Source organism: Bufo gargarizans, chromosome 3, assembly GCF_014858855.1.
Source record: "Bufo gargarizans isolate SCDJY-AF-19 chromosome 3, ASM1485885v1, whole genome shotgun sequence".
In the NCBI taxonomy this organism is placed as follows: Eukaryota; Metazoa; Chordata; class Amphibia; order Anura; family Bufonidae; genus Bufo; species Bufo gargarizans.
Window position 1 is genome coordinate 125,313,312 of NC_058082.1, and position 128,310 is coordinate 125,441,621.

General features: G+C 43.4%; 1 protein-coding gene across 3 annotated transcripts; it reads right to left on the minus strand.

The window, feature by feature from the left end:
* Nucleotides 1-42,292: 42,292 nt before the first annotated feature.
* LACC1 (laccase domain containing 1) lies at nucleotides 42,293-98,581 on the minus strand. 3 transcript variants are annotated; one of them, XM_044286014.1, is made up of 6 exons: nucleotides 98,522-98,581; nucleotides 79,867-80,462; nucleotides 66,723-66,904; nucleotides 63,958-64,123; nucleotides 54,152-54,377; nucleotides 42,293-47,348 (listed from the first exon to the last, which is right to left on the minus strand). In XM_044286014.1, exons 2-6 carry the CDS (start codon nucleotides 80,444-80,446, stop codon nucleotides 47,177-47,179), a joined length of 1,326 nt encoding a protein of 441 aa, XP_044141949.1. In that variant the 5' UTR covers nucleotides 80,447-80,462; nucleotides 98,522-98,581; the 3' UTR covers nucleotides 42,293-47,176. The 3 variants fall into 3 exon arrangements, with proteins under 3 accessions (XP_044141949.1, XP_044141950.1, XP_044141951.1); XM_044286015.1 differs by lacking the exon at nucleotides 98,522-98,581 and adding an exon at nucleotides 94,311-94,441; XM_044286016.1 differs by lacking the exon at nucleotides 42,293-47,348 and having other exon boundaries at nucleotides 54,148-54,377.
* Between the last annotated feature and the right edge of the window lie 29,729 nt (nucleotides 98,582-128,310).

Consider the following 128,310-nt stretch of genomic DNA (forward strand, 5'->3'; position numbering starts at 1 on the left):
TTTCTGCGCAACATTGTGGGAATTGGTGATCCTCTACCCATCTTGGCTTCTGAGAGACACTGCCACTCTGAGAAGCTCTTTTTATACCCAATCATGTTGCCAATTGACCTAATTAGTGTTAATTGGTCTTCCAGCTCTTCGTTATGCTCAAATTTACTTTTTCCAGCCTCTTATTGCTACTTGTCCCAACTTTTTGGGGATTTGTTGACACCGTGAAAATTTGAATCAACGTATTTTTCCTTTAAAATGATACATTTACTTGGATTAAACGTTTGATCTGTCATCTACGTTCTATTACAAATAAAATATTGACATTTGCCATCTCCACATCATTGCATTCAGTTTTTATTCACAATTTGTTTAGTGTCCCAACTTTTTGGGAATCCGGTTTGTATTACATATGACTATAACCTCTCTCATCCATAGCAATACATCCATGTACTGCAGTACATTGGTGTATTCCTAAGGATGAGGGGGGTTATTGTCACATTTAATATACTGGATTTTACCATAATTAGCCTATTAAATGTGACCATAACCCATCCTCATCCATAGGAATACACCCATGTACTGCAGTACATGGGTGCATTCCTATGGATCAGGGCTAATTATGGTACAGTCACTGGACAGTGTTTATATTAAATAAGGCTATAACTCCCCTCATCCATACTAATGCACCCATACATCTTTTGGTTTCAAAATATTTTTTTCTTAATTTCATCCCTGTAAAACCTAGTTGCGTCTTATCATCGGGTGCATCTTATAAGCGAGAAATATGGTGCAGTGTGTTGCTGTCATTTAGTCATTACTAATGTTGTCTTGGGGCTAAAGAGCTTGAAAGGGGTTGGAACCAGTTCTAGGAGATCTCAAAGTGTCATACATGACTTTTCAGGACAATTCGAGCACTTTCAATTGGGGTCAGATTCATTTATACTCGAATCGAATCTTCCACCCTATCCGTTTGAATAGGACCCGAAATTAATTTCAAGAAATTTACTCATCTCTAAACACCATCCTAAGGCTGGCCAAGCCAGTGCTGTGTTGGTATTTGTGTCAACATTTGCAGATTTTGTCCACTCCAGATGTTAGGTTAATGTCTACAGAAATGAGCAAAACTAGTAAATACTTGCATTTTTTTCTTAATGTTTTTATCATTAGCGTTGAGTTTTTTTCTAATATTTTTTTTTTAAACCACAGCATGTTGAAGCAATGTTTTTTCCCATACCCTTTTCTATTGGGGAGAAATGCCTAAAAAAGGCATATCATTCTGTCAACACTGCACAAAGCAATGCACACATTTAATATTTATTTTTCTATTTGGCCACTTATACAAATTCTGTTTAGGTGGTACTTTATGTTCTTTTGCAAAAGATTGACATATGTTATGTACCTTAATGTGCATGTTTTTGCAATCCCATTTTCATGTCCAATTTGCATTGAGAAAACTAAGGTCATTAGGAAAAAACTGAGGAAGAAGTCCCATGTGACTGAGAATATATATTTAAGCTTATGAATAACAGACGTATATAGTGGCTCACCCCCCTTTCCTTTTTTTATTAATTTTTTACTACTGTATGGTAGAGGTGCTCTATTTTTGGTGACTCACCCTGTCACAAAGTGTGCAATAGAATATTTATAAAAAGAAAAAACAGGCACTCACAATCTAAGTTCAAAAGTTAAATATAAAAATAAATTTATTATAGACCGTATCTAAACATTAAAATACATACATTTAGATAAAATTGAACCCAATAAATATGTACATTAATCCATTTAAAGATATACTCCTTAGCCGTAGGATTGATTATATCTGATAGTTCATCCAAAGACGTGTTAGGTAAATAGTAAATAGCGGACCAATGTGTCCTATATATTGTAGTCAAAATACGTGATAATAGCACATTTCAAAACAATAAAGAATATTTCCAAATCTAAAGACCCTCAATAGGTGATATGAAAAGTTCAAAATATAAAATGTTCAAAAGTGAAAATGACAAAATAAAAGATGCTTCTTATATCAGACTGTTATGAGCAGTGTTGGCTGAGTACATAAATGCTGAGTACATGAATGCTGAGTACATAGAAATATTCACAGGTGATTGTGACCGCATCAATATATCCTCCTATATATTATCTAACTCAAATGAGCAAATATGACTTTATGTTGGCTGATAATATGGAGGTGAAGTCTTTATAATTTGTAATGAGGAAATAATAAGTTCCAACGATATAGTCCGATTCTGTCTAATGCGCCATATGGTGAGTATATTAGTAAATTAGCTTAAAAGTCTCTTCTCACAAGAGACTATTTCATATAGGACTGACAGCCGGGGTGTCCCACCCGCTGCAGGTGAAAAAGTATGTGAACCCTTGGATTTAATAACTGGTTGAACCTCGTTTGGCAGCAATAACTTCAACCAAACGTTTCCTGTAGTTGCAGATCAGACGTGCACAACGGTCAGGAGTAATTCTTGACCATTCCTCTTTACATAACTGTTTCAGTTCAGCAATATTCTTGGGATATCTGGTGTGAATTGCTTTCTTGAGGTCATGCCACAGCATCTCAATCGGGTTGAGGTCAGGACTCTGACTGGGCCACTCCAGAAGGTGTATTTTCTTCTATTTAAGCCATTCTGTTGTTGATTTACTTCTATGCTTTGGGTCGTTGTCCTGTTGCAACATCCATCTTCTGTTGAGCTTAAGCTGGTGGACAGATGGCCTTAAGTTCTCCTGCAAAATGTCTTGATAAACTTGGGAATTCATATTTCCTTCGATGACAGCAATCTGTCCAGGCCCTGACGCAGCAAAGCAGCCCCAAACCATGATGCCCCCACCACCATACTTCACAGTTGGGATGAGATTATGATGTTGGTGTGCTGTGCCTCTTTTTCTCCACACATAGTGTTGTGTGTTTCTTCCAAACAACTCAACTTTGGTTTCATCTGTCCACAGAATATTTTGCCAGTACTGCTGTGGAACATCCAGGTGCTATTGTGCAAACTGTAAACGAGCAGCAATGTTTTTTTTGAACAGCAGTGGCTTCCTCTGTGGTATCCGACCATGAAATCCATTCTTGTTTAGTGTTTTACGTATCGTAGATTCACCAACAGGGATGTTAGCATATGCCAGAGACTTTTGTAAGTCTTTAGCTGACACTCTAGGATTCCTCTTCACCTCATTGAGCAGTCTACACTGTGCTCTTGCAGTCATCTTTACAGGACGGCCACTCCTAGGGAGAGTAGCAGCAGTGCTGTACTTTCTCCATTTATAGACAATTTGTCTTACCGTGGACTGATGAACAGCAAGGCTTTTGGAGATACTTTTATAACCCTTTCCAGCTTTATGCAAGTCAACAATTCTTAATCGTAGGTCTTCTGAGAGCTCTTTTGTGCAAGGTATCATTCACATCAGGCAATGCTTCTTGTGAAAAGCAAACCCAGAACTGGTGTGTTTTTTTTTATAGGACAGAGCAGCTGTAACCAACACCTCTAATCTCATCTCATTGATTGGACTCCAGTTGGCTGACACCTCACTCCAATTACCTCTTGGAGATGTAATTAGTCTAGGGGTTCACATACTTTTTCCACCTGCACTGTGAATGTTTACATGGTGTGTTCAATAAAAACATGGTAACATTTTATTATTTGTGTGTTATTAGTTTAAGCAGACTGTGATTGTCTATTGTTGTGACTTAGATGAAGATCAGATCACATTTTATGACCAATTTGTGCAGAAATCCATATCATTCCAAAGGGTTCACATACTTTTTCTTGCAATTGTATGTATTTGAGAATACAGGGAGTGCAGAATTATTAGGCAAATGAGTATTTTGACCACATCATCCTCTTTATGCATGTTGTCTTACTCCAAGCTGTATAGGCTCGAAAGCCTACTACCAATTAAGCATATTAGGTGATGTGCATCTCTGTAATGAGAAGGGGTGTGGTCTAATGACATCAACACCCTATATCAGGTGTGCATAATTATTAGGCAACTTCCTTTCCTTTGGCAAAATGGGTCAAAAGAAGGACTTGACAGGCTCAGAAAAGTCAAAAATAGTGAGATATCTTGCAGAGGGATGCAGCACTCTTAAAATTGCAAAGCTTCTGAAGCGTGATCATCGAACAATCAAGCGTTTCATTCAAAATAGTCAACAGGGTCGCAAGAAGCGTGTGGAAAAACCAAGGCGCAAAATAACTGCCCATGAACTGAGAAAAGTCAAGCGTGCAGCTGCCAAGATGCCACTTGCCACCAGTTTGGCCATATTTCAGAGCTGCAACATCACTGGAGTGCCCAAAAGCACAAGGTGTGCAATACTCAGAGACATGGCCAAGGTAAGAAAGGCTGAAAGACGACCACCACTGAACAAGACACACAAGCTGAAACATCAAGACTGGGCCAAGAAATATCTCAAGACTGATTTTTCTAAGGTTTTATGGACTGATGAAATGAGAGTGAGTCTTGATGGGCCAGATGGATGGGCCCGTGGCTGGATTGGTAAAGGGCAGAGAGCTCCAGTCCGACTCAGACGCCAGCAAGGTGGAGGTGGAGTACTGGTTTGGTCTGGTATCATCAAAGATGAGCTTGTGGGGCCTTTTCGGGTTGAGGATTGAGTCAAGCTCAACTCCCAGTCCTACTGCCAGTTTCTGGAAGACACCTTCTTCAAGCAGTGGTACAGGAAGAAGTCTGCATCCTTCAAGAAAAACATGATTTTCATGCAGGACAATGCTCCATCACACGCGTCCAAGTACTCCACAGCGTGGTTGGCAAGAAAGGGTATAAAAGAAGAAAATCTAATGACATGGCCTCCTTGTTCACCTGATCTGAACCCCATTGAGAACCTGTGGTCCATCATCAAATGTGAGATTTACAAGGAGGGAAAACAGTACACCTTCTGAACAGTGTCTGGGAGGCTGTGGTTGCTGCTGCACGCAATGTTGATGGTGAACAGATCAAAACACTGACAGAATCCATGGATGGCAGGCTTTTGAGTGTCCTTGCAAAGAAAGGTGGCTATATTGGTCACTGATTTGTTTTTGTTTTGTTTTTGAATGTCAGAAATGTATATTTGTGAATGTTGAGATGTTATATTGGTTTCACTGGTAAAAATAAATAATTGAAATGGGTATATATTAGTTTTTTGTTAAGTTGCCTAATAATTATGCACAGTAATAGTCACCTACACACATAGATATCCCCCTAAAATAGCTAAAACTAAAAACAAACTAAAAACTACTTCCAAAAATATTCAGCTTTGATATTAATGAGTTTTTTGGGTTCATTGAGAACATGGTTGTTGTTCAATAATAAAATTAATCCTCAAAAATACAACTTGCCTGATAATTCTGCACTCCCTGTATATATTTGCCTACAGCGTGCCCAAGGGCCTTGATGAATGGCTCCAGGCGAGTGCCATAATTGCTTAAAGATATTTAAAACAGATTTATTTGAGGAAGATTGTCTCTAGTGTCATAGCCACTTTTTTGTTCTGTTTAAGAGCTTAGGCTGCTTTTACATGTGCTATTTTTAGGCAGGTTTTTATTAACTTTTTGATTCAGCCAATGACAGAAGTGCATTGTAAAAGGAGTTGAAATACAGTGAAATCACCCAAATTTGAACTTAAAAGTGGTCTTGTAGGGTGGGTCTTCTCAAAGAAGATGGCAAGTGTATATAAGGCCTAATGAACATGACCATGTGTATTTTGCTGTACGCAAACTGTAGATCTGCAAAATACCGATACCAGCTGTGTTCATGTCACGTTTTCCTAACAACTGTCTCTTCTTCTCCGCAAAAGTGATTTGCGGATAGGATATAGAACCTAACAATGGCCACGTGCATGAGTCCTAATATGTGGTGCAACCTAGAATCTATCACAAGAAATTTGATTTGGATGAGGGAGTGGTTTCACTATATATAGAGAACATTCTACTTCTCCACTATGTTATGAGGCAATCTTACATGGTTAATAGTGTTGAGCGAAGCGCGCTTCGGATCATAGATTCAAAGTCACATTGTTCAAAACTTTGTTTGAATGCAGTATGGAGATCCATCTTCATTCAAATGTAAAGGCTTTGCGGAAGTGAAATTTGTTGTCCGAAGTCTCACAAGATTTCGTTGATTAACTTCCGACTTCAATTATTCAACTTGAAAACTATTTTGATTCGGCCGGTTCACCAAATTAAAAAAAAGTTTGGTTCGATCCGAATTTATTTGCGGCGAATCGCGTTAAAAAACTGCTATTTCCTGGCTGCAGAGAGCCTTTATAGTGCTGTAGAACGGCGGTCGCCAGACAGTGCTGCACCAAATTTAGAGTAGGTCCCACTCCAAGAGGAAACCTCGCGGTGAGTGGGCTTATGAATGTTGATCAAAAAGTACACTACTGCCTCTTACTGTATATAGCATGCAGTATAGGGGGCCGTACACTAATTATTGTGCTAAGAAGCGATGTTAAATTTTCTGAGAAGCAGTTATAGATCAAAGCTAAGCTTGTGGATGTGCAATCTAATTCTCTTTTCTCCTTTTTGAATCATGTATGATTATTCTGTCCAGGATCAGCACTCTTCCTATTCGGTACAGGTGCTTTTAATTAGCAGTAACCTGAATATATGTGTGAAGTGACCTACCAGCCCTCAGTCTGAGTCTCTGAGAGCAGGTAACAATGTGAGCTTTGACAAGTGCTCACACAGTGCGGTGCTGGGTGGCGACTGTTGTTCATGTGGCGCTGGTGGGTTGGTGGGACCCTGTGCCAGGGTGACATTGCCAGGCAGCAGGGGTGCTGTTTGGTGGCTGGATCCCGCCGCCTGCTGGTACAGAGCTGTGGTGCCGGCTGCCTGTGCCAAATTTAGATTAGGTTCCACTCCAAGAGGCAATCTTGGCGAGGTGAGTGGGCTTATGCCTTTTGATCAAAAAGTACACTAATGTCTCTTTTATAGCATGTAGTATAGGGGGCCGTACACTAATTATTGCGCTGAAAAGCGATGTTAATTTTGCTAAAAAGCAGTTATAGGTCAAATCTAAGCTGCGCAATCTAATTCTCTTTTCTCTTTTTTGAATCAATACTGTGAGTCAATATGACATACAGATGGCAGGCGTTGCTCTTAGTATCACTGCACACTTCACTTATTTGGGCAGTCAATAATGATAACTCAATTATGAACTCAGCCTTACAGGTCGACGTTAGCGCCAAGAAGAAGCACACTCCTTTTACACCGTCGTCAGCTGATTCCACATAGATGTCTACAGAACCTGTTCTATTAAACGCTTATACAAGTAGAGCCCCCCGATAGAGTGGAGAGGGTATCAGCAGTAAGTTTGTGTTGACGTCACAGATTTTTTTGCCCTTCTCTGATCCGTCGGAACAATAACCCCCAAAAAACGGATCCTATCTGTTGAGCATCCACCTTCACTCGGTCAGCAATCCATCAGTATTGCTAATGCAAAAAAAAAACAGGAGTGGATCCAAAACAGATATGACATGTGAATTAAATATTTGCATGTCTTCTGTGTTTTGTACCCACTCCTGCTTTTGGCTACCAAATCACAAGCCAATTCTGATGGGACCATACAGGCCTTACAGCTGCTACACAGACACGATCCGTTATGCGTCTCATTTTTCCTTCCTTCTGACAGATCAGAAGAAGGGTCAAATAAATGATGATGTCAGCCAGGCCGAAAAAGCTAAATAGTGGCCCAGTCATGAAGTGGGGTGTGTGGGAACAGCATGAGAAGTCCACAGAGTGGCCCTATAACATAGTGGTAAGGTGGAAGCAGCATGAAGAGACCACAGAGTGGCCCAATGACAGTGTGGAGGTGGTGGCAGCATCAAGGGGCCACAGAGTGGCACAATGACAGAGTGTGGAGGTGGTGGCAGAATCAGGAGGCCACAGAGTGGCACAATGACAGAGCGTGGAGGTGGCGGCAGCTCCCATTTCGCTGCACATTGCTTGTGATCCAATGTCCTCCTCCTCCAGTTCAGCCCCCACAGGGCTCATGTGGCCATGAGATCTAGGCGCCATGTCTCCAGTCCCCTGACCAGCCAGATTTACCAGCATCTGTTCCAGGACATGAAGCAGTGGAATGACGTTGTTCATACCGTAGTCCTGGCAACTGAAAAATAACGTGGCCTCCTCAAAGGGCCTGAGCAAACTGCAGGTGTCACGCATGAGCTGCCACTGGCTGACATTAAAGTTATACAGACGAGTTTTCCTGTCCGCTTGGATCATCAAGAAATCGTTTATGGCCTTTCTCTGTTTGTATAGTCGGTCCAACATATGGAGGGTGGAATTCTAACTGGTGGAAACGTTGCATATCAGCCTATGTTGGGGGATGCCGTTCTGCCGCTGCAGCTCAAGGAGGGTGTGCTTTGTGGTGTACGAGTAGCTGAAGTGCATGCAAAGTTTCCTGGCCATTTTAAGGATGTCTTGCAGATGGTGGAAGACTTCAGGAACCGCTTCACAACCGGATTGAACGCATGACTCAGCCCTCCTTGATGCAGCGCCGACACCATGTTCTTCCCATTGTCGGTTACGATTTTCAGTTGTCACAGAGAAAGCCAGGATTTGATTTCTTGATGAAGGACAAGGAGCACTTCCTTCCCTGTGTGACTCAGTTCGCCCAGGAAAATGAGGTGCAGAACAGCATTACACCGCCGTGCCCTGCACATGTGGTATGCTGGAGGGGCACTGTGAATTGTCCCTGCGGTGGAGGCTGAGGACACAGTGGAGGATGAGGCTGCAGAGGCAGACATTGTCGCAGGACCAATAGCGTGACAACGTGGAGGCAGAAGCGGCGTCACCTGGCCAAGTTGCTGGTGTGGCTGTGCAGGAACCACATTCACCCAGTGGCTTTAGAACATATAACTGCACTGCTGAACGGCAAATATATTTTCTTTTTTCCACTTATACACTCCACAAAAGTCATTAGAACATATAACTGCACCGCTGAACGGCAAATATATATATATATTGTGTCCCACTTATACACTCCACAAAAGGCTTTAGAACATATAACTGCACCGCTGATTGGCAAATATATTTTTCTTTTGCACTAATACACAACAAAAAGGGTTTTAGAACATATAACTGCACCACTGAATGGCAAATAGGACCTTATTTTTTTCCACTTATACACTGCACAAAAGGGTTTAAAACATATAACTGCACCGCTGAACAGCAAATATATATTTATTTTTTCCACTTATACACTCCACAAAATGGTTTTAGAACATATAACTGCACCGCTGAACAGCAAATAGGCCCTTATTTTTTCCCACTTGCACATGACACAAAAGGCTTTAGAACATATAACTGCACAGCTGAACAGCAGATATATATATTTTTTCCCACTTATACACTCCACAAAAGGCTTTAGAACATATAACTGCACCGCTGAACGGCAAATATATTTTTCTTTTGCACTAATACACGACAAAAAGAGTTTTAGAACATATAACTGCACCACTGAACGGCAAATAGGCCCTTATTTTTTTCCACTTATACACTCCACAAAAGGCTTTAGAATATATAACTGCACCTCTGATGGGCAAATATAGTTTTCTTTTTTCCACTTATACACTCCACAAAAGGCTTTAGAATATATAACTGCACCACTGAACGGCAAATAACTTATACACTCCACAAAAGGCTTTAGAACATATAACTTCACTGCTGAACAGCAAATATATTTATATTTTTTCCACTTATACACTCCACAAAAGGGTTTTAGAACATATAACTGCACTGCTGAACAGCAAATATATTTTCTTTTTTCCACTTATACACTCCACAAAAGGCTTTAGAACATATAACTGCACCACTGAACGGCAAATATTTTTTTTTTTGTGCTACTAATATATGCCAAAAAGGGCTGTCATTTTCGCACTTCACCACACAATGGTTAATAAGCCCTTTTTTCCCACTAATACAAGCCAAAAAATGCTTTAGAACATATAACTGCACTGCACAAGGGCAAATAAGTCATAGAAATATTTCCTTGTAATAAACCCTGTTAATGTCTGTATCAAACAGCACTTGCACCCGAATAACAAGAATGGTTTGCTGGGATTACAGAGCTGTATAATGGCAATTTGGATCCCCAGTCAGTGCAGCAATGTGTAATAGGACTGTTCCTATTACCAGGGCTGTCTTTAATGCTGGGCAAAAGGGACGTGCAGGGGGGGTCCGCCCCGGGTGTCAGGCTGTCAGCTACACATGTGAGAGCTGTGATTCTCTTAGGCGAAAGGACCTTAGATGACATCATCACCATGTGACCAGTAACATAGCGATATTACTGCTCACATGACTATGAGGTAATCAAAGGTCCTTTTTTTCTACCAGGAGTGTTGCTGCAGACTGCAGGAGAAGTTTGCCATAATTGTGGAGCTTTTTTTGTGTGAAGATTACATCAGAAAAAGGTGACAGGGGCTGTTATGCTAATATACTGTAAGCTACTGTATAGTGGGGTGCTGTATAGTGTGGGGTGCTATACTGCTCTACTGTATACTATGGGGTGCTGTATACTGTGGGGTGCTTTATATTGTGGGATGCTATACTGCTGTACTATATACTGTGGGGTGTTGTATATTGTGGATTGCTATACTGCTCTATTGTATACTGTGGGGTGCTGTATATTGTGGGGTGCTGTATACTGTATAGTGTGGGATGCTGTATAGTGTGGGGTGCTGTATAGTGTGGGGTGCTGTATACTGTGAGGTGCTATACTGCTCTACTGTATACTGTGAGGTGCTATATTGTATGCTATAGGATGCTATACTGCATACTGTGGGGTGTTATACCATGTATTGCATACTGTGGGGTACTATAAACTGTGGCGCATTGTATACTGTAGGGTGACATACTATATATTGCATACTGTGGGGTACTATTTACTATAGGGTGCTTTACTGCATACTGTGGGGTGCTGTATACCACAGGGTGCTATACTGTACACTGTGGGGTGCTGTTTACTATAGGGTGCTATACTGCATACCGTGGGGTGCTGTATACTATAGGGTGCTATACTGCATATATGCAGTATGGCACCCTATATTATACAGCACCCCATAGTATGCAGTATAGCACCCTATAGTATACAGCACCCCACAGTATGCAGTATAGCATAATGAAGTATTTTCTACCACTGTCTGCTGACATCTCCCCCTGCACTAAGTACACTGGAAAATGGCTGAATCCAAGATGGCTGAGGCTATTTATAGGGCTGTGACATCACAGGGCTGGCTGGCTGCTGATTGGCTGCATGCATGGCATTATGGCTGATCCCACTTTCCCAGAGTTCCTTGCTCCATGTCCTAACGCGTGCAGCAGCCATTTTAGTTACCACGAAGTGTGAGGAAATTCGGATTCGGTGCAAATCTAATTTTTCCTGAAATTCGGATCGAATTTCACTTCATCAACTTCGATTCGCTCATCTCTAATAATGATATACTCATAAAAAGCCAATAGACATTATATATCGTATATAAACATTTATTTGGACAACATGCAAATGATTTCTAAGGGCCCAATCACAAAGGGCTCACTGACCACAATGTCTGCTGCAGTTGTTCACTTTGGATGCTGCGCACCCACTCACGGCTTAGCTCCATTGAATGAAGCTAAACCCCGAGCAGACACCCACTACAACTCCAAGCAACTGCAACCTGTGGCTCTCTATAACTCCCAGCGTGCCTGAGAGCTACAGGACAAGGTATCATAAAGGGAAAGAGTACCAGCCATTGTGCTTTTTCCCTGAATATCTGTAAAGGCCAAACTCATGAGACTAGAATTATTGCTAGTTTGAGTGAATGGTCACATTTGCTGTTACTTAGAATTAATACTTCCTGCTATGCCTATATGATATCAACTGCTGCTTCATGTCGAAGTACGTTTTTCAAGTTCCTCGGCTATTTGTTTAAAATACAATAACTATTACTATTGTAAAATAGTCACATCACAATGATTCAACAATCTACAGTATAATCGCTGTGAACTAGAAGATTACTTTGATTGTTACACCGAGCTGATAATGTAATTACTGCTGAAAGTAAATTTTTTGAAACAATCATCTTAAAGTGCTTTTCCGGGTTTTCAGATATTGATGACCTTTCCTCAGTATAGGTCATCAAGATTAGACTGTTCAGTCCAACATCTCCACCATTCAGCTGTTGTCAGCGGTCACAGTCACCCATCACTGGAAAAACACAGGGATGGAGATGGAGTCAGAAAGCTCCATCCACTGTGGAGATGCCGGTTTAGGGTTACTGAAGTTCTTCTACCATTCAGCTCCAATACTCTAGGAAAAGGTGAGATGACTATACAGGAACCTGGTCCTGTCAATGAAGAAGGAGAGGTAGGGCTGACAGAAGAAGCAGGAGGAGCAAGGGTGCACAGTGGCTTGGCCTGCGGTGAACTTAGCTGCTCATTTGCCTATGGATTGAAAGTACCTTTTCTCCAGAATGAAGCAACAGATCTCTAAGTGAAAGTTTTCATTACATTCGGCTCAGATAGCCCTACAAGGCATTGTGCCTGCATTACCAGTGAATGTCCTAGTGATAGAGTCCCTTTAAAAAGCTGAAAAGTTGCTTGATTATTGGCAGCACATCGAGATGTGTATTCAGGGATCTGCTGCCATCAATCAATACAACTAAATTGGGGAAAAACAGTAGTAATTATTCCTTCCCCCTATATTTTGCGTTGGCCAATGTAATAGACAAATTCAAACAAGCTCAGATTGACAAATTTATAGTAAATGCACTCGTCAAGCTTGATCATCCGGCAATGTACTGTAATACCATCCTTACATATCGATACAGAGGAAGCAAAAAGATCCTAAGGAAGGATGCCTTTTATTAGAGGGGAAAATTCCTTCCTGACATATAACTAGTATAACCAGCTTATTATATTTTATCTTTCAAGAATATATTGCTTTTATTGTCTTTATCTTTCTATAAATTAAATGGTTTATTTAAACTATAACAAAACAAATTGCAGCAAATGTTATATAATGACATAAAAAGAAGAAAAAACCCACAAAATTTAACTCACCTCTCCAGCTGATACAATGCTGTCTCCCTTATAGTCCTCTACTCGCGCAGGGCCGCTGCAGCCAATCAGTGTTGTCAGTGGCATGCTGCAGGCATCATGGCTCCCACTGCTGAGCAGTTATGCCAGCAGTAAGGCAAATGACTGATGAGACTACCAGCAAAGACTGGCGTAACCACTGCAGTGTATGTTCTGGATCGGTGTGGAGAATCCTGATTTTTAATATTATAAATTTGTTTTATTTGCTGCTTCAGAAAGTACCATAGTTCTCCTTCTCTGAAAAGGTGAAATCTCATCTTTCCTTCCTCTAAATACAGTGGGTAAGCCCACATCATGGTTAGAGGCCTACAGGTGAAACTCGAAAAATTAGAACATCGTGCAAAGTTCATTTATTTCAGTAATGCAACTTAAAAGGTGAAACTAACATATGAGAGACTCATTACATGCAAAGCGAGATATTTCAAGCCTTTATTTGTTATAATTTGGATGATTATGAAAACCCCAAAGTCACAATCTCAGGTACCCTTTGCTCAGGGGATATGGATTAATTAGCTGACTAGAGTGTGACACTTTGAGCCTAAAATATTGAAACTTTTCACAAAATTCTAATTTTAAGCTGTATTAATGCAATTTCTTTTAATTTGCATTCCTGAAATAAATGGACTTATGCACGATATTCAAATTTTTTGAGTTTCACCTGTACATATAAAAAATCATTGGACAGCTCTCCATCAGTGTATCTGTGCATAATTGAGGGATCACCCCTAAGCCGTTTTTTATGCATTCATATTTTTTATAGGTGATGTACATCATGTCTTCTTTTAATTTGCAGGTAAAACAGAAATGTTTATTTAATCTCTCTACAAAAAGGCATCATTATAAAGCAAGATTTAATTCCATATAGACTGTCCATATGCCAGATATCTCTGCTTTCTGATATGCCTGGTAGTGTGGTACCTGCTCAGTTAACATCTCAGTTACTAGGTAATCCACCCTCTTTTATTGCTCCATTTAACAAAGGCTATTTTGTTGTGCTTACGTGCTGTCTGGAATGTAGTAAGGTCTGCTGCGTGAGGCATTCACTAAAATAGCAATAATATTGGAGGAGTGTAATGTGCAAACAAAGCATTCACCTCCAAAACCACAATCGGTGATACACAGAGAACATAATTGGCAGGTGTCTGTGAATAGCAGAAGCACAAGATGAAAAGCTGCTTCTGTAACTGGATGAGTTTTAATTCTAATTGCACCACCCAATGGCCAATAAAATATGAACTTTAAAGACTGTTAAAGATGTTTGCCACTTTCTGGTTATTGTTGACCTATGTTTTTGTGAGATGATTATATGACATTTACTAATATAGTCTTTGGTGAAATTCTGCACCATGTTTTATATTTCATAAGATATATTCCCTTGTTTACAAAGTCTTTTGTGGAGTCGAAGTAGCATTGCTGCCTTTATGCAACTTAGCCTAGGCCATGTGATGTCATGTTTATTAGTCACATGACCTAGGCGTAAGTCAGCCCCATTAAAGTGAATGAGGATGAGCTGCGATACCAAGCACAGCTGCTATACAATAAACAGTCAGTGCACAGTGAGGGGCATGCAACAGCGCACTGCTCGCATCCTGCCATCGCCATTCAGTAATGCATTCTCTAACTACCAAAGGCAGGATGCGCACAGTGCACTGTTTGCGACAAAGTGAAAGTCATTGTGTGTAACAGTGTCTAGGCGGTTTGGTACCTCCTTTAAGTTTGGTGCCCGGGGAAACCGCCCCCTCTTCCATCCCTCCACCACCAACACGCTATGCTACTGCTCAGAACTTTTCCTCTGGTGGGCCAAAGGAACTTCATTCTAACACTGGTTGTGATTACTCGCGATGTAGGCAGTGGTACACTATGATCTTTAATCATGAAACATGTGTTGTGATCAAAACTACCATGTAGCCAAACTCCTACTTTGCAACATTGGATATACAGGTGAAACTCGAAAAATTAGAATATCGTGCAAAAGTCCATTTATTTCAGTAATGCAAATTAAAAGGAATTGCATTAATGCAGCTTAAAATTAGAATTTTGTAATAAGGTTCAATATTCTAGGCTTAAAGTGTCACACTGTAGTCAGCTAATTAAGCCATACCCCCTGAGCAAAGGGTACCTCAAAATGAAGACTTTGGGGTTTCATAAGCGGTAAGCCATAATCATCCAAATTATAACAAATAAAGGCTGGAAAAATCTCGCTTTGCATGTAATGAGTCTATCTCATATGTTAGTTTCACCTTTTAAGTTGCATTACTGAAATAAATGAACTTTGCACGATATTCAATTTTTTTTTGTTTCACCTGTAGCTAGTTAATTCTGATCTAGAATTATATAAGCTTGTTTATGAACATAGGGGACTCCCTGACCAATTCCTTAAAATATGGGATCCTTGGATTAACGCTCAAACGGTGTTACCTTAATGCGCAGAGTGCTGTTTCTTGGTCCTGTGGGGGGAGTGAGTGTTCGTGTTTGTATGGGTGGATATATTCTATATATCTTACTTCCAATACCGGTGTTTTGGTATCATTTCCTTTTCTTTTCTCTTAGCGTTTTTTTTTTTTTTTTTTGCAAACCTAACTTTCTGTACCAAGATATTGATTCTACTTAGTGGACAACACTGGACTCGCTGTAATGGTATGATTGTCTATTTTACAGTTTTTTTGGAACTTGGAGTTGTTGTACTATTTAAAAAATCAATAAAAAAAAATACTATAAAAAAAAAATTGCCATGTAGCCCTAGCTGAACCCCTTCTAACCCGGGCCAGCTTTCACCCTTCTGCCCAGGCCATTTTTTGCAAATTTTATATGTGTCTCTTTATGTGGTAATAGCTTTTGAACATTTTTATTTATCCAAGCCATTCTGAGATTGTTTTCAAGGTGACACATTTGAGTCAATATATTACACCTTTATTTATGAAAAAAATCCCAAATTTACCAAACATTTTGAAATTCGCAGTTTCATAAATTTCTATTTCCCTGCTTTTAAAACAGAAAGTGATACTTAATAAAATATTTATTACATGACATTCACCATATGTCTACTTTATGTTTGCATAATTTTGTAAATGCCATTTTATTTTTTTAGAACGTTAGAAGGCTTAGAATTTTAAAAGCAATTCTTAAAATGTTTAAGAAAATTTCCAAAACCCACTTTTTAAGGACCAGTTCAGGTCTGAAGTCACTTTGTGGGGCTTACCTAGTGGAAACCCCCCATAAATGACCCCATTGTAGAAACTACACCCCTCAATGTTACTCAAAACTGATTTTACTAACTTTGTTAACCCTTTAGGTGTTCCACAAGAATTAAAGGAAAATGGAGATCAAATGTCCAATTTTTTTTTTATTACTCTATATTAAGTTTTTTGTGAGGCAAGGTATAAAAAAATTGCTGTTTTGGCACTGTTTATTTTTTATTTTTTACAACAGGGTAGATCATGTGCTATTTTTATAGAGCAGGTTGTTACAGACGCAATGATATCAAATATGTCTACTTTGTTTGTTTGTTTCAGTTTTACATAATAAAGAATTTTTGAAAAAAATTATGTTTTTGTGTAATTTTTTGGACGCCTTATTTTTTTATTTTTCTGCCGATCGTCTTGTGCAGGGGCTCATTTTTTGCAGGAAGACGTGCCGTTTTTATTGGTACAATTTTTTGGAACATATGATTTTTTGATCATTCATTATTATACTTTATGGGGCAAGGTGATCAAAAAATTGGTTGTTTTGGAACAGTTTTTATTTATTTATTTTTACAGCGTTCACCTGAGGTCATGTAATATTTTTATACAGCAGATGGTTATGGACGTGGCAATGCCTAATATGTATATTTTTTCTTATTTATTTAAGTTTTACACAATAATAGCATTTTTGAAACCAAAAAAATAATGTTTTAGTGTCTCCATAGTCTGAGAGCCATAGCTTTTTTATTTTTTGACCGATTGTCTTAGGATCTCATTTTTTGCGGGATGAGGTGATGGTTTGATTGGTGCAATTTTGGGGGACATATGCCCTTTTGAGTGCTTGATGTTGCACTTTATGTGATGTTAGGTGACAAAAATTGCTTTTTTGGCAACGCTTTTATTTTAATTGTTTTACGGTGTTAAGCTAAGGAGTTAGGTCATGTGATATTTTTATAGAGGTGGTTGTTAGGGACACGGCGATACCTAATATGTCTACTTATTTTTTATTTATTTCACTTTAACACAATAATAATAATAATAATAATAATAATAGTTTCTAGGACTGAAGCCTGAGAAACCCCAACAGCAAGAGGACGAAGAGGGGAAGTAGCCAGCAAATGATACACTAAAAGAGCAGTCAGAAAGATAGTGTGGGGACTCGCTCTGGTAGACAGGATTAGCGGACGCAGTATAGAGGCAACAACAAGTTCTTTGGATCAAACAGTTCAGTCTTTTATTGACACTTTAGACAAGTGACAAGTTGCCAACACAAACAGTCATATTCAAACAAAAAGTCACCTTGTGGTGTTGGTGGTAATTCACACCATGCGGCAATTCTGCCTCAAAGAGTCCTTGCTGATAGCAGCACCAACTTGTTTTTATGCCAAACAAGCAAGCCTTCCTCCAGACACAAGGCTCCCAGATCCCAACACAGAGACCTGGCTTCTGAGCCCAGCTGCCTATTTAAGGACAGCCAGGTGCTGCCAAAACCCGGAACGGCAGTTAAAATCCGGTCCGGTATTTGACCTCACCTGGCTGTAAATCAGCCCAGCAGCACATGCTGGGAGGAAAATACCTGTTTTCCCAGACCAAACCTCTCACTGTGTCACAAAGGGAAGAAAACCAAGACAGAATGGTGTCCTTACGGCTGATAGAGTGGATGGAACATGGTGAGGAGGATGTGTTTCTGTAGAATGTAGGGTGCAAAAAACATATTGTAATGGATCAAAGAGAGAGTTAGCAGAGAGATAGCGGATGGAGCAAGAATAGACCAGAAACTCCAGGAGTTTAGGGATTAAGGGGGGGATTAGAGATACTGTAGGTTTGTAGTTTGTTGTGCAGGATGGTCAAGAGAAGGTTTTTTTAATAATAGGGTTAGGAACCAGTTATGTCCACTGAAGTTAGAAGCAAAAGTATAAAAAGAAAGAGCAGATTGTTGTGTGGTTTGTAAGACTACATATTGTGCTGCACCTTGGGACATGATGGGTTGAGGAAGGTGAGTAAAGCATGTGAGTTATACATAGAAACATAGAATATGTCGGCAGATAAGAACCATTTGGCCCATCTAGTCTGCCCAATATACTAAATACTATGGATAGCCCCTGGCCCTATCTTATATGAAGGATGGCCTTATGCCTATCCCATGCATGCTTAAACTCCTTCACTGTATTTGCAGTTACCACTTCTGCAGGAAGGCTATTCCATGCATCCACTACTCTCTAAGTAAAGTAATACTTCCTGATATTACTTTTAAACCTTTGCCCCTCTAATTTAAAGCAATGTCCTCTTGTAGCAGTTTTTCTTCTTAAATATTCTCTCCTCTTTTACCTTGTTGATTCCCTTTATGTATTTAAAAGTTTCTATTATATCCCCTCTGTCTCGTCTTTCTTCCAAGCTATACATGTTAAGGTCCTTTAATCTTTCCTGGTAAGTTTTATCCTGCAATCCATTGGGGAATCCATGGGGAAGGAAAGGAGAGAAGAGCTGAAGTAGAGAGAGTGAAATGGAGGTGTAACAGGGTGGTGAGTGTGAAGCATGAAATACCACAGTGCATGCTGCTGAGAGGTATTTTATGTGCATGGTGATATTTACATGGTGCTGGGAGGTATTTTGTGCTGTACTGTGGTATTTGTTTGCTGCTGTTCGGCAGGTATTTTCTGCTGCACAGTGTTATTGAATACTGCTGGGGAGATATATTGTGCTGCATGATGATATTCATATGGTGCTCTTGGGGAGATATTGTGTGTTGCATGGGGATATTGAATGTGTAGTGGCCCAGAGGGACACTACCACTCCTACATTCCTATTGCTAGCATGTTTGCCGCCATTGTATTGCTTTGCACCACCAACTGTGCAACCACCAGCAAAGTGTAATTTTGTTATATGCAATAACTGTTATGTTCATTTACTGTGCCAGATTCACCAGCAGGTGGCAGTGTATCTGTCAGAGAGTACTTTTGGATACAATGGAACTTACCATTCCCTTGTCCCCCCTTTTGGGTGGTAGTGAGCTAGTCCCGCTTTCTACCAAGGGAGGGGTTTGAAGTAAGCTGTAGGGAGTTGAGAATTGGAAGGAGCGAAGAAGTATGGTGCAGTGAGGGAGCATTTTCCTCTCCCTGGTGCAGGAGTTTGGGAAAGTAGCTCAGAGAGCAGCACACTCCTGATATATAAAAGTACTAAGTACCTCTAAGAACCCCTACTCAGCAAAAAGGGTTGCAGGATATCTAAATCTGAAAAGAAACAGTAACTGAAGCTGATAGGAACCAGAGTGAAGCCAGAGATTTGCACAGCAGCAGATAGATAAAGCAAAGTATTCACGTTTACCTGCCAGTTTACCCTTAGCCTGCTGGAGCCAAGAGAAAGATCAAATATTGCTTGGATGATTTATTGCAAGTTTATTCAAGTAAAAACCATTGAACTTTGGGGGGGCGGAGCTAGCGATGGCAGCATAGTTAGGAGCTCTCCGTGTTTGATCCTTTAAAGCACCAGCATATACAAGCTGACAGACGGCAGTATGGTGAAGATCGGTAACCCTAGAACTGGGGACACCCCCGGTGCCAGCAGACAGCCGAACAACAACGGAGAAATGGATAAATTTTTCAAAAAAGCGGCAGCTACCGTGGCAGCCAGAGAAAGCAAGATGGCGCCGAACCCGCCAAGCAAGGTGAGCGAACGGGCAACTGAAACGTCTGAGGGGGACAGCGACATAGAGGACTCCCATGGCAAGACCGCACTCCCCATAACTCGCCGCTTCCTGAAGCAGTCGTTATGTAAAGCTATGGAGCCGATTCTGAGCGAGCTCACAGCCATGCGACATGATATACACCATATTGGCGATCGTGTAGTCTCTCTGGAGACACAACAGGCCGCAGTGATTAATCATCAAACAGCGACTGCGTCCTCCCTACATAAGTGCCGCACTTACCTTAATGACCTCCAAAACGCAGTGGAGGATCAAGAAAATAGGGGACGCAGGAATAACTTGCGATTCAGAGGGATACCGGAGACCGTTGCGGCAGCAGATATTCCAGGAGCTGTGACTGCTATATGCTGTTCCCTGCTAGGATCCGACAGCCAGGCGGCTATAATCATTGAGCGCGCACACAGGGCGCTCAGACCTAAACCCAAAGGGTCGGAACCGCCTAGAGATGTCATATGTAGGTTCTTAAATTTCCAAGTCAAGGCTGCGGTCCTGGAAGCAGCTAGGAACCAAGAGGAACTTTTGTATGAAGATTCCAGCATTTCGATTTATCAGGACCTGGCGCCGCCAACACTGAAAAAACGAAGATCCCTGAAGCCCCTGACGGACTGGCTGAGGCTCAGACCCCCTATAGATGGTCCTTTCCCTTTGGGATCTCGTTCTTTTATGCAGGCCGCCGCCTCAATATCAATACCTTCGCTGACCTTATAGGGGCATATGATCATTTGCAAATTCCACCGTTAGACATTGCGAATTGGGAGATGTATCAAGACTAGAGTTGAGCGAACACCTGGATGTTCGGGTTCGAGAAGTTCGGCCGAACATCCCGGAAATGTTCGGGTTCGGGATCCGAACCCGATCCGAACTTCGTCCCGAACCCGAACCCCATTGAAGTCAATGGGGACCCGAACTTTTCGGCACTAAAAAGGCTGTAAAACAGCCCAGGAAAGAGCTAGAGGGCTGCAAAAGGCAGCAACATGTAGGTAAATCCCCTGCAAACAAATGTGGATAGGGAAATGAATTAAAATAAAAATTAAATAAATAAAAATTAACCAAAATCAATTGGAGAGAGGTCCCATAGCAGAGAATGAGGCTTCACGTCAGCCACCACTGCAACAGTCCATTGGCATATATTTAGGCCCAGCACCCAGGCAGAGGAGGGAGGTCCCGTAACAGAGAATCTGTCTTCATGTCAGCAGAGAATCAGTCTGCATGTCATAGCAGAGAATGAGGCTTCACGTCAGCCACCACTGCAACAGTCCATTGGCATATATTTAGGCCCAGCACACACACAGGCAGAGGAGGGAGGTCCCGTAACAGAGAATCTGTCTTCATGTCAGCAGAGAATCAGTCTGCATGTCATAGCAGAGAATGAGGCTTCACGTCAGCCACCACTGCAACAGTCCATTGGCATATATTTAGGCCCAGCACACACACAGGCAGAGGAGAGAGGTCCCGTAACAGAGAATCTGGCTTCATGTCAGCAGAGAATCAGTCTGCATGTCATAGCAGAGAATGAGGCTTCACGTCAGCCACCACTGCAACAGTCCATTGGCATATATTTAGGCCCAGCACACACACAGGCAGAGGAGAGAGGTCCCGTAACAGAGAATCTGTCTTCATGTCAGCAGAGAATTAGTCTGCATGTCATAGCAGAGAATGAGGCTTCACGTCAGCCACCACTGCAACAGTCCATTGGCATATATTTAGGCCCAGCACACACACAGGCAGAGGAGAGAGGTCCCGTAACAGACAATCTGGCTTCATGTCAGCAGAGAATCAGTCTGCATGTCATAGCAGAGAATGAGGCTTCACGTCAGCCACCACTGCAACAGTCCATTGGCATATATTTAGGCCCAGCACACACACAGGCAGAGGAGAGAGGTCCCGTAACAGACAATCTGGCTTCATGTCAGCAGAGAATCAGTCTGCATGTCATAGCAGAGAATGAGGCTTCACGTCAGCCACCACTGCAACAGTCCATTGGCATATATTTAGGCCCAGCACACACACAGGCAGAGGAGAGAGGTCCCGTAACAGACAATCTGGCTTCATGTCAGCAGAGAATCAGTCTGCATGTCATAGCAGAGAATGAGGCTTCACGTCAGCCACCACTGCAACAGTCCATTGGCATATATTTAGGCCCAGCACCCAGGCAGAGGAGGGAGGTCCCGTAACAGAGAATCTGTCTTCATGTCAGCAGAGAATCAGTCTGCATGTCATAGCAGAGAATGAGGCTTCACGTCAGCCACCACTGCAACAGTCCATTGGCATATATTTAGGCCCAGCACACACACAGGCAGAGGAGAGAGGTCCCGTAACAGAGAATCTGTCTTCATGTCAGCAGAGAATTAGTCTGCATGTCATAGCAGAGAATGAGGCTTCACGTCAGCCACCACTGCAACAGTCCATTGGCATATATTTAGGCCCAGCACACAGGCAGAGGAGAGAGGTCCCGTAACAGACAATCTGGCTTCATGTCAGCAGAGAATCATTCTGCATGTCATAGCAGAGAATCAGGCTTCACGTCACCCAACATTGGAACAGTCCATTGGCATATATTTAGGCCCCGGCACCCAGACACAGGATAGGTTCATTCAACTTTGGGTAGCCTCGCAATATAATGGTAAAATGAAAATAAAAATAGGATTGAATGAGGAAGTGCCCTGGAGTCCAATAATATATGGTTAAGGGGAGGTAGTTAATGTCTAATCTGGACAAGGGACGGACAGATCCTGTGGGATCCATGCCTGGTTCATTTTTATGAACGTCAGCTTGTCCACATTGGCTGTAGACAGGCGGCTGCGTTTGTCTGTAATGACGCCCCCTGCCGTGCTGAATACACGTTCAGACAAAACGCTGGCCGCCGGGCAGGCCAGCACCTCCAAGGCATAAAAGGCTAGCTCTGGCCACGTGGACAATTTAGAGACCCAGAAGTTGAATGGGGCCGAACCATCAGTCAGTACGTGGAGGGGTGTGCACACGTACTGTTCCACCATGTTAGTGAAATGTTGCCTCCTGCTAACACGTTGCGTATCAGGTGGTGGTGCAGTTAGCTGTGGCGTGTTGACAAAAGTTTTCCACATCTCTGCCATGCTAACCCTGCCCTCAAAGGAGCTGGCATTGACACAGCTGCCTTGGCGACCTCTTGCTCCTCCTCTGCCTTGGCCTTGGGCTTCCACTTGTTCCCCTGTGACATTTGGGAATGCTCTCAGTAGCGCGTCTACCAACGTGCGCTTGTACTCGCGCATCTTCCTATCACGCTCCAGTGCAGGAAGTAAGGTGGGCACATTGTCTTTGTAGCGTGGATCCAGCAGGGTGGCAACCCAGTAGTCCGCACAGGTTAAAATGTGGGCAACTCTGCTGTCGTTGCGCAGGCACTGCAGCATGTAGTCGCTCATGTGTGCCAGGCTGCCCAGGGGTAAGGACAAGCTGTCCTCTGTGGGAGGCGTATCGTCATCGTCCTGCCTTTCCCCCCAGCCACGCACCAGTGATGGACCCGAGCTGCGTTGGGTGCCACCCCGCTGTGACCATGCTTCATCCTCATCCTCCTCCACCTCCTCCTCATCCTCGTCCTCCTCGTCCTCCAGTAGTGGGCCCTGTCTGGCCACATTTGTACCTGGCCTCTGCTGTTGCCAAAAACCTCCCTCTGAGTCACTTCGAAGAGACTGGCCTGAAAGTGCTAAAAATGACCCCTCTTCCTCCTCCTCCTCCTCCTCCTCCTCCTCCTCCTGGGCCACCTCCTCTTGCATCATCGCCCTAAGTGTTTTCTCAAGGAGACATAGAAGTGGTATTGTAACGCTGATAACGGCGTCATCGCCACTGGCCATGTTGGTGGAGTACTCGAAACAGCGCAACAGGGCACACAGGTCTCGCATGGAGGCCCAGTCATTGGTGGTGAAGTGGTGCTGTTCTGTAGTGCGACTGACCCGTGCGTGCTGCAGCTGAAACTCCACTATGGCCTGCTGCTGCTCGCACAGTCTGTCCAGCATGTGCAAGGTGGAGTTCCACCTGGTGGGCACGTCGCATATGAGGCGGTGAGCGGGAAGGCCGAAGTTACGCTGTAGCGCAGACAGGCGAGCAGCAGCAGGATGTGAACGCCGGAAGCGCGAACAGACGGCCCACACTTTATGCAGCAGCTCTGACATGTCGGGGTAGTTGTGAATGAACTTCTGCACCACCAAATTCAGCACATGCGCCAAGCAAGGGATGTGCGTCAAATTGGCTAGTCCCAGAGCTGCAACGAGATTTCGCCCATTATCGCACACCACCAGGCCGGGCTTGAGGCTCACCGGCAGCAACCACTTGTCGGTCTGTTGTTCTATACCCCGCCACAACTCCTGTGCGGTGTGGGGCCTGTCCCCCAAACATATGAGTTTCAGAATGGCCTGCTGACGTTTACCCCGGGCTGTGCTGAAGTTGGTGGTGAAGGTGTGTGGCTGACTGGATGAGCAGGTGGAAGAAGAGGAGGAGGAAGCCGAGAAGGAGGAGGTGGCAACAGGAGGCAAAGAATGTTGCCCTGCGATCCTTGGCGGCGGAAGGACGTGCGCCAAACAGCTCTCCGCCTGGGGCCCAGCTGCCACTACATTTACCCAGTGTGCAGTTAGGGAGATATAGCGTCCCTGGCGTGCTTACTGGTCCACGTATCTGTGGTTAGGTGGACCTTGCCACAGATGGCGTTGCGCAGTGCACACTTGATTTTATCGGATACTTGGTTGTGCAGGGAAGGCACGGCTCTCTTGGAGAAGTAGTGGCGGCTGGGAACAACATACTGTGGGACAGCAAGCGACATGAGCTGTTTGAAGCTGTCTGTGTCCACCAGCCTAAATGACAGCATTTCATAGGCCAGTAGTTTAGAAATGCTGGCATTCAGGGCCAGGGATCGAGGGTGGCTAGGTGGGAATTTACGCTTTCTCTCAAATGTTTGTGAGATGGAGAGCTGAACGCTGCCGTGTGACATGGTTGAGACCAGGGCCGTCTTTAATATTGATTGGACCCTGGGCAAAAATTTACTTGGGCCCCCTGGATCCTGCCTTCCCACACCTTAGCATACAATCACGCCCTCCACCACAACACACACACAAAAAATCCACACATCTGGTAGAGTCCAGTGAATGACTGTAAATACTTCCAGTTCTGAAGACTCCAGCGGCTCAGGATCAGTGCTCTGGGCAGCTGGGCTCAGGCTGGAAGTGGGCACCGCTCTGCAGGAAGGAGACCAGGGCTCGGCTCACCCTAGTGTTACAGTGCACCCCAGCACCCCACAGTATGCAGTATAGCACCCTATAGTATACAGCACCACACAGTATGCAGTTTAGCACCCCACACTATACAGTACCCCACAGTATATAGTAGAGCAGTATAGCACCCCACAGTATACAGCACCTCACGGTATACAACACCTCACTGTATACAGCACCCCAAACTATACAGGATACAGCCCCCCACACTATACAGTACAGCAGTATAGCACTCCACACTATACCGCACCCACAGTATACAGCCCCCCACACTATACAGTACAGCAGTATAGCACTCCCCCCCACTATACAGGCCCCCCCCCACACACTATACAGGCCCCCCACACAGTATACAGCCCACCACACAGTATACAGGCCCCCACACAGTATACAGGCCACCCCCCCAGTATACAGCCCACCACACAATATACAGCCCATTACACAATATACAGCCCACCACACAGTATACAGCACCCCACTATACAGTAGTTTACAGTATATTAACATAACAGCCCCTGTCACCTTTTTCTGATGTAATCTTTACACAAAAAAGCTCCACAGTTAACTTTTGCAACACTCAGTAGGACCTGTGATGACCTCATAGCCATGTGACCAGTAATTGCTAGGTTACTGGTCACATGGTGATGATGTCATCTAAGGTCCTAGAGCAAAACTCATTAAGGTCCTAGAATTAAGATCATTAACACAGTACGATCATGATGCCTGTGTAGCCGACAGCCTGACACCCGGGGCAGTAGCTAGCAGGGCTCAAGAGGCAGCTGCCTTGGGCCCCCCAGGAGCAACTGGGCCCTGGGCAGCTGCCCCTTTTGCCCCTTGGTAAAGACGGCCCTGGTTGAGACGCTTGGTGACGGAGGTGGTGGTGGTGGTGTTGGTGGTACATCCCCTGTTTGCTGGGCGGCAGGTGCCAACGTTCCTCCAGAGGCGGAGGAAGAGGCCGAGGCGGCAGCAGCAGAATAGGCCGAGGCGGCAGCAGCAGAAGAGGTAGCAGGGGGAGCCTGAGTGACTTCCTTGGTTTTAAGGTGTTTACTACACTGCAGTTCATGCTTTGCATGCAGGTGCCTGGTCATGCAGGTTGTGCTCAGGTTCAGAACGTTAATGCCTCGCTTAAGGCTCTGATGGCACAGCGTGCAAACCACTCGGGTCTTGTCATCAGCACATTGTTTGAAGAAGTGCCATGCCAGGGAACTCCTTGAAGCTGCCTTTGGGGTGCTCGGTCCCAGATGGCGGCGGGCAGTAGCAGGCGGAGTCTCTTGGCGGCGGGTGTTCTGCTTTTGCCCACTGCTCCCTCTTTTGCTACGCTGTTGGCTCGGTCTCACCACTGCCTCTTCCTCCGAACTGTGAAAGTCAGTGGCACGACCTTCATTCCATGTGGGGTCTAGGACCTCATCATCCCCTGCATCGTCTTCCACCCAGTCTTGATCCCTGACCTCCTGTTCAGTCTGCACACTGCAGAAAGATGCAGCAGTTGGCACCTGTGTTTCGTCATCATCAGAGACATGCTGAGGTGGTATTCCCATGTCCTCATCATCAGGAAACATAAGTGGTTGTGCGTCAGTGCATTCTATATCTTTCACCGCTGGGGAAGGGCTAGGTGGATGCCCTTGGGAAACCCTGCCAGCGGAGTCTTCAAACAGCATAAGAGACTGCTGCATAACTTGAGGCTGAGACAGTTTCCCTGGTATGCATGGGGGTGATGTGACAGACTGATGGGGTTGGTTTTCAGGCGCCATCTGTGCGCTTTCTGCAGAAGACTGGGTGGGAGATAATGTGAACGTGCTGGATCCACTGTCGGCCACCCAATTGACTAATGCCTGTACCTGCTCAGGCCTTACCATCCTTAGAACGGCATTGGGCCCCACCATATATCGCTGTAAATTCTGGCGGCTACTGGGACCTGAGGTAGTTGGTACACTAGGACGTGTGGATGTGGCAGAACGGCCACGTCCTCTCCCAGCACCAGAGGGTCCACTAACACCACCACGACCATGTCCACGTCCGCGTCCCTTACTAGATGTTTTTCTCATTGTTATGGTTCACCACAACAACAAAAATATTATTTGGCCCAATGTATTGTATTCAAATTCAGCGGGATATAAATTTGAGGCCTAGTATTTAGGCGCTGGGTGACCGGTATGGATTTACTAACAGAATTAGACTTGGAAATGCACAGTAGCGTGTGTGTGAAGTTATTCTGAATGACCCTATGTGCACCTTGAATATTATATACCCTTTTAGGGATAGATTTCAAATAGCTCTGATACAGCAGAAACCACTAAATTTTTAAATTGCTAAATTGGGAATAGTATTTCAACCCAGAACAAAAAATGTGCTTTGACGGACACTAAATAACTTTCCCAGCCACAACAGGACAGCGGTAACGAGAGATTTAGCGGGATATAAATTTGAGGCCTAGTATTTAGGCGCTGGGTGACAGGTATGGGTTTAGTGACAGAATTAGACTTGGAAATGCACAGTAGCGGGTGTGTGTGAAGTTATTCTGAATGACCCAATGTGCACCTTGAATATTATATACCCTTTTAGGGATAGATTTCAAATAGCTCTGATATAGCAGAAACCACTAAATTATGAAATTGCTAAATTGGGAATTGTATTTCAACCCAGAACAAAAAAAGTGCTTTGACGGACACTAAATAACTTTCCCAGCCACAACAGGACAGCGGTAACGAGAGATTTAGCAGGATATAAATTTGAGGCCTAGTATTTAGGCGCTGGGTGACAGGTATGGGTTTAGTGACAGAATTAGACTTGGAAATACACAGTAGCGGGTGTGTGTGAAGTTATTCTGAATGACCCAATGTGCACCTTGAATATTATATACCCTTTTAGGGATAGATTTCAAATAGCTCTGATATAGCAGAAACCACTAAATTATGAAATTGCTAAATTGGGAATTGTATTTCAACCCAGAACAAAAAATGTGCTTTGACGGACACTAAATAACTTTCCCAGCCACAACAGGACAGCGGTAACGAGAGATTTAGCAGGATATAAATTTGAGGCCTAGTATTTAGGCGCTGGGTGACAGGTATGGGTTTAGTGACAGAATTAGTCTTGGAAATACACAGTAGCGGGTGTGTGTGAAGTTATTCTGAATGACCCAATGTGCACCTTGAATATTATATACCCTTTTAGGGATAGATTTCAAATAGCTCTGATATAGCAGAAACCACTAAATTATGAAATTGCTAAATTGGGAATTGTATTTCAACCCAGAACAAAAAATGTGCTTTGACGGACACTAAATAACTTTCCCAGCCAGAACAGGACAGCGGTAACGAGAGATTTAGCAGGATATAAATTTGAGGCCTAGTATTTAGGCGCTGGGTGACAGGTATGGGTTTAGTGACAGAATTAGACTTGGAAATACACAGTAGCGGGTGTGTGTGAAGTTATTCTGAATGACCCAATGTGCACCTTGAATATTATATACCCTTTTAGGGATAGATTTCAAATAGCTCTGATATAGCAGAAACCACTAAATTATGAAATTGCTAAATTGGGAATTGTATTTCAACCCAGAACAAAAAATGTGCTTTGACGGACACTAAATAACTTTCTCAGCCACAACAGTACAGCGGTAACGAGAGATTTAGCAGGATATAAATTTGAGGCCTAGTATTTAGGCGCTGGGTGACAGGTATGGGTTTAGTGACAGAATTAGACTTGGAAATACACAGTAGCGGGTGTGTGTGAAGTTATTCTGAATGACCCAATGTGCACCTTGAATATTATATACCCTTTTAGGGATAGATTTCAAATAGCTCTGATATAGCAGAAACCACTAAATTATGAAATTGCTAAATTGGGAATTGTATTTCAACCCAGAACAAAAAATGTGCTTTGACGGACACTAAATAACTTTCCCAGCCACAACAGGACAGCGGTAATGAGAGATTTAGCAGGATATAAATTTGAGGCCTAGTATTTAGGCGCTGGGTGACAGGTATGGGTTTAGTGACAGAATTAGACTTGGAAATACACAGTAGCGGGTGTGTGTGAAGTTATTCTGAATGACCCAATGTGCACCTTGAATATTATATACCCTTTTAGGGATAGATTTCAAATAGCTCTGATATAGCAGAAACCACTAAATTATGAAATTGCTAAATTGGGAATAGTATTTCAACCCAGAACAAAAAATGTGCTTTGACGGACACTAAATAACTTTCCCAGCCACAACAGGACAGCGGTAACGAGAGATTTAGCGGGATATAAATTTGAGGCCTAGTATTTAGGCGCTGGGTGACAGGTATGGGTTTAGTGACAGAATTAGACTTGGAAATGCACAGTAGCGGGTGTGTGTGAAGTTATTCTGAATGACCCTATGTGCACCTTGAATATTATATACCCTTTTAGGGATAGATTTCAAATAGCTCTGATATAGCAGGAACCACTAAATTATGAAATTGCTAAATTGGGAATTGTACTTCAACCCAGAACAAAAAATGTGCTTTGACGGACACTAAATAACTTTCCCAGCCACAACAGGACAGCGGTAACGAGAGATTTAGCGGGATATAAATTTGAGGCCTAGTATTTAGGCGCTGGGTGACCGGTATGGATTTAGTGACAGAATTAGACTGGGATATGGCCAAAAAATAACCACACTATTGCTGGTTAAATGCACTTGGTGACGGGCGCAGCTTGCCCCTGATGTAGTATATGGCCAAAAAATGAACAGACTATTGCTGGTTAAATGCACTTGGTGTCACAGCTTGACCAACCACACTACTGAGGGTTAAATGCACTTGGTGACGGGCGCAGCTTGCCCCTGATGTAGTATATGGCCAAAAAATAAACAGACTATTGCTGGTTAAATGCACTTGGTGTGACAGCTTCACCCTGATGTAGGCTGTAGCCAAAAAACAACCACACCATTGAGGGTTAAATGCACTTGGTGACAGGCGCAGCTTGCCCCTGATTTTGTATATGGCCAAAAAATGAACAGACTATTGCTGGTTAAATGCACTTGGTGTGACAGCTTCACCCTGATGTAGGCTTTAGCCAAAAAACAACCACACCATTGAGGGTTAAATGCACTTGGTGACAGGCGCAGCTTGCCCCTGATTTAGTATATGGCCAAAAAATGAACAGACTATTGCTGGTTAAATGCACTTGGTGTGACAGCTTCACCCTGATGTAGGCTTTAGCCAAAAAACAACCACACCATTGAGGGTTAAATGCACTTGGTGACAGGCGCAGCTTGCCCCTGATTTAGTATATGGCCAAAAAATGAACAGACTATTGCTGGTTAAATGCACTTGGTGTGACAGCTTCACCCTGATGTAGGCTTTAGCCAAAAAACAACCACACCATTGAGGGTTAAATGCACTTGGTCGCAGCTTGGATGCACTTGGTCGCAGCACCGCACAAGACACAAAATGGCCGTTGATCACCCCAGAAAAAAGTGACTGACAAACGGTCTGGGCAGCCTAAAAACAGTGAGTGAGCATTTGAATTTCAGCAGCTCAATGATGCACAGCTGCAGATCGATCGATTAATCAAGTGAAGTCCTTTGGAGGAGTTAATCTGCCTAATCTCGCCCTACTGTCGCATCCGCAACCTCTCCCTACGCTAATCAGAGCAGAGTGACGGGCGGCGCTATGTGACTCCAGCTTAAATAGAGGCTGGGTCACATGGTGCTCTGGCCAATCACAGCCATGCCAATAGTAGGCATGGCTGTGACGGCCTCTTGGGGCAAGTAGTATGACGCTTGTTGATTGGCTGCTTTGCAGCCTTTCAAAAAGCGCCAAGAAAGCGTCACAAAAGCGCCAAGAAAGCGACGAACACCAAACCCGAACCCGGACTTTTACGAAAATGTCCGGGTTCGGGTCCGTGTCGCGGACACCCCAATATTCGGTACGAACCCGAACTATACAGTTCGAGTTCGCTCATCCCTAATCAAGACCTTACAGAACTCCCGGAGCTGCCGAAGTCCTCGCCATTTGAGCTTCCACGTACGCCAAAGACCCAAAAGTTAAAGCGGAGGAACGCGCAACTTACACCATAGAGACTGTCCTTATAATGTAACGACATGCTTTAATTGTTCTATTCTGTCCGCTGGACTTTCTCTGTACCTCTCATTCTAATCCTCCTGCTTACTATCCAATCCCTTCCCCTCCCTTAATTCCAGTAGTATGTTGGAAAATTAAGTTTAACCTCTTACTCTATACCCATTTACCCCTCCCCCCCCCCCCTTTTTCTTCCTCATATCTTGGCAGCTTACTCATTGTCTGTCTATAAGTCATAATCTGACTCTTATCTAGTGCTTAGAGGATCACTAGATAAGTGATCCTCTAAGCACCCTTACATTTCCCCCCCTTGTGACCCTTTTCTCATATATTGTTCAAACCCATCTTAGTGGGTATCGTTACTTGAGATTTCTCAACCACGTTCTCTATTGTTTTGTTCATTTTGTTTACTTTGTTTTGAAGGTACAGGTATTGTTTACCCTTAAGATCCAAAAGAAGCAAGAACTCCCTCTGGGACCCAGGCTCGCCCGACCCTCACTTAACACACTCAGCTATAGTGCGCTCTCCTGGGGAAGGAAGGTCTCTCAGCAACACATTGTACAGCACATATAATGGCTGACTTATCATTTGCGTCCTACAATGTCAAAGGCTTTAATTCTCCATCTAAACGGAGTCAGGTTTTCTCATTGTTACGCAAATCGGGAGCCAATGTCCTACTTCTCCAGGAGACGCACTTCAAATTGAATCATTACCCTAATCTTTCACATGGCCACTTTTCTCAGTGGTATCATTGTGGAGGTAATTCCTCTGCTTCAGGTGGGGTGAGTATTGGGTTCTAGAGGCGAGTTCCCTTTCAATACACCTCACACCTACAGGACCCTGATGGTCGCTATTTACTGGTTAAGGGTAGTATCGGTCCACAGATATACACATTCATTAATCTTTATGCACCAAACACTGATCATTATAGTTGGTTCTCCAAGGTTTTCCCCATCATTAACTCCTTTTCAGAGGGTCTGATCGTAGCAGGAGGAGACTTTAATGCTACTCTAAACCCTCAGTTAGACTCTTCAACTTCAAAATCGGCCCTGGCGCTTAAAACTCTCCGTTTCATTAGAGAAGGACTCTGGAGCCTTCACCTAATAGATGTCTGGCGTACGCTATATCCTACCACAGCCGACTATACTTTCTACTCTTCTGTCCATGGAACATACCAACGCTTAGACTACCTATTCATTTCTAAGCAACACCTCGAATTCTGCCACAATCCTCAAATAGGATCCATCCATCTCTCTGACCATGCCCCTATATCCCTTTCAATATCAGCCCCTGTCCCTAAACAGAATAAATTCATGTGGCGCCTAAACGAATCTCTATTAGGGAATCTGAAAACTAGAGATAGGATTGCTGAGCTCCTTGATGAATACTTCACCTTAAATAAGGACCCAGATATCTCAGTCCTATCCTTATGGAATGCTCACAAGCCTTTTATTCGGGGGCACTTCATAAGTATGGGAGCTTACCTAAAAAAGGAAAGAAACAAAAAGCTAGATTCCGTATTTCAGAGAATAAAATCCTTGGAATCACAACATAAACGTTCCTTTTCTGCCTCGCAACTCCAAGAGTTATCTGATTCTAGAGCAGAACTGAAATCCATGCTACAACATTCTACAGCTAAACATTCCTGAATTCGCAACACAAATTTTTTGCTCACGGAGACAAAACATCAAAATTCATGATGAGTAGGATAAAGAATAGAAGATCGACAAATTACATCCACCAGATAGAATCCCCTCAGGGTTCACCTTTATACTCTTCTAAAGATATAGGTGCCCAATTTCGGGAGTTTTATGAAACTCTCTATAATTTGCCTCACACACTTACCCCTGAGGACCAGACAACCATCCTTACCTCCTTCCTAGATTCACTCCCTTTACCAACTATTTCTGAAGACCAGAAACAGAAACTGGCTTCCCCTTTCACTCTGGAGGAATTAGTGGCTGCATTAAAACAGACCCCCTCAGGCAAAAGCCCAGGTCCTGATGGCCTTCCAGTTCAATATTATAGAACATACCAACAATGCTTACTCCCACACTTACTTGCGGTATGTAATTTAACCTTACAAGGAAAAAAGCTTTCCAGAGACATGACGCAAGCCCACATTACTTTGCTAACTACAGACCTATTTCCCTCCTTAATATTGATCTTAAATTATTGGCAAAATTATTGGCCAACCGTCTTTCAGTTTTCCTCCCCTCAATAGTGCACGGGGATCAGGTGGGCTTTATCAAAGGTAGGGAAGGTAGAGACAATACGGCTAGAGTATTGAATATAGTGCAATTTTCCGCTATTCGATCAAGACCTCTTCTACTGTTAAGCACGGATGCAGAAAAAGCGTTCGACAGAATTAGCTGGTCTTTTCTGCGACGCATCTTATACCGATTTGGCCTACCTGATCCCTTTGTACAAGCCACTTTTGCAATGTATGCCCAAGCTTCGGCCTTGTACTGATCAATGGCGACTTATCAGACCCCTTTTTCATTCAAAACGGTACTAGGCAGGGGTGCCCCCTGTCCCCCCTGCTTTTCGTTTTGGCTCTGGAACCACTTCTCCTAAAATTGAGAACTGACGCAGGAATCCGAGGAGTGACACTGGGAGGTACAGATCATAAAGTTGCCGCCTTTGCGGATGATATCATGATTATGACATCCAACCCTAGGGAATCACTACCTGCAATTCAAAAACATTTAGATACATATAGTTCCTTTTCCAACTTTAAAATCAATAAACATAAATCATTGGTAATCTGTATAGGAATTCCCCCAATCAACTCAAAGAAGCTTAAAAAGAGATTCCCCCTTCAACTGGTCCTCTCCCACCATAACATATTTAGGGATTAAAATTAGTCCTAAAACCTCTGAACTATTTTCATTAAACTATACTCCATTACTAAATGATATTTCCCATAGCATAGGTAAACTAGATATTCCAACCATCTCTTGGTTTGGCAGGAAAAATCTGCTTATGTCTTTGATACTCCCCCGCCTTACCTATCTACAACAGGTTCTGCCCATTCCAGTCCCCAAAACTTACTATAATTCTCTGAAAAAACTATTCCGATCGTTTATTTGGGGAGGAAAGAAACCTAGATTGTCTTATGAGCTGTTATCACGTCTTAAGTGTTTGGGGGGCATTGCACTACCAGACCCAGAGTTATACGGAAAGGCAGTCTTACTGTCTAGAACAATAGATTGGCTTAGACCTGGTAACGCAAAACCCTGGGTTGCGATAGAGCAAGAGCTGATAAATAAATCATTTAGATCCCTTTTATTAGCTAACAGAAGCACATGTAATTTACCCTCCTCACCATATCCTGTTATTCAAGCCACTATGAATGCATGGAAATGGTTCCAATCCTCATATTGCTCAATACCCTTCCCTTCTCCTCTTCTTTCAATTAGTGATATCCTGGGGACCGCATTACCAGCAGTAACTGACTGTACTCCAAAGGAATTGAGGGACTCATCTACCCCAATCCTTTCCTTCTTTGATCCCAATGGTTCTATAATCCAGCTCAAAGAGTTCCAAAAAATCTTCAATGCCGACTGCCTACATATCTCCTCCACATCATATGTACACGCCTACCTCTCACAACATATTTCGAGGAGCGACCTTTTTCGCCCTTTGCTATGGTCAGAGATTCTCATTTCAGACCCTAACCCCCCAAGAAAACTAATCTCGCAACTTTACAAAAGAATTAACAAACCCTCGATCCTCACCAAACCGGCATTTATCCGACACTGGGAAAGGGATCTGGGACACGAATTTCCTTTCTCCACTTTGTCGAATTTAATGTCATCCCCGCACTACTTATCTAGATGTGTGCGCATACAGGAAAACGGTCATAAGATCCTAACCAGATGGTACAAAACACCAGATATTACAGCTCTATATTCGTCTACAGCCTCTAATATATTGGAGGTGTTGTAAAGACAGAGGAACCTTTTTTCACATTTGGTGGGATTGCCCAATCATCTGGTGGAAAGAAATATTTCAGATTGGTAACCTAATTTGCAAGACAAAGGTACAATTATCCGCGAGCAAAGCCCTCCTTAACCTTGATGTAGATCGGGCAGTGCATCCTTTGCCTTTTCTTTTCAAGCAGCTTTTGATAGCAGTTAAAGAAAATAGAGTTTGGCGTCACTCAATATCGGGCAACAATCAGACAACAACATAGATCTGAAAATATTATTTTATATTCGCAACATGTTGCATAAAAATCACAATAAAATACAATAAAATTACAATGAAATTATAATATATAACCATATAAAAACATATAGAACGTGATCCCCTCTAAAAGCGCTAATTAGTCTGTCTGGCTTTAATGTGCGGTTTCCCTGATAGCCACCAGGGTAAAGCCAAGGGAACAGTTGCGTTGTAAAAGAGTCACAATGAGTTTTTTGTATTGATACAATATTGCTTGGGAGTTTAAATGTACTTTACCACTCCTATGGGTTGGATTTCCTGTAAGATGCAGTCGCTCTGTGAGCTGCGTGGAAATGTAAGTCCGATCTCTTTAGATTAAAACACCCGGCTGTTTGACGATGATCTTTGTTACTTTGGCCTTCCAGGACCTGCTTGTGGCGTCCCACGTGGTGCTACTGGATAGGTCACGTGACTTTCGATTCCAGGCGGGGTTTTCAAATCTGTTCAGTATCCGATCATAGATGTTAAATGCTTCCTTTTCTTGTCCCTCACTGTCTGCAAACCAAACGCGTTTCGGGGTACAGCAGCCCCTTCCTCAGTGGTACAGACAATGGGTTTGAAAGGTCATTTTTATATCGTCCTTAATTGGTCAATTGCATGCTGGGACAGTGAGGGGCATGGAAGATCCGGATATGGATTTTCATCTTATAGGGATCCAATTATAAACTCAAATGTTCCAAATACAATGTAATACAGATCCATATGTCCTTAACATTGGTAACATATATCTTTTCAATTGTTTTTACCTTGGTTAAAATCTATAACTTTAATTTGAATTAACAATAATAAGAATGAATAAAAATATGAATAAAAATAAACAAAACAATATCTAAAAACCGATGATGGTGAACTAATGTATCAAGAATGAAGTCTCAATTTTCCATGTGGAATGATCATCTCACATCCCTCGTAAATATGTGGAGACCTATGTTTCATTAAGTTGAAATATTAAATTGAAACAAATGAATATTTTTCATTATTTTTCACTTAAACGATCTCACATTATATATTCTCATCCAAAACTTCAAACTGACCCAAAAACGCACCTGCGGTTTCGGTGTGTTTCTGGTGCGTTTTTTCTAAAATTTAGTAAAATTTAATAAAATTCAAAGTTTAGGCCGAAGATGATGAGGGGAAGCGCTTTTCGTATTTCTTTTTCGTATATATACTGTTTATGATGTATATAGGGATGCGAGCCTGCCAGGAAGGGGAGATCTGGGTGCCAGTAACACGGCCAGACGCCAGATGTCTCATTCATGACAGACCAACATCCCCCTACAGAAATCCAAAGAGTTCCATGTCTGCATTTAGACCCCTTGGGATGAGTGAGTCAAACTCGAAAATCCTCTTTGATTCATTTCTAGACATTCTGAGGATATGGTTTCCTCCTCTCCACGGATATTCTACTTTTTCTATTGCCATGTATATTAGGCTGGATGGATCACTTCTGTGGTGGTCCCTATAATGTTTGGATAGGGAGTGTAATTCGTATCCTTTCTTTATATTATTTACGTGTTCTGATATCCTTTTCTTTAGAGTGCGTTTCGTGCGTCCTATGTACTGTTTTTGACATGGGCACTCAATCAGATAAATCACGTTTGTCGAATCACATGTTAAGCCCTCTCTAATCTCCAGAGAAAATGAATTTTGGGTCGAGCTTACCTTCAGAGTCTTTTTTGGGAACGAAGTAATTCTGCAATTGGAGCACCGTCCACATCTATAAAAACCCTTGAAGGATAACCAGTTTTGTTTCTGCATCCCGCATTCTTTATTTTTTATGTTCTTTATAGAGGGCGCTACCTTCAATCCCAAATTTGAGGCCCTAGTGTAGGTAATCTGTGGTTTATTACTAAGTATGGATCCAATGATTTTATCTCCTAGCAGATGATGCCAATACTTCCCAATAATTCTCTCCATACTCTTATATTGGGCGTGAAATGGTAAGATCATTCTTATTGTCTCATCATTTGCTAATTTTTGCCTAGGGATAAAAAAATCATCTCTATCCATTGATTTGACCTCTTCCAATGATTTCTCTAGATAGTGAGCTGGGTATTGTCTATCAACAAATTGTTGTTTAAGGGTTTCTGCTTCCATCATAAACTGTTGATCACTAGTACAATTTCGTTTTAGCCTCCTGAATTGTCCTTTGGGAACATTAATGAGCCACCTCGGTAGGTGACAACTCGTATATAATATGTAGCTATTTTTGCTTACCAATTTGTGGTGTGTGCTGCATATTAATTTATTTCCCTCAACCTTGATGTTAAGGTCCAAAAATTGTATATTTTTCATATCAATTGTGGAAGTGAATTTTAGGTTCAGGTTATTTGTATTTATTTCTTCCAAAAAGGCAGTTAGGGACGCCATCGTGTCCTGCCATATAAACACAATGTCGTCTATATAACGACGCCATAGTACCAGACTCGTCCCCAGCCTTGGTTGGATGACAGTGGATTCCCACTCTGCCATAAATAAATTGGCATAACTGGGGGCGAATCTGGTACCCATGGCGGTGCCCTTACACTGAACGTAAAAATCTCCATTGAAGGAAAAATAATTATGTGTCAGTATATATCTGACTCCCTCTATTATATACTGTATCTGTTCTACCCTCATAGCTTTACTCAGGACTAATTGTTGTTGGAGTGCTCCCAAGCCTTGTTCATGGTCTATTATTGTATATAGGGAGTTAACATCCAATGTGCCCAATATATATCCTTCTTTATATTCCATCTCCTCCAAAATCCTGATCACCTCAGTGGTGTCTTTGATATAAGAAGGTATGTTTTTCACAATAGGTTGTAGTACTTGATCGATATATCTTGACAAATTGGAGGAGATGGAATTAATCCCCGATATTATGGGCCTTCCTGGGGGTTTTACTAAACTCTTATGTATCTTGGGAATACAGTACATTACTGGCATTCTTTTTTCTGTGTTCATAATATATTTGGCCTCCTGTTCCAACAAAACACCCGAGGTGGTGCCCCTTTTACAGTATTGAATTAATCGTTTGAAATAATCATCCGTGGGGTCTCGTTTTAATTTAGTGTATGTGGTCTCATCATTTAATTGTCGCAGACATTCCTCTATATAATCACTTGTATTGAGAACCACTATAGCACCCCCTTTATCTGCTGGTCTTATTGTTATGTCATTGATGGATTGTAATTGTTTAACTGCTTCTATTTCCTTTCTAGATAAATTGTATCTCAAGTTGTTACCCTTTAATTTCCTCAGATCATCTTCAACACACTTTTTAAAAGTTGCCATATGATGGCTAATCTCTTGTTTTGGATATTTTTTTGAATTCATTCTTAAACTTGTATGTACGTATTGGTCATTGTCTAAATTGACATTAGTCACCACCATCGGATTTTTCATAAAATATTTTTTCAGACAAAGCTTTCTGATAAATTTTTCCACACCTATATATGTGGAAAATTTATCCAATTTTGTAGTAGGAGCGTATTTTAGACCTTTGTTTAATAAAGTGACCTGTGCATCCGAAAGTTGGGTACTACTTAGATTCACTATACTCGATGTGTCTTCTGTTTGTTGTACCTGTTTCTTTTTACAGTGTCTCCCTCTTCTAACCTTTCTTCTACCCTGTGGGATTGTACTCGTGTCTGTGTTCTCACCTCCTGATTCTGTGATGGGTAGTGATTTCGTGATGAATAATGATTCTGTCTGGGATGGTAATAATCGTTGTGATTGTGTCTCTGTGATTTGTCTCTCGTGGGTGTATGTCGGTGTCTCAAGTTGTATTGGTGAGGTTGCCTCTGTTCCCTCGTGTTGTCCCTTACTGGGGTAGGTGTCCGTGTTTTTCTCATTCTTGTTTTGTGGTGGGGGGGAGTGTAGTCTAAAAAAAGGGGTGTTGAAAGTGACTCATACCGATTAGATGTTGAGACATTGTAATGGTTTTGATCTCTCTTTCTATTTGCATCATCATTTCTTTGTAATCTTGGGAATTCAATTGCATGCTCATTAGTAATGGATTCTTCCACAGCTGTATTGGGAATACCACTAGTATTGAGCTGCTTTAATTTTTTACATTTTTTATGCATAATGTCTTTCTCCAGTGTATCTAAATTTCTACAGATTCTCTGTTGCCATTTCTGTACTTGTTCTGTGTTTTGAAATTGATCCACTGTTGATTTCAAATCAATAATCTGGTCTGAAATTTCACTTAAAATTTGTGTCCGTCTATTAATAATAATGTGAATCAAACTAATGGATTGTGCTTTAAGGAAAGTGTCCCACTCTTTTCTAAATGTATCATTCACCAAATCCAGTGCAGGTGTCTTATTGAGTGTTAATCCCTTAGGGATATTTCCATTTTGTAAATATTGATTGAGAGCTTTTACTTCCCATTTATTGCGTAATTGCTTTTGCAGCAGTTTTTCTAGATTGTAATAGCTCTCATCAATATCTCTTTCAGGTTGGTATAAACAGTATATATACGAAAAAGAAATACGAAAAGCGCTTCCCCTCATCATCTTCGGCCTAAACTTTGAATTTTATTAAATTTTACTAAATTTTAGAAAAAACGCACCAGAAACGCACCGAAACCGCAGGTGCGTTTTTGGGTCAGTTTGAAGTTTTGGATGAGAATATATAATGTGAGATCGTTTAAGTGAAAAATAATGAAAAATATTCATTTGTTTCAATTTAATATTTCAACTTAATGAAACATAGGTCTCCACATATTTACGAGGGATGTGAGATGATCATTCCACATGGAAAATTGAGACTTCATTCTTGATACATTAGTTCACCATCATCGGTTTTTAGATATTGTTTTGTTTATTTTTATTCATATTTTTATTCATTCTTATTATTGTTAATTCAAATTAAAGTTATAGATTTTAACCAAGGTAAAAACAATTGAAAAGATATATGTTACCAATGTTAAGGACATATGGATCTGTATTACATTGTATTTGGAACATTTGAGTTTATAATTGGATCCCTATAAGATGAAAATCCATATCCGGATCTTCCATGCCCCTCACTGTCCCAGCATGCAATTGACCAATTAAGGACGATATAAAAATGACCTTTCAAACCCATTGTCTGTACCACTGAGGAAGGGGCTGCTGTACCCCGAAACGCGTTTGGTTTGCAGACAGTGAGGGACAAGAAAAGGAAGCATTTAACATCTATGATCGGATACTGAACAGATTTGAAAACCCCGCCTGGAATCGAAAGTCACGTGACCTATCCAGTAGCACCACGTGGGACGCCACAAGCAGGTCCTGGAAGGCCAAAGTAACAAAGATCATCGTCAAACAGCCGGGTGTTTTAATCTAAAGAGATCGGACTTACATTTCCACGCAGCTCACAGAGCGACTGCATCTTACAGGAAATCCAACCCATATGAGTGGTAAAGTACATTTAAACTCCCAAGCAATATTGTATCAATACAAAAAACTCATTGTGACTCTTTTACAACGCAACTGTTCCCTTGGCTTTACCCTGGTGGCTATCAGGGAAACCGCACATTAAAGCCAGACAGACTAATTAGCGCTTTTAGAGGGGATCACGTTCTATATGTTTTTATATGGTTATATATTATAATTTCATTGTAATTTTATTGTATTTTATTGTGATTTTTATGCAACATGTTGCGAATATAAAATAATATTTTCAGATCTATGTTGTTGTCTGATTGTTGCCCGATATTGAGTGACGCCAAACTCTATTTTCTTTAACTGTATTTTATCAGCAATAGGGAGTGCTGTGTGGTAGAGCACCTACTCCATAGGTTAACAGTGAGTGAGCCGCCAAATCCTTTTGCTATTGAGCTTTTGATAGCAGCCCGATTATTAATCCCTAAATATTGGTTGTCCACCTCACCTCCCCCCATAGAGCAATGGAAACTAAAGGTCGACCAAATCTTCAGTTTTGAAGAACTTTCCTCATGGGAAGCAAGAAATCACCCAAAATTCCAACACCAATGGCATCTATGGCAAAAGTTACCCACAGTGATCTCTTCACAATCTCTTCCATTAACATATCTCATTATGTCTGTAACTATATTTGTTGCTATTATTGCTGACACAGTAAATTTCCGAAGGGTGTAATATATCTGCATAAGTAATAGAAACATGGAAAAAGCGTTCTTTTGCTGTATCTTATGTGAAACATATTCTGACTTCTTTATACATGCAACATGCCTTGCTAGGCGTGTCAGTATCTATATTTGTACCTTGTTACGTTGTATAAAATAAAAAAAAACATAAATAAAAAAACAAAAAAACATTGAACTTTGCCAAGTCTGGACTCTACTTACTACACCAACTACAACTCCTATGTTGCTTCAGAGACTAACCCCTGGGAGCGACAGTATCCAGGTACAAGCACTGTGACACAAAGGCCGCATCACCACTTGGCATTCCTAAACACTGGAACCCAATCACCCTTGGGGGGCAGCCCGTTGCAAAGGCTGCCGGGGAGGTATTTTGAGCTTTATCATGGTTTGTGTTACTATAATGGAGGGTAAAATATGTCCCTGGCCAGATGATTAGGCATATCTGTGTTCCACTTTTATTTCCTTTCTTGTATTGATGATTTACACAGGGCTATGACCAAGTAAAGCAACATTTTTATGCAATATCATATGTGTGCTGGTGGGGTCTTGACTGTGTATGTATTCACTTTCCATGATGTCAATAGAAAAAAATTTAAGAAAGCAAAGCAATATTAAATATCTACTGTGCAAAGCTCCATTATGTAATATGCTTTGTTAGTTTACAGCTTTTGTGTTCATAAGCTATTATGTATTAAATGTGCAAAATGAAGTGCAGTAACTCTGCAGGTTGCATAACAAATATCATAATAGGCTTTCAAAATGTTTTATGTTATTTCATCACAGTGAGACAGCAGAGATTTGGCATGAACATTTTTCTAAAGACATTTTAAATGTGTGCAAAATTTGTTCTTCCGGCCCTGATAAACATGCCTTTTTTCTACAGTAAAAATTATGTTTAAGTCAGTTGTGTGTTAATTATCCATTCTTACTAAGGATGAGCATACCAGTTCGGACCAAACCAAGTTCGGTCCGAAATTTGCAATTTTCCAGACGACAAACAAACAAGAATCTTTCCGGGTTCGTTTCAGAGTAATCCATTGAGGGTCCATTCACACATCCGCAAATGGGTCCCATTCGTTCTGTAATTTCGGGAACAGGTGCGGACCCATTCATTCTCTATGGGGCCGGAAGAGATGCGAAGAGCACACTATGTGCTCTCCACATCCACATTTCTGGATCGCTGCCCTGAAGTTCTGGGCTTCACCTCCAAACTTCCGGGCCGCGGCTCAGAAAAAAAATAGAACATGTCCTATTCTTGTCCACAACTACGGACATGTGAATGGACCCTAATTCTATTTCCACACAGTTGGAATTTAAATGTTTTTTGCAACTTGCTCAATTTAATGAAACTAGCATATAGGTGATCAACACACAGGCCAGCACACAAAAGTACCTGTGAGGGATAACAAATTTAGGTATAAATCAGTTTCCCTTTATTTATGTGTTCATAAACACGTTTCCAATCAAAGTAGGCTTTCAAACGAAAGGCCCAGAGCCAGAATGTGGTTAGTAGCAGCACCATCTATCCAGCCAGAAGTAGTGGCAGTAGTGGTAGTAGGCCCCAGTTGCCCCTGCTGGCTTCAGAAAGGTGCAACATCAGATGAGAAGCAACATGAGGAGAAAGGATGAGATTGTGGATTGGATGGCTCACTCCTCCTCTCAGTCGCAGCAAGATAACGTGGAAGTGAATTCAGAGTCCAGCATTCCTCCTGCTCCTCTTCCTTGCAGCCCCAAAGATGGCTTTCAGTGGAGCCATCTCAGTCTTCACTGCCCCTTCCTAGAGGAGCACCTTCCTTTTTCCTAAGAAGTGGCAAGAAAACCCCACCACACCCTACGGCAGATAGTCAAAAGAGTCTCTGTTGATGACATGTGTGAGAGCAGTGAGCATTTGTACTTCCCTGAGGAAGAGGTGCAGACCCCAGACATAGACATGTTGTTGGTGGTGGTAGTAGTGGGCCCTTAGCCAGCGACAGTGGCATTCAGGTAAGAGCAGGGGAGGGGTGCCAAATAACCCACCATGATATCCCACAGTCTGATCGAAGTGAAAGGGAGGGTGATGACGATTATGTGCTTGGACAGGGCCTGGAAACCGGATCAGGGTGCTGAGGTGGAGGCAACATCAGAGGAGGAGGGTGATGGCGGCAGCAATTAATAGCAGAGGCCACGTACCTCCCAAAGAACAGCCATGGCCATATCTGCTTCTGAGATCTGACACAGTGGGTAGGTTGGGCCCAAAACAAGCCAGAGCTTAGCTTGGTAGCCTCTACCCCTGTGAAAGTATCTCCCATCTGGCATTTTTTTTCTCCACACTACCGAAAGACAAAAGCATTCTCTAGTGCAAGCTGTGTAAGACAAAAAAAAAATGTGGGCAGGCAAAAAAAAAAAGTAGGCACCCAAGCTCTATTAAACCACCAGCAAACAGAGGTGGCAGTCAGCCACCTCAGCAGGAGTTCCCTCCTTCTCCCGCTCCAGCTTGTGGCAGTAAGGCCGCATCCACAAGTAGTACAGTATCTTTCAAATCGTCATCACCCCTTTCTGCTTCTCCTGCTCAGATGATTCCTCCTCTGCTTCATCACCAACCAACTCTATGCACCTAGCAATCCGATGGTGCGCAAGCTTAATTCCCTCCACTTGCTGCTGGTGAAGTTTCTGCTGTACCATTTAATTGAGTCTACTCCAATGGAGCTAATGGCGTGCGCTTAGCCTCGTTGGAAGATTCCTAGGGGCATTATTTCTCCGAAAAAGCCATGCCTGCCTTGTATTTTCACATGGCTGACAATGTGGGGAACCCCTTCTGGCAAGCTTCATGCCATGGTAGACATCTGTAGAAGCTCTTACGGTTTTGTCAGCCTGGCTCCCGCACCACTTATCCTGCTCCTCCTCTCTGGACACATTCCAATCCTCAACAGCTGCTGGGCACAGGGTTGCTGACACTACTCCTCCCACCTATGACATTGTCAGGTCAAACGTTGCCACGCTGTGTTGGAGCTGATCGGCCTGGGAGAGAGTAGCCACACTGGCGAGCAGTTGCTTAAGTACATAGAAAAGCAAACATCCCGCTGGCTGTCACCCTGCCAACTCCAACTGGGCAAGGTGTTCAGGAACGTTGGCCGCCCTGAAGCTGGGCCAAATAATACATACTCCCTGCATGGTGCACGTCATCAACCTAGTGGTGCAGCGCTTTCTAAATAGGTACAATGGCTTGCGCAATTTGCTGGCACTTCAGCCACTCTTTCGTGGTGAGGAACGCTCTCCTGGACCTGCAGTGACAGAACGGGCTGCTGTTACACAACTTAATCCATGACGTGCCAACTTGCTGGAATTCAACGTCGTACATGCTCAAGCGTCTGTAAAAGAAAAATAAAGAATCTCCAGGAAAAAATTCACGAGAATTGTATGTTTTATTTCTTATCTGTGGCGGTTTAGTGATGTTTCAGCCACTCAAGGCCTTTTTCAAGCTAGTGCCGCTAAGGTGAGAGATAAAGAGGAATGCATGCTCATTTGGATAGACGTGCATCCGCACTGTAGGGTTCGAGCGTCTGTACAAGCAGCAGAAAGCAGTGAATGAGTTTGTCATGCACCAGACACCTTTAGCTGCAAGGAGCATGTGTTTCTTCGAGGCCAGGCTCCTCTGAGACACCTGTCGGGTGCTGAAGCCCTTCTAAGAGGCTACAAAGTTTTCAGCAGGGAAAACTGCGGCATGAACAACGTCATCTCTCTCATATTTATCTTAGAACAGACACTGACGCTCATGCAGCAGGGCACCATGGCAGAAGAAGAGCAGCTGACGCATCTTGATATCCTGCCTATAGCTGTTGGGGGAACACAAAGGAAATCTGCCATGGAAGATGAGAATGATGAAGATCAGGATGAGGAAGATGAGGAAGAGGAGCTGCCACTGTAAGAGGAGGAGACGTTAGAGGAGCAAGAGGACGATGATGAGGATAGCACCGGCCAAGGCACCCAATCATCTCAGTGGGGGGGCGAAGACAGAAAGGCTTGCTTACGCACTGCGTATTTTTGACATCAAGCAGTCTGATGATTATTGGATAGCCATGCTTTTAGACCTTCGCTACCAAGGCAAAATGGGAGTATGTTTTCCCCTGGTAGCAAGGGAGGACAAATAAGTTACTACCAGGAAACACTGTGAATGCAGCTTGCCGCAGCTTACGGTGGGCATATGTCTGTCACCAGCGTGTCTGAAAGGGAGGGGCTCCTTCGCATTACCCCTTCTGCTGCGATGAGCAGCAGAAGCTGCAGCAGCAGTAGTAGCAGCAGCAGCCATCATTTCAGTCTCCTTAACATGATGGAGCAGTTTTTCCACATGCCACGCCTGGCTGAGGCCAGTCAGCAAGCCGACAGCTCCTCTTTCAACACCCATGGATTTCTGGGCAGGCAGACTGGAACAGTGGTCCAAACTGGTACAGCACGCTCTCTATCTTCTTTCTTGCCCTGCCTTCGGTGTCATCTCGAAAAGGGTTTCGAGCGCCGCAGAGGGCGTGGTGACACCCAAACGGACCAAGTTATCCTCCACCAGTGTCCAAAACATCACTTTTGTCTAAATGAACCAAGCCTGGATTCAGGAGGATTTTCACACTCTTCCTGCTGATTCCGATTATAGACATCACCTACCTTGCCTTGCCTGCGGTGCCCCATCTTGCCACTGTTGCTGTCTGTCTGCCTATTATCACGTTCTGTATTGCTGCTGCTGCTGCGGCCCGCATCATGCTACTAATGCCTCTCAATCATCAGTTTATGAGCATTCAGTTTCCATACAGTTGAAATTTTAAAATTCTGTATGTCATTGCTTACAGATAAAAAAAATAATAATAAAAGATATAAAAAATAAATACAGCTTAGGTCATCAATAGTTTACTCCCAGAAAACACCTTTAATTTTAATTTATTACCGTTTCCTGCAACAGTCTTAAAAAGAACCTGTCACCAGAAAATGCAGCATGCTATAGAGCAGGAAGACCTGAGCAGATCGATATATAGTTTTGTGGGAAAAGACTCCATAAAACGTGCAATTTTTACATTTATAACTCTGCTATTTCCAAACTTAAGTCCGCCTCCATGTACAACTGACTGACAGTTATCTCTGTATATACACTTACAGAGAATACAGTGAATCAGTCACTCTTAACACTTGCCCCATGTACAACTGAGATCTGCAATCGCAGACATATAAATGTATAAAATTACAAGTTTCCCTGACTCTTTCCCCATAAAACTATATATCAATCTGCTCAGCTTCTCCTGCTCTATAACACGCTGCCTGCAGACTGCACTGCATTTCATGGTGACAGAATCTCTTTTAATAAGAAAGTGCTAACTTAAGATGCGCCAAATTTATCACTCACTCAACTTGAGGAGGTGATTTGAGTGGAAGAAAGTGGGGAATTCAAGTAAATATTCTGTAACTGGTTGGTTTCAATACAGATAATGTAAGACAGCAGCACAATATAAGTATGCTTACAGATGAACACGACTTGATAACGGAAAGTCGGTAGCACTCAGCTTATAATGAATGTATGGTTAGCGTGTCTATATTCTTTCTAAATCCTTAAGACAGTCATTATGTTCTTTATGAAACTTGTTACTTGATAGATATGAAACAGATTTGTGTGCCAAAGTTATCCCCATCCCGGCCATAAGAAAAAAACTTGTCAGGGTGGCAGGAGGTGCAGAGTGTGATATTTTCACTCTGGTCTTCTATGGTATCATCTTGGATATTCTGTGGCAAAATACCCCCACGTTCCAGGAGGATCCTTTAAAAAAGAGAGATGAAACAAAATCAGATACCGTGGCTCATTCACTGTGCAGCGTCCCACTCAGGACACGTGGGAACTGCAAAATTACTGTGAAACGGCATTATCATATTGCATGTCATTTTGTATTACAACACCTGTTGTTCATAGGCTGGTCTGGTGTAATTTATACATCCCACCACTAGATGGGGATAGCACTTAAGTTACATAAATACTTAAGGCACGCTTAGTGTAGAGAGCAGTGAGGAGGAGAAGGGGTGTAGAGAGGAGAAGGTAGAGGAGTAGAGACAGTTGTAAAGCTGAGGCTACACACCACTGAGTAGTGGGTGAAGTCTGATGCAGCAATGAGGTAGAGCCAAGGCATGAGGCGCAGGAGAGCGTTTTCCTCCTGTGATCCTCTTAGTCCCTACATCCTACAACCAGAGGATAGTGTTTGCGTCCCTGGAAGAAAACCAAGCTAAAAGAGAGACATTGGTGATAATAGCCACTACCTAAGGCTTAATGGGCACCTTTGCACATGGTGGAGGACAATCTAGCTACAGGCAGCCTCACCATACATTGAAGAATACAGATTAGCTACCTGTTCAAGGGCTTGGAAGATACAGAAATAATAGGACTAAGCATACCAATAAGTATTACAGGCAACCTCATCAAATTATACTGGTTTAAAAAGGACCTTGAAGCTAAGTTAAAACCCAGCCAAACCTATTAACAGTGGATCAACAGAATTCCTCTAAAGAACAAAAGACTGTATTCTGTCTGGATGTATATGCCGCAACTGGAACCAACTTCAGTAAAAGTTGTGAGTTGTATCCTACCACTGTCTACTTCATTCTTCAATTTAATTACAACTGGTTGTACCACCACTAACGGTACTGGCGTCACGACAAATACCACCATGGGACCCAGCCGCCACAAGCACCCTCAACAACACTGCCATTAAGGGCACCTCAACCTCCATCTTGACTGGTGCTTCCCTACCACAGAGTGTGCCCCGGAGGATTTCGTGCTGTCTTCCTCAACACTGTGCTGCCGGCCCAGGGAGGCTTTCTGCTAACCGTGAGGAAACCGATGAACTGTACTACTATTTCTCTCATCGGCCCACCGTGCACCTCACGTGTCGCCCCTGCGGTTCTGGCTGGCTGCAACTGTATATGAGTTTTACTTTTAAGTACTATGCCGAGGACTTAAAGTACAACATCCCTATTCTTTTAATTGCTTTTCAGGGTTATTCATGTGGGCCACCATCTCTAGTAGGTGTGTTGGAAATAGTTGGAAATGCATTGCAGATCATGCACAATAATTCGGTAAAATGCACTTGCAGCTTTGATATTGCTACAGGTTACATGTAGAACACTGGGGCAGATTTACTAACCCTATACGTGGCGTAAGCTTAGGCCAGCTGTCTAGACCTGCACCACATTTATCAAAGGGGCTCAGGCTGCATGGTAATGTGATGCATGGATGGACATTTTGTCTAACTCTATACTAACTATTGGTTAGCTTATTATGAGACACAATTGTAAGCCAGAATTGTAACATAATTTTGGCGCTAAGCATCACAAATTAGGCTGTACCGCTTTCTCACAAAGCCACGCTCCTTTCCAGTGAGCCACGTCCCCATATCAGACCTATCATGTGAGGCACAGAGAATTTCACTAAGCCTTGATGCACCAAATTGCATTCACACCAGATTCTCACAGTAGTACTATTGATGAGTGGCATAGGCAATATTCGAATTTGTGATATTTTGCAAATTTTTGGCTGAATAGTCACCATAAATTAGCAAATTAGGGAATTCGTGATCTCCAGCCATTGTTTACTTGATTGCAAAAATTGGCAATGTAATATATTTGCGATAAATTTGTGATTAGCATATTGAACACTATTCGCGAATACGAATATATAGCACTATATTCTAAATATTCGCAAATTCTCGAAGTGGCGATATTCGTGATTAAAATTTGCGATTCGAATATTCGCGCTCAACACTAATTAGTACATGTGGGCCACTGTGTCTTGTCCAAATATGAGGTCACACATTGGGTCACATTTACTAATTTCAGCGCACCTAGATATTGGTGTAATTTATGCCAAAATGTAGCACAGTTTGGGACAGCATGTATTGGATATATTTTCTGCACCTAGCCCAACAAGGAGGCAGTGGCTTAATGAGGAAGGGGGAGTGCCTTTGTGAGAAAGGGTGTGTGGCCTAAGATGCAAAAATTTGGCCACAATTCTAGCGTAAAATTGTCAAACTAAGCCAACAATAATTGATATAGAGTCAGAGTGTTTGTCCCTGCACCAGATTTATCATCCAGCTTGAGCCCCTGTGATTGATCTGGTGCAGGTCTACACAGCCTGTCTGAGGTTACGCCATCTTTACGATTAGTAAATCTGCCCTTTTGTTTCTGCCGTCATTGACTGATAGGGAGGCTTTCAGCATGATTTTAGTAGAGATGCATTGCATATAACCAGCCACCCCTACTGGGTTAGAGAATAGTGTTTTATTGATATCAATATTTCTTACTCATTACAACGCTTTGTCCATTTTGGCGCTATATTTCCTTTTGTACGGTCTCTCTTTTTAATTTGATTGGTGGTGGTCCAACTCTTGGTACCTCCGCCGATTTTCACCATAAAGCGCGTTGTGTCACCTTCATTGTTTACAGATACAATTCGCCTGTGTTGCAGTCATCTAATTGTTGGCTTAACTACAGCTATCAGGGCATGTTGGTAGTTGTAGTTTTGCATCCCTGGGTTAGGGCACATGCACACGTCCGTATGTATTTTGCGGTCCACAAAAACGGATCCCCCAAAAATACGGATGCTGTCCATGTGCATTCCGTATTTTGCAGAACGGAACAGCTGGTCCCTAATAGAACAGTCCTATCCTTGTCCGTAATGCGGACAATAATAGGACATGTTCTATTTTTTTGCAGAACGGACATACGGAAATGGAAAGCACATGAAATGAATGGTTCCGCATATGGTCCGCAAAAAAAAAAAAAGGAATGGACACGTAAGGAAAATACGTTCGTGTGCATGAGCCCTTAACTGAACTAGATCAAACCTTAATACCCCACTTTAAAACATTTCCAGCACTAACTTCAAGGATAAAGTACACAGTGCTGCAACAGACATGAACATGGATATATTTTTTGAGCACAGAAGCCTGTACTAAGTGTTCTAGCTAAATAAAACATTTTCCTCTGGAGAATTTTAGTCATGAATTATTGACCTGACCTAACAATATAGCGCTTTGAATCCTCCTCTTACGTACATGACCCATTTACAACCATTATTTTGACACTTTGAAGGTATCTGTCATGAAATGCACACCAACTTGTCAATGTTAGATGGACATGATAAACATTTTTACAAAAAATGGTAAAGACATTATTGGTCATACTTTTCCTTGTATAAGTCCACCAGCGCCTCTACATAACTTCAGCGCAGGGGCTTATTAAAACTGGCGTCTGAAACGGCGGTCTTAATAAATGTGCCCCATAGTTTGTAAGTCTGAAAAATGACATACAGACGTGGACAAAATTGTTGGTACCCTTTGGTCAATGAAAGAAAAAGTCACAATGGTCACAGAAATAACTTTAATCTGACAAAAGTAATAATAAATTAAAATTCTATAAATGTTAACCAATGAAAGTCAGACATTGTTTTTCAACCATGCTTCAACAGAATTATGTAAAAAAATAAACTCATGAAACAGGCATGGACAAAAATGATGGTACCCCTAGAAAACACAGAACATAATGTGACCAAAGGGACATGTTAATTCAAGGTGTGTCCACTAATTAGCATCACAGGTGTCTACAACCTTGTAATCAGCCATTGGGCCTATATATATGGCTCCAGGTAATCACTGTGTTGTTTGGTGATATGGTGTGTACCACACTCGACATGGACCAGAGGAAGCAAAGGAAAGAGCTGTCTCAAGAGATCAGAAAGAAAATTATAGACAAGCATGTTAAAGGTAAAGGCTATAAGACCATCTCCAAGCAACTAGATGTTCCTGTGAGTACAGTTGCACATATTATTCATAAGTTTAAGATCCATGGGACTGTAGCCAACCTCCCTGGACGTGGCCGCAGGAGGAAAATTGATGACAAATCTAAGAGACGGATAATCCGAATGGTAACAAAAGAGCCTAGAAAGACTTCTAAAGAGATTCAAGGTGAACTTCATGCTCAAGGAACATCAGTGTCAGATCGCACCATCCGTCGTTGTTTGAGCCAAAGTGGACTACATGGGAGACGACCAAGGAGGACACCATTGTTGAAAACGAATCATAAAAAAGCAAGACTGGAATATGCCAAACTACATGTTGACAAGCCACAAAGCTTCTGGGAGAATGTCCTGTGGACAGATGAGACAAAAATCGAAGTTTTTGCCAAGGCACATCAGCTGTATGTTCACAGACGAAAAAATGAAGCATATCAAGAAAAGAACACTGTCCCTACTGTGAAACATGGAGGAGGCTCTGTTATGTTCTGGGGCTGCTTTGCTGCGTCTGGCACAGGGTGTCTTGAATCTGTGCAGGGTACAATGAAATCTCAAGACTATCAAGGAATTCTAGAGAGAAATGTACTAGCCAGTGTCAGAAAGCTTGGTCTCAGTCGCAGGTCATGGGTCTTGCAACAGGACAATGACCCAAAACACACCGCTAAAAACACCCAAGAATGGCTAAGAGGAAAAAATTGGACTATTCTAAAGTGGCCTTCTATGAGCCCTGACCTCAATCCTATTGAGCATCTTTGGAAGGAGCTGAAACATGCAGTCTGGAAAAGGCACCCTTCAAACCGGACACAACTGGAGCAGTTTGCTCATGAGGAGTGGGCCAAAATACCTGCTGAGAGGTGCAGATGTCTCATTGACAGTTACAGGAAGCGTTTGATTGCAGTGATTGCCTCAAAAGGTTGCGCAACAAAATATTAAGTTAGGGGTACCATCATTTTTGTCCATGCCTGTTTCATGAGTTTATTTTTTTACATAATTCTGTTGAAGCATGGTTGAAAAACAATGTCTGACTTTCATTGGTTAACATTTATAGAATTTTAATTTATTATTACTTTTGTCAGATTAAAGTTATTTCTGTGACCATTGTGACTTTTTCTTTCATTGACCAAAGGGTACCAACAATTTTGTCCACGTCTGTATATAGATCCAGTTCAGCCTGTTAACCTGCAAGCTGATCTCACCCACACGCTAAAGAGAAAACTCGCAGGGTAAACTGACCTGCGCCGTGGGTTGTTAGTCTGCTGCTTGTTAATTGTTGCTGTGGGTTTTACCAGCCATTTTCAGTTTTTGCTATGCAGTGGTTGAAAGTAGAGGAAGACCAGCTGCGATCCTGGCACAGATGGCACTGTTAAAACTAGCCCAATTTGCAGAAAGTCTGCAGCAGACCGGTATCCTTAAAGGGAATCTGTCCACCACGTTTTGGACCATTATCTACATTAATACATGCCTAGTGCTGCAGATAAGGAGTCCAGATCACTAGTTTTTATTGTCCTACCGGCCTGGTTCCACCGCTATCAGCTGTAAAGGCTGCACTGAAATACACAGTCCGGACTGCTGTGCTACCGTAACATCATAGAGAACACTTTTGTAATTGCACAGCAGTCCTGACAATTTATTTGAAAGCAGCTCTGAGCGCTGACAATGGGGAAACAGGGGGACGGTAGGATAATAAAAAGTAGTGATCTGGACTCCATATCTGTAGTACTACTCATGTATTACTGTAGATAATGGTCCAAAACTAAGATGACAGATTCTCTTTACGGTTACATTCACAATGTGGTGGCCGTTTTTAGAACCAATTAAAGTCTATGGGGCTATTCACATGGCAGTCCAGATGGACCCCATTGAAATCAATAGGACCGTTTTTAATGGCAGTTTAGACAGGAGTGCAAACATCTAATGACTGTTAAAATGGGTACACAGAGGGTTTTCAGGGTTAACATATAAAATACACGTAAGAAAGAATACCCACCTTATCCACTTGCACACATGGGGACACCAGCTCCTCACAGGATGCAGCAGGACCTGACGCTCCCAGTGTGATGACATCACCACTGCTGGGAGCATCAGGTTCTGCTGTCTTCAATGAAGAGCAAGTATGTTGGCGCATTCAAGTCGTTGAGGTATTTTTTTTCAACCCACAAACAGAATGGGGACCACTACAAGGGTAGCACTAAGAGGGGTCATTATCTCTACTGGGAAGTATAAAGAGGGTCAGTAATCATATTGGGGGTCACTATGGGGGCCATTTGATCTCCAGGGAGCACTACCGGGGCATTAGGTATAATGTGAGAGCACTGCAGGGGTTGGGATATAAAAAAATAAATAAAAATTCATTCATTTTTAATGGCCATTTCCATTAAAATGGATAAATGGAAGGAAAATTGATGCACACACTGATTCAAAATGACCTTGAAAAGCTGACACTGTCTGTTTTTAATTTCCATTTTTTTCACTTTCGAGTGAATTTAGCCTAGGGTTTCATGATCACGTCTGTATTATGGTTTGATTTTCTGCATAGCTTTAATGAGGGTCTCATAGAGGTGAGCAGGGTCTCTTTTGTACATCCATATGCCTCTGATCTCAGGTATACAGAAATTTCAACAGAAAAGTGGCATTCTCCATTAGTCTGATGTGTGATGGGGAATTTTCCCCTAAGGCATTGTCTCTAGAGAACAATATCTGCGTACTTATGGCTCCGTGCACTGGGCTATGTTGTGTTCATGAGCCCTAAAACACATGGTTACAAAGAACAAGGGTTGGCTTACCGTGTAGCTCTTCTGATATCAACATAAGGTTTAGGAGACTCATATTGACGGACACACTGTGGGTCAATGTCATAAAAGGCTTTGGCTTTCTCCTGTATTAATTTAAAGCAGCAGGGTCCTACTGATGGGCCCAGGACTACTAGTATGTCCTTCACATCACTCCCGTACTCTGATATCATGGCGTTTACTGTGGCCATCGAGACTCCTAGCAGGGCGCCTTTCCAACCTAATAAAAAAATATTGAGGTTTTAGTAACGCAAGAAACAGGACGTTTATCACGTATTATGCGCTGTACTTCACTGTTGATGGTGTTCACTAGCAATGCTCAACAAACAAGTAACTGTAGGCTAGAAAGTAAAAACAGATCTACCTACCATGAAGGGAGTTTTCTGGGAGTATAATATTGATGACCTATCCTTAGGATAGGCCATCAACATCAGATGAGTGGGGGTGCAAGTCCTGGGACATTCCCACCCATCAGCTGTTTGAGAGGGCCTCATCATAGCATGCCAAGCACAGTGCCATACATTGTATAGTGGCTGTGCTTGATATTGCAGTCCAGGCCCATTCACGTCAATGGGACTGAACTGTCCAAAGGCATATAACCAAAGAACTCTCAAAAAGCTGGTTGGTGGGGTACTGGGAGTCGGATCCCCATTGATCCCATATTGATGGCCAATCCTGAGGATACGTCATCAATATTGAACGTGCACTATGCTGACAACAGTATAACATGCTTTCTAAACAAACATCTATTCATCAAAAATATTTTAGGCGGAACAAATTGTGCCTTGTCCAGTACCCCCCCCCCCCCCCACCACCACCACCACCACCATCATATACACTATGGTGCCCAAATAATACAATAACAACGTGAATAAATAACACTGCCTAATGCATGATTGGAAGTGCAACTTTTGGATGCCTAGGTCATCAGTACTGGTGTCCGTCTCAGAAAAGACAGGGATGCATCCACTGCCCAGTTTCCTCTTCTGTTAATTTTTTTCTAGCACATAATACACATTTTGATATTTCACAAAAGAGCCCTCCAATATTTATATGAAACTGGCAGCAACTACAAATCAAATGTAGCATGAAAGGCCAGCAACTGAACCTTTGCCCACTGTGCAGGTGAGCAACAGATTGCCAACATGATAATCCACTGCACAGAGCTAGATCACAGCATCGCAGGGGTTAACTGAAAAATACCCAAGCCTTTTTTATTTAATCAGGTGCATCCATCATAAAGTTCAACTTTTCGGCAGTACAATCTCCCTGCTTGATAAAGGCGGATACTGCTGAAACGTCGTACTTTAGGATGGATGCACCTGCCTTAATAAAAACGGCTTGGATTTTTCATTTAACCCCTGCAATGCTGTGATCTAGCTCTAGACAATGGATTTACAGCAACTACAAGGTAATTAAGATCATGGATGGGTTCACACAACGCTTTAAATACATTTTTAAAAAGTTGCAGGTTTTTTTTGATAGTTTTTTTTTTCTTTAAACAAAGTCAGAAGTGGATCCAGCAGGAAGGAGAAGTAGAAATCCTTGCTATATAGTCCTGTTTCCGGTCCAACCTATTTCTGGCTCTTGCAAGAGAAAAAAAAAAAGCTGTACACGACCCCACCTTATAAATGTTGTTGTATCCTAACTGTTTCCTGAGTGTGTAAAGTACAGTATGAAAAGTATTTCTACAGCATGAGATTAGATCATTCTGTGGGGTTCTTATTGGGGTAACGCACCAGTCCCTTATACCAGTGAACACCAAGGTTTTATTTCAACCTCTGCACCTGATATTGCAACTGGATTTCTCATTTAAAATTTCCATTCATCATGAGATTTTGCCTTTGTCATTACAAAAACACCTTGCTGACTAGAACTGATTATAACAATTTTCCAGGTTACAGATCCACAGAGAATCTTCATCCTGCAAGATTGTATGGATAAGCGTAAAGACTGCAGGAGGGGTTAAGGCACTGTGTGCTGTACATGTGGCATATCATTACCAATAACAGGGAACTGAATGGCCAAATAGCATTGACTTGTACACTGTGATCATAGTGTCAGCTGCCAGCACCTGGGGACAGTACCACAATTGGATGTATGTATCTACAGCGCCATCTACTGCATGACTACAATTATTGCAGTTAGAATTGAGAATAAGTGATGGCCTTGCGGTTCGCCTGGCGGTTGGTTTGCGGCAAACTTTGCACATTCTCGATCCGCCGAACATGCGAACATATAGCGATGTCCGTGTGGGCCATATTATTTTGCATTGCGCCGAACTTTGACCCATGACATATCCATCAGGTAGGACAGGACAGCTAATTGAGACCTACCCCCAACCCTATAACGGAATCCGATATGGCAGCCATTTTACATTATATGTTTTACCAGTGTAGGGAGAGGTTGCATTTTGGAGCAGGGACAGGCTGTTAGGAACTTAGGGACACCAAACGCTAGCTAAGAGGGCCACAAAAGTATTTTTCAGGACTGGTGTAGATGTGCTATCGATAGGTGTGATACACAGAGGGGTGTGATATACTTATAATATACTTTCTAACATAGAAAGTATATTATAGAGCATTTGTATGCTTCCAGAAAATACTGATTGAGGGCTGCGATCTATCAGCTTCCACAAAATAGTGATTGAGGCTTTCCGTATACCTGCGTCCACAAAATTACTGCTTGTCAACTGTCATATATCACACACTTGGGCCCTTGCTAGGACCCTCAGGATAATTGTGTCGTTTTTTATTATAATATCTACACCTCCATTAACTGTATAACCTTTTTGTATATTCACTTTTGCACCATTGATCGTTTGATGTATTATCACCTACACATTTATAATCCACTACTATGTCAGTATAACAGTAGTCCATTCAGTGCTTTATTTTATAGCAGTATGTTGTTAATGAACATTGTTTTCAAGGGACGAACAGTGTATTATTATTATTATTATTATTATGATGAATACCGCAGTACCATTTTACTGTGAGTCTCTCACCCCCATAGCACAATGCAGCACAATGTGTCATACATTGCAAGTCTAAGCAGGCTGCAAACGTCAATACATTAAAAGGCTACATGTGGGGGTGTTGATATTACATAATAACAATACACTGTTCATCCCTTGAAACCAGTGTTTATTAACAACATAGTGCTATAAAATAAAGCACTGAAAGGACTACTGTTATACAAACATAGTAGTGGATTATAAATGTGTAGGCGATAGTACATAAAACGATCAATATCGTAGTTGAATCACACTGCTAATAACTAGAGATGAGCGAACTTCTGTTTTAAGTTCGGCGTCTAAAGTTCGGCTTCCGGTTAGCGGAGAATCCCGATCTGGAACCGGATATGGATTCCGACTTCCGTTGTGGTCCGTGGTAGCGGAATCAATAATCGGCCATTATTGATTCCGCTACCACGGACCACAACGGAAGTCGGAATCCATATCCGGTTCCAGATCGGGATTCTCCGCTAACCGGAAGCCGAACTTTAGACGCCGAACTTAAAACAGAAGTTCGCTCATCTCTACTAATAACCACCCCCATAATAACCACCCCCAGAACATATCGTTAAAGTTACCAGCAACACATTATACTATACACTGCAATACCATATAGGGTGCAAAAGTGAATATACAAAAAGGTTATATATGGAGGTGTTGATATTATAATAATAGAAAACTACACACCACTCAGTTTTCAACAAGCAGTATTTATTATCAAACACAGTGTCACAACAAATAGCACATATCTTAGTACTGCCATATACTGGTGTTAAAACTGATACCCTCTGCTTAGTCCTGATAGTTTTAATTATACAAATTTTTTCTTTTCTATAATAATAGTTTTAAGTGAATATAATAAAATATGCAGTTTTAGAAAAATATAGTTAGGACCCCTAAAGGGGTCAGAGGACCGTTTTGTTTGTTGTCTTTCATATATCAGCCTCCACAAATAGTGATAGAGGTTTTCCATATACCTGCATCCACAAAATTACTGCTTGACGGTGATATACCAGCTTTAACTAACAACTAATTGGGGCCTGCCATATATCAACTTCCAGAAAATAGTGATAGAGGTTTTCCATATATCTGCGTCCACAAAATTAGTGCATGAGGGTGATATACCAGCTTCAACTAACAAATGATTGAGGCCTTCCATATATAAGTACAATAAAATATCTGGATAATTCCAGCTATCAAAAAAGACAATACACATAAACGGCAAGTATTAGAATCCGATATTGGAACTGCAGGGCACCTGAAGTCCTATAGGATATACAGGCAAGATACGTAATAAAAAAGGAACAGTTTTACCAGTTTGAAGTGCTGCAGTTGAGGACGATCAGGTATCCCTCAAGAAACCCTGAAACGTAGTTTTCTAGTCCAACAGGGTCGTGACTGTGCACCCACCCAAAAAGGGGTGACCTCGTCCGGATACCTGTCCCTATTCCGAACGGAATCCCTGATAAACCCTATAGGATAGTTCCCAACGTGCTACGTTTCATACAATACTCATCAGGAGAATTATTCCCAGTGCTTGATAAGAATGGACAACAATTCCTAATGGTCATTGGACCAAGGAGAATGCCAGGGGGTAACGAGGTCACCTAGTGATGGTGAGCCCATCAGTGGTACGGAACTATCAAATGTGCTGATGCCACACAAAAGAAGAACCCACAGTCCGTGTGGGGAGTCTTGTCCGAGGGTGCCACGGACAAGACTCCACACACGGACTGTGGATTCTTCTCTATTTTTGACCATTATATTTGTGTAATTACTTCCATATATCAGCTTCCATAAAATAGTGATAGAGGTTTTCCATATACCTGCGTCCACAAAATACAGATTTGCGGGTTTTGATATACCTGCTTCAACTAACAACTGATTGAGGCCTTCCATATATCAGCTTCCACAAAATAGTGATAGAGGTTTTCCATATACCTGCATCCACAAAATTACTGCTTGAGGATGATATACCAGCTTCAACCAACAACTGATTGAGGCCTGCCATATATCAGCTTCCACAAATACTGCTTTTCTCTAGGGACTTTGGCACAGGGTAATTTTTAAATGACAGGCGGAGGAAGAGGCAGGCCGTTCCGCAGCGGTGTTAGGGGTCGGGCAGGTGCACTGCGACAGAGCTTAAGTGGGAAGCTGGAGAAGGTGAGTGCGATTATGTCAAAGGACACACCAGAGTTGGTTGAGTGGCTTACTCAGCCTTCCGCTTCTGCACTCTCCTCATCCTCTGGATCTGCACCCTCCTCACTCTCTGCTGTGTGCACCCCTAAAGACACCACCAGCACTACCACCACCACCACCATCATAGCCCCTCCACTCGAGTCAGAGGAATTATTTTCCCATCTATTCCCAGACCTTATCGATGCACAGCCATTCTTGGCATCGGATGAGGAGGTAGCAAGGCCGCCCAGTGGTTTAATGACAGTACCCAGATCAGCCCAAGGAGGGTAGTCCCCGCTGTTGCTGCCTACTCCGAGATCTCTAATGTCAGTGGTGGTGAAGGTGACGATGATGACGTGTCGATGGACGTCACGTGGGTGCCCACAGGAGAGGAAGAGGAGGGGAATTCAGAGGGAGAGACGGAGCAGCAGATAGGGATGAGAAGGAGGAGAAGCAGGCAGAACTCGCAGTGCACAGGAGACAAAAAGCAGACTGCAAATGTATCTGGAGCGCCACAGTGTGGGCTTTTTTTAACGTGTCAGCTGCTGACAATAGTGTTGCCATCAGCTGCTTGTGCTGTCAACGCATATGTTGCGGTAAGCCCAACACTCACCTAGGGACGACCTGGCCTCCCATCACCGAGCCCAGTGGGAGCAACGCAGTCAGAACCCACAAAGCCACACTCCCGGCCCTCCACGTCCTGCCCCTTCTCCTTTTCCTCTCTCCTCCCATTTGTCCTCCACTCCACCTTACACCATGCCATCATCGCATTCATCTGGCACAAGGCAGGCTTCTGTGGCCCAAATGTTCAAGCATAAAAAAATGATAACGCAGGATAATCCTCTTGCCCAACGGCTACTCTGCCAACTACTGCCATATAAATTGGTGGACTCGGAGGCCTTTAGAAAATTTGTGGCCATTGGCACACCGCAATGGAAGGTCTCCGGAAGGAAATATTTCTCCCAGAAGGGCACCCTGAACTATATGGCCATGGTCAGCGGCAAGTTAATATATCTCTGGCACACAGTGTCGGTGCCAAGATACATCTGACCAAAGACACGTGATCTAACCAACACTGGCAGGGAAGGTACATAACTTTTACTGCCCACTGGATGAACCTTCTGACGGCCATCAAGTGTGTAACCCGTGGCACCTGTGTGGATTTAGTGTTACCACAACGGATTGCATGCAGGACAGCCTCTTCTTTTCCTCCTCCTTCTCCATCCTCCGTCTCCTCCTCGGCTGACTCCTTTTCTACTGCTACCACCTTTTCCGCTGCACCCCCCAAGCTCCCCAGAACCTATTCGACGTGCCAGGTGAGATGTTGCCATGCTGTGCTGCGTTGTGCCTGGAAGCCAAGAGCCACACCGGTCCTGCACTGCTTTCAGCTCTATAGTCACAGTTCGATTAGCGGCTAACCCCTCTCTATTTGACAGTTGGTAAAGTGGTGTGCGACAATGGTGCCAATTTGCTGAGCACGCTGAAATAGGGAAAAATGACACAGGTGCCGTGCATGGCACACGTCCTGAACTTAGTTGTACAGCGATTCGTTGCCAAATACCCCAGGGTCCAGGACATCTTGCGGCAGGCCATTTTAGAAGATATTGACTCGCCTTGCTGACGTTCAGTGGCGACACCACTTGCCCGTCAGATGTCTGATTTGTTACTGCCCGTCGAGCTGGAACTCCACCTTGTATATGCTTAATAGGCTGCTCCAGCAGAAAAGTGGTGTTAAAGACTACCTGTACGAACTCTGCAGCAGGACAGGTTCTGGGGAGCTTGGTTTCTTTTCACCACGCCAGTGGCTGCTCGTGCGCGACGCATGCAGACTTCTGCAGCTATTTGATGAGATACCCAAACTGGTCAGTCGCAGCCAGGGTGCCATCAGTGACATCGTACCTTACGCCTTCTTTCTGGAGCGTGCATTCCGTTGTGTCATTTATCAAGCCGTCGAGGAGCTGGAAGATGAGGACGTCGCAATGCTGGATGAATTCCCAGGGGGGGCTACTTCATCTGAGACAAGTCAGCAGGAGTCTGAAGAGGAGTCCGAGGAGGATGGTGGCTGGGGGGAGGAGTAGGAGCAAGAAGACCAGGCTTTAAAGTTATCAGGGATCCCTGGTGTTGTCCATGGCTGGGGGGAGGAGACCAAGGACGAAATTCTCCTGGGCGATGAGCAGGAGCCAGGGCACTCCACCGCTTCCAATTTAGTGCAAATTGGGGCCTTGGGGCCTTCATGCTCCAGTGTTTGAAGAGGGACCCCCGTATAAAAAGCATAAAGGTCAAGTTCCTGTACTAGGTGGCAACGTACTTAGACCCCCGGTACAAACACAATATGGCAGACATGTTACCAGCATCACAGAGGGCTGTCAGAATGCAGCATTTCTAGGCCTTGCTGCGAGACATGCTGCATTCTACTGTTGCGGGCACTGGCAGAGTAATTTTCACCCACAGCGAAGCAGGTGCGGGTACCAATTCTACCGCGCCTGCAAACAGAGGGCAGTTTGAAGATGTGTTGGTCACTTCGGATATGAGATCATTCTTTCAGCCAACCCATCGACAGCCTACCTCCGGAACCAGCCTCAGGGAACACCTAGACCGACAGGTGTTTGACTACATCGGGTTAACGGCCGATGTGGACGCTCTGAGAAGTGAGGAACCCCTTGAATACTGGGTGTGCAGGCTTGACCTGTGGCCAGAGCTGGAACAATTTGCCATGGAACTCTTGGCTTGCCCCTCGTCGAGTGTCCTGTCCCAAAGGACGTTCAGTGCAGCAGGGGGGACCGTGACCGATAAGCGCACTCTTTTAGCTCACTACAGTGTGGACTACCTCACATTTTTAAAAATTAATGAGGCATGGATCTCGGAGGAATTCAACACCTGTGATGACCACATGTAATTTAATTTCCTCATGCCAGCCCACACATATCCCCCACCACCCAGAACAAAGAATGGTCCTTGCCTTATGTATATACAGCGGCATAAAAGGCATTTTATGTCAGATGAATGCCTAATTTTTGGGGCCTGTATTGGCCGACAGTCACATATTTATCCTGTGACCACCTAATGTACCTCCAGCCACAGAATCCAAAGTTCTTTGCTGTCAGGTGAATGCCTATTGCCAAGTTTTTGGGGCCTGTACTGGTCGACAGTTACATATTTATCCTGTAACCACGTAATGTACCTCCAGCCACAGAATCCAAAGTTCTTTGCTGTCAGGTGAATGCTTATTGCCTAATTTTTGGGGTCTGTACTGATCGACAGTTACATTTTTATCCTGTGACCGCCCAATGTACCTCCAGCCACAGAATCCAAAGTTCTTTGCTGTCAGGTGAATGCCTTTTGCCTAATTTTTGTTTATCTCTAGCCACATAATCACACCCATGTGTCACTCCTCTGCCTCTTATTATGGTGGAGTATGAACCGCATTCACCATAAGGACCTTCTAATGTCACAGGATCATGTGACTGTGCCCCCCACCCCATACAGTGCCCTTGTATACCCTGCATTGTGCCCTCTTACCACACTCTGTGCAGTGCCCCTAGTCAGTCCCTGAACTGTGCCCTCTTATACTCTTTTATCCGGTCACGGTATGGTGGTGTTATCCGGTCACTGTGCAGAGTTGTTATCCGGTCAATGTATGGCGGTGGTATCCAATAACTGGATGGCCACAACTGTATCCCTTTCCTTGCCCACGCCATCCTTATTTAGACCTGGCATGAGCGGGTAAAATATGCAGATTGCAGTGCTAAGGACCTTTACCCCACAATCTGTGTCAGAAATACGCCTAACATAGACATATTTCTATATAATAAATGACCACCTAATTGTATTATTATTCGGGGGTAGGGCTAATATCTTTATATTATATAGATTCTAGTGTATTATACTGTGCCCTGTATTTCCCAGTAGAAAATATATTCTTGGGAAACACAGTCCTCATCCCTGACCACCAGGACCAGGTAGCGCTCTGTCAGTACATGGTGGCCTCCCCTCTCCGCCACTCCGCTGTCTACTGGTGCTTATTCTGACACTAGGGCTGCATTAACAGATGCCTCAGACTGATTCCGTACAGTGGCGCCTGTTCACCATACAGTACCATGGTAGAAAACAATTTTACGTTAACGTAGGCATTTTTTTAATCAACTCTGCAGTATACAAAAACGTGGAGTTCTGTACATTTGTATACATCAAACCGATAGGAAATAACATTTTTCTAGGCTCCAGCAGGGCCCATTTTTGAGAGTTTCCCTTTAAGACCCATAAAAATGGCCCCTGATTAGAATACATATTTTTGTGGGAATTTTTGCCAATGATCACCCTCCATGTTGGTATATCACTGTCCATGTTGTGCGACTATTTGTGTACTTCTAGTAAGTGTTTGCTGGCTGCAAATATGACCTGAAGGTTTTCCAGGTTTGCCTGCCATTAAAGTGAATGGGACCCGATGAGAACGCGCAGTTTGCGAACATTTAAAGTTCGTCCATCACTAATGAGATTATTTTACAGTACGGTACAGTATTGTCATTATAAAATAGCAGGGTCCAGTAGAAAGCAATGTCTTTGAGATTAGTGCTTATACAGTATTAGTAGCAGTAAAAGGGTTTACCAGAATGGGCTGCTCCGCATGCCTTTTTAACTGGATCACAGAGCAGGATTGGTATACAGTCTGCACCAGGAGCGGCTATGGTCACAGCTTTCTGATTGGTTACTATGCCATCATAGGAGGGCGGCTCCGGCTTTCCCACAATCCAAACCTTATCAGCATGGTCAACCTGCAAGAAGGAGTGTAAAACTGACTACACAGGTAATGATTAAAGGGGTTGTCAGAGACCTAGAAAACATTTACAGGAAGCTGGCTGGGTATGCTGTGAAAATAAAAAAGACTCATCTGGTCATACTCCAGCACCATGGCTCCCATCCTCATCAGTGCCATCAGGCTCGGACTAGCCCATAGGGGTACAGGAGAATATCCCAGTGGGCCCCTGAGCAAGGTGGTCCCCTAGTCCCCTATAGCCTGCTCAAGTGGCACATGGCATAGTAGACTGACATATAGAAAGGTTAGCTGAGATGCTATACAGTACATTGCCTATATCTGGGTAGTGTGGGCATGTAGTATATGCATGTGGCTTTATAGTGGGCCCCCAGAATGAATTTTACTGGTGGGCCCTAGACTCCCCAGTCTGACACTGACTGCCAATCCACACTGAACTGGGAGAGAGATGTGGGGTCATTTATCAAACTGGTGTAAAGTGGAACTTAGTTGCCCAAAGAACCAATCAGATTCTACCATTCATTTTCCAAAAGAGCTGTCAAATATGAAAGGTGGAATCCGATTGGTTGCTATGGGCAACTAAGCCAGTTCTACTTTACACCAGTTTGATAAATGACCCCTATGCTTTCTAGCGGCTGCGGAAGGAGCAGTGGCACTGGAACCAGGATGCTATGACCAGGTAAGTGTTTTTTTTTTAGGTAACAAAAAATAAGTTACGGTAAGTGTCTTTTTTAGTTAAAAATAAATTCTTTCCTGCCGCCTATATGGACTCAACATGTCCTGCAGAGCTGTACAGAGATTTTCATTACTACATTAGAGCCTTACACAGGCCAACCATCTTCCTCACGAATGCATAATCAAAAGGTTTTTACAAGATAATATTGATAACCTGTCCTTAGGATATATCAGTCTATGGCGGTCGGCCTGTTCATTTTTACGTCGTAACACAACCAAGAATGCCGTGGCTGGTCTGAGTGCTGCCAGTGAATGGGACGAAGCTGCGGTGCCTAACACAGCCATTAAGTGTATGCCATGGGTACGCCATTCCTGGGTATGGACCAAGGAAAATAATAAAGAAGCTGTGGAGGTAGTCAGACCCCCACCTATCAATACTGCTATTTTGTAAAACCCTTTAAGATTAGTTACAGAGAAGCCAAGCAGGCTTCCATCTTGTCAATTATATAACTAGGCAATATGATCATTTTGTGGCTCCAACTGGTGGACAGTCTGAAAGCAGGATTGACCAGCACTGAATTAAAGGGGTTGTCTTGGTATTTTAGTGGCCCTGCCAGTCCTGGTAATTTTTTTCTACTGTGCTGCTTCCGCTGCTGACTGGAGGACAGGTGAGCAAATTGAGGAGGTGAGTGTTTTTGCGGAAACAGAGAAGGGGGCACTAATGGTAGCATTATTCTAACTGGGGGGCACTAATAGGGGGCATTATTCTAACTGGGGGAACTAATGGGGGCATTATTTTAACTGGGGGCACTAATGGGGTAATTATTCTAACTGGGGGCACTAACGGGGGCATTATTATTGTGGGGGCACTAATGGGGGGGAATTATTATTCCTGGGGGTACAAATGGCGGGCATTAATTCTGGGGTGCACTAAGGGGGACATTATTCTTACTGGAGTGTACTGATGGGGGGCACTACTATTACTGGGGGGCACTAATGGGGGCATTAATATTACTGGAGGGCAATAATGTGGACAGTATTAATTCTGGGGGGTGCTAATGGGGACATAACTATTACTGGGGGCACTAATGGGAGCATTATTAATTCTGGGCGGCACTAATGGGGGCATTAATATTATTGGGAGCCACAGTATGATAGCGACTTAACATGTGTGTTAAGCCATGCACATAACCACACCCCCTTTGGGTGTGGCTTAACGTGGACGGTATTTTTTGTTGGGAAAGGTGGCAACCCTACTTGGTGCCGACACCTCACGGGGCTTCAACCTGTGCCACTGAACATAAAAAATTCCCTCACTTGACTGCAGTACGACTGTGGCTTCGTTCCTGGCCACTTCTAATTCCCAGGACCAGATCCTATCACTGGCAGCTGGATCCTATTACTACTGCAGCCAATCACAGGCGTCAGAGGTCAGCAGCTTAAATTCTACATCAGAGCGGTGGCGTAGCATTGAAGCTATGGTGACCTGTGATTGGCTGCAGTGGACACAGGACCAGACTGCTCCCTGGTCCTGTGGGGACTGAAAGTGTCTGGGGGTGGAGCAGCATCAGGACCTCGACAGGTGAGAGGGATTTTAACCCCTTTAATTTTATTATCATACTCAGGTTGCATGTTCATATGCAGGTGATTATTTTTTATTGATATAGCATATACTGTAACATGTTCAGCAGTACTTGACAAAATAAAAAAAGTAATAAACATAAAGAACAAGGATCCTGTACAGCTTACAATCTTAGAGGACATGGGCGGGAAAACATAAAGGATTAAGGTGCCTTATGTGTACAGCAGGCCTGTCCGGAAGTACAAAATGAGGAGAATATACAGTACCTAATGCTAAATGATCCAGTCATTCATCCAGTATACACTGAGGAACCGTACAGTGCTAGGCCTGAAAGTGGAATTACCTTCACAGGCTTATATGTGTGAGGATCAAATCCTGCAGCCTTTCCAAGACGGCGGAGGTTTTCTGCAACAACCGCCTTTGGATCTCTTCTTTTTGAACTGCTGAACATATTTAAGGAGCTGAGGGTCCTTATAGAAGAAATGCCACCACATCGTGTAGTAAACCCATGAAGAAAGATATCCTCTGCATATTGAAGGAGAAATCAGTCAAGTGAAATTGACACTGAGAGTTCAATAAAATAGGTTTTCTACTTTATATCGGTAACGCTTCATTATTGTACAATAGACTGTCACTAGACAAAGAAAGCTGCAATAAAAAAAAAAAAAAAAAAAACAGGGCGCAAAAAACTCAAGAAAAAAAAAAATCCGATCTGTCCCACCCCCTAAGGGGGCTGAAACACTACATCTTTATCTTGTTATAAAAAGTTGTTTTCAGATCCTTTCTTCCTATAGAGAAGTCTATGGGAAAAGAGATGTATCAGAGGGGCTCTGGCTGGGTGATAAATCGGGTGCAGGGATAGACACTTTTGTTTATCTTTATGCCAACTTGGGTTCATTGGCTTAGTTAGAGACAGAACGTTATGCCAAAATTGTGCCACATGCCCCTTTTCCTGTGAAGCCACGCCCCTTTGCAGTAAACCACACCCCTTTGTTAAAGAATTTCTATAAACCTAGAGAGGCCAAATTGCGCCAATTTACGCTAGAGTCTAGGTGAGCCACGGTGTTTGTAGGGTGCATCATAATTTCCTATTGGCCAAAATATAATATCTTACTGCAGAGTTTTTGTTCCAAAAAGAGCCTTACTAAAGTCACATTTTTCAATAAAAGCCATAGTGTGAAACCAACTCTAGGGTCCATTCACACGTCCGTTGTTTATTTCCTGATCTGTTCCGTTTTTTGTGAAACAGATCTGGACCAGTTCTGTACCCATTCATTTTCAATGGGTCCAGAAAAAAATCGGACAGCTCAATGTCTGATTTTTTTTCAGGACCCATTGAAAATGAATGGGTACAGAACTAGTCCAGATCTGTTCCGCAAAAAACGGAACAGATCAGGAAAGAAACAACGGACGTGTGAATGGACCCTTAAGGCTACTTTCACACTTGCATTCTGGAGCACTCCGTTCTGTACAGTTACATTTTGTGCCATTGACAATGAATGGGGACAAAACAAAAGCGTTTTTCTCTGGTATTGAGATTCTCTGCCAGATCTCAATACTGGAAAAGTTAAACGCAGATGTGAAAGTAGTCTAAGACAAACTTGATAAATGGGTGGATTCCAGGCAATCAGACCTGTTATCATGATAATTTTCTTTCTGGGAAAAATGAACACAAGTACATTGACTTCTCTAGTGTACTGGAATTTAGGAGTGTACCCAGTATAAGGCCCCATGCACTCGAATGTATTTTCTATCCGTGTCTATTCCATTTTTTTTTTTGCGGACTGTATGCGAAACTATTACTTTTAATGGGTCCGCAAAAAATCAAAAGGCACTCCATGTGCATCCCGTTACCGTATGTCCTTATTTTCCGTTCTGCAAAAAAATAGAACATGTCCTATTATTGTCCGCATTAAGGACAAGGATAGTATTGTTCTATTAGGGGCCAGCTGTTCCATTCCGCAAAATATGGAATGCACATGGACGTCATCCGTATTGTGTGCGGATCCGTTTTTGCAGACCTCAAAATACCTACGGCCGTCTGCATGAGGCCTAACACATATGTCCAGGTCACTTACAGCTGTATGTGCTGAGGTCTAAAGAAAGGTAAAGCAATTAAATCTATTTACAGTGGTATAGCACCATCTACAGGATGTTAAGAAGAATGCATCCAATAACCGACAAACAAAGAAATCCCACACAAGGCCTCTTGCACATGACCGTATGGGTTATTAAGTATTTTGTGGGTCGCTAAAAATTCGGATGATGTGTGCATTCCATTTTTTTGCGGAACGGAACAGCTGGCCCCTGATAGAACAGTACTATCTTTGTCCTTTATGCAGACAATAATAGGACATGTTAAGGGGCGTAACTAGAAGTGACTGGGCCCCACAGCAAATATTTGTAAGGGCCCCCCTCAGCGCGCTTCGCACCTCCCTCCTCTGTGTAAACCCCACTCCTTTGGCACAGTGTAGCGGTATACTGTATATTGTGTGGCACAGTGTAGAGGTATACTGTATATCGTGGGGCATAGTGTAGAGGTATACTGTACATCGTGGGGCACAGTGTAGAGGTATACTGTATATTGTGTGGCACTGTGTAGAGGTATACTGTATATTGTGGGGCATAGTGTAGAGGTATACTGTATATTGTGGGGCACAGTGTAGAGGTATACTGTATATTGTGGGGCACAGTGTAGAGGTATACTGTATACTGTGTGTCACAATGTAGAGGTATACTGTATATTGTGTGGCACAGTGTAGAGGTATACTGTATATTGTGTGGCACTGTGTAGAGGTATACTGTATATTGTGTGGCACAGTGTAGAGGTATACTGTATATTGTGGGGCACAGTGTAGAGGTATACTGTATATTGTGTGGCACAGTGTAGCGGTATACTGTATATTGTGTGGCACAGTGTAGCGGTATACTGTATATTGTGTGGCACAGTGTAGAGGTATACTGTATATTGTCTGGCACAGTGTAGCGGTATACTGTATATTGTGGTGCACAGTGTAGAGGTATACTGTATATTGTGTGGCACAGTGTAGAGGTATACTGTATATTGTGTGGCACAGTATAGAGGTATGCTGTATATTGTGGGGCACAGTGTAGAGGTATACTGTATATTGTGTGGCACAGTGTAGAGGTATACTGTATATTGTGTGGCACAGTGTAGAGGTATACTGTATATTGTGTGGCACAGTGTAGAGGTATACTGTATATTGTGGGGCACAGTGTAGAGGTATACTGTATATTGTGTGGCACAGTGTAGCGGTATACTGTATATTGTGTGGCACAGTGTAGCGGTATACTGTATATTGTGTGGCACAGTGTAGAGGTATACTGTATATTGTGTGGCACAGTGTAGAGGTATACTGTATATTGTGTGGCACAGTGTAGCAGTATACTGTATATTGTGGGGCACAGTGTAGAGGTATACTGTATATTGTGTGGCACAGTGTAGAGGTATACTGTATATTGTGTGGCACAGTATAGAGGTATGCTGTATATTGTGGGGCACAGTGTAGAGGTATACTGTATATTGTGTGGCACAGTGTAGCGGTATACTGTATATTGTGTGGCACAGTGTAGAGGTATACTGTATATTGTGGGGCACAGTGTAGAGGTATACTGTATATTGTGGGGCACAGTGTAGAGGTATACTGCATATTGTGTGGCACAGTGTAGAGGTATACTGTATATTGTGTGGCACAGTGTAGAGGTATACTGTATATTGTGTGGCACAATGTAGAGGTATACTGTATATTGTGGGGCACAGTGTAGAGGTATACTGTATATTGTGTGGCACAGTGTAGAGGTATACTGTATATTGTGTGGCACAGTGTAGAGGTATACTGTATATTGTGTGGCACAGTGTAGAGGTATGCTGTATATTGTGGGGCACAGTGTAGAGGTATACTGTATATTGTGTGGCACAGTGTAGCGGTATACTGTATATTGTGTGGCACAGTGTAGAGGTATACTGTATATTGTGGGGCACAGTGTAGAGTATATTGTATATTGTGTGGCACAGTGTAGAGGTATGCTGTATATTGTGGGGCACAGTGTAGAGGTATACTGTATATTGTGTGGCACAGTGTAGAGGTATACTGTATATTGTGTGGCACAGTGTAGTGGTATACTGTATATTGTGGGGCACAGTGTAGAGGTATACTGTATATTGTGGGGCACAGTGTAGAGGTATACTGTATATTGTGTGGCACAGTGTAGAGGTATGCTGTATATTGTGTGGCACGGTGTAGAGGTATACTGTATATTGTGGGGTACGGTGTAGAGGTATACTGTATATTGTGTGGCACAGTGTAGAGGTATACTGTATATTGTGGGGCACAGTGTAGAGGTATACTGTATATTGTGTGGCACAGTTTAGAGGTATACTGTATATTGTGGGGCACAGTGTAAAGGTATACTGTATATTGTGGGGCACAGTGTAGAGGTATACTGTATATTGTGTGGCACAGTGTAGAGTATATTGTATATTGTGTGGCACAGTGTAAAGGCATACTGTATATTGTGTGGCACAGTGTAGAGGGTTACTGTATATTGTGGGGCAGTGTAGAGGTATACTGTATATTGTGTGGCACAGTGTAGAGGTATACTGTATATTGTGTGGCACAGTGTAGAGGTATACTGTATATTGTGGGGCACAGTGTAGAGGTATACTGTATATTGTGTGGCACAGTGTAGAGGTATACTGTATATTGTGTGGCACAGTGTAGAGGTATGCTGTATATTGTGGGGCACAGTGTAGAGGTATACTGTATATTGTGTGGCACAGTGTAGCGGTATACTGTATATTGTGTGGCACAGTGTAGAGGTATACTGTATATTGTGGGGCACAGTGTAGAGGTATACTGTATATTGTGTGGCACAGTGTAGAGTATATTGTATATTGTGTGGCACAGTGTAGAGGTATACTGTATATTGTGTGGCACAGTGTAGAGGTATACTGTATATTGTGGGGCACAGTGTAGAGGTATACTGTATATTGTGTGGCACAGTGTAGAGGTATACTGTATATTGTGTGGCACAATGTAGAGGTATACTGTACATTGTGGACCACAGTGTAGAGGTATACTGTACATTGTGGGGCACAGTATAGAAATATACTGTACATTGTGGGGCACAGTATAGAGGTATACTGTATATTGTGTGGCACAGTGTAGCGGTATACTGTACATTGTGGGGCACAGTGTAGAGGTATACTGTACATTGTGGGGCACAGTGTAGCGGTATACTGTACATTGTGGGGCACAGTATAGAGGTATACTGTACATTGTGGGGCACAGTATAGAGGTATACTGTATATTGTGTGGCACAGTGTAGCAGTATACTGTACATTGTTGGGCACAGTGTAGAGGTATACTGTATATTGTGGGGCACAGTGTAGGCTACATGTGTATAACATAAACATATTCCACATGAAAACTTACAGATACTTGGGCCTTGGGGATCTCGGACGCCACTTCACCACATTGGCCGGGGGCTCGGTGGAGCTGATGTTGTGTTTTATCCTAATGAGAAAGATTTCATAATAAGGATTTGGAGAAGGGGCAGAGGGATAGCAGAGCACGGAGAGGCCGGTGCTGCTACTAGGGGGTCATACCATGGGGGAGTAATAAAGCCCACCATAATGACCCCCCCCCCCCCCCCCCAGTAGTAATAATTCTCCTTATAATGTGACAGTGCAAAAATACCCCCTTGTAATGCCCCCAGTTGAGCTAATGTCCCCATAGTGCCCCCATAATGTGCCAGTATAAAATACCCCTATATAGTGCCCCCAGTAAATTCCCCCATAGTGCTCCTCTCCCCCCTTCCTGCTAGTGCCCCCCATAATGTACCAGTATAAAATGCCCCATATATAGTGCCCCAGTAGATGCCCTCAGTGTCCGGCCTCTGATAGGCTGCCGGCCTAGTGTCCCCCATAATGCCCCCCAATAATGTGCCAGTAAGTGTCCCCATAGATGCCCCCCCCAACATGTGCCAGTATCAAGTGCCTCTCCCCCCCCCACATGTCCCAGTATCATAGTGCCATCTCCCCCCATGTGCCAGTATCAAGTGCCTCTCTCCTTCCCACCCCCATGTGCCAGTATCATAGTGCCAAACCCCCCCATGTGCCTGTATCAAGTGCCTCTCTCTTCCCCCCCCCCCATGTCCCATTATCATAGTGCCATCTCCCCCCCAAAAAAGTGCCAGTATTAAGTGCCTCCCCCCCCCATGTGCCAGTATCATAGTGCCAACCCCCCCCCACACACACACACACACACACACACACATGCCAGTATCAAGTGCCTCTCTCCTCCCCCCCATGTCCCAGTATCATAGTGCCATCTCTCCCCCCCCCCCCCCCCCCCCCCACAAAAAGTGTGCTGGGACAGCTGTCATATAGAGATATAGCAGTGCTGGGTGTGTTGGGGGCAGCTGACGTGTCTATTGATGTAGCAGAGCTGGCTGTGTTTCGGCAGCTGTCATGTGTATAGATGTAGTAGAGCTGGGTTTGCTAGGGCAGCTGTCATATATAGAGATATAGTAGAGCTGAGTGTGCTGGTGCAGCTGTCATGTGTATAGATGTAGCAGAGCTGGGTGTGTTTGGGCAGCTGTCATGTGTATAGATGTAGCAGAGCTGGCTGTGTTTCGGCAGCTGTCATGTGTATAGATGTAGTAGAGCTGGGTGGGTTTGGGCAGCTGTCATGTGTATAGATGTAGTAGAGCTGGGTTTGCTGGGGCAGCTGTCATATATAATATATCAACACATATCAACATATATAGAGATATAGTAGAGCCAAGTGTGCTGGTGCAGCTGTCATGTGTATAGATGTAGCAAAGCTGGGTGTGTTTGGGCAGCTGTCATGTGTATAGATGTAGTAGAGCTGGGTTTGCTGGGGCAGCTGTCATATAGAGATATAGCAGTGCTGGGTGTGTTGGGGGCAGCTGACGTGTCTATTGATGTAGCAGAGCTGGCTGTGTTTCGGCAGCTGTCATATGTATAGATGTAGTAGAGCTGGGTTTGCTAGGGCAGCTGTCATATATAGAGATATAGTAGAGCTGAGTGTGCTGGTGCAGCTGTCATGTGTATAGATGTAGCAGAGCTGGGTGTGTTTGGGCAGCTGTCATGTGTATAGATGTAGTAGAGCTGGATTTGCGGGGCAGCTGTCATATATAGAGATATAGCAGAGCTGAGTGTGCTGGGACAGCTGTCATATAGAGATATAGCAGTGCTGGGTGTGTTGGGGGCAGCTGTCATGTGTATATATGTACACTTAGCCAGCTATAACAGTAGAAGTCTTATATTTTTCCAATCTGTTGTAATGCAGCCTTTATGGTTGTGTGGGTTAATGCTTTGCCACTGATACATTGGAGGTTGTGGGTTTGAATCCCAGACACACCAGGAGACTTTAGCAGACAGTAAGATTAGATGACATTAGCGGCTGCTGTGAAGGGGCCCTGAACACGATATTTAACTAACTTGAAAATAAACTGTCACACACGCTGCCGGGGCGCTGGGCCCCGAAGCAGCTGCTTCCCCGGTAGTTACGCCACTGGACATGTTCTATCTTTGAACGCAATGGAAATACGGAAACGGAAGGCTATGGAGTACCTTCTTTTTTTTGCGGATCCATTGAAATTAATGGTTCCGTATATGGTCCGTATATGGTCCGTATACGGAACGCAAAAAATGGAACGGAAATGGAAAAGAAAAAGGATTGTGTGCAAGAGGCCTAAGTGGATGCTTTTGTAAGAACGGGTGCGGACCAATTAATTTCAATGGGGCCGCAAAAGATGCAGGCAGCACACCGTGTATTGTCTGCAACCGTTGTTCCGTTCCACGGCCCCGCAAAAAATATAGAGCAGGTCCTATTCTTTTCCGCAATTGCGGACAAGAATAGGTATTTTCTATGAGAGTGACGGCCATGTGCAATTTGCGGACTGCAAAACACATACGGTTGTGTGAATGAGCCCTTATACTGAATCTTTTCCCATAAATCTATATATAAATCTGCTCAGCTTCTCCTGCTCTATAACCTGCTGTCTGCAGATTACTCTGCATTTTCATGGTGACAGGTTTTCATTAAAGGGCGCCTGTCAGCTTCTATGAGCCTATTAAACTAATCACAGTTGCATGTAGGGTTTTTCTAGACAATTTAAACTACCTTTCCTTTGCAGATGATCTCTTGTGGCACTGGGCAGAAATAGCATATTTAAAAAATGTGCAAATTAGGATTTTACAGCACCAAAGAGGGTCCCTTGCCCCTAGGTTCACCTAAGTTCTGTCTCTGTTCTCAGTAAGTCCCTAGGGCAAAGTGTCTGAGTTCTGCTCTCCACTGGCCCCCTAATCTCACATCTGCACCATGAGCCAGAATTTTGGCACAGAATCTCGTTAGTGCGCAGGAGAGAAAACCTGTACTGTGCAAGCGCTAAAATTCTGTGCAGGTATGAAATCATGGGGCCAGGCAAGAGCAGGATGAAGATGTGCTTTCCCAGGCATGAGCCTGCTCTTGGTACTCCAAACATCTAATCTGCATATTTAAAAAAATACTTTTTTTTTCTCAACACTGCAATTATAATTAGATTAATAGGCTAAAATATGCTGACAGATTCCCTTTAAAATCTGTTCTTTCCCACTGAAAACGATAAGTGGGGGGAATGATAACCAGGCGGGCAGAAAAGACATGAAGCCCTTGGGGCATTCTACAACCTTGGCAAGACAGATGATGTTTTTCTTATTACCATGACAACGTGCTAGTGTACTATTCATGTAGATTTCATTAATACGTCTCCTAGCATGTAATTAATATTTTAGCAAATACTATATTTACCAATTACCACCCATGCATTTTTTTCAATTCTCCCTAATTAGGCTACTTTCACACTTGCGCTTGATCGGATCCGTTCTGAACGGATCCGATCATATTAATGCAGACGGAGGCTCCGTTCAGTACGGATCCGTCTGCATTAATAACTTTTAAAAAATTCGCAAGTGCGCAAGTAGCCTGCGCGGATCCGTTCAGACTTTCAATGTAAAGTCAATGGGGGACGGATCCGCTTGAAGATTGAGCCATATGGTGACATCTTCAAGCGGATCCGTTCCCATTGACTTACATTGTAAGTCTGAACGGATCCGCACGCCTCCGCACGGCCAGGCGGACACCCGAACGCTGCAAGCAGCGTTCAGCTGTCCGCCTGTCCGTGTGGAGGCGAGCGGAGGCTGAACGCCGCCAGACTGATGCAGTCTGAGCGGATCCGCATCCATTCAGACTGCATCAGGGCTGGACGGAGGCGTTCGGGTCCGCTCGTGAGCTCCTTCAAACGGAGCTCACGAGCGGACCGACGAACGCTAGTGTGAAAGTAGCCTTAGTTGTATGCTAATGATCTGAAGGTATAAGTAGACTCTTTCACGCCATAGTTTTGGGAGATAGTTCAGCAAGTTCAAAGGTTTTTCTGGGATTTTCACTAGAGACCCTGGTCCAGCCCCTCACTGTTAGGGCTCATGCACACGACAGTATGGCTTTTTCAGTGTTTTGCGGTCCGTTTTTTACGAGTCTGTTGTTCCGTTTTTTGTTTCCATTGGGTTTCCGTTTACTTTCCGTTTTTCCAGATGCCATATAGAGTATACAGTAATTACATAGAAAAAAATTGGGCTGGGCATAACATTTTCAATAGATGGTTCAGCAAAAACGGAACGCATACGGAAGACCTACAGATGCCTTTCCGTATGTGTTCTGTTTTTTTTGCCAACCCATTGACTTGAATGGAGCCAAGCACCGTGATTTGCGGACAAGAATAGGACATGTTCTATCTTTTTACGGTACGGAAATACTGAAACGGAATGCACACGGAGTCACTTCAGTTTTTTTTGCTGAACCATTGAAATGAATGGTTCAGTATATGTACCACTGAACCAGTATACTGAACTCAAAATACTGTTGTGTGCATGAGCCCTTAAGGTAGTTTCACACTATCTTTAAGAGCTCTTCGACAGGCTGTTTAGGCAGAGAACAGCCTGCTGAAGCTCTCTGGATCCAGTATAGCCGCACGCGGCGGTTTTTGTAAGGCCGAATCCCAGCATATTTGCTTGGAAGCTGCTGGATCTCCGCCAGATCCCATTATAGTCTATGGCAGGCATGTCCAAACTGCAGCCCTCCCGCTGTTGCAAAACTACAACTCCCAGCATGCCCTAATAGCTGTAAGCTATCCAGGCATGCTGGGAGTTGTAGTTTTGCAACAGCTGGAGGGCCGCAGTTTGGACATGCCTGGTCTATGGGTTCGGCGGACATGCTGTAACATCTAAGCTAGAACAGCCTGCTGGAGAGCTCCTAAAGTGTAGCTTTCATTCTTTTTTTTTTTTGTAATGTGTAGGAGCAGTGATACTGACCATTTTTGTAATATACTTTAATTACTGAAAATTTTAATTTGAAAAATAGCTATAAAGTAGCCAATTTTATGCATTAGCAACGCTCCTCTGTCTTCTATTTTCTTAACTGTGGAAACACGCTCCACACTGACTGCTGCTGCCTCTCTCCTCATTTATATCTACAGTATAGAGACAGTGAGGGCAGCAGCAGTCAGGGTTCAGCACGTCTCCACAGTGACTGCTGCTGCCTCTCTCCTCATTTATATCTACAGTATAGAGACAGTGAGGGCAGCAGCAGTCAGGGTTCAGCACGTCTCCACAGTGACTGCTGCTGCCTCTCTCCTCATTTATATCTACAGTATAGAGACAGTGAGGGCAGCAGCAGTCAGGGTTCAGCACGTCTCCACAGTGACTGCTGCTGCCTCTCTCCTCATTTATATCTACAGTATAGAGACAGTGAGGGCAGCAGCAGTCAGGGTTCAGCACGTCTCCACAGTGACTGCTGCTGCCTCTCTCCTCATTTATATCTACAGTATAGAGACAGTGAGGGCAGCAGCAGTCAGGGTTCAGCACGTCTCCACAGTGACTGCTGCTGCCTCTCTCCTCATTTATATCTACAGTATAGAGACAGTGAGGGCAGCAGCAGTCAGGGTTCAGCACGTCTCCACAGTGACTGCTGCTGCCTCTCTCCTCATTTATATCTACAGTATAGAGACAGTGAGGGCAGCAGCAGTCAGGGTTCAGCACGTCTCCACAGTGACTGCTGCTGCCTCTCTCCTCATTTATATCTACAGTATAGAGACAGTGAGGGCAGCAGCAGTCAGGGTTCAGCACGTCTCCACAGTGACTGCTGCTGCCTCTCTCCTCATTTATATCTACAGTATAGAGACAGTGAGGGCAGCAGCAGTCAGGGTTCAGCACGTCTCCACAGTGACTGCTGCTGCCTCTCTCCTCATTTATATCTACAGTATAGAGACAGTGAGGGCAGCAGCAGTCAGGGTTCAGCGCGTCTCCACAGTGACTGCTGCTGCCTCTCTCCTCATTTATATCTACAGTATAGAGACAGTGAGGGCAGCAGCAGTCAGGGTTCAGCGCGTCTCCACACTGACTGCTGCTGCCTCTCTCCTCATTTATATCTACAGTATAGAGACAGTGAGGGCAGCAGCAGTCAGGGTTCAGCACGTCTCCACAGTGACTGCTGCTGCCTCTCTCCTCATTTATATCTACAGTATAGAGAGAGAGACAGTGAGGGCAGCAGCAGTCAGGGTTCAGCGCGTCTCCACAGTGAAGTAAACAGAAGACAGAGCATTGCTAATGCACGAAATGGGCCACTTTAGAGCTATTTCAGTAATTAAAGCATATTACAAAAATGGTCAATATTACTGCCCGTACACATTGCAAAAAATAATAAAGAATGACAGTTACACTTGTACTCCATTTGCCGGAATTACACGCCGGATCCGTAACACCGCAAGTGAACTGAAAGCATTTGAAGACTGATCAGTCTTCAAAATGCGTTCAGTGTTACTATGGCAGCCAGGACGCTATTAAAGTCCTGGTTACCATAGTAATAGTGGGGAGCGGGGGAGCAGTATACTTACAGTCCGTGCGGCTCCCGGGGCGCTCCAGAATGACGTCAGAGCGCCCCATGCGCATGGATGATGTGATCCATGTGATCACGTCATCCATGCGCGTGGGGCGCCCTGATGTCACTCTGAAGCGCCACCGAGAGCCGCACGAGCGGTAAGTACCGGGACTTTAGCGTCCTGGCAGCCATGGTAACCATTCAGAAAAAGCTAAACGTCGGATCCGGTAATGCGCCGAAACGACGTTTAGCTTAAGGCCGGATCCGGCCTTGCGGCAAGTGTTCAGGATTTTTGGCCGGAGCAAAAAGCGCAGCATGCTGCGGTATTTTCTCCGGCCAAAAAACTTTACGGTCCTGAACTGAAGACATCCTGATGCATCCTGAACGGATTTCACTCCATTCAGAATGCATTAGGATAAAACTGATCAGGATTTTTCCGGCATAGAGCCCCGACGAAGTAACTCTATGCCAGAAAAGAAATACGCAAGTGTGAAAGAGCCCTTACTCAGATGTGAAAGAGGCCTTAGCCTCTCCATTGAAAGGTGATCCCAAATTAAAGAGGATTTTTGATATTTTCATATTGATGGCCTATTCTCAAATTAGGTCATCAATATGAGATCAGCAGATGTCTGACTCCCGGCACCCCTGCTGATCAGCTGTATGAAGAGGCCATGGCACTCTGTGAGTGCTTAGGTCTCTTCCTACGCTATGTGACATCATGACCTAGGCACAGCTGCTATCAAATGGACAAGTCTGTGCTTGGTAAGCTGCGAGGAGGCCTAAGCAATCACCGGAGCTTCCTCAAACAGTGGATCGTTGGGGGTGCTGGGAGTCGGACTTGGACTCATATTGATGACCTAGTCTGAGGATAGGCCACCAAGATGAAAATCCCCCCCAAAAAAATGTAATCTGCATATGGTATCACCTTTCAGTGGAAAAGCTAACAGTGAGTGGCTGGACTATGCTCTCTAGTGCAATTGTATCTTTATTTTTAATGCTTATTTTGCTATTTTTCTTCTGTTCTCTGAATATATTTTGACTTAGGATAAATCGTGTTTGTAGGCCTGGTGTTGGAGTGCAGCATTCACATCACAAGGATCTTTTACTCAGGAGAGAGGATGGTTTTCCTTATTCCTGTTACAACTAAAGAAAACAATCCCCATAAGATTTGCAAAAAATAGAAATAATCAACTATTCCTGTAAATGATCTTCAGGTTGCACCTGTGCTTCTATGTGGCACACAAACACTATAAACCCCACGGTATACTTGTACCAGCAGTGCCCATGCAATGCCTGACAATGGTTCTTGGTACATTCACAAGAAGATTTTTGTAGCCAGGTGAACCAGTTCTGTAATAAATGACTTAAGCTCTGTTACCTTTTAGTAAATGCCAGATGAAAATATTTCCCTAAAGACATGACGAGTCCTCAACTCCACCTTTGTTTATTCTCCGTCTACCCTGAGGCATTAATGCCCACATCAATAAACCCAACATATAAGGGCAATAGTATTCAAACCTTATTTACCTGGTATTCTCTGTGATTTAAGGACGGTCAGCACCCCATTTAGACTTGGGAGGCTTTGTAGGTATGACACGATGTTTCTTCTTGCAAGTTCTTTGGGGTCCTCATCAGGCAATTCATTCTTGTCTGGTTCTGTGCCACATAGCTGGTGATGTACATTATAACACTCCAGTCTGAATTTATACACAGCAGTAAAAAGCTGTTCTACGTATACATCCATTTCTAGCTTCCTCTGCTGGGGCAGAATAATTAGTGCAGTGCTTTTGTCCAGTTCATCTATTTCTTGTTTGATAGTATACAGTATACCGGCCAAATTTGTGTCCTTTACAATCTTATATCCATTTTTAAAGCTATCAAGGTAAGTTTCTGGTATATCAAAAAGTGTATCTGAATTACTTTCCTTATATATAGGATCCTGGTCGCACATGAAGTAGATGAATGGTATGTTGGTGCCATAGTGTTTTTCATTAATACTCCTGATGTGCTGTAAAGCTTTGTCTCTGTTGAGGCTATTACTTTTATGACAACCATCGTCAAAAAGGTTGATCAGTACTATTTGCTCCTTGCAAGTTTCTTCATCCATTGTTGTCCTATGATGTCTAAAAGACAAAATAGTTTAATTTCTGAAAATAGTCCAGGTCAAACTGAAAAAGTGTGAAAAAGTATTTAATCTTTATAAAACATTTCAGACCAAAACGTACAGATAGTAGTAACGGCATAGTGGGTCTTCCTGAGCCTTAGTTCTTGAGTTTTCAATGAGGTTTCTGTTTTAAATATTTAATAAATTTCAAGGAATATAATCTGATCCAGCATTAAAGGGGTTGTCTCATCTCAGACAATGGGGGCATCTCACTAGGATATGCCCCCACTGTCTGATACGTGCGGGACCCACCCCTGGGACCTGCACCTATATCGAGAATGGAGCCCCGAAAGTGGTGGAGGGCACACTGCGCATGCACAACCGCCCTCTATTCGTTTTCTATGGGGCCGACGAAAATAGCCGAGGGCTGGCTCGGCTATTTCCGTCAGGCCCATAGAAGTGAACGGGAGGGGTGGCCGGTCATGCGCAGTGTGCTCCCATTCACTTCTAAGGGGGAAGTGCTTGCTGGTGGCCAGACCGGGGTTCTCCAGCCACCACTTTGTGGGGCACCATTCCTAATATAGGCTCGGGTCCCAGCGGTCCGCACACAGACAATGGGGGCATATCCTAGAGATATATGCCCCCCCCCCCCCCCATTATCTGAGATGAGACAACCCCTTAAAGCAAACATCAAAGAAATAAGTAAAGGAACGAAACATAGAGGCTGGTTTCACATCACTGTTTCATTTTCCGTTCTTCTGACCCGTCAGAAGAACTAGAAACAAAAAACAAATCCTGTACAAAACAGATCCTGTTGCTTCCATTATGCACATTTGGAATCCATTTTACCCATTTTCAGCTGAGATTTTTTTATTTTTTTTTTGATGGAAGAAAAGTCCTGAATGCAGTACTTTTCACCTCCATCTGTCATTTGTCCTCTCCTGTGTTCACTGTTTTGGTTCTTGTTTTGCACAGATTTGCATATATTGCCAGATTTCTGTGGCACTGTATGCCACAAAGATTGTATGTTTGATTGTGCAGCTTTGTGCATATACCATTCCCCTTTTCTCCTTACCTCAATGTCTTCTTGTCTCTGGAGAATCCCCTCTGCTTTCTGACATGTGCCGAAATTGGGAAAAGCAACTAAAACTCACCCATTAAGCCCCCCCCCCCCCCCCCCCCATACACAGGCTATTGTTGGGCAAACCCACAGTTTTCAGCAGGATCAGCCAATAATCTAATGTGGATGGGGAGATAAGGATTGGGTATGTTGGAGTCTGGCAGTGATTTTTTTCCACTCTCCCTATTAAAAAGAAATATATGCTCAGCGAAGCCGAGTGTGTATAAGTGTGTGGTAGCCAGTTGTTGGCTGAATGAGTGCTCGACCAACTGATATTAATGATCTATGCACCTTAACCCTTTAAGGACCATAAGATTACCGTTATCAATATAAAAATAATTATATATTTTTCCCTTTAAGAATGTATTTGAAAAACAAATAAATATAGATCCATTTGTTGATAAGAACTAATATTTTGACTCAAAACAAAAAAATAAGTATTTTAAGTTCTTAATCAGATGATACAGGCAATTAAAAACATGGGAGAAATACACCCCTTGGTCGGTCCTCAAAGGGTTAAATGGGTTGAACAGCGATTTATATTGATGATCCTCAAGATAGGTCTTCAATATCTGATCGGCGGGGGTCCGATACCCAGCACCCCTGCCAATCAGCTGTTTGAAGAGGAGGAAGTGCTCCCTGGAAAGAGCCGATTTCTGTTCATTACACTACACTTTGTCTCGGAATTGCACTTGAATGGAGTGAGCAATTGTAATTACACTACCCCACCGCTCCACAGGAGACAGCGCATAGTGTAAAGGCCAGGAAGCAGCGCTCACATGGAACACTTCCTCCTCGTCAAAACGCTGATCGGCAGGGGTGCCAGCCGATCAGATATTGATGACCTATCCTGAGGATAAAAATAAATATAATAAAATAATAAAACATGTTATGCTCACTTGTTTCTCCACCATCAGACCTCTGCTCACAGCCCCAATCAGACCTCCAATGTTAATTAGACCTCGGAACAGACCCCCAATGTTAATAAGTCCTTCAATCAGACCTCAGATGAGATCTACATATTAATAAGTCCCCCAATCAGACCTCAGATTAACCCTACATATTAATAAATCCCCCAATCAGACCTCAAATTAGACCTCAATAAGTCCCCCAATAAGACCTCAGATTAGACCTCTATGTTAATGACTCTTATGCTCAGATCAGATTTAAAAAAAATCTACTTACCTCTCCTGCTCTGGATGCTGCTTCCGCTTCTGTCATCTAGTGCTTTTTTTCTTCCTGCCACACGCTGTGCCGTAACCCAATGCGCACAGCATGAGGTCACAGTAATTGCCCAGCGAGCGGCCGAGGAAGACCAGAAAGCAGTTAATACAGTGCCCGGGGAGCGCTGCATTCATCGCTTCCCGATCCTCCTGTACTACTTCCATAACAGAAGCGCTCATTAGTATTCGCCCCATAAGACGCAATGACATTTCCCCCCCTCCTCCCATTTTTTTTTTTGGGGGGGGGGAGTGCGTCTTATAGGGCGAAAAATGCCTAGATAAAAATAGAAAGTAAATACAGTATTTTTCACAGTATAAGACGTACCTGCCCATAAGACACACCTAGGTTTTAGAGGAAGAAAATAAGATACCATAATATATACTCTTAAGATATTATGTATGATGGCAACAGGGCTAGCCTGGGGTTAAAAACAGCCCTTACCACGTCCTTAAATATGGAAACTACACCAAAAACATAACCCGCAGTGTCAGGCATCATTTTTTCAGTCAGGGAAAAATGTATGTTAAAAATGCAACAGATCGTAGCTTGCCAAACTTTTTTTTATTTTTTACTCAGGCTTCTTTAGCCAATCCAAGGTGATGCAGGATCCTGCCCAGCAACTAAATACTACTGCGCAGCACCAAACACCACTGTGCTATGCCCATATTACCTCCAGCAGCATTAACAAAATAATTCCCATGCAGCACACATAATAACTCCTACCAGGGCAAAATACCAGTGTAGCACAAGATACCTCCACCAATGTACCAAAACACCACAATGCAGTATAATATACCTTCCCAGAAGCACTAAACAAATAGCACACAGGAACAAAAATTATTTCCCAAAAACACCAAATAAATATCACAGTGCAACGTAAAATATCTCACAGCATTACCAAACAAATATCATACAGCTGCACAAAATACCATCCCAGCAATGTGAAACATATGGCACAGTGCAGCACAAAATACCATCCCAGCAGCGTCAAACATATGGCACAGTGCAGCACAAAATACCACACTGCGGCCTGCAGCCACCACTGCTCTGCTCACTCACTCCTTTGCTCCGGGCCAGAGTAGCTCTGTCCCTCCACACAGGCTGTGGCCTGCTCCTTGCCAGCTAGGCTTTCCACTCTCTGACCATCAGGCACGCAGCAAGCTCCCTCTGGCTCCTAAAAGGCTCAATGTGCATGCACCGTTATCTTCGCCAGCCAATGATTGCCCACCTTGGGTAACTTAAGGCACATTTCCCTGTGAGAAGGTGCCTGAGCAATACGTTCTAGTCTGTTAGTGTCCTAGCACAAAGGTGCGCTATTCTACATTTGTATAGCAGCTTATGTCTGTTTCCTAGATTTGACCATTCACTGCCTGACCAGACCACAGCCTGATCTCCGTATTGACTCTAAGCTGCTCGTTCTGACTTCAGACTGTATTTTGGATTGCGCTAACTATGCCTGGCCTGAATTTACTCTGTCTTTGACTATATAGCACCCAATGACACGTGGTTCATCTCTGTCTTAATCAGTGACATTCAGTGTAATGCGACATTACCTGTGCTACATCTCCTGTATAATGTTTGCCCATCCTAAATATCAGTGACATTCAGTTACATTCTTTTGCCGCTGGTGACAGCGACATTATCTGCGCTACATCTCCTGTATAACGTTTGCGCATCCTAAATATCTGTGACATTCAGTTTAACCCCTTAAGGACTCAGCCCTATTTCACCTTAAGGACTTGGCCATTTTTTGCAAATCTGACCAGTGTCACTTTAAGTGCTCATAACTTTAAAACGCTTTGACTTACCCAGGCCGTTCTGAGATTGTTTTTTCGTCACATATTGTACTTCATGACACTGCTAAAATTGGGTCAAAAAAGTGAATTTTTTTGCATAAAAAAATACCATATTTACCAAAAATTTAGAAAAATTAGCAAATTTCAAAGTTTCAGTTTCTCTACTTCTGTAATACATAGTAATACCCCCAAAAATTGTGATGACTTTACATTCCCCATATGTCTACTTCATGTTTGTAGCATTTTGGGAATGATATTTTATTTTTTGGGGATGTTACAAGGCTTAGAAGTTTAGAAGCAAATCTTGAAAATTTTCTGAAATTTACAAAAACCCAATTTTTAGGGACCACTACAGCTCTGAAGTCACTTTGCGAGGCTTACATAATAGAAACCGCCCAAAAATGACCCCATTCTATAAACTACACCCCTCAAGGTATTCAAAACTGATTTTACAAACTTTGTTAACCCTTTAGGTGTTGCACAAGAGTTATTGGCAAATGGGGATGAAATTTGAGAATTTCATTTTTTTGCCTAATTTTCCATTTTAACCCATTTTTTCCACTAACGAAGCAAGGGTTAACAGCCAAACAAGACTGTATCTTTATTGCCCTGACTCTGCCGTTTACAGAAACACCCCATATGTGGCCGTAAACTACTGTACGGGCACACAGCGGGGCGTAGAGTGAAAGGTGCGCCGTATGGTTTTTGGAAGGCAGATTTTGCTGGACAGTTTTTTTGACACCATGTCCCATTTGAAGCCCCCTGATGCACCCCTAGAGTAGAAACTCCATAAAAGTGACCCCATCTAAGAAACTACACCCCTGAAGGTATTCAAAACTGATTTTAGAAACTTTGTTAACCCTTTAGATGTTGCACAAGATTTAATGGAAAATAGAGATACAATTTCAAAATTTCACTTTTTTGGCAGATTTTCTATTTTAATATTTTTTTTCCAGTTACAAAGCAAGGGTTAACAGCCAAACAAAACTCATTATTTATGGCCCAGATTCTGTAGTTTACAGAAACACCCCATATGTGGCCGTAAACTACTGTACGGCCACACAGCAGGGCGTAGAGTGAGAGGTGCGCCGTTTGGTTTTTGGAAGGCAGATTTTGCTGGACTGGTTTTTTGACACCATGTCCCATTTGAAGCCCCTGATGCACCCCTAGAGTAGAAACTCCATAAAAGTGACCCCATCTAAGAAACTACACCCCTCAAGGTATTCAAAACTGATTTTACAAACTTTGTTAACCCTTTAGGTGTTGCACAAGATTTAATGGAAAATAGAGATACAATTTCAAAATTTCACTTTTTTGGAAGATTTTCCATTTTAATATTTTTTTTCCAATTACAAAGCAAGGGTTAACAGCCAAACAAAACTCATTATTTATGGCCCTGATTCTGTAGTTTACAGAAACACCCCATATGTGTTCGTAAACCGCTGTACGGGCAAACGGCAGGGCGCAGAAGGAAAGGAATGCCATACGGTTTTTGGAAGGCAGATTTTGCTGGACAGTTTTTTTTTTTGACACCATGTCCCATTTGAAGCCCCTCTGATGCACCCCCAGAGTATAAACTCCAAAAAAGTGACCCCATTTTAGAAACTAGGGGATAGGGTGGCAGTTTTGTTGGTACTAGTTTAGGGTACATATGTTTTTTGGTTGCTCTATATTACACTTTTATATGTGGCAAGGTAATAAGAAATAGATTTTTTGGCACTTTTTTTATTTTTGTTATTTACAACATTCATCTGACAGGTTAGATCATGTGGTAATTTTATAGAGCAGGTTGTCACGGACGCGGCGATACCTAATATGTATACAATTTTTTTTATTTATGTAAGTTTTACACAATGACTTCATTTTTAAAACAAAAAAATGTTTTAGTGTCTCCATAGTCTAAGAACCATAGTTTTTTCAATTTTGGGCGATTATTTTAAGTAGGGTCTCATTTTTTGCGGGATGAGATGACGGTTTGATTGGCCCTATTTTGGGGTGCACATGACTTTTTAATCGCTTGCTATTACACTTTATTGTGACGTAAGATGACAAAATGGCTTTTTTTACACCGTTTTTATTTTTATTTTTTTACGGTGGTCACCTGAGGGGTTAGGTCATGTCATATTTTTATAGAGCCGGTCGATACGGACGCGGCGATACCTAATATGTATACTTTGTTTTATTTATTTAAGTTTTACACAATGATTTTATTTTTGAAGCAAAAAAATCATGTTTTAGTGTTTCCATAGTCTGAGAGCCATAGTTTTTTCAGTTTTTTGGCAATTATTTTGGGTAGGGTATGATTTTTGTGGGATGAGATGACGGTTTGATTGGTACTATTTTGGCGTACATGCGACTTTTTTGATCACTTTTATTACCTTTTTGGGAAGTAAGGTGGGCAAAATTTCAATTTCCTAATAGTTTTTTTTTTTTTTTTATGGCGTTCACCGTGCGGGGAAAGTAACATGACCGTTTTATAGATCAGGTCATTACGGACGCGGCGATACCAAACATGTGTAGGGAATTTTATTTTTTTCATTTTTATTCAGTGATAAATGTGTTTTTTTGATTTTTACTTTTTTTTCACTTTTTTTTTGACCCAGACCCACTTGGTTCTTGAAGATCCAGTGGGTCTGATGTCTGTATAATACAGTACAGTACAATATATATTGTACAGTACTGTATTTTACTTACACTTTGTCTGAACAGATCTATGCTTTCAGCACAGATCTGTTCAGAACCATGGACAGCAGGATGCCTGAGACGGCGTCCTGTTGCCATGGGAACCTTCCCCGTCTGCTCAGTAGTGGTCAGAACTGCGCAGACGGGGAAGGGTAAGGACAGGGCTTCGGGGGGCTGCCTGGGAGCTCTCTCCCTCTCCATTCGGGGGGGCTGCAAAGACACTGCAGCCCCCCGATGGGAGAGGGAGGGAGCTACTTCTTACTGTTAACTTTTTCCATACAGCGGTCCGTACGGACCGCTGTATGGAAAGGGTTAAACGGCTGACATCGCATCACCGATGTCAGCCGTTTATACCAGGGTGCCAGCAATGTGCTGGCACCCTGGTATACCCACTCTACACCAACGAATTTTCAAGGGGAGGCGGGCGGGGGATCGCGATCCCGCCTGCCGCACCGCCCGCCTCCCGCACCGCCCCCACCGCCCACAACTCCCCCCCCTGCACCACCCGCCGGCCAAAAATCATGCAGGGGTGCAGGGGGGAGGTAAAATCTATATTTGAGGTACACTAAAGTTTCTGATCCCCGCGGTCAGGGACCGCAGGGGTCAGAAACTGCAAAAAGCGCAGCAAACCGCAGGTCTGAATTGACCTGCGGTTTGCGGCGATCGCCGATAGGGGGGGGTCACATGACCCCCCCTGGCGTTGTCACAGGATGCCGGCTGAATGATTTCAGCCGGCATCCCGTTTCCATTAACCCCCACGGCGCCGGAATCTGCATTTAAAGTTAGGACGTACCGGTACGCCCTGAGTCCTTAAGGACTCGGGAAATAGGGCGTACCGATACGCCCTGCGTCCTTAAGGGGTTAATTTATTTGTGCATACACTTACAAAACCTGCGCTACTGTACGTGTGACATGCTTTCAAGCATATATACAATTTAATATCCTCAAGGCGAGCAGTAAGGGATGGGGAAGTGGCCGTGGTGCACGCAGAGGCCAAGGCCCTGGGAGCGGTAAAACTGTGCCTGCTGCCAGAGCACAAGAAACACCCTCATCCACGATACCTAGCTTCATGTCCCAGTTTGCAGGGTGGCGCAGGACACCACTCTCTAAATCACACCAGTGCGACCAGGTGGTCGGTTGGATTGCAGCAGATAATGCTTCCAGTCAGTTAAGCACCACCCTGTCTTCCACAAAGTTCAGTCTCAGTAGCCAAGAGTCTGGTCAACCTGATCCTTCTTCCTCCCACCATGGAGAGTCTTGGCAAACAAGTGATCCCATACTCTGATATTCCGAGGAGCTCTTTTCAGAGCCATTCCTTGATTTGGCCCTCTCGTCAAGCCCGCTTGAAGAGGGACATGAGGAGATCTTGTGCACTGATTCCCAAACTCTTGAGCATCCACAGTCAGAAGAAGATGACGGTGGAGAGCGGCAATTAGTGTTTCACGAGGTGGATGATGATGATGAGACACAGTTGCCAATAAGTCAACCTCAATTAGTCTCTCAAGAGGTTAATGATGAGGATGAGACACAGTTGTCAATAAGTGAGGTTCTTGTTAGGTCAACAAGTCAGGAGGATGACCAGAGTGAGGAAGTGGAAGAGGAGGTGGTGGACGATAAAATCACTGACCCAACCTGGGAATTTGGCAAGCCAAGCAAGGAGAGCAGTACAGAGGGGAAGGGGTCCGCAACATCGCAACAGGCTGAAAGAGGCAGTGGGTGGCAAAAGGGAGAAGGCAGGCCACACCAAACAGGCCCACTACTGTTCCCCGGAGCACCCCCTTGCGGCAATCTCCCTTGCCAAGGGGTAGCTGTTCCGCATTCTGTCGCTTTTTTGAGGAAAGTGTGGACGATAAAAGAATTGTCATTTGCAACCTGTGCCGTACCAAAATGAGCAGAGGTGTGAACACTAGCACAACCTCACCACCACCAGCATGATCCGCCATATGGCATCAAAGCACCCTAATAGGTGGGCCTGGGTCCACAATCAGTGTCTGCAGGTCACACCACTGCCTTCCCCTGTGTTACATGCTGGCCAATCGCCTGTCCAAGACGCAGGCCCGGATGCCTTCTGCACCTGGACCTTCGCAAGCACCATCAGCTAGCCCATCCACTTCTGTGTCCCAGCACAGCGTACAGATGTCCATACTCCAGGCCTTTGAACGAAAGCGCCAATACTCAGCCACCCATGCACCTTTCCAAATTCCTGGCCCTGGAAATGTTGCCATTTAGGCGGAGGTCCCTCATCACTCAGTCCCCAGCCGCCACTATTTTTCCCGGTGTGGCACATGGACACATGGACAAGTGCTTTTGGCCAGGGATGCTACATTTCCCTTACGGCACACTGGGTGAAAGTTGTGTACGCCGTGAGCGAGTCGTACCCTGGGATGGCACAGATGCTAACGACTATATGGGGGAGAAAAAAGAACTGGGTCGCACATCCACAGTGCTTGGCTTTGACCTAAAAAGTGTACAGCCCCCCGTATTGCATGCTGTACAAGAGGCATTAGTGTACATTTTGATCAAAAGGCATAAGCCCACTCACCACGTCAAGGAAGCCTCTATTGAGTGGGACCTACTCTGACAAAAGGGCGCAGCACGGTGCGATGACAAAGCGGCGATATCCTGGTAGGCGGCGGGACCCAGGAGTCAAAGCAGCAACCATGCTGTCTGACGATGCCACCCATGGCACTGGGTCCCACCAACCCACCAGAACAGCACCACAGAAACAAAGGCCACCGCACAGTACTGCACCATGTGAACAGCTGTCTAACACAGCATGTCCATTACTATCAGGAGCTACAGGTCAATGACCACTATATGCAATCCTGTGTGATTAAAACCACCTGTGCCGAATGGGAGGAGTGCTGACACCAGTAATAAAGAAGAAAGATTCAAATAACAATTATATGGGGGAGAAAAAAGAACTGGGTCGCACATCCACAGTGCTTGGCTTTGACCTAAAAAGTGTACAGCCCCCCGTATTGCATGCTGTACAAGAGGCATTAGTGTACATTTTGATCAAAAGGCATAAGCCCACTCACCACGTCAAGGAAGCCTCTATTGAGTGGGACCTACTCTGACAAAAGGGCGCAGCACGGTGCGATGACAAAGCGGCGATATCCTGGTAGGCGGCGGGACCCAGGAGTCAAAGCAGCAACCATGCTGTCTGACGATGCCACCCATGGCACTGGGTCCCACCAACCCACCAGAACAGCACCACAGAAACAAAGGCCACCGCACAGATCAAAATGTACACTAATGCCTCTTGTACAGCATGCAATACGGGGGGCTGTACACTTTTTAGGTCAAAGCCAAGCACTGTGGATGTGCGACCCAGTTCTTTTTTCTCCCCCATATAATTGTTATTTGAATCTTTCTTCTTTATTACTGGTGTCAGCACTCCTCCCATTCGGCACAGGTGGTTTTAATCACACAGGATTGCATATAGTGGTCATTGACCTGTAGCTCCTGATAGTAATGGACATGCTGTGTTAGACAGCTGTTCACATGGTGCAGTACTGTGCGGTGGCCTTTGTTTCTGTGGTGCTGTTCTGGTGGGTTGGTGGGACCCAGTGCCATGGGTGGCATCGTCAGACAGCATGGTTGCTGCTTTGACTCCTGGGTCCCGCCGCCTACCAGGATATCACCGCTTTGTCATCGCACCGTGCTGCGCCCTTTTGTCAGAGTAGGTCCCACTCAATAGAGGCTTCCTTGACGTGGTGAGTGGGCTTATGCCTTTTGATCAAAATGTACACTAATGCCTCTTGTACAGCATGCAATACGGGGGGCTGTACACTTTTTAGGTCAAAGCCAAGCACTGTGGATGTGCGACCCAGTTCTTTTTTCTCCCCCATATAACAGATGCTAACGACGCCAAGGATTGCGGGCCCTACTTCCATCAGGATTTCCGCCACCACCTACATTAGTGGCTGCACCCCCCCCCCCCCTTCTCCTCCTCCACTTCCACCTTTGAATTCTCATCTTGCAGCACCAGTCAGCCATCAGTCAGTAGCTTGAAGCCGTGTAGCACTGCAGTGGGGAAGCAGCAATAGGCCGTGCTAAAACTAATTTGCTTAGGTGACAAACAGCACACCGCCGCAGAGCTGTGGCAGGATATAAAGAACCGGACTGAGCTGTGGCTCTCGCCACTTAACCTACAACCAGGTATGGTTGTGTCTGATAATGGCCGTAACTTGGTGGCGGCTTTGGAGCTCAGCAAGCTCACACACATACCATGCCTAGCCCACGTGTTCAATTTAGTGGTTCAGCGGTTTCTCAAAACCTACCCCAATTTTCCTGAGCTACTGGTGAAGGTGCACCGCGTGTGTGCCCATTTATGAAAGTCATTTACAGCTGCTGCCGGTCTGGCAACACTGCAGCACTTGCAATTACCAGCTCACGACTGTTGTGCGACGTGAGCACCTGCTGGAACTCCACATTCCACATGTTGGCCAGGCTTTATGAGCAGCAGAGGGCAGTAGTGGAATACCAGCGGCAACATGGCCGTCGCCTTTCCAGTCAGCTTTCGCTCTTCACAAGCGACGAGTGGGCATGGATGTCTGACCTCTGTGAGGTATTATGCAACTTTTTGGAATCAACACAGATTATGAGCGGCGATGCCGCTATTATCAGCATAACAATCCCACTTCTGTGTCTACTGAAACGCTTGCTGCTCACAATGAAGGTGGACGCTTTGCATGTGGAAGAGGTGGAAATGGGGGAACACAGTACACAGGGGGATAGCCAGACCACCCTCCATTAGTCTTCTCAACATGAATTGGATGATGAGGAGGAGGAGGAGCAGGAGACGGCTGCCTCCGCTACAGAGGGTAGTACCCATAGCAGGTTTATTCCATCTGTTCAACGTGAATGGGCCGAAGAGAAGGAAGAGGATAAGGAGATTGAGAGTCATTCTCCTAATGAGGACAGCAAAGTCTTGTCTGTTGGGACTCTGGCACACATTGCTGACTTTATGCTATGCTGCCTTTCCTGTGACCCTCGCGTTATATGCATTTTGGCCAACACTGATTACTGGTTGTTCATCCTTCTCGACCCCCGCTACAAAGAGAACTTCTCATCATCTCATTCCTGTGGTGGAGAGGACTAGCAAAATGGCGCAATACCAGAAGGTCCTTGTGGAAACATTGCTCCAAAAATTTCCAGCTGACAACAATGGCGGCATAGTACGCAGTTCCTTGGGCAACCGAGGAGGGGAGGGGAACACACAGCAGTTCCAACAGATGCAGGGCAGCACTCTCGAAGGCCTGGGACAGTTTCATGATACCCGCCACTGCCGCCAGCACCCTCACCCTGATGTGCAGCCTACTGTCACAAGGAGGGAAAAGTTTTAGAAGATGGTGAGGGAGTACGTACTAGACCGTGTCAACGTTCTCTGTGATCCCTCTGTGCCTTACAACTATTGGGTGTCCAAGCTGGACACGTGGCATGAACTGGCACTCTACGCCTTTGAGGTGCTGGCCTGTCCTGCCACCAGTGTTTTGTCAGAGCGGGTATTTAGTGCTGCTGGGGGCATAATAACTGATAAGAGTATCCGACTATCAACTGAAAATGCTGACAGGTTGACGCTTATCAAAATAAACAAGGCCTTGATTGCCCTGACTTCTCTACTCCACCAGAGGAAAGCGGCTGAACATAAAGGCACTTTAAATGTGGCTTTTATGGTGTATTGAATACACTGTATTCCCATGCACCCCTTCCACCACTAAAAAAGGTATGTGGTTCAATCTTCCTTTTCTCCTCCTCCTCCTCCATCATATCAACATGCTTATTAGGCTGCCCTGGCTCCTAATATTTTAGAGGGTCAGCTCCGCAGCAGACCCTCGCCCATAATGTTTTAGATGGTCAGATCAGCAGCAGGCCCTCGCCCTTAATGTTTTATATGGCCAGATCACCAGCAGACCCTCACCCCTAATTTTTTAGATGGCCAGCTCAGCAGCAGACCCTCACCCCTAATTTTTTAGATGGTCAGATCAGCAGCAGGCCCTTGCTCCTAATGTTTTAGAGGGTCACCAGCAGGCCCTTGCTCCTAATATTTTAGATGGTCAGATCAGCAGCAGACCCTCACCCCTAATGTTTTAGATGGCCAGATCAGCAGCAGACCCTCACCCCTAATTTTTTAGATGGCCAGCTCAGCAGCAAACCCTCGCCCCTAATGTTTTAGATGGCCAGATCAGCAGCAGGCCCTCACCCCTAATGTTTTAGAGGGTCAGCTCAGCAGCAGACCCTCACCCGTAATTTTTTAGATGGTCAGATCAGCAGCAGGCCCTCGCTTCTAATGTTTTAGAGGAAAACACCAAAAAAGAAAAAGGCTAGCACAAATAATAATAGATGTAAACTTTATTATAGTCTCAGTACGAGACAAAAAATCCAATAAAATACAAGTTAAGGACAATACAATGGAGAATAGAGAAACTGATTGAAGGTATTCCCACGGGTCAGTACTTGCGACTCAGGCGAATTTGCTCCAATGATGATCTCTTTGAAAAGCGAGCGCAGGAACTGACCAGAAGATTTAGGGAGAGAGGCTACACCGAATCTTCATTGAAGAAAGGTTACTTTAGAGCCAGGCGATCCGGCAGGGATGATCTTCTACAGCAACGGCCTAAGGGGACAAAGAGGTCCCAGAACAGCATGGTACGTTTTATCACCGCCTTTAATTCAGGATATAATGCTGTGTTGAAATTGTTGAGAACACATTGGAACATTCTGTATATGGACCAAATTTTGAAACAACATTTACCTCCTAGACCCTTACCTTCCGACGAGATAGTAATATCCGAGATGCCCTGGTCCACTGCCATTATCAGGTGACCACCCCTCCCAGATTATTTGGGTCCAAGGGCCCCAAATGGGGCTGTGGTCCATGTGGGAACTGTGTGGCATGTGCCAACATTCTTACCACGACCTCTTTTACAGATTCCACCGGCCAAAAGACCTATCAAATTACACATCCGATCACCTGCAACACCATTGGGGTGGTCTATGTTGCGAACTGTCCCTGTGGTCTTCATTATGTGGGGCTTACCTCACGTGAACTGAAGCGCTGGACTAGAGAACATGTTCTGGGGATACAGTCTGCAGCCAATGAGGAGGACGACACCTGTCTCAAGACCATTCCACGCCATTTCAAGATCCATCACGCTTGCGACGGTTCCCTTTTAAAGGTAAAAGGCATAGACAGGGTCTTTGTAGGTAGTAGGGGTGGAAAATGGAAACGTATATTAGCCCAACGCGAGGCTAAATGGATTTTCCAGCTTGACACAGTCACCCCCTATGGCTTGAACGAGGGCCTGAGTTTCGCCCCCTTCTTGTAATAAATCTCCACTATACGTATAGACCGACCACGGAGGCGGTATTCCTGACTCTTATTTATTTATTTTCGGAGTTTTGGTGTTCCTTTGTGAATCGTCTATCTATGTGTGTTTATTTACATGTGTGGATGTTGGTCCGGTCCGGTATACATTCACACATGGCTGCTTTTAGGTTTTATTAATTTGGAGGGATGACCTCTTTGCAGGCTGTATGCCTGTTTGCTTGTCTTTTATTTCAGTTTTTAACTATGGTTTTTCTTTGTCAGCGATTTAGGTGTGGCCGCTTTTTATGCGATCTGATTCTCGATCTGATACCTCACTTTTCTTCCTCTCCCCCCCTCCCCTCTCGTCTGGAGAAGATCCTATGGTGGATTCTATATGTAGGGGCCATGGACCTTTTCTGCCCTCATATTTGCATCCCCTAATATTTGTCAATATTTATACAACTGCTATTTTAGATTTACTATATATATCTTTTATGTTATAGTTTATATGTATTGTAATTGAATGTGTTTGGTGATACCTCATTAGTATTTCTAATCACTACAGACAGTGGTTCTGAATATTGATTGTTTCACTGATTTTCTTATTGCCATTGCACCTACACTTTATCACTCGATCTACTCCCATCTTCATTGCTCTCTGTCTTTATATTCTTTGCGCAGGCGCGGGTACATATCTGTACCTACTGTGTTGTATCATCACTTGTATTATCCGCCGTCTAGCGCTGGCAGCGCTGAGTGCCTTATTGATTACACCTATTCAAAATGTGGTATTTTTCCTATTTCTACGGTTCCTTTACACTCACTCCCCCATTCACTATTCGTTCAAGCACATTTCCTACAGTTTTTTATACAATTCTGTGATTTCACCTCACTGATGCACCCACAGCACTGCACTCGGCGTACCACATGGTCATGTGATTGCTTTTGCGTTCAATGCCAGTGGAACGCACTTCCGGTTTGTTCTATTTTATGCTGTGAAGATAGGAGATGTGCAGCACCTGAAACTACGGATACTGGAAGCCTGTGCTAGCATTTCTCCTGCGGTGTTGCTATCAGTGTGCGAACAGTGGGAGAAGAGGGTTGCATTGACAATCCAACACAATGGGCAGCACATTGAACACATTTTATAAGTGGTCAGAAACTTGTAAATAACTCATGAAAGAATAAAGTTACATTAAAACCAAGCACACTATTGCTTTTCTTGTGAAATTCCCAATAAGTTTGATGTGTCACATGACCCTCTTCCTATTGAAAAAACAAAAGTTGGATTCAAAATGGCGACTTCAAAATGGCCGCCATGGTCACCACCCATCTTGAAAAGTTTCCCCCCTCACATATACTAATGTGCCACAAACAGGAAGTTAATATCACCAACCATTCCCATTTTATTAAGATGTATCCATATAAATGGCCCACCCTGTATATATATATATATATATATATATATATAGTTTTTTTTACGTTTTACTACTTTTGCACAATAAAACCCCCTTTTAAAAAACAGGAAAATGTTTTTGCATCACCACATCCCAAGACCCGTAACTTTTTTAATTTATTTTTTCTACAAAGGTGTGTGAGCGATAGATTTTTTCAGGACACCTTGTAGTTTTCATTGGTATCATTTTGGGGCATTTTTTTATCACTTTTTATTCTGTTTCTTTTTACTTTCTTTTTTTTTATGGAGTTTACCATACAGGATAAATTTAAGATAATTGCGGCGGCGATACCAAAGATGTGACAGAGATTTTATTTTTTCTATTTTCTCTATTGAAGGGCTATTTTTTTTTTTTTTTGTTGGAATTTTTTTATTTAAAGTAGCACTTCCACAAAAATGTTTATTCTCTGACCCGTTAGAAAGGTACATCATGTAAATTGTAGTGAAGGTAATTGTCTTACCAGTAACTGTATTTTTGAGTCATAACCTCCCTTCTGATCTTGAGTTGTGTAATGTGACCAACACTCTGATTTCCAACTGACACAGGACAGGAAGTCAGTTACTTCTCTATTGATTCCTATAAGACTGACATTGAGTCTTCCATAGGAATACATTGAGAAACTGGCTTCCTGTCCACACATAAAATGTTGTGCTATTTGGAAAATCAGAGTGTTGGTTACATAACACAGCTGAGCATCAGAAGGGAGAGGATAGCTCACAAAACACAGTTTCTGGTAAGAAGATTACATTCACTGCAGATTACATCATGTACCTTTCTAACAGAAAATTTTAAATATTGTGGGAGTGCCTGAACTTTTTTAACTATTTAATAGTCCCACAAGGTGACTATAATAATATTTTGATCGCTTCTAAAAATACTTTGCACTATTACTGTAGTGCAATGTATTTTACTGTCAGTGCTATACTGATATTCACCATCAGGCTGTGCCTCACTGGACAAGTTGGAGGCAGGCCTGGGGCCTTCACTAGGCCCTGGACTGCGCGCACTGACATTGGCATCCTGCAACCTCATTCGTGGGATGCTGATGGGAGACAGAGAAGTCCCCTCCCTCTATAACCACTCACATGCCGCAAGTGCTATTGCCCATGGCACATTAGAGGTGAAACGACCCGGATTGGCGCTTCAGTCAGGTGGTCTGGGCGGTTAGATAAGGAGCACAGCTTTCATGTCAGAGCTGACACCCTCGTCTCTGCTGTGTGAGAGCCCAGTGCAGTGCTTGGACTGGGCCGCCGTAAGTCAAAAATATCAGATCATCAGGGATCCGACTCTCTAGACCCTTGCTGATCATCTGTTTGTAAGAGCCGTGGTGTGTGTGTGAGCTCTGTGTCCTCTTCAATGTTTACCCACACAACGTCTATATGGTAGTGACGGTGCAGTGTAAGTATAACTTCCTCTCCCATTCATTGTTCAATGGAATGAGCAGTTGTAATTACACTGCACCACCAGTACAGATGGCGTGCAGGTAAACACTGAAGAGGACACCGCACACTGACGACCCCTTCAGCTGATTGGCGGGGGTGCTGAGAGTTGGATCCGCACTGATCTGGTATTAATGACCTGTCCTGAAGAGCCCCTTTAAATATTAAGCTCTATGTATCCACAGACAATGGTGGTATAATGCTAGTATATGCCACCCAGATCAATCAGATGACCCTCGCTTCCTGGCAGTCATATAGTCAAATATATAGCATTTAAAATCATTGTAGCGACCACTTCGAGAGTTTAAAGTTTTTTTCAGAGATTTTAACACTGATGACCTATCCTCTGGATAGGTCATCAATATCTGATCAGTGGGGGGTCCGACACCTGGGACCCCTGCTGATCAGCTGTTTGAGAAGTCACCAGTACTTCTGTGAGTGCAGCGACAATCTCGCAGCTTTCTCTAGGCCAGTGACGACACATTAATTGGCCACATGGCCTAGATACAGCTCAACCACATCAAAGTCAATGGGGCTGAGCTGCGATACCAAGCAGAGCCGCTATACAATGTACGGTACTGTGCTTGGCAAGCTGCAAGGTAAGTTACTGCAGGATAAAGTTGAAATACAGTATATATGCTCCTAAAACCGTTCATCCAATAGACCCGTATCTGTTTATGTGCGCATTTTAGTTTTGTAGGGATTGCAGCACAAAGTTCACCTGTGGAACACATTTTGATGCATTATTGACGTGCTTACCCTTCTGCGAAGCTTAACTCAATCAATATACACAACTGCAAGAGCAGGTTAGCATAATACAATATCAGGACGTATGTAACTGTATTACTTCCAAATCAACCTGCATCCCCTGTGCACTGTGTATTCTCCCATGCTGGAGAACACTCCGAGGACAGAATAAATATAACCTTGTTGTACAGTTTTATTATAAGATTAAAAATAACTGGGCAGTCGACAGTGCTTACTAATACAATCAAATGACTTCTGCCATAGTAAAGCAAAGTAACGAAAGAGGCGTAGGACTTACCAGTCCCTGACATGCAGATCTGAATCTTTCAGTGAGTGCAGAGCTTACTTCCTTTAAGTATGAGTTCCCAGTGACACTGCATACGTAGAATACAGTCTCCTCCTTCCTTCATGCAATAGCCAACGGCTGCTTGAGAGTTGCTTGTGTAAAATATAATGTTCTCAGGAGTTTCCCATTGTCAAAAAAGAAATGGCAATGTAATTCAGCACAAGAAGTCGTTATCTGGGTCAACACTGCGATCTCTTTAGATACTACACAGAATGTCTCTTCTGAAACTAAGGCATATAGACTGACATGTCTAGATTAACTATTTTAAATCCACAGGATATGCTGTAAATGTCTGATAGTTGGGGCTCCGTATTATCGCTTATCAGGAGAAGGGTATCCAAGCGTCCCCCTTCTGCCAGTTGAGGCAGCCTCCACTAAAAACTTCCAGGCAGAGACTGAAAGAGGGGGCTGCATAAGCTTGGCATGGCTATTTTAGTGGTGCCATTCAAACTCAGTACAGGGGTCAGGTGGGATTCCCACTTAGACATTAATTTAATGTCCACATCATAAGGCTATAGCCACACGTTGAATAAACGCTACATATTTTTCATAGTGGATGTTAGCCCAGCAGTCCGTGCCGGCGCTGCTGCACCTACCCGCGGGCACAGCCGCCGGGCTCGCTCTTTCCCTCTTGCTGCCATGTGCCGTGCTGACAAGCGTGGGCAGCAGGTAGCTTAATTGTTGCATCTGTGCTCCATGCCAGAGTTTACTTCCGGCTGGAGACCGGTACTGTTGTTAGGGCATGCACGGGAGTGTCTCTCCTCCCTTGTGAGGCAGCGCGTACACGCCCTCTGTCTCACCAGCCTATGGCTGGATTTCAGGAAGTATTTAAAGGCGCTTCCTACCACAAGAAGATGCCTGAGCAACTCATGGTCACTAGATTGCCTAGTTCCAAGTATGAAGGTGTTTTTCAGGTTCTGCTTTGCTGTGAACCAGACCCTGCTTTTGGAATGAGCAGATTTTGCCTGTTTGCCGCCTGCCTCTGACCTTGGACTTTCTTTACGAACCTTGCTTGTTTGCCGCCAGCCTCTGACCTCGGGCTTCATTTATGGAACTTGCTTGATCTCTGCCTGCCCTGACCACGTACTTCCCCTCGGTGCTTACACTGGTATCTCTGACCCTCTGGTCAGCTGCCACTGACTCGGGGACTGCTCTGAAGTGGCACTTGGCAACTACCCTAACGGCCCAAGCCTATCCTCACCATCCGAGGCTCTAGTGAAGACCAGGTAGTTGCTTAGTCACGCCCTTCCAGAGTATAGCCAGTCAGTGGCGCAGTGGGTCCACACCCGCTTGCATAACAGCGGAATTGCATGCGGCAAGTCCTATGTGTTTACAGTACCAGCAAGTTGCATGAGATTTTAACAACTCTCATCTACTAACTGTGAACATCTTCCACAACAACATATACACAGAACTTGGCCTGCAGTGTGGATTCTCAATCCGCAGCATGTCAATTTACATTGTGGATTTCTGTCGCAAATTTCTTCCTTTGTAATGAAGAGGGTGAGATCTGCAGCGACTCCAATATGAAATCCTCACCATTAGCCCTCATGCACACGACAGTTGTTTTTCTCGGCCTCCATTCCGTTTTTTTTGCGGATAGGATGGGGACCCATTCATTTCAATGGGTCAGCAAAAAAATGCTTATAGTGCATCCGTTTGTGTTCCGCGTCCATTGTCCGTGTTTCCCTTCAGCAAAACAAATAGTGCATGTCCTACTTTTTCACATTTGCGGACAAGGATAGGCATTTATTACAAGGAATCTGTGGGGGGGGGAAACGAATCCTCACAAAAAACGGATGCCGCATCATTTTTTTTTGCGGACGCACAATTTTCGGACGCAAAAACAACGTTGTGTGCATGAGGCCTTAAGTGCAAGTTTTACTGCTGAGGAATTCAAGCAGCTATACAGATTTGCATGAGGCCGTAACCTTAAGGGCCATTAGCACAGCACAGCATTAGCCGCAGCAAAATTCCACTAAAATTCTGCCGTGTCCTTTCTGCCTCACATTCTTTGCAATGGGTGCAGTACTGAAAAACACGGAGCAGTGGTTTAGCGAAGTATAGGAGGCATAAAGGACATGGCTGCCAGTGGGATTTGGGCAAAATTTTGGCAATTTGGCAATTTGTCCACTCCAAAATTCTGCGAAAAAAATAATGCCATGTGAACATCCCCATAAAATGATCACTAGTTAATAAAAAGCTACTAAATTACAATACGTGTGAATTGTGCTGTATGATTTATAAATAACTACTTTATTAAGTAAGGATTAGTCCGCGTAACACTACAGCACCAGTATGAGTGAACGAGCTTGAGAACATGGGCAATGCAGTTGTGTGATTACATCTTGTATCTACAAAATGATGTGATTTATGCTACTTTTATTTAAGCCATTGATGTAAAGGCAGCTCCTAGGGTTCTTATCTAAAGTACGGTAATTTCATGGAATCTCCTTATATACAGAATTGGAAAAGTCATTTAGCTAGAAACAATAAAGTAAGTATTGTTGAACAGATACAAATCTACAATAATCTTGGTTGAAAAATAAATTCATGTTCTGAGTGGGGGAGACGGCGCCTGTCTTTTTACCCCAGGCCCATGCCAAGGTTTTAAAATATACCCATTTCTGTCAAGCTTGCTGCTATAGCCCATCAGTTAGCATTTTAGCATTTTACCACACTGAGAAGCACAGAAGTCAAGCAGAGAGCTTTAAAGATTAATTTGCTTACTCCAGGCGTAGCTAGAATGCATAGGGCCCCCATAACAAAATAGGATGGGGCCCCAACCATCTGATGTCGAAAATTACAGCGGCATACTGTAAGTAGCAATAAGATATGTATAATAGCACATTATATCAGAAAAGCTACATTATAGTGCTGGAAAGCCATGAAATTGTTATACAATATTACAATGATACAATGTTGCAGCACCTGATTGGGCCCCCAACTTCTGGGACCCAAGTGTTATAGCTGCTATGGCTGTAGGTTACACTTCCTATGAAGTGCCATTTCCATTTATTTTAAAATTGCATATTGTACTGTGCTGTAAGCTGATATAAAGGGGTGATTTATCATCCCTCTATGCCATAGATTTGGCATTACAAAGTCGCAAAACCATTTTTTCCAACTTTTTTAATGCCATTGCGACTTTTCTGGTTTTGTGACACCAGTTGCAATGAAGCAACAAGGGCACAGGGCCCCTTTTAGTGATACTGTGGATGGTACCCAGGTGTAGGAATGCCAGAGTGGTGTAGGGTGGCCTAAATGTCCCTTAATGTTGGTGCACATGTCACGGTGCTCCTACATAGATACGCTGGACCCCAGGCGTTAGCCCCGATTCAATTAAAGGAGGGTTGTTAATGAAGGGGATGATGAAATAAATTGAGTCCAGACCTTGTGATGAAGTTCAATAACAGCTTTACTTTGCATAAACATTTCTCCAACAGTTTCAGGCTTTGTCTTGGTTCCCAGCAGGCTTTAACCTTAACTCTGGCAGGTGAGCAAACTCAACTATGCTACATCTGGTGCTCTCTGGCTTTGCTGTGTTGACAGGCTGACTGAATAACTTTGCTTTAGCTGTCTGCTGCAACTTCTCTCTGTAGTCTTACTCTAGATTTGTCCAGGGAAAACTCCTTTTGGCTTCAGAGGCTCCAGGCTGTGGCCTTCACATCCAGCAGAGCTGAAGGTGCTCTAACTGGCTTGGGCAAGGCACGTCTAGCAGGGACATGCACCTGTTGCACACCCTCCCTTGGCAGGGAGTAAACTAGAACAGACTTTAACTAGAACTCCATCCTCCCTGCATCAAGTGGGACACGCCTACCACGCCACAGAGAGGGGGGGGTTAGAATGGAAAGAAGGGTTCCAATCTCTATAAATGTAGCTCTGCCATGCGTGCTGCCACCTTCTGGTGAGCCAGGTAAATTACATTAACAATAACAGTTACCAACATTAGAAATGCATAGTGTTTGGACCTGAAATAAAATACACATGATGACATGAGGTTAACCAATAAAGACAGTAGCGGGGTGCAGAAGTGGTAATGCCACTCTGGGGTGTTACACTGGCATAAATAATGACTGAAATCTAAGTCAGCTACGAGCTGCGTTAGATTTCAGTCTGGCACAGTGATTGCCGTTATAAATTAAATGTCTCCTCCGGCAGCGCAGCGCACATGTAAAATAAGGGCCATGGTGTTTTTTATTACCGTTTGTTCTTGCATGTTTTCTAGGGCTCATCTAAGCTAATAATAAAAAAAGACAAAAAACATAAAAGAATTTAACCCTGCGCTCATAACATTCTGTACAAGGTTACTACTATAATAAACAAGGACTTGTTTTTTTAAATGCGTTCTGCTATTACAAAAAGTGCTCAGCATATATTAAAGGAGTGGATGTCCTATCCTCAGGACAGGATATCAATATTATATTGGCGGAGGTCCGACCCCCGTTATCCCCACCGATCAGCTGTTCAAAGGGGCCATGGCTCTCGTACGAGCACCGCGTCCACTTCAATGTTTACCTGCATGGCGTCTACCTTGTAGTGGTCATGCCATGTAGTTAATTTCTTCTCCCAGTCACTGGAATTGGATGAACAGCTGTATTTACACTGCATCACTGCTACAATCTGGACAGCGTTCAGGTAAACATTGAAGAGGACACATATAATAAAAGTAACTGATTAATACACACCTGGGAGGACGGTGCTATATAAATAAGTGATAATAATACAGCTCCAGTATAGTCCGTACAACTTTACAACTGGCCCAGCAGAGACTGTGTGCAGGTTTTTTAACCCAAAGTAGGAGTACCACATAAAAAAAAGACAAAATTGACAGTCTTCTCTTCTTTTTTATCCATTTTTGTGTTATCTTAATAATAGCTTGCAACTGCAACAAAACATTTGCTTAAAACTACAAGCTATAATAAAATACTGTAAGGGTGGAGTCACATACTGTAGGCCATTTTGTGATATTTTTTATTATGTTTGCATTCATTCTAAGTAACGCATTTTTTTACCTGCATTTTGTGGTATGTGTTTTTTTTTTGTTTTTTTTTGTTTTTACAAACACTCCAGATGTTAGCTGAAAAGATTTGGTAAATAAGAAATGGCAGAACACATACATATTTAGGCTACATTTGTTTTTGTTTTTTATTTAGTGGTACATTTTTTTGTCTCAGGATTATTATTTTATTTTTTAATGTAGCATATTGAAGCAATGGCCTTTTTAAGGCATTTCTCTTTCCACTTCTCTATTGGAGAAAAAAAGCCTGAAAAAATGCCATGTATACATTTGTCTTGAAAAAATTACAAAAAAAAAAACATAAAAAGGCATGCAATCAATACTGCTATTACATAAAAATAGAGCTTCCTCACAAATCACAATCTGTTCTTCTATTAATACAGTCCTGATCAAAAGACCACTTGAAAAATGGCAAAAAATCATATTTAGCATGGCTGGATCTTAACAAGGTTCCAAGTAGAGCTTCAACATGCAACAAGAAGAAATGGGAGTGAGACAACATTTTTTGAGCATTCAATTTAAAACAACGAATAAACTGAAACAGGCTGGTTTTCAGCTGATCAAAAGTTTAGGACCACACCTCCAAACCCCCCCCCCCCCCTTCTAAACTTCTAAACATGAACTCAGTAATGAGTAGCTCTGCCGTTATTGTTTATCACTTCCAAAATTCCTTTCAGCATGCTTGATTTCCATGAGGTGAGTGGGAACATTTCTCCAAGTGGTGAAGACGGCCGCACGAAGGCCATCTACTGTCTGGAACTGTTGTCTATTTTTGTAAACTTCTCTTGCCATCCATCCCCAAATTTTCTCAATTGAATTTAGATCAGGGGAACATGCAGGATGGGCAAAAAGAGTGATGTTATTCTCCTGGAAGAAGTCCCTTGTCCTGCGGGCATTGTGTACTGTAGCATTGTCCTGTTGAAAAACCCAGACGTTACCACACAGACGAGGGCCCTCAGTCATGAGGAATGCTCTCTGCAACATCTGGACATAGCCAGCGGCCGTTTGACGCCCCTGCACTTTCTGAAGCTCCATTGTTCCACTGAAGGAAAAAGCACCCCAGACCATTATGGTGCCCCCTCCACTGTGGCGCGTAGAAAACATCTCAGGTGGGATCTGCTTTTCATGCCAGTAATGTTGGAAACCATCAGGACCATCAAGGTAAACAAAATTCTCATCAGAGAATAAAACTTTCTTCCACCTTTGAATGTCCCATGTTTGGTGCTCTCTTGCAAAGTCCAAACGAGCAGTTCTGTGGGGTTCAAGGAGACGAGGTCTTTGAAGCCCTTCAGTCTCAGATGCCGTCTGATGGTTATGGGGCTGCAGTCAGCACCAATAAGGGCCTCAATTTGGGTCGAGGATCATCCAGTGTCTTGAAGAACAGCCAATTGGATCCTCCGGCTCAGTGCTGATAAAAATTTTTTGGGTCTTCCACTTGACTTTTTTGTTCCATAACCCTCAGGATCATTTAAGAAATTCCAAATGACTTACTGCGTCCCCCCTCAGCAGCGATGGCGTGCTGTGAGAGACCCTGCTTATGCAGTTCAACAACCCGACCACGTTCAAAAAGGGAGACTTTTTTTGCCTTTGCCATCACAACGTGTGACTACCTGACAGAAAATGACAATCAATCCACATCTTTGCACAGATTTGGCCTTTTAAAGGCATGTGGTCCTAAAATTTGGATCAGCTGAAAACCAGCCTGTTTCAGTTTATTCATTGTTTTCAATAAATTGAATGCTCAAAAAATGTTTTGTCTCACTCCCATTTCTTCTTGTTGCATTTTGAAGCTCTACTTGGAACCTTGTTAAGATCCAACAATGTAAAATATGATTTTTTGCCATTTTTCAAGAGGTCTTAAACTTTTGATCAGGACTGTATTTTCAAATGCATTCAATGAGGTAACGGCATCTGTTTAGGTCCTATGTTAATATGTGCCTGCATTGCTGAGAAAAGTGATGTTTTAATATATGCAAATAAAACTCTAGGAGCAACGGGGGCATTTCCATTACACCTAGAAGCTCAGCTCTCTCGGCAACTGCTGCACCCTCTGCACTTTGACTTTAGGAGAATTCAGGGCCAGGCATGATCTTGTCGTGTACACTGCTTGGCCCTGTTAATCAAAGTGCAGGGGGTGCAGCAGTTGCAGAAAATGTGGAGCTGCTAGGTGTAGCGGCAATGCCCTTGTTGCTCCTAGAGGCTCATTTGCATATATTAAAACATCATTTTTCTCAGCAATGTGGGCACATATGAACATGGGACCAACACAGATGCCTTCAGCTCTTCAGCTGCCAAGTGCACATGTAACAGATCAGCCAGCTTCATAGGTACAAATCTGCTGACAGATGCCCTTTAAGTACAAAACAGTAGTTAATAAATGTACTTATTGTTGCAGTATCAATGTAAACTCATCCCAAGGACATGTACAAGTATATACAAGTCATATTTCACCCTAGATTTCTACAGTACATAGTTACATAATTAGTACGATTGAAAAAAGACATCAGTACATAAACTTTAACCAGTGAATGGGAGGGTATGTGAATTAAGAGAAGGGAAGTGAGAACCAGACTTCTACACATTTCCGTAAGCATTAATTTAATTCATCTAAGTCTTATTTTACAACTGCCCACTGTTCCTTCTGTGACCACGTCCCTAGGTAGGCTATTCCACAGAATCAGTTCTTACGGTGAAGAAACCTGGTTGTCTCTGGACATTGAACTTTTACTTCTTTTCTTCTCCAAATGGAGGTAGTGCCATCTTGTCTTTTGAGAGGTTTGTACAGCTTTTCACCCTGGGCTATATATACAGATATATAGATGGGGATAGATAGATAGATATCGTTTTATTCGCTTCATAAGACGCACCTGATTATAAGATGCACCTAGGTTTTAGAGGAGGATAATAAGAAGAAAAATATTTTTTATCAGACCCCCAATCTTCATCAGACCCCTAAACTAGACCCTCAGTCTTTGAGACTTCAGATTAAACCCCCCAATGTCAGACCTTAGATCAGACCCCTATAATCAGATCAAACCCCCATATGAGACCTCAGATCACATCCCTATATCAGATCAGACCCCCATGTCAGACCTCAGATCAGACCGCCATATTAGGTCAGACTCCCATCAGAGCTCACATCAGACCCCTCTGTTATAATAGAATCAGAAATAAAATAAATAAATTCACTTACCTCTCCTGCTCCGCCACTAATCTTTAGGTTTTTATATATACAAATAGACAGCATTCCAGAGTTGAAAGTGAAGTAATTAATGATTTTATTCAGCCGGACATAATTTCAGGTAACATTTCGGGCTAGATGTAGCCCTTCATCAGGCCTGGTATGAGGAGCATATAAAGACGAAGTAGTTGGAGGTGGGGACCAACCCAGACGTGCACCCTATGAAAACCAGTGATGAGTGCTGTGATCATTGTAATCTTAACACTAATCTTTAGGTTTGGCAGTCAGGCCTGCAGTCTCTCTCCCTGATCTCCTCTGGGCTCACACTGCACTTTGACCTAACTGCATGCAGTCCTAAATGTCCTGAAGCTGTACACAGCGAGGACAGTGTAGCGAGGGCCCAGAAATGACCAAGGAGAGGCGAGTACCGACAGTATTTCACTATCTGCGACTCCTGCATACTAGAGCGCACTTCTATAATCTAAGCCCTGATTAGTATTATGCACTGCCATTTTCCCACAACTTATAAAGCAGAAAATACTGTAATTTTATATATATATATATATATATATATACAGTGCTGTCCATTTCACTCCCTGCTATATATATATATTATATATATATATATATATATATATATATATATACACACTCACACACACACACACACATGTAAAAGTAATGAAGAAGTAGGGTAGGCACTCCCCCTTCTGGTTTGTATATAGGATAAATATATTTATTAATAAAAATATCTAAATAAAATAAAAAAACAAGCGTTAAAACAATTACAGAAAATGGAAAATATCACTATACGCCCAGCAGACAAAGGAGGAACAGTCATAATACAAGATACAGAAAAATATGATATAGATTGTAAAAAAATCTTATGGATGGAAAAACATATATAAGATTGAGGAGAGATCTGACCAACGAATACCATAAAACATTAGTAGATTTATGTAAAAAAATGGATTCCTATGTTTTATTGTATTATTATTTTACATAAAGATAAGAAAAATCCGCCGGGTCGTCCCATTATATCAGGCATGGGTTCAATCACGTCAAACCTTTCACAATATTTAGATCAAATTTATAACCATTTGTCAAAAAGATACCATCCTATATTAAAGATACAACCCAAATTATTACAGTTATTGAACAGTTACAGTATCAACCACATTGGATTTTGGGAACATTTGATGTGAGCTCTTTATATACAATAATTGATGACAAACATGGGGTAGAGTCATTAAACAATATATTAAGAAGAGAGAGTACTTTAGAAAGGGACCAAAAAGACATTACAATACAGGGGGTACAACATATCCTCACTCATAATTATTTTTGGTATGGGTCTGAGTTCTTTCTTCAGGCACGAGGCACCGCCATGGGTATCAGATTCACCCCCAGCTATGCCAATTTCTTTATGGCGCAGTAGGAGTATGACACCATCCAACCACATCTTCTTTTGGGATAAAAGAGAGGATAAGCGACAACATTTTCTAATTAATCTAAATGACAATAGGAGAAATGTAAAGTTTACCTCAAATACAAATATGGAACAGGTGGAGTTTTTAGACTTGTTAATTTCAGTATGTGATAACAAATTGATAAGTAGCACATATCAGAAAACAGTTGCTAGAAATAGTTATATCTTGTACTCCAGTTGTCACTTACCCAGATGGTTGATGAACATTCCGGTAAATCAGTTTCGTCGTTTAAAATGTAATTGTACCTTATAAACAAAGTTTGAGGAAGAAGCTGAACAGATGACAAAAGAATTTTAAATTAAAGATTATCCACAAAATATAATGCATTCCTCTTTGGAAAAGGTGAGGGAAATGGATAGAAAGGATTTCTTCAATAAGAAAAAGGGTGTTGAGAAACAGACAGAGGATTTAGTAAGAATGATTCTTCCGTTTAAGCCTACTTTCACACTAGCGCTTGATCGGATCCGTTCTGAACGGATCCGATCATATTAATGCAGACGGAGGCTCCGTTCAGTACGGATCCGTCTGCATTAATAACTTAGAAAAATTTCTAAGTGCGCAAGATGCCTGAGCGGATCCGTTCAGACCTTCAATGTAAAGTCAATGAGGGACGGATCCGCTTGAAGATTGAGCCATATGGTGTCATCTTCAAGCGGATCCGTTCCCATTGACTTACATTGTAAGTCTGAACGGATCCGCTCGCCTCCGCACGGCCAGGCGGACAGGCCGTGCGGAGGCGAGCGGAGCGGAGGCTGAACGCCGCCAGACTGATGCAGTCTGAGCGGATCCGCTCCATTCAGACTGCATCAGGGCTGGACGGAGGCGTTCGGGTCCGCTCGTGAGTTCCTTCAAACGGAGCTCACGAGCGGACCGACGAACGCTAGTGTGAAAGTAGCCTAATTCTCAATTTAAGGTGGTAGAAAAAATTGTAGCAAAACACTGGCATCATCTACTTAGGGATAAAATAATTGGTTCCTCGTTACCAATAACTCCAAAAATTACATATACTAGAGTACCCTCATTAGGTTTAAATGTAGCTCCAACACCAGATATTCAGTAAAAAGAAATGCAGTGTCAGAATGGGTAGGTTTTTACAGATGTGGGAGATGTGAGAATTGCAAAATTACTACGGGCCCCAAAAGGGGGGATTCGGTATGTTCCACACAAAACACATACAGTACAGACCAACAGTTTGGACACACCTTCTCATTCAAAGAGTTTTCTTTATTTTCATGACTATGGAAATTGTAGATTCACACTGAAGGAATCAAAACTACGAATTAACACATGTGGAATTATATATATATATAACAAAAAAGTGTGAAACAACTGAAAATATGTCATATTCTAGGTTCTTCAAAGTAGCCACCTTTTGCTTTGATTACTGCTTTGCACACTCTTGGCATTCTCTTGATAAGCTTCAAGAGGTAGTCACCTGAAATGGTCTTCCAACAGTCTTGAAGGAGTTCCCAGAGATGCTTAGCACTTGTTGGCCCTTTTGCCTTCACGCTGCGGTCCAGCTCACCCCAAACCATCTCGATTGGGTTCAGATCCGATGACTGTGGAGGCCAGGTCATCTGGCGCAGCACCCCATCACTCTCCTTCATGGTCAAATAGCCCTTACACAGCCTGGAGGTGTGTCTGGGGTCATTGTCCTGTTGAAAAATAAATGATGGTCCAACTAAACGCAAACCGGATGGAATAGCATGCCGCTGCAATATGCTGTGGGAGCCATGCTGGTTCAGTATGCCTTCAATTTTGAATAAATCCCCAACAGTGTCACCAGCAAAGAACCCCCACACCATCACACCTCCTCCTCCATGCTTCACGGTGGGAACCAGGCATGTAGAGTCCATCCGTTCACCTTTTCTGCGTCGCACAAAGACACGGTGGTTGGAACCAAAGATCTCAAATTTGGACTCATCAGACCAAAGCACAGATTTCCACTGGTCTAATGTCCATTCCTTGTGTTCTTTAGCCCAAACAGTCTCTTCTGCTTGTTGCCTGTCCTTAGCAGTGGTTTCCTAGCAGATATTCTACCATGAAGGCTTGATTCACACAGTCTCCTCTTAACAGTTTTTCTAGAGATGTGTCTGCTGCTAGAACTCTAATCTGAGTCTCTAATCTGAGCTGCTGTTAATCTGCGATTTCGGAGGCTGGTGACTCGGATTAACTTATCCTCCGCAGCAGAGGTGACTCTTGGTCTTCTTTTCCTGGGGCGGTCCTCATGTGAGCCAGTTTCTTTGTAGTGCTTGATGGTTTTTGTGACTGCACTTGGGGATACTTTCAAAGTTTTCCCAATTTTTCGGACTGACTGACCTTCATTTCTTAAAGTAATGATGCCCTCTCGTTTTTCTTTACTTAGCTGCTTTTTTCTTGCCACAATACAAATTCTAACAGTCTATTCAGTAGGACTATCAGCTGTGTAGCCACCTGACTTCTCCACAACGCAACTGATGGTCCCAACCCCATTTATAAGGCAAGAAATCCCACTTATTAAACCTGACAGGGCACACCTGTGAAGTGAAAACCATTTCAGGTGACTACCTCTTGAAGCTCATCAAGAGAATGCCAAGAGTGTGCAAAGCAGTAATCAAAGCAAAAGGTGGCTACTTTGAAGAACCTAGAATATGACATATTTTCTGTTGTTTCACACGTTTTTGTTATGTATATAATTCCACATGTGTTAATTCATAGTTTTGATGCCTTCAGTGTGAATCTACAATTTTCATAGTCATGAAAATAAAGAAAACTCTTTGAATGAGAAGGTGTGTCCAAACTTTTGGTCTGTACTGTATAAGTGGGAAATTTATTTACATGATCCAATGCCCTTGTAACAAACAGAACATAGAACGAAACGGACGATGAAAAAAAGGATATGGGAGCATATAACTAACATTCAAAATGGTTTTGAGAAGCACACAGTATGAAAACACTTTAAAGAATGACACAATAAGTACCAGAAAGAACTAACATTTGTTGCAAAAGAGAGAATTAAACAACATTGGAGAGGAGGTATTCATATTGCAAACATGTCTATTACTGAATCAAGAAGAATTTTTGATTTCGACACAATGACACTACAGGGCCTGAATGGACATGGAATTGTTTGGTTTTCTTTGACGAGGGGTGTGGGCCTGGGGCTGACGAGACATTGAGGTCCATCTGTTATTTACCAGCACCTCGATCTCCTCTTGGCGTCACGCCCCACCCCTATATATAATCAACAAAGACTTTTGATGTATAAAATAACCAATGATCTATAAAGGAAGGAAATAAATATAATGTGAAGATAAGTGGTGAACCTTCTTGATTAGATATAAAATTGATGTACTAAAATGTATATGTGTTATCTATATATTAAGGTTTTTCCTCTGGAATGTGAAGGATCATAAAAAGAGAGATTTATAATCTATATGGTACGGTATATAATTGTATTTAAAGAAGTGGGGAAAAAGAGATACACAGTTGAAAAGAACTGAAAAGAAATTGCAACCCTAAAAGCAGCGCTATAAAAGAGTGGAGTTAGCAGATCCAGGTGTTGGTTTTATATTTGGCAAAATCCAGTTCTGGTTTTGGCTATATGGATATAATAAAAAAGACGATGGTGAACTATTTGCCATACGGCCACTGAGGAAGGAGCTAGTGCACCGAAACACGTCTGACATATTTCATTTATTGTCAATCTTTTTTTGGCATGCAAAAATATATTTGGTCCGGACCGAACAGATCCACGGAAGCTGTATTTTAGAGTGAAACCCGCTCCTGCTTAATTCCATGTATTGAAAAGACAACATTGCGGCTGGGATACAAATCCACGTGGGAAGATATAAGATAAAGAGGGGAGAAAGCTAGGCCTGGTAGAGTAATCACCCCTGGGAAGAGGAAGCCACTTTGCCTCCTAGGAGGAGGGTAAGTGCACAGCCCCGTATACCTCTGCGCTGATAGCTGATCACTTGAGACCAAGTAAGTGAAATACATACAGCAATACATACGGCAATCCTGCTCCGTACAGTATTAGAACAAAGTTTTATGCAAATCGACTTCGGATGTTTCATCCGAAGTCGATTCGATCATCCCTAAAAATAATACACTGATATTGATTAACCCTTAGGATACCAGCGCCGTACATGTACGGCGCAGAAATGCGGGACAGAAGTCCCAGCGCAGTACAGGTACGGCGCGCTGATCGGGCAGGTGCAGGAGCTGCACCCGCCCGATCAGAGGCAGGGGTCCGGCTGTCACTGATAACCGGACCCCTGCTGTATGCTTCACAATCTGTGAAAACACTGATGCTGGCGCATTAACCCTTGCACGGCCGCGGTCAGCATTGATCGCGGCACTTGCGGTAGCTTCACGAGTCCAGGGGGTCCCCGTACTGCTGTGACGGGGACCCCATGGCAGAGAAGGCAGCCCGATGCCTTCCTTAGGCATCGTAGCTGCCTTCCGGGAGAGCCTGTGAGATCCAGCCCCCTGGATCTCACAGGCAAGCAGTCTGTAAGCATATTACAGTGGTTATACAATTACAGCCAATGCATTACAGAAGTATTGTAATACATTGTAAAGGGGATCAGACCCCCAAAAGTTGAAGTCCCAGAGTGGGACAAAAATTTAAGTGAAAAAAGCGTCCTTTTCCAAAATAAAGTACATTTTTTGTTGTTATAAAGAATAGGGAAAAAAAGAAAAGTAGACATATTAGGTATCACCACAACCGTATCGACCGGCTCGATAAAAATATCACATGACCTAACCCCTCAGGTTTAAAAAAATAAAATAAAAACTATGCAAAAAAAATAATTTTTGTCACCTTACATCACTAAAAGTGCAACACCAAGTGATCAAAAAGGCGTATCCCCCCCAAAATAGTACCAATCTAACCATTACCTCACCTCATCCCGCAAAAAATAAGCTGCAACCTAAGATAATCGCCCCAAAAAATAAATAAATATGGCTCTCAGACTATGGAGACACTAAAACATGATTTTCAAAAATGCTTTTATTGTGTTAAATGTAAACAAAATAAAAAAGTAGACCTATTAGGTATCGCCGCGTCCATAACAAGCTACTTTATAAAAATACCACATGACCTAACCCCTCGGGGGAACATCATAAAAAAATAAAAATAAAAACTGTTAAAAAGCAATTTTTGGTCACCTTACATCACAATAAGTGTAATACTAAGCGATCAAAAGGTCGTATGCACCCCAAAATAGTGCCATTCAAACCGTCATCTCAAAAATGATACTCTACTTAAGACGATCGCCTAAAAACTAATAAAAATATGGCTCTGAGACTGGAGACACTAAAACATGATTTTTTTTGTTTAACAAATTATATCATTGTGTAAAACTTACATTAAAAAAGTATACATATTAGGTATTGCCACATCTGTAACGACTGCTCTATAAAAAATATCACATGACCTAACCCCTCATGTGAACACCGTAAAAAATAATAAAAAAACTGGTGTCAAAAAAGCTATTTTTTGTCACTTTACATAAATAAAAGTGTAATAGCAAGCAATCAAAAAGTCATACGCACCCCGAAATAGTACCAAAACCATCATCTTATCCCGCAAAAAATGGGACCCTACATAAGACAGTCACACAAAAAAATTTAAAATAAAATATGGCTTTCAGAATATGGAGATGCTAAAAAATATTTTTTTCAAAAATGCTTTATTATGTAAAACTGAAACAAACAACCAAAAAAAGTAATATTTGGTATTTTCGCGTCCCTAACAATCTGCTCTATAAAAATAGCCCATGATCTAACCTTTCAGATGAACACTGTAAATAAAAAATAAAAACAGTGCCAAAACAGCTATTTTTTGTTACCCTGCCTCACAAAGTGTAATATAGAGCAACCAAAAATCATATATACACTAAAATAGTACCAAAAAACTGCCACCTTAACCTGTATTTTCCAAAATGGGGTCATTTTTTAGGAGTTTCTACTCTAGGGGTGCATCAGGGGGTCTTCAAATGTGACCATATGGCGTTCCTTTCCTTCTGCACAATGCTGTCTGCCTGTACAGCAGTTTACGACCATATATGGGGTGTTTCTGTAAACTACAGAATCAGGGCAATAAATATGGAGTTTTGTTTGGCTGTAAGCCCCTGCTTTGTTAATGGAAAAAAATGGATTAAAATGGAAAATATAACCAAAAAGTTATTTCACCTCCATTCTCCATAAATTCTTGTGGAACACCTAAAGGGTTAACAATGCTTGTAAAATCAGTTTTGAATACTTTGAGGGGTGTAGTTTTTAAAATCGCTCATCCCTATACTGTCTTATTGTTTGCCGGCAGCAGAGCGCCTATTACACAGCACGCTCTGCCGCTGAAAAATCTGGATTTTTTAACATGTTAAAATATCTTAATTACCTGATGAATTGAGTTGATCAGGATTTGTAGTTCATCAGGTAATCAGCGGCAGTATTACACTGCCAGATGATCGCTAACAAGTGGTCATATGAACATTCGTTAGCGATCATCTGCCCATGTATTAGGGCCTTCAGTCCCACTCAAGTTAATAGCAGGGGTGGATATACCGCCTGTGCAGCCGTGTGCGGCTGTACAGGGGCCCAGAGCAGGAGGGGGCCCCTTCTTACTGGCAGCAGGGGGAGATGAGCGCTTCCATTGTGGAAGCGCTCATCTCTATTTATCTGTATCGCTGTTCTTAGGACGGCGATACGGATGGATGCTGCAGCGGGGCAGGGGAGAGGCGCCTCCCTTCCCCAGTCCTCTCATAGGTTGCAGGTCTAGTGCCTGTAGCCTATTAGAGGGCGGCGCAATTACGTCATCACGCCGCCTGAGCCATACAGCGCGGGCACAGGCCGGAAGAGGCCTGCATCACATCGCTGAAATCGGCAAGGAGGTAAGTATGTAAGTTTATTTTATTTTTTATTTACACTTTACTAGGGGCCCTATCTGGCACTCATGGAGGCATCTACTGGGGGCCCTATCTTATGTACTTTTACACATGGGGGGCACTATGGAGGAGGAGGAGCACTATGGGGACCCTATTTTAAATACTAACACACATGAGGGGCACTATGGAGGGGGGAGTACTAATGGGGCCCTATTTTATATATTGGCACACATGGGGGTCACTCTGGAGGGGGAGAAGCACTATGGGGGCCCTATCTTAGTTACTGGCACACATGGGTGGGTACTATGGAGGGGAGGAGCACTATGGGGACCTTATCTTATATACTGGCACACATGGGGGGCACTATGGAGAAGGGGGGAGAGGAGTACTATGGGGGCATCTTCTGGGGCTCTATCTTATATATTGGCAGACATGGGGGGCACTATGGAGGGGGAGTAGCACTATGGAGCCCTATTCTATATGCTAGCACATATGGGGAGCACTATGGAGAAGGGGGAGCACTATGTGGGCATCTACTGGTGACCCTATCTTATATACTGACACACATTATAGGGGCATTTTATACTGGCACATTGTCAGGCACCAGTGGGACAAGGGGAGGTGCACAATATAGGAGTAATTTATACTGGCGCAAATTATAGGGCACTATGGGGACCTTGGCTCAACTGGGGGCACTAAAAGTTTTTGGGGGCAAACAGTAGGGGTCATTGGCACACATTATGAGGGTACTATGGGGACATTTTTTATACTGCCACACAACAGGGCACTTTTATGTACTGGCGCACATTATAAGGGGGCATTTTTCTACTACTACATATTATAAAGAGAATTATCACTACTGGGGGCATTATGGTGGGCTTTATTACAGTTGAGGGACTATGAGAAACTTGAATACTAGTATGAGCACTATGGTAGCATTATTACTTCTGGGACACAGTGGGGTCATTATTACTGTAGGGACACTATTACGTGTTGTCTGGTAGATAATTATTTCTATTGGTGGGATTTTGGGGAGCACTGTTACTATGGGGGGCACCCTGGCACAGTATCAGCTTAGCACACTTTTGGGGAACATTATGTTTACACTATTAGTGTCAGGGACACTGTTTCCTGGGTGCAGTTATTTGTTAGGATACTGTGTGCCAGTAATTATTTAAGGGGAACTATCTGTGTGTAACTTGTATAGGGAGCACAGCAGGCACAGTATTGGAGGGGTGTTGATTAGGTGGGAGGTTGATGGAAAACTAGGAAACTAACATGTCTGTCTGTCAAGCCCTGCAGAGAGAAGAGATGACTGAAATAAATCATCATGGCGGTGTGGTCTGAAAGGAGAAGATGAGGACAGAGAACATCTACATTAACGAAGACGTCCCTGTATGTAAGAGGTATGTGGACCTGTATTAGGCTACCTTCACATCTGAGTTAGTGACTCTGGCAGGCTCTTCCAGCAGAGAACAGCCTGCCGGAATGCTCCAGCACTGCTGAATGCAGACATAATGTCCGCCGGCCACATTAACTATAATGGGGTCTGGCAAAGATCGGCCACAAGCTGGCAAAAATGCAGAGAATCAGCGGGACACAAACCGCTGCATGCCTCAGTTTGTGCCCGGCCAATTCCATGCATTATCTGCTGGATCAGGTGGCCGGAGCGTAGAGCTGCAGGTGTGAGAGTAGCCTTACCCTGTATGTTTTGTATTGCTATAAATAATGTTAGGACAGAATAGCTTAGGTTGAGAATTTGGCTTGGGGGGGGGGGGGGGCCCAGGCACATTCTTTGCAGAGGGGCCCTCTGCTGTCTGTGTCCGCCCCTGATAAGATTGATTTGTAATAATTAGCATAGTTGCTGTCAATACTAAAGGTTACATAATTTAGTACTCTTTTACAAATCTTAATCTGTTCTGCTTTTAATATTTTAAATGCACTGAATGGAGTTAAGTACAAAAACAGAAGTTACCAAATGCACCTATTGTTGCAGGAACAATATGAAGTCATCTCTGTTCAGATGATTCGCTTTGTTCTGCTTATCAAACAGTATATTTGTTTTTTACTGTGGAAATTCCCAGGCATGCATACAAGCATGAGTCATATACTACTCTGCAGATATCTCTCTTAATATATATGTACAGAGTTAGTGTAGTATGGCTGAAAAAAAGATATGTATCCATCAAGTTCAACCAGGGGATGGGAGGGGATGTGAAGTAAAAGGAAGGTAGTGAAAATTCTACCCATTTCCTTATGCAATTAAATATAAATCAATATCTGGCACCACATGGAAAAATCATGATATGTGTAGGTCTGTGTTCTCACAGGTTCACAGCCCCTGTGCCTTTCCCCAGACTGGAGACCTGAGAAGTTCAGACCTTTCTTGGCTTGCTTTCACATGCTGCAGATTTTTGTGGCAGAAAATTCTGTGACTGAAAATCAGGTGCATTTACCTTTAATGGAGCTTGCAGAAATCCATGTGACTGCTGCCCTATTCAAATGAATAGAACTGATTTTGACAAAATTGGAAACTCCCGGAATATTGATGCAAAATTGTGAGGCCCTCACATAGCCTATATCAAACTACAGCTAAACAACAGATAAACATGATGTGAGTAAATGTGGACATACCATGACAATGGAATACAAAATAGTGTATAATTAATACAAAATGAATCATATTTCGACAATCACATAGGCCTCGTTCACACTTCAGTGTTTAGTCAGTGATTTCCATCAGTGATTTGTGAGCCAAAACCAGGTGCAACTCTAAACACAGAACAGGAGCAGATTTTTCCCTTCTAACTCATGTCTGTGTAGGCTCCACTTCTGGTTTTGGCTCACAAATCACTGATGGAAATCACTGACCAAACACTGAAGTGTGAACAAGGCCATATAGGTAAACAATCACGTGTACATAATAGCATAGGGTGACTGCCAGACATGGCCTTCCCGCAATAGATGTCTTGCTTCTCAACCTTGAATGGTGGTGGCACTGTGAGCTGAACATATTTGAATTGTCAAATGATATAACCGAAAACCTATGGATTACATTTAGTCTGGGTTCAGACCTGAGCATTCTGAAACGAGCGCTCTGTATGCGCGATTGTACGGGCGTTTACAATCGCGCATACAGAGACTGGCGTTCACACATTGTCGCGCGTTCCCGAATTTCTATGTGCGGGAACGCGCGACAAACGCCCAAAAAAAAGCTCAAGCACTTGTTTGAGCGTCGGGCGTTTTACAGCGCGATCGTACGCGCTGTAAAACGCCCAGGTGAGAACCATTCCCAAAGGGAATCATTGGTTCTTGCCTGTTGTGCGTTTTACAGCGCGTAGGAACGCGCTGTAAAACGCTCAGGTGTGAACCCAGCCTAATTGCAAGACCAGGTGTACTCTAGGGAATATCGTATTCCATGGGGGCGGTGGCTGCCTAGAGAATGTGACCCCATAGGTACCAGAGTGATGTCGTCCGCAAAAAGAGTACCCGGGGGGGAGGCAGCATAAATCCTAGGTTAAAGTGGTCTGGGTTCAGCAGTCTAGATGTCACTCCCCTCTTAAATATGTAATATGTAAACCTCCTTAATATCTACTAATCCCTCAGAACACAGTAGGACAATAAGATGGAATCTGTGAATTACCTTGTGCCGCTTGTCAGTAAGGATGTCTGGAGAATAGTGCTCAGTGTATGGTGCCTCTGCACAGTAGAGAAGATGCGCCACGTGGAGCGGGCAGCGCGCCCTTTTACAGGATGCGTCCGCCGTCGTAATGGTATTGCACATGCGCAGAGGCTCCCGAGCATACTAAGCCCCGGTCTGGAGAGAGCCAGGGCTGGCATGCTTGTGCATGGTGCGCACCATGATTGGTGCGTTCCAGCGGCGGATCGGAGTGGTTATATGGAAGCAGCGCTAGAATAGAGGGGCACTAGAAGGGGTATATATCTACAGGGGCGGATTGGCCGTAGACCCTACAGGGAAAATTCGGTGGGCTGATGCCCAGGGGACCCTCCTCATGGCCGGCCAGTGGAAATTTTTGGGGATGTATTTTGTGCTGCTGGCAGTATTTAGTGATGGACTGTGGTATTTGGCTCTGTTGGGGTGGTATAATGTGCCACAATATGGTATTGCTGGCCCTGCCTTCCATCAATTTGGACCTGACTACAAAATGGGGCCACTTTTAGTATTTTTCCAGGGCCATTTTAAGTTCCCAGTCCGCCCCTGTATATCTATTATGAATGAATCGAGTATTTCATTGTTTATGTTAGATAGCCACCTTGGTCACATAATTAAGAGGCAGTGTCCAAGGACCACTGTAACCCATTCTCGATACTAGTCTAACAGTGTCTATTATGGATGAATCAGGGATTTAATAGTTTAGACTAGATGGCCATAAAAATCACATGATGAAAGAGCAATTATACAGGACCATTATAGCCAGTATTTATCAAATGTATATCGGAATCATTTATAGGGGCAGAGAGAGCGAAGACTGTAAAGGATACTATCGGGTTTATACCTGGTGATACTAGGGTCCCACCCTTTATATCTGTAAGAGAGGAAAAAATGGTAGCAAGTTAAACATAGGATTAATATACAATCATTAAATGCACAATTCGTTATGTCCCGTATATTATTCCATATGAGCTTAAATAAATTTCATAATATTATGATCTTACATTTCATCTGATGTTACATTATATAATCATTTCATATTAGGTTAGATTATGGTTCTCATATTCTCTGTCCAGTTTGTGGATCCAAATGGCTTCCCTGAATTTTAGTTGTTTGATTCTATCGCCGCCTCTTCTACTTGTTGTTACCTGTTCAATAACTTGAAACTTTAATTGGGCGAGATTATGTCCCGCTGCTTCGAAGTGTGCCGGTACCGGTAGTAGGAGGTTTTTACGCCTAATGTTTGACTTATGCTGGCATACAAGATTGCGGATTTTCTGTGTTTCCCCCACATAAATCTTACCACAAGGGCACTTAAGAAGATATACAACAAATGAAGAGTCACAGATGAAAAAAACTTTAATCGGGAATCTTCTACCTGACTGGGGATGGTAGAAGTGAGACCCTTTTATGACTTTAGAACACTGCATGCAATGTATACACGGGAATGTACCTCTTTTTTCTGTGCCGAGGAACGTCTGTCTAGAGGCGATCCTGGCCAACCCAATGTCTGCTTTCATTAGAAAGTCCCGTATTTTTCTGGGGCGACGTGTGTAGGCGAGTATCGGGCTTTTGAACTCTGCTACTTCGGGGTAGGCCTTTTGAAGGATCGGCCAATGGTTCCTGATTAACCAATTCCTTCAAAAGGCCTACCCCGAAGTAGCAGAGTTCAAAAGCCTGATACTCGCCTGCACACGTCGCCCCAGAAACCTGTGGGACTTGCTAGTGAAAGTAGACATTGGGTCAGCCAGGATCGCTTCCAGACGTTCCTCGGCACAGAAAAAAAGACACATTCCTGTGTATACATTGCATGCAGTGTTCTAACGTCATAAAAGGGTCTCAGTTCTACCATCCTCTGTCAGGTAGAAGATTCAAGGTTTTTTCACCTGTGGAATAACTCAGAAAAAAAAAAATATTGTTTGATGACCCAATTTATTGAATGGTTACCTAGATTAATAAGTGTCGCTAAAATATAACCTTTATTTTGTATCTCTTAAAATTATTGGGCATTTTTATATATCATAAAATATAGTCCTATCCCCTTTGTTACTCAGGGATACTACACCAGATGGACAGCTAGCAAACTGCAGGCTCCGCTATCCACCTGGGGACTAGTGTTAATGTGGAGGAGGAGGAATATATATTTAGTGCAAACAGGGCATGTGGTTTATGATCGTCACCACCCTGTGTAGATGGTAACAATGTTATCTAATATGTGCACCTGAACCTAGTGTTGTCGCTCATATCCTTCAACAAACAAGCAGTCACCAATAGTCTCTCACACACCTCTGTTTCACTGTAAACCTCCAGTGCTATCCCCCCACCAATTAACTAATGCTGGCTATGCCAAATTAGCTTTGCTGGCTATAACATATTAGTTCTAGCTGTCTCATCTGCGCTATAAAAAATTCAGATATTACTGCTGTCCTATACTTAAACGCCCGACGCGTTTCTGAGGCAACTATTAAACATTAGCCTCTTCATCAGGAGCGGTTTGTTTAGCAGCAGACAAACAAACATTCAGACATGCTGCACACTGTTAGTATCAAGCGTGCAGCACACAGGGACAAAGCCTGCGGCACTGGGATGGCCGTAACACGGCCACTCAATGTGACTGTTTATGTAGACTTATTCCCGCCCCCTCTGGGCTGTGCTGGCATCGGGGGATCCAATCAGCTTCGGGGGAGTGCCAGGTCAGGCACTCCCCTGTCCCACCTCTTCATCGCTGGAGCACCAGAGGGTAAGTGATATATGAAGTGACTACAGACGGCTCAAAAGACTCATACAGTGACTGTATAACCCCCCATACCAAGCCAAGGAATTAACTGGGGGTGTCATCCGAGCAGTTAACTATATTATCATCAGCTCACTCACAGTGCATATTGTACACGTATGGATCAATTCTGTTATCTATTGTGCTCCATGCACGCACTACAAGTACCATCAGACGCAATATAGATATGGGGCACAGTGTGAACCATTACCTGACATCATTGGAACACATGTCATAACACATATATATTGGTCACTCGTCACGGGGAAAAAAAAGTAAACAGAAAAAAATATTAATTTACCAAGGCAAGGAGACCCCATGTATATGTAAAGATATTCAATATTTCAAACAGTGAATAGTAGACTTATTTCAGCGCATACGTCAGAATTCTACAGGACAGTTACATACAGGGTCCTGTATGATTGCGTATTAATCCTACGTTTAACTTGCTACCATTTTTCCTCTCTTACAGATATAAAGGGTGGGACCCTAGTATCACCAGGTATAAACCCGATAGTATCCTTTACAGTCTTCGATCTCTCTTCCCCTATAAATGATTCCGATATACAGTACATTTGATGAATACTGGTTATAATGGTCCTGTATTATTGCTCTTTCATCATGTGATTATTATGGCTATCTAGTCTAAACCATTAAATCCCTGATTCATCCATAATAGACACTGTTAGACTAGTATCGAGAATGGGTTACAGTGGTCCTTGGACACTGCCTCTTAATTATGTGACCAAGGTGGCTATCTAACATAAACAATGAAGCACTTGATTCATTCATAATAGATATATACCTCTTCTAATGCCCCTCTATTCTAGCGCTGCTTCCATATAACCTCTCCCCCCCCCCCCCCGCCGCTGGAATGCACCAATCATGGTGCGCACCATGCAGAAGCACGCCGGTGTAGCGTTATACTACCCTACCTCGTGAGATTTCACTACCTCCTGACTTCCTGTCGCACTGCTAATGACGTGAAGAGGCGTTCCTGAGTTTTGACGATCTGCGCATGCGCAAACCGACAGTTTATGGAAAATCTCAGTGGAGTCCAGCTTCACACCGGGACACTGCGCATGTTCCGGCTTGCGCACTGGGCCGTAATATTTCCCTACTGAGGCTCTCCTGCGCATGCACAGTGTCCCGGTGTAAAGCTGAACTCCGCTGAGATTTTCCATAAACTGTCGGTTTGCGCATGCGCAGATCGTCAAAACTCAGGAACGCCTCCTCACGTCATTAGCAGTGCAACAGGAAGTCAGGAGGTAGGGAAATCTCATGAGGTAGGGTAGTATAACGCTACACCGGCCCTGGCTCTTTCCAGAGTGAGGCTTGGTACGCTCAGGAGCCTCTGCGCATGCGCAATACCATCACGAAGGCGGACGCATCCTGTAAAAGGGCGCGCTGCCCACTCCACGTGACGCATCTTCTCTACTGTGCAGAGGCACCATACACTGAGCGCTATTCTCCAGACATCCTTACTGATGGTATTTCACAGATTCCATCTTATTGTCCTACTGTGTTCTGATGGATTAGTAGATATTAAGGAGGTTTACATATTACATATTTAAGAGGGGAGTGCCAGCTGTTGTGGTATGATTGGAGTTGTAGTTTTACAACAGCTGGAGAGCCACAAGTTGGTAAACATAGGTCTTGAGTATTGTAAGGAGCACTGTAGTAAAATAAAAGCTGTGATTGGTTGATATGAATAAAACTAAAAGCTCTTCTGTTATTGGTTGCTAGGGCAAACAGTTTGTCTTTTAGACAGCGCATTCAAGGAGATGAGATTTAATCTGAAATGCAGGGGAGATGAGAGGCAGAATGAGAAGCAGTGCCACAGTAGTTACAGTTACATTATTGTATAAAATGCATGCTACAGCATTGTTTGTTATGGGCAACAAACAGTTCTAGACCAGCGGTCCCCAAGGGCAGGGCCACGGCCCAGGACCGGGCCCTGGAAGATTGTGCGTCGAGCCACAGAGGAGAGAGGAGTGGTGACGCCAGGTGCATGCGCGCCCGACGCACACATCAGAGAGTCCAGAGTCAGTCGAGAAGGAGGGAGGGACGGAGGGAGGGAATCCCTCCCATGACGCGGCCGCCGCAGAGCCCAATAAAATGAGCAGGCTCTGACGCTGCCCGCACCACTGCCACCAATGAATGTGTGGCTAATATTAAAGTAGGAGGAGGGACGGGGAGGGTTTACCGCTGCGCCGTCTCAGCTAGTGTGCTCGCCGAACAGCAGCAGTGGCAGCCTCCTCCTGATTCTTGTGTTCTCCAGTCCCCAGCCATTAGTGCTCTGAAAAGCAGCCGGCACAGTACTAGCCTGCCTCAAAAAAAAAGCAGGCGAAAAATATGTATCAGGCAAAAAATATGTATCAGGCAGCCAGCAAGATTTGGGGTTAATGTGACTCATTAACCACAATGTTGCCAGTAGCCATAATTTGAGAAGATGGGGTCACCTATTATTAATCTGAGGTAAATGGTGCTATTACATTAGTACCCCCATGTACCTAACATTAAAAGTAAGTGGCCCCAAGCACCTCATCAAATAATGGGCAACATTGGGTTAACCATTAGGTCCCTTTCACACGAGCGAGTTTTCTGCGCGGGTGCAATGCGTGATGTGAGCGCATAGCACCCGCACTGAATCCTGACCCATTCATTTCAATGGGCCTGTGTACATGAGCGTTGTTTATCATGCATCAGTTCTGCGTTGTGTGAAAATCGCAGCATGTTCTATATTTTGCGATTTTTCACACAGCCCTGGCCCCATAGAAGTGGATGGGGCTGCGTGAAAAACCCATTGCATCCGCAAGCAAGTGTGGGTGCGATGCGTTTTTCACTGATGGTTGCTAAGAGATGTTGTTTGTAAATATTCCGTTTTTTATCACGCACGTGAAAAATGCATCAAAACGCATTGCACCGGCGCGGAAAAAACTGAACAACTAAACACAACAGACAAAACTGACTGAACTTGCTTGCAAAATAGTGCGAGTTTCACTGAACGCACTCTGAACGCATCCGGCTCCAATCCGCAACGCCCGTGTGAAACTAGCCTTAATGTGAGGTACACATGATGAGGTTACTTACTATTAATGTGAGGTACACATGATGAGGTTACTTACTATTAATGTGAGGTACACATGATGAGGTTACTTACTATTAATGTGAGGCACATGCAGGTCCAAATTGATAAAACAATGGGCCTCATATTAACAGCAAGTTACTCCAGCATGTACCTGATGCCATTAACGCCATCGTTATATATTTTAATATGCACCTTGTGTTTGGTTATGTGAGTGAATCTGTCAGTGCCGACCAGCACCGCCATAAGCTCCGCCCACCCCCTAAGCCCCGGCCCAGAACCCACACCCACCCCACTCGGTCTCTGGGAAAATTGTCTTGCATGAAACTGGTCCTTGGTTCAAAAAAGGTTGGGGACCACTGTTTTAGACCACTCTGAATCACAAAGGACCTTATTTTCTGAAAACACATAGGAAAAAACAGATTGAGAAGTGCTGTAATAAAATAAAAGCTGTGCTGTAATTGGTTGCTATGAGTAACAAACAGTTTGTATTTTAGACAGCACATGCAGGGAGATGAGAGGCAGACTAAGGGTCTATTCACACATCCGCAATTCCATTTCACATTTTGCGGAACGGAATTGCGGACCCATACATTTCCGATCCGATCCTGAAAAAAATAGAACATATCTTATTCTTGTCCGCAATAGCGGACAAGAATAGGCATATTCTCTTACTGCCGGCAATGTGCGGTCCGCAAAATGTGGAACGCACATTGCCGCTGTCCGTGTTTTGCGGATCCGCAAAACACACATGGATGTGTGAATGGACCCTTAAATGCAGGGGAGGTGTAAGATCCAAAGACACTATTGAAAGGAGCACTCCCATAACAGGTATAAAGATGTTTCCTCCATGAACTGGCACCAGGGGCCGTAGCGAGTTTTGCAAAGTTTGCAGACCCAACCAAAGTGTTAAGGCGTCTATAATATTCAATAGCTGTTGGCCAAATGATCAGCTACTCTCCCAAAAAGTCACAAAACCCCTCTTTTGTGATTTATTGAGGCCAGATATCTGGCAAATGGGCTCAAATAAAAAAAAATCAGAGGACATCCTGCACTCCCCAGCAGGCACAATGCTGTCACACTGTGTAGGAAAAGCGCATAGGCTGATTCCTGGGCCTACACACTCCTCCTACACAGCCCAGCAGCCCGATGTGTGACTGCATCATGCCTGCTGGGGAGTGCCAGCAGTTCAGTTGAATAGTGAAGCAGGGAGCTCCCTGCTTCACTATTGTAGTTAACTGTCTCTGTGTCCTAAGGATTTGGGATGGTTGGGAGGTATGTGTACGTCATAGTGGTAGGATATTAATTGTAAACCTCCATTTAAATATGACAGCTGCTCCACCTAACTGACAGCACCGGGTAAACAGCGATCATGACGTCTATTTGGTTAGACAGACAGAGGAGGCTTTTTCTGTCACACAATTGGCACCCCACAACAGCAGTAGCACCCGCAGAGCTATAAAAAAGGCCCAAATGCTTGTCAAGGCTATTAAATCGTGATAAACGCTCTGTGTGTGTCATGCTTCGGTGTGGGAGAGAAACACCACACTGAGCATAAGAGGGAAGGGGGGGAACAAGGAATCAGGCCTGAGAACTAGGGAAGGAAGATTGACACCTCCTAGTAAAACCCTAACCAAAATCCTGACTTGACTACCAGTATGAACAGACCCCAGAGGTAGGTGTGTTCATACACAGGAATACCTAGAGTCCTATCTAGCCCTATAGGACCCTGGTATTAATGGAGGGAGGACGAACAGGAGTCTCATTCAGGCCTGATACAAACAATAGGGAAATGCTACACACAGAACACAAACAAATACAAAAAGGGAAAGGAAAGACTTAACTTCAAAGGAGCAGCGGAAGCAGCAGGAACTCAGACAAGATTCACACACCAGCAAACCACAACTAAAACTGAAGGTATAAACCGCACAGCATAATGGAGGAAGCAGCAATAAATTAGGAAGGTTAAATTACCACATTAGCAACACTTGAGGCAAGGGGTGTGGCCATTACCAGAAACAACACAGAAGCCTGTTTATCCAAAAGGAAAACCTGTCAGATCAACCCATGTGTTGCCAGTCTCACCGATCTCCTGACACCTGTCGCTGAAACATCCGTGACAGTGTGCTGCTGTGTGCATGAGGTCCAATAGAGATGTCTTATGCTGATGTAATGACTAAGCACTCTTAAGGGTGAGTTCACACTTCAGTTATTTGGTCAGATATTTTCATCAGTTATTGTGAGCCCAAACCAGCCAAAACCAGTAGTGAAGCTACAGAGATAAGGTATAATGGAGAGATCTGTACCTGTTCTGTGTTTTTGACTTGCACCTGGCTTTGGCTTACAATCACTGATGTAAATAACTGACTAAATAACTGAAGTGTGAGCTCAGCCTTACATGTATTATTACATTTAATATTGGAATTCTAGTACTTCTAAGGTTACTTTCACACTAGCGGCACGGACCTCCGGCAGGCTGTTACGTCGGGTGAACAGCCTTCCGGATCCGTCCTACCGCTAGTGACCGTGCACCCCCGGACTGCCACTCCATCTCCATTGACTATAATGGGGGCTGAGTTCCGGTGGAGGCACAACAGCGCACGGCTGCCGGAATAAAACTACGACATGTCTGACATTTATTCCGGAAGCATCTCGTTGTGTGCTGCCGTGCCTCCGCCGGAACTCCGCACCGCCACAATTATAGTCAATGGGGAAGGAGCAGCAGTCCGGGGGCACATGATCACTAGCGGCAGAACGGATCCGACAGGCTGTTCATCCGACGAAAAAGCCTGCCGGAGGTCCGTGCCACTAGTGTGAAAGTAGCCTAATTCTAACATCAACGCGTTCATTCAAAAGCATATGTCTTGGGATATATTTAGACAGTGCAGTTTGCCACAAATTTGCAATGGGGATTTCTACAAGTGATACATACAGTTAGGTCCATAAATATTGGGACATCGACACAATTCTACAATTTTTGGCTCTATACACCACCACAATGGATTTGAAATGAAACGAACAAGATGTGCTTTAACTGCAGACTGTCAGCTTTAATTTGAGGGTATTTACATCCAAATCAGGTGAACGGTGTAGGAATTATAACAGTTTGCATATGTGCCTCCCACTTGTTAAGGGACCAAAAGTAATGGGACATAATAATAATCATAAATCAAACTTTCACTTTTTGATACTTGGTTGCAAATCCTTTGCAGTCAATTACAGCCTGAAGTCTGGAACGCATAGACATCCCCAGACCCTGGGTTTCATCCCTGGTGATGCTCTGCCAGGCCTCTACTGCAACTGTCTTCAGTTCCTGCTTGTTCTTGGGGCATTTTCCCTTCAGTTTTGTCTTCAGCAAGTGAAATGCATGCTCAATCGGATTCAGGTCAGGTGATTGACTGACTTGGCCATTAGATAACATTCCACTTCTTTCCCTTAAAAAAAAAAACTCTTTGGTTGCTTTTGCAGTATGCTTTGGGTCATTGTCCACCTGCAGTGTGAAGCGCCGTCCAATGAGTTCTGAAACATTTGGCTGAATATGAGCAGATAATATTACCCGAAACACTTCAGAATTCATCCTGCTGTTTTTGTCAGCAGTCACATAATCAATACATACATTGATTATGTTCCATTGGCAGCCATAC

Excerpts from the sequence above, each read along its gene's own strand:
- LACC1 (XM_044286014.1), bottom strand. The coding sequence starts at position 80,446 with ATGGATGAAGAAACTTGCAAGGAGCAAATAGTACTGATCAACCTTTTT. Across the intron at positions 66,905-79,866 it reads TAAATCACAGAGAATACCAG|AGGATATCTTTCTTCATGGG; the intron begins GTAAATAAGGTT and ends TTCAATATGCAG. Across the intron at positions 64,124-66,722 it reads ACACATATAAGCCTGTGAAG|GTTGACCATGCTGATAAGGT; the intron begins GTAATTCCACTT and ends TCCTTCTTGCAG.